A 128,053-nucleotide genomic window follows, 5' to 3' on the forward strand; every position below is an offset into this window, starting at 1 on the left:
TTACACTGACACATGCGCAGATACAGTGATGAAAGTGGAATAAAAGGAATAAAACACAGCAGCCACCCCAAAACTGATTATTTTCCAGTAACAGCAGGAGTTTCATTCCTCTTATACCAGAGCAAGTTGCTAATGCTAACAATTTTTTTTTTATTAACGAATGACATGGTGTACATTTTATTCTTTTATAGATACATTTAACATCCATGAATCAAGTTAGAGCTCACGTATCTTATAACAGATGTAAACAGTTAAACTCCTTCCAGCAGTTAAACTCTTTCCAGCAGTTAAACTCTTTCCAGCCTCTCACTTTTTTCTCTCTTTAAGTTCATAAGACGAAAAAATCCATCACAGCTTTTCACGTTACAGAGAAAGCCATAATGTCTCTGTCCTGAAGACTTTCCCATGTCAGAATTAAAGGAACAGCTTTACCTCTGAGTGTCTCACGTCTCCTCACAGAAAACTTCACCATATCAACAATAACACTTTATTTATTTATTTATTTATTTATTTATTTATTTATATGTGTAATCCCTGTGTTATTACTATAGAAACAAGAACATATTAATCCCTGTGCTATGTGAAGAATTCTACATCGCTGTGGTATAAAAATATATGACTTTCAGAGTAAAAATCACAAAAAATAATATGATCTCAGGTGTTTAAGCAGTGATTTAAACCTGATTGTAATATAAAAACGTGCAGTCTAACCTTGATTTCCATCCAAGGGGATCTTCATTTCCAGAGTGAGCAGAGGAGGGCCAGCCGAGAAGGCAGGGGTTCACATTGGAGACAGAGTACTAGAGGTGATGTCATTTTATATAGAACCAAAAGAAAAAAAAAACAGCTTTCTTCCCACACGTTTTACCTGTTGCACTTAGGTTATATTCCACTCCATGGAGATATTTCTCTCCTGGCCATTGGAGGTCATCATCACATTGCACATTGACCATAATACCCTCCTTCAAATTTTGCTCCCAATTTCCCCTGCCAATTCGTTTCTCACTTCAACTTCATGTCTGAAGGGTTAATAGGCATAGTTCCTTCACCTGCCAATCTGTGTCTGATTTCATCTTCAGGTCAATGGGCAGGACCTGCAGGGGGTCAGCCACCATGAGGCGGTCAGCACCCTGCGGCAGGCAGGCAGCTGTATCAAGATGAAAGTGTTGCGGCAGAGATTTGAACCTGCAGAGAATCAAGCAACCCAGGAGCCTGAAGACTCAAAAACAGGCCTTCTCATTGGTCACAAGGAGACTGAACTTAACTGCAGCTCTATAGCCAACAGGATTGAGGCTGTAGTCTGCAATGGCTTGGTGTGTGCGAATCTATACGACAACTGGCTAAATACTTGAACCACTTGACAAATGCTTCCTCTTTCTTGATCTTAAAGCGAATAGACTTTAAATACTACTATGTACCAAAACTATTTTAATTTGCTTGTAATCTAAAATGATGCAAACTAAAATTCTCCTCTTATTTTATTATAGAGTGACCTGGCACAAGAGACAGCACCAAGAGAAGACTGGTGTAAAAACAACAGTCTGCGGGTTGGGCAGCACACCATGACGGTAAGGAAATATACGCCTTTGCATCTTCAAGCTATTTACTGTGTGTTTCTAATAAAATCCCTGCCATAGGCTTACATGTGTTATTCCTTTATCCCACAATCCACACATCCATGCACAAAAGCTTTCAGTTGTCCTTTTTTTTAATCTGTCCTTGAAAAACGCTATGCAGAAATATTGCAAAATAAGGTCATGGTCATGAGGTGTGACAAGAATATAAGTTTAATGGTGTTATGTTGAATCAATAGCCATTCATCAGTGCAGCTGATTTGAAGGCAAAATGGCCATGACATAGACATGACTGTAAATCATTCAGTTTAATGCTTTTGCTTGATGTCATAATTACAAGTTTTTAGTGTGACCACAAAAATCACCCGCACCCCCTTCGCCATTCTTCTTCAGATACCTCGGATTATTCTGACCCATCCTTCTACCTCAGATGAAGACATGGACGGACTGACACTTAGCGATCTCGATGAAATCAGTAATCCTGATAATCACATCTGTTCGGACCTAAACAGTGCCTTTTATCCACCATGAAAAATGCGAATACACTGATTGTATGAGAGAAGCAGTCACACCAATTTCTCACTGGCCGCGAACCCTGTATGGAGGTGTACCTCTTCTGATTGTGTTCATTTTACTCTTATTGACACGATGAGTGTCATTTTTTACTTAGGATAAATTGTTATTTTCCTTTCCTGGCAAGTAAGACACGGTTAACGGGTGGCACATGCTCAGCAATTTGCATTACCCTCAGATCGTATTAAGATTTAAAATGCAGTGGATTGTCCTTCCTCCTATGTGGGTGTCAAAAGTGAATGAACTAAAATGGAAAACAGTTGCTAATCATGGTCTAAAAAGCAGCGCATGTCTTTTTCCGAAGGAGAATATACTGCCTGTAGTCATCAAGCTTGGCTGCAACGTGAACTGCTCACTGCCCAATTAGTCTACCAGCCTTTGAGTTATATTTAATGTATGCAAGGCATGTGGATTGCTTTTGCAGGAGTGGAAATGATTTTAAGGCGTCTTGTTTGTGCTAAAGGGGGACTCTATGCTAATCAAATTCAGTTTCCCAGACATTTTAGTTTAAAAAAAAGTGGGATTATTAATTCATTCCAATGGACCCACATGCCTTAAAACAGTTAACATTTAACATTTAGGTTAATATTCATGTATGGTTCATAGTTAGGCTAGCTATTGTTTATTATTGCATTTATGTACAGATCTACTCATAAATCCACTCATAGTAATGAGTTCACTATGATATGTCAAAAGCCATCAATTGTACATCAGTATATTTTAATTGACATAAAATACAGGCGCTTTAAATCTGAGCTTGCTCTTTGCTCTCAGTAAGATCGACATTGAACTGAGTGTTTTTTCACCCATAAGCAGTTGAATTTTATGTAAATGAAGCTGATGTACTCGATAACTACTTCCTCGAGTATTTACAGTATACACAGGCTGGAGTGATGTAAGAGCAAACAAACTCTAGCCTCAGGTAAGTACACGAATATTTATAGAATGGTTAGTTAGACTGCAGGCATCTATCAGCCCTAGTGTCCATGTTAAACCAATTTATTCTGACATATTAAATTAAATCATAATTAACAACCCAAATGTATTTTGAAGTACAGTATGTGCTATGTCCTTTTACATGTTGCATAGTCCATACTGAGATCAATTCGTTTTCATAATTTATTCATAATATAATGCTGCATTACCATACATTTTAAAATAAGCCCTTTATTAATCATTTTGTGTATTTAATATACACCATGTTTATACCTATTTAAAATATATTTAGTAAATAATAAATAAGTATTTTCATGCGGATAATAGTAACTTCTTGTGAATTGTTTTCTTGACATGAAATTGCTTTTTTGAAATAGACTAATAAATGATAAATGGGAAATAAAAAAAAAATGATATTGTCATGGTTACTGCAAAGACATATGGTATCATCTTCCTAGAAAAATGCTAAATAAAAAGAGCATAAATACATATTTGCTAGAAATCATACAAAATTGCTGAACCTATGACAATAACTGATTTACTTCCTGTATTATAAAGTTGCATCATATTTTCTTCATCGGTATCAATTGTTTTAGTTGTTGCTTTGTTCAACTCTCTATGAAGTGCTTAATGGAGAAATATTTACTGTACCTTCTTCTAAAGCTTCATGGTCTACATGGAACATTACCAATGTGGATATAACAGTCTTTAGGCCTACTTTATATATTCAGGCATTGTTATATATTCAAAGGCATATATGCATATATTATTTAATATATTAAAAATTTATTATAAAAAAGGTCAACCAAAACGTCGTACTGTTTATTTTCCCTAGCAGCTCTCTCTCGAACGAGAGCACATCTCTACATTTTTAATACGACCCATTTAAAGGAACCATGTTTGTGTGCAATTCAAAATAATTATTCTATACCGTGCAATTTAGTAAATTAACCCAAGCAATGGTTTCAGGTCCTCACAGCTGGTGTGTAGATTAGTTAAGTGTTGATACATACATTTCATTGCATATTACAATATGAATTGTAATATGCACAACTCTATTAATTTTTTTTTACACTGTTGGCCCAAGGTCTACATTTATTTGTCAGGAAAGTGCCTTTCAATTTCCATGAAATTGCATTTGATGTCAGAGTCATCCTTTACATTTACGTTGTTGTTGTCATGCCAGCAAGTATATGATGGCTTATCAGTTATTTTTGTGGTTCTAATTAACATGCACTGCACAACCACACAACAGGAATGTTGTTCCAAAGTAGTGTTCCACTTTAATATGGTGTGCTTTTTTTAAATGACAGCTGGCTGCACTTTTGTCACTTTTGCCTGATTTGCATCTAAAGGATTCCATAAAACTCTAAGATCTATGTGCGGCATGCTTTGTTTGAAGATTTACTGCTGATGGGCAATGATACTGCAAACTGACAGCAGGATGGATCATGAATCTCTTGACAAACACATGAAATATGCATCTGTTCTTCTTTTGAAATGCAGTATGCATCAGACTACTTTAGTGTCTGTGCCTGTGTAGGCAGCTCACCAGTAACATCTAATATGTCATAGATTTAGGTTCATTTGTACTAAAATAAGATATAATAATGGTAATAATAATATCAGGCAAACTGTGAAATGAGATCACTAAGAAGTCAATTCCCAAATAATGGGCTCTTCAAAGACTATGAGGAACTAGGAATAAAAATCAAATTGGTGGGACTTGATTGACTTAATAATAGAAGATTGCATTTTAACACTGGGACACAAATTGTGAAAAGGGATGCCTTTTTACTTAAAATGCATGGGCAGGACACAGTTTCGACCCAAAAGCATAAATAGTGTTTTAACCCATAGCCATAGCCATGGACTGTCTGATACAGTATGTTGGTGCTTGTCAGGTGGATATTTGCAAAGGGAAAAGTATTGGAGTAAAGCTGGTTGAAAGTTTCCTGAATGTTTCATGGCATCTCTCAAACTAGATCAGTTTAGATCAACTAGATCAATCTAGATCATATGCTTAGATATACCTGCATTTCTGTGCTGCCACTATTTTAAATCGTTTTCTTCAGCCGGGAAATTTAGAACGAGCAATGACATTATGTAATATAAATCAGCACCAAGAAATAGGCAATTTTCTTTCCATATTAGTCATCTATTAGCAATGTCAAATTCGCTGGTGAATCGATGAGGCAACAACTGATATCGGTTTGCCAATGGGGAGAAGGTGGGAACAGATTAAAGGAGAGATGTAATTTTCAGCTGGACTTTATAGCAAATTCCAATTATTGTTGCAGAATGATGGGAAGCTGCGGTGTTCCATTAGATGTGATATAATTAGAAAACTCCTCCAACACGATCCAGTCCCTTACATACTCCAAGCCCATTTGCTTTGATTGGTATGGGTTTGATTGTGTGTAGGCGTGAAATGCATAATTAGTTTTTAAATTACAGTCAGTTATAGTTATGCAAGGTAGGGGTGTACCTAATTAATTTGTGCCTGAGTTCATATGTAAATGGAGTGGTAAAATGGTTCCTTTAGGGATTTTAAACTCATACATTACACTCATACATCAGCTTGTCAGATGTTGTAAAAAAATTCTTTCATGTGAATACCTATGCTTTTTGTGTGAAAGTTTTCACCATTCTTGTGTTAATAAAAAGCAAATAAACTGACCTTCAAAACTATGATTGTTTACTCGGTTCCACTACTTTCTTCCTCTTCGTCCCATGAAAGCATGAGGGAAAAAATAAAACAGATAAAAGCGTTAATTAGAATTAGAGAAGATATTTTGAAAGTTTTAGCATAGAATCAATGTATTATGCACTGATTCGGTATTTTTATAACCCCTGCTACAGTATGTGCTCTGCTAAATGCAAATTAATACTGATTGCCACCTGATTGTTCTTTCATAATCAAATTTGTCAGATAGGTTAATTAAACTGATGCCAGAAAGGATGTAGAAGATATCTGAAGAACAGGAAATGGTAACCTCATAGACTATGCACCATTATTAAAGTCTTTTGATTTTTACATTTCATTTCTCCTAACCACTGTCATAAATGGAGACTGCGTTTCACTACAAATCTTCATTGCACCACACACTCTGTATCCATCTACACCTGTCTCTACTAAGCCATGAACACTGGTTATGGATGTAACTGTGGTTTTACGATCACCATAAAACCATCAGGGGTGGTGAGAACCACAGGATGCCTTCTTGTTCGTGTGTGCTCACATGCCGAGACCCTCCACAAAGTTTCAAGGTGACCGTATGATGTAGCGTTTGGTATAAAACTACCATCCCTGAAACCTTGTCAAATTCCTGCAGGGTTGGTGGAACCCTGGCAGATTTCTGACTCTCGACACGCTGAGCCCCTTGCTGTACAAGAAGTACAGCATATATGACTGTGTAGCAAAGCACAGCTCAAACAGCACCATAAAGATTGCTGATGATACCACCATAGTGGGTCTGATTACAAATGACAGTGAGGAAGCCTACAGGGAGGAGGTGAGACTCCTGGCAGACTGATGCCAGGACAACAACTTCTCTCTTAGTGTCAGCAAAACTAAGGAGCTGATCATTAACTATATGAAGCAGGGAGCAGCGCACATACCTGTCTACATCGGCGAAGCCGCTGTGGAGAGGGTCAAAAGCTTTAAATTCCTCTGGGTCACCCTCACCTCTAGGCTTAAGTGGACACAGCACACATCAGCTGCCAATAAAAAGGCCCACCAGCGTCTACACTTTCTGAGGTACCTGAGGAAAACCTGGTGGTCCACTCTAATCTTGAACAATTTTTACAGCTGTGCTGTAAAATCCATCCTCACGGGGGGAAATCACATCCTGGTACAGCAGCTGCTCAGCACAGATCTCTGCACACGGTCGTGCAGACAGCCCAAAAAAAAAAAATCACAGGCACACAGTTCTCAACCATACAGGACATTTTCTCCACACGCTGTGTTGGAAAGGTGGGTTGCATCATGAAAGACTCTGGCCATCCTGCACATTCATTTTTTTCCTTTCTGCCCTCATGTAAAAGACTCAGATCCATTAGCACACACCTCAAAACTGAGGGACAGCATCTACCCCAACGCCATAAGACTTTTCAACTCTCTCCCATTATAACACAAAACACACCGCTGACACTTCACTGACAATGCCATATTTGGATTTTTTTATATTTGCGGATTCTCACCTCTCATTTTTATATAATTTCTTTATATCTGTCTTTATATGTTTATTGTTATTGTATGTTTAATGTCTGTATGTTTATTGTCTGGTCTTGAGAATGGAGCGGCATCCAAGTAAGACTTTCATTGTGCTTGGTATGCTGTACTTGAACGTATGACAATAAAGCTTTGAATGTAGAATCTTGAATATCCAGTGTTCATAGAACCACAGTTAAATCCATAACTAACATTCTAGTTCAATTAAATTGAAAAAAAAATCTGATTTATATAGCACTTTTAGCAATGGACACTGTCATGAAGCAGCTTGAAATTTGCATAAAAAATGATAAATTTAGCCCTATTTCACCCCTGCTCACTGCCAGCGGTGGTGAGAATAACCTGGATAACCTATGCGACAATGTCATAGGCACCGACTCACCTTAGGACCCATTGGAAAGGTGTTCAGAGATGATTGCCATTGGGATGGACGATGTTAAGCTTGTAAAATCTGGAAAAGGTGCATGTTGACATCTAGGTAGTAGCAGAAGACTTCCTGTGGTAGCGCACCTTAAAATACTGCCCATGAGGAGGAGATGCTCCTTGTAGAGTGGCAGGTCACTGCAGGGGTAGGGCGTCCACTTGATTAGGCACATCTGTTCATTACAGACTGCTTTAAATAACGCAATTAACACAATTAACGCAAATAACGCTTTAAATAACGCAGACTCTCAATTTTGCAAAGTCTCACTCTTGCTTTTTATAGAGCCTTGGCTCTATGTGTTGATTTTGTATTTCCAATCCAGTCTGTTTGTATCACTTGATCTTTTACCTGCACAACATTTCAGATCACTGTTTTTGGTTTGCAGAAACTACATGTGCATAAAAAAACCTGCTTGAGTCTGTTACTGACTAATAAGTGACCAATTGCTACTCATTCTACCTGCTTGGATGTGGATAATTAAAAAAAAATCACATATAATTACATTACAGGCTGTTTAAGGGACTTTATGACTTCACTATTATTTAATTTTGCTTTTATACCCTGTTCAGGTTTTGCATTTCTTGTAACATTTTGGTAGAAACAAATGATGAGGTCTCATCTGTGGTTTGCGTGTATTCACAGCTACTATGGGATGCATGTTCAGGGCTAAATTATTGACAATAACACTAGTGACCAAACAAGAGGTCAAGGCAAAGTAAAAAATCCAGGTAAATCCAAGCTGCAGTAACTATAACAAGTCAAAAGCAAAAAGAGTCAAACAGAGAAACAGCTCAGTAATGCCAAAGAAGGGAATCTGTAGTGAGGCTTCACAGAAGAATGGCATAGAACCTAGGGTTAATATACACAAAGACTAAATGATGATCAGGGCACTCGAAAAGTAAAAAAAAAAAATATGACAAATAGGAATTCACAAACATGTACTTCTGCACATAGGCCTAATCTTTCAAGGTTGAAGAATAAGAGCTTTAAAAGTACTCTTAAATGGCTGAGTATATAGGAGTGCTTCACAGATGTCTCAAACTATCAAATTACTGTCTTTAGGCCACAAAGAGAGGATCAGATGAAACTACTTAAAAAGCCAAACTAGAAGGATAATTGTCATGTCTTGGGAAGTGGGCGCATGTGACCAGGGATGTTGGGAAGGAAGCAGGAGCAATTTGTGGCAGGGAGAATTCTGTGGACTTTGGCTTTAGCTGAACCGGACTTAAAACAAATGTCTGTCAGCCTTATCCCTGATGCTGAGACAAAACGGCTCCAAGCCTGGGTTCTAAAGAGTCTCTTTCCACAACAGAAGGAAGTGAGGGATCAATATGTTCCAGTTTTGGTGCTGTGGCAAAAGCTTGCTTGAGTGTATTTAATGCATGCTTAGCCTGTGAGTTCTGAGTACCTGTCCTGGAGCTATGTAAGTGAAGATGCTATGGAATGCTGCAATGAAATGTGAAAATTTTGCAGAAACTTCTGTGCAAAGATCTTTTAAATTGTACTGGTACTGATCATGTACACTAGAAATGCAATTAACCCTTTGCGTTTCTGACAAAATTTTAGATTGCCTGACATTCAGTGCAAAAAATGATGTCTTAGCCAGTGATAATATCTTGAATATGGGCAAATTTATCTAATATTTCTTATTATGAAATCAGATATACGATTCTTCAGCTTTTACTCATTTCAAACTAAAAAATGTTTTATTTATTTTGGCAGGAAAGTTTGCTTCTTTAAAATAATAAGCCATCAAAATTTATCTTCTAACCAGTAATTTATCAAGACAGGGGGAGAAATCAAGCAGAGATTGGGTAACAGGAACGAAGAAAGCAATTCCAAAGAGCAGTAGCTGTAACTAAATCAGAATGAAATGAAAACTGGCAAGCAGAGAAAGGGCTGAGTGAAATCAGAAAAAGGAATCTGGAGCAAAACAAAGAATTAGGCATTAGAACACTCATAGATGTTGAACATGAGTGACATAATGATAAACGCAACCTAGCCGTCCAAGAACATATTCTCATAACACCTGGTGATTTGCATATTCAAGTTCCCAGTGGACTGTAGCTTTAGTGCCTCAGGTTATAATTTCCACTCTCGAAACATCTTATCAGCCCTCTGTGTTCTAATGTTGCACTTTCCTTAATGTGACAGGACCAGTACAGTGAGTGAGATATTGCTTTTTTACATGGTGTCTGTGCTAGAGTATGATATTTCCTTTTCCTAAATTTCATAGTCATATAAAGTAAAATATATTCATTGATTGAATAAATCACTGACATTAACGGAAATCTAATTAGCTTATTAGAATTAGACCTGAAAAGCACAACCAAAACACTTCAGCGCTACAGTAGTGCTACAGTAGTGCTACAATACAGGTATTGTATGATGATATTTTAAACACTCTGGATGTTGGGCAATGTTTGTTCATTCAGCAGGTGGGAAGAACATGTGCCTGAAAAGCTTGTGTTCTGTATGAAGAAAGGAAATATCATCTTCAGTGATGCCTTATAAAACATGGACCTTGTTGATTTAACATCCAGCTGTGCAGTGAATCCCATTTAAATAGCAATTATCTGTGTGGGATTTTAGTTGGCTTCATTCTACACAATCTAATTAGATTAGATAACTTGATATTTACCTTCAAATAGGATTCATTTTAAATCTTAACAAGATTTAAGAAACTGGTAAGAAACTTGCCCCAGGGAACATGACACCTTTTCTTTTTTTTTTTTTTTTTTTAAATCTTTCTTAGAGTCTTCCAGATTCACAACATCCCTAAAATCTCCTCTTTGTTGTCAGTTAAGATAATGGTATTTTTCTGTTTCTTTTCTTTTCATTTTTTTTTTATTGGGGGGGTGTTAGTCTGGATAGCAATCAATAGGATCTTGGGGAGATTAATATTCAAGCAGTTCTTCTTATCATTAGCAAAAAAAATGTCAACAGGATTTATGGAGATATTTTAGAAGCTTGAAATCAAAGAGTTTTGTGAAGTCTGCGTATCCATCATCTTGATTTCTTTATAGCATGCGGGTTCATAACATGGATAATTCCCTTTGAAAGGATGGGTTTCAGGTTTATTATGGCTTAGTTTTTGGCTGTTTTTTTTCCCCAGCCCCTTTTCAGCTCAGTTTTTGGCTGTCTCTATCTATCCAAAACCATTGGTATTGGACCATTTGATAAATATGTCATTCTTCCCTATCTCTATATGAGTCCCTCAACCTTTGATGGTAATGATACTCTCTGTCATTATGACATTAAAACAAATAATAATTTTGAGAACTATGGGCTTGGTTTATCCCATAAACAAATGTCACTTATTTATAAGGTCATTCTTTGTCAAGTTGTTTGATCAGGGGTCCTACATTGGTAGGCTAGAGTCCGGCATAGTTTGGTGATTTCCTTGTTTTAACAAAAATATATATCCTGATTTTTAACAAATAAGTTGACTCTGATATTACAGAAGATCGTAGTGTCATTGGATTCATTATCTTTATTATAAAGGCTACTCTTTTAATACACTGTATTATATGTGGCATATTGGGGTGTTGTCAATGACTGAAAATTTATTCATTAATTCTGAGATCTGAGAACTTCATAGTCATTATAATTGTCAGGTCTCATCTTCCTGTCTACCACTCTCCAAACTACTTTTTGTTAAGCAGGATTAGGTCTATCTGCCAATCCTCCAGCCATAGCAGACTTCACTATCTACTCTTAAATCTTATCATCACCTTGTCCTAACATCCAATGTCTCAAAACTACAACATAAGTAACAGACAGTGACAGAGCTTAAAGACCATTATTACTGTGTTTCCAGATCTTCTAGCCTGCTTTATAACTTTTTTTTTTGGCAGAATGAAGTACACTGTGTTTTAATGGGACAAAAGATTAACACTCATTGGACAACAGACTTTAAACATGTCATTTTGAGTCCCGCCCAGATGCACAGCTTCACTGGGAGTGAATAGGAGTGTAGGCGGCACATTCTGAACAGAAAAAAAAAAACACCTCAATATTTATTGCACAGTCCGCTCTTTATTTGCTTCATCTGGAAGCACGGCTTCTCCTTATGAAGATTGGTAAATCTCTCAAAGGGGCGGAACCTCATAACCAACTGCCAATCACTGAAATGGTTGGTTACTGATATCTCAGCCTCAAACATATACAGTAGGTGGCAGTCAGAATCGCTTGGAGCCCTGCAGTAGTGGTGTAATTTGTGAATATTGCAAATAAATTGTAAGCATAGAATTCTGTTTGATTATTTACACTGATTTCTGAAATTTATTGTTTATAATTCTGGCTAGGTCCTTTTAAAAGGTCCTTTTATCTGTGTAGATACAGTAAAATGATTGGCTGTGTTTATTATTAGTCTTAGATTATGTCCATAACAGACAGTTGTGCTTCCCCTAATTTGATAACCACCAGCTGCCTCTGTCCTAGTAGTGGACCCTAGGAATACCCCCTGGATGGTACACCACTCAGTCACATGGCTCAATACACACACACACTGAATCCAGAATAGAGGCAATCCATCTAGCTACCATCAGCGTTTTGGGAGGTAGGAGTAAACTGAATTACACAGGGGAAACCCACACTTGCTGGGTTATTTCATATTATGTTAAAGCAATGTTTGGGTAGTTAAAACAACTTGCCATTAGAACCCGGTATTTAGTTTAATTTTTCTACTGGAACATGATAACAACCAAGAATTCTGAACTTACAGGCAAGAGACAAAGAGAATGGCTGAGAGAAAATCCCTAAGTACCTTATTTCTCATCTTTCTGTTTTCAGTTTGTAATGTAACCTCAGACTTTAGATAAACGTGTCTATCACTACAATGGCCCAATGTCTTTAGCTAATGCCAGCTAAATACAAAGGCTTCGCAGTTAGAATAGCTAATTTAAACTGCTCACTGCTAAGACTGCCGAAGTACGAAGACAAACGTAGCTAAAGTTAGCCATCAAATGCTGGTGATGTACATATTAAGTGAAACATAACCATCTCTGAACAGAAGGGAAGGTCTGCAGCAGCACTCATCATGGATCCTGGTGTCATGTCAGTCTCATGATGCCACAGGTGTCAGTCTCAAACAGTGATTAAATAGTGGAGATTTTATACATACTTACGTACATAGTGGAGAATAATTATGCATTCATTTATTTTTTAAGTGTTGCAATACACTTTTAGGATTTAGTTATTTTTAATTGTATTTTGCATGAATAATATAGCTATTTTGGTTTGTAGAATTCTAAGTGTACCCTGAGGTGATGCATAATAAACTAATTCATGAATTAAACAAAAGTTGAAGGAAAAAACTAAATGTAATTTTTGCAAGGGTTCTTTAAAATTTTAATTCAGATCCCCTTTCTCGGTCATAAATAAATAGGCTGAACAGAACAACCATATATATTGACCCAGCACTGGGCTACCAAAATGCTTCCAGTTGGACTACATTTAACAGAGCATTTTTGAGATTGTAGGAACCCCAGACATCTGATGAGCCACCCTGTGTGCTACCTCAAAATTTCACATTGTTGGCTGATTACAGAAGTTCCACTCACCCCAGGTAGAAATCGAGTCAGTGCAAGCACTTCCTACTTCTGCCATTCTGTACAGGGCAAAACTATTTTCCCTCTTTTCTCAGCTTCAAAATAGCTTGCTTTTCTCCCATAGACAGCTCTCTGGTCTTCATGTTGGTTTATCCTTTTTAACAACAAATTAAGTATTCATAGGCAAAACCCAGGGCTCAAACCAAGAGTAGACATTCAAAGCTATTAATTCTTTAAACAATCAATCTAGCAGGACGCATATGGGCAACAAGAAACACCTGTCAGTCAAACAATACTTAATATGTAAATATATTTCCTGCTTGAGTAAGCCGCTAGCATTCATACTATGCACTACTCACTTTATGCAGCTTAAATAGTTTACAGCTACAGCGCATACATTGGACTATTGTACCTTTAAAAATCTTTTTAACATTATGCTTTACATTAAGGTTCCCTTAATTAAGATTATTTACTGCATTTGTTAACAAAACAAAACTATGAACTTCAGCGTTAAAAACCATAAATAACATTAACAAAGTAACACAACTGCCACATGTATTAACTTATATTTGTTTACATGCGAAATAAATACATTAAAATGGTTAGTTAATCCATGACTACAACTAAATCTACATAAATCAGCATAAACTAAATTACTGCACATAATTTTTATTAAGTGAGAAGTCTAGGCCTGATTTATCATGCCTCACTCATGACATTCCCCAAGGCTCATTTCCTGGCCCGCTGTTATTTATTTTATCCAAGATCATCAGGTGGGTTCATTGTTGTGATAATATGCAACTTACATGCACACTGGCCCCTCCCACAGACTGCCTTCTCTTGCATTAGTTAACTGTCTGACTGGCCTGAGGACCTGGATGAGAGCAAACTTTCTGAGGTTTAACAGTCACAAACCTGATTCCATCCCCAGCCACCTGGGTCCTCAGATTAGAACACTAATATCCTTTTCCAAGTGTTTGCCATATCCAGGCTTGATTATTGCAAAGCTGTTCTTTGTAGATTCCTGGGCCAGGGCCTGAAGCAAGTTGCAGTATGTGCAGAACTAAGCTGCTAGAGAATTGTAGACATCACCTCCACACTTCAAATGTTACACTGGCTCCCCGTTTGTTTCCTTATACAGTAAAAATACTTCTTCTGGTCTTTAAGTCTCTCCTGCATGGCCTAGCTGCAGCCTACTTATAGCCTCCTTCTTCCATGCTCACACCGTATGAGATAAGGCTTTTAGTCTGGCTTACCCCTCTCCAACTCCATGCTTGCACCTACCTACCTACCTACCTACCTACCTACTTACCCCATTTTAAAACACAAATATAAACCCATCTTTTCCGCCTTGCCTTTGCACCCACCCAATGACTCCATATGCATTTGTTGTGTTGTGCCCTCTACATTTTAGTTTGCTATCTGTTTAAACTTAGTTATATGAACACGAGTTTTTTCTTTTTATTCTCATTTCTTTTTGTTTTATTATTTATTGGAAGGTGGTGTGATATACCGAACAAGCCTACACACACCACACAAACGTGTCTACACAAAAGTACCATGGCCTTTTGCATTCAACTTCAGAGGTGCTTCTATTTCATGATTGTTTACACATCATCCATTCTCATTGAAGGCTGAGCCCCCTAAAGGTTAACTCTAGAATTGCTCTTGGGATGTAAAATTGTCACATGGGGTCTTTCTGCCTTGATACAGTTTTTTTTTTTTAAAAAACTTCAAACAAATGGCATAAAGGAGGGCTTGTTGGATGTTTCCTTACCACTCATACAACTGTGGTGTCACTGGGAAGTCGTTACAAATTGGCCTTCAAATTGTTCCTGTAGGACAGACATGTGTCCAAACCCTCTTTTAGAGTTTATTTACTTTATATGTTCATGAATGTTGAGTTTGGTAATAAATTAATATAATAACTACATATCCAGTAATGATTTAACAGATGAGACATAGTTGATCAAAGATTACTTCAAAGAAACAATTTTTTATTTATATGTTGTATATAAACATTTGGTTTAATACCTAGAATATTAGTGTTGTTAAGGTTCAGATGATGGCAATTGGAGTGTGTTTCACAAGTTGTTCCATGAATAATTTTCTCAAGTGTGTATAACATGTGAAGATTTCCCTATTGGATGATCTGAAACTGTATGCTTATGCTTAATGAAAGAAGTGCAAGAGGGAAACCGTGGGGTTTGTGACTGGCAAGAACAATTTATGTTTGATAATGGAGGAGGATATGAGTGGAGTGGAACTAGATGTGGTGGACTAGACAAGTATATCTAATACTGAACAGTACATTCTATACAGTGGATATAAAAAGTCTACACACCCCTGCTAAAATGCAGGTTTTTGTGAAATAAAAGAATAAACTAAGATAAATCATTTCAGATCTTTTCCCACCTTTAATGTGAAATTGCACATTAATAATGTGAAAGTTTACAAATAAAGTGAAGAACAATCAGAATATCTCTTAGGGAACAAAAGAAAATTAAAAAGCTTACAATAACCTAGTTGCATAAGTGTGCACACCCCTAAACTTATACTTTGTTGAAGCAGCTTTTGATTTTATTACACCACTCAGTCTTTTTGGGTAAGAGGTGTGGCACATCAGTGTGGCACATCTTGACCTGGCAATATTTTCCCACTCTTTCTTGCAAAAAAAATTCCAGATCCATCATCTCCCCTGCACAGCCCGCTTCAGGTCACCCCACAGATTTGGATTTGGATTTTTTTTGCTGGATTTAGCTCAGGATAGGCCAATCAAAAAGATTGATCTGCTTTTGGTTAAGCCATTCCTTTGTTGATTTCGATGTATTCTTTGGGTCCTTGTTGTGCTGAAAGGTGAAATTCCTTTTCATCTTCAGCTTACTAGCAGACATCTGAATGTTCTGCACTAAAAATAAAGTAATTTGATGATTCCCACCATGTGTATGGTGTTCTATTGGAGATATCCTTTTCTTGCCAAACACACCTTTTGGAATTATGGATTTATTATACCTTTTGGAATTGGTCTTATTGGAATTATGGAATTATTATACGTTTTGGAATTGGTCTTATTGGAATTATAGAATTATTACACCTTTTGGAATTGGTCTTATTGGAATTATGGAATTATTATACCTTTGGGAATTGGTCTCATCAAAACATAACACATTTTGCACAACGTGATTTAGTTTGGGTTTGGATTTTTTTTGTGTGTGTGTATATATATATATATATATATATATATATATATATATATATATATATATTTCTAAAAGTCATTCTTAATTACCATTGGAATGCGATAAATGTCTGTTAAGTAATGCTTCCGGATGACGCCTGTAGTAAATATTATCAATTTGGAAGGGATTTGTGATGTCTATATAAATCACAGAGATGGGAGTATTTTCACAAATCACACAATTGTTCTATGCATACTATTTACACCTCATATTTATGCAAACTGATTGTTTTGACCTTTATTAAAAGAGCTTGTTGTAGGGATTGTGGCCGTGCAAGTTTGCAAGGTTGCTTCTCTAACAACCTTCTGTATTTTATTGTTCAGTGTGCTATCCTTTCGATTTTCAGTTTTGGCAGGGGACCAAGATAGAAATGAGACCTTCCTAGAGTGTCTTTATACTTAAGCAAATCTCTACTAACATATCAATTCAGACAGGATATATATTACCTGAGGTTATTTGTACAGGTCCTTTACTACTTGGTAAAATATGGTGTAATCTTTCCAGACACTGAACCCGAAGTAAATAAAAATTACTTGACAGATTTGGATGAGAATAAAATCCCCAGAGAAATGCAACTAATAAGAACCTCACCTAATTCAAGATTCCAGATTCAAGATTTGTCACATACACAATTATATACAGTATATAACTTGCAGGGAAATGAAAACCTGGCCTACTCCTCTTTCAACTGTGCATTTAAATAACTAAATTTAAAAAATCAGAAATGATTAAGAAATAATAAGAACTAATAAATATTGTTATTATTCTGTGCAAGAAATGGATGTACAAAATATATAAATATGTTACGTGTAGTAACAATACAAAGTGCAGTGTGTGGAATTTCAATGGAGTGCAGAGTGACTGGAGAGTCTTTATGGAGTCCTAAGCGATCTGAGTGGTGGACGTATCCGTATTGAGGAGTCTGATGGCCTGCTGGAAGAAGATCCTCCTGAGCCTCTCAGTTTCAGCCATCAGACAACGGAAGTGCTTGCCTGATCAAACAGACAGTTACTGCAGTGCGTGGAATCCTTGATGATTTTAGCAGCGCTTGTACTGCATCGCAGGTGTAGCTGTCATGCAGAGAGGGGAGAGCAGACCCCGAGATGCACTCAATTAAGTGCATCACTATCTGCAGGGCTTTGAGGTCCTGGGTTGAAGAGATTCAGTACCATGCTGAGATCCATTGAGTCAGTAAACCTTCTCTAGCCCCAGTATGGAACGTTTTCGGGGTCGCTGGGGAGACCCTGAATTTCCCCAGCAGTCTCAGATTTTACAACTGTTGTCTGGCTTTGTTCACCTGAGCTTGGATGTGATGAGTCTAGGTCAGGTCCTCAGAGATGTGTACTCCAAGGTACCTGAAGCTGCTCACTTTCTATTCAATCTTAATAGAGTGTTAGACTCGTTGTAAATGGGATTATGATGTATTTTCCTGATGTTCCTGGCAATTTCTACCTGAAACAAAATAATTTGGCTGAAAGAAATAATAAGGTGTTATTTTAAATTAAAAGTAATTACATTTGGTATTCTGTGCCAAAAAATCAATTTATAATGTCAACTTAAATGACTATTTTTAAGATTGCACATTTTAAAGAAAAAAGCTTAATTAATGTTTCAGTGAATAAAAATGTACATGCAAAATCAGGAGATTTAGAAATAAGTAATAAGATGATTCAGAATGCAGCAGCATGCCTTGCTTTCAACCAGCCCAAAAGGACCCACATCACACCCCTCTTTGTCTCCTTCCACTGGCTTCCTGTAGGTGCCCGCATCAAATTCAACACCTTGATGCTCATGTACAAGCCCTTGTCTGGAACAGAACCCCTTTACCTCAACGCTCTCCTTGAGGTTTATGTTTCCTCCTGCAACCTGCCATCAATTAAAGATCAACTCCTGGTAGTGCCTACTCAGCGAGGCATGAGGTCCCTTTTCAGAACCATCAAACTGACTGTTCCTCAATGGTGGAATGAACTTCCAACCTCAATCTGGAATCCATCACTATCTTCAAAAAAAAAACGGCTAAAGACTCACCTCTTCTGTGAACACTTAACTAACCCCTAATTTGTCCCCCCCCAAAAAAAAAAAAAAAAAAAAATCTGCACTTACACCTGTGCTTACATTTCTACTCTGTGCACATTTCTCCTCTAGCACTGAATTAAAAATCTTGTATGGTAGCACTACTTGTATATTTTTCTGCTTGATGTATTGCTTTGCTTGTATTTCCTCATTTGTAAGTCGCATTGGATAAAAGGATTTGCTACATGAATAAATGCATAATGTATAAATAAATGAATAAATATAAAATGTAGAAATGAGCAACTACAGATAAGACTCAGTATATTTTCAAATGGAATTTAAAGTCTTTCCATTTAGTTCTGCTATATGAGGAAATGAACCATTAACTGATGTTGGGAAAACCTCATGCATGACACACTATTATTATTGTATTGTGACCTGCATACTAATACTGTTTTTAACACTGCCGTGTTGACTTGCTCTTGCCATTTTATTCAGTCATTCATCTTCAGCAAACATTTTATCCAGGTCAGGGTCACAGTGGATCCGGAACCTATACCAGGAACACTGTGCACAAGGGCTGAATGGGATTTGCCTACTGGCAAGTTTCTGGGAGGTGGAGAAACCATGTGTGGACACAGGGAGAAAGCACCACACAACAGTAACTCCAGCTCAGGTTCGATCAAGAACCCTAGTGCTGTGAGGCAGCAACGCTACTGGCTGTGCCATCATGCCACCCTTATCCATTTCCTTCTTGGAAATCACTATTGCCTTCTAAAGGCCTGTTACAATAATTTCTCTCTGATATACCCAGAGGTCATTGACTACTGACAACGTGGTGTATATAAGTAAAAACAAAAACAATAACTTATTTTAGATCTTTTAAATGTCATATTTAATTTGCTACATTCAGGGCGATGGACAAAGTATCTGAAACCCATAATAATATATTAACAACAAGGACCTAATAAGGAATAGGTCCACCATTTATCTCCAGAACTGCTTGAATCCTTCTTGGAATGCTGTCATAAAAACCTGAATGGTTACACCGATCAGCCATAACATTAAAAACACCCCACAAGGCCTGCCGTTTTGGAGATGCTCTGACCCAGTTGTCTAGCCATCACAATTTGGCCCTTATCAAAGTTGCTTAGATCCTTATGCTTGCCCATTTTTCCTGCTTCTAACACATCAACTTTGAGAACTAACTGTTCACTTGCTGCCTAATATATCCCACCCCTTGCCAGGTGCCACTGTAATGAGATAATCAATGTTATTCACGTCACCTGTCAATGGTTGTGATGTTCTGGCTGATCAGTGGGATGTTGGATAATTATTCAAGAATCTTCTAGACTTCATAAAGGTTGTCTTTAAATCAGTTGATTGGGCAAGCCATAGTGTTCAACGTAAATAATTTTAACACAACAAAGGACACACCTTGCCTCATATTTGCTGGCTGTTGTACAATCACTGGACTGAATGATTTCCATGAGATGGCTGCCCATATCATGATGGATCGCCCATCTGCCATCACCTATTTGTGGCCGGATATTTGGGGCATTTATCATCCCTAATGATCAAGCCAGAGGTGACAGCAGCAAGGAAAAAACTCACTGAGGTGACGTAAGGAAGAAACCTTGAGAGGAACCAGACTCAAAAGGAAACCCATCCTTTTCTGGGTGACACCAGATAATGGGATTATACAGTAAATCAGTACAGTGTGTTGAAAGGAAGTTCAGTATGAGTATATTGTGAATACGTGCACAGCAGGACAGTCTTAATTATATTAGAGTATTTATGATTACAGCAGCAAAGCTCCAAGCAGAAGCTTTTAGGATCAGACAGGTTAAACTGGGATGGCAGGTTTAGCTATGATATAACTAAAAGGGAGAACCAGAAGGTAAAACATGCATGAGGGCACCTTAGCACGTAAAGCGTCCTGGTACTCCACCATCAACAAACCTTAGTGATAATGTGTGTCTGTCTCTGTGTGTGTGTGTGTGTGTGTGTGTGTTGGGGGGGGCAGCATCGGAAAGTTCTAGGTTATCATATCGCTCTATGCCAATGAACCCTAAGATCTGTACTTTTACCTAAGAGAAAAGCTACTGAAAAAAATTTAAACCAAAAGTTCACTCAGTTACTGTGGTGTGAGATAATTTAGTGCTTTATTTTTACTGGAAGCTTAGTGACTTCAAAGCCAAAGTCATTTTTCATACAGTGTTTCTGTTCTCACTTTGTGCTCTAAGTGCCAATTTGTGTGCAAAGTTAAGACTCAGGGAAGGAGAGGAGAGCATGGGAAAGACAAGCACAGGAACATGGTGGCTGTCTGTAAAATAGCATGGAAGGCAATGTACTTGGAACGCTCACACAGTGTGTCTATCCATACACACACTCACTCAGGCGCACACAGACATGACGGATGGTGGCAGCTGCGGATGGTACGAGGAATGAGACGCGTGCCAGAACGAGAGTTCATCATCCACTACAGAGGGCTGCTTTCACTCTCCTGAGGTGCGGGAAGGGGTGGGGTGTGGGAGTGGAATTCAGGGGATGAAATTACTGCAACTGAATGAGCACCAAGATGGCAAATTGATTTGTTTTTGAAACCTTTTTTTTTTTTTTTAGCTGAACTCAAAGAGGGCAGGCTGTGTTTACTGATTAGATCTGGGGCTGTCTTTATATTGCCTTCTGTTCCTTTTTTTTTTACAGCTTCTCCTGTGCTAAATATTTCTGCACCAGTAAAGCATTAAATACATTCCCTACAACTGATTGTCTTATCCTTTTCCTTCTTCCTTCTTCCTTCACCAAACGTTCTCAATTGAGTTTATGATTAGGCAGCTTAAACAGCCGACAAAAAAGGAAAACCAAGCAAACCGCACCTCACTTTAAACACTTTACACAAAACAATTCCTAAAGTTTTTAAAATGTGCTTTCTGAAGATGGAGATCTTGTGTGCAGCTTTAGAGGAGAAGATTAAATTGAACATATTCAGAAATCTTCATATGCACTATTCTGGGATCCTATTTTAACTGACAGGCTTTTTAAATGAAGCACAAAACCCATACACATCCAACATACAGTACTTCCACTCAAATAGCGAGACAATTTTTGCTTTAAAGACATTTCTCTTTGCATCTATTTTTAGCTGAACTATATGTTGCGTTCAGTGGAACATTACTGGACTCAACTTTTAGGTTGTATCAAGCCTCTCAGAATCATAGCAGACTCACAGTATTCAAGTGAAAGTGTGGAGTGTTTAGTGACAAACCACTTAAAAGAACTGCATTATCACCACCATCCTCACTTCAGCAGTGCAATCAGTCAGACGGAGAGGAAGATGTGTCCCACTGGGAATGCTATAAATTGACCTTTTCTCCACACAATTTCATATTCTCCTCCACAGCATGATTCAAACTTCAAACCATAAACAGCATCCTCTTTTATAGGAAGAAAAGAACTAGGACAATTCTCTGCTAAAGTCTTTTATTGTTATTATTATTATTATTATTATTATTACATTATGTGGAGGCTGATCTGAAGTGTCGAACTGGCTGCACTTTCTAAATAAAAATAGTCCATATGGAAAATATGTTTTTCATTTTCCTTATGCAATGTGTTATATTCTCTAAACAATGACTGATGCTCCTTCCTGTACCATTGTGATTAGCACTGATTACACAAGGTAAGACCCTTTGCCTTTGCTTTCGGTCTGCACACAAGTCAAAAAGGTAATGATGAAAGACGCTGGATTGGCCCAAAGTATGACATTAATATGGAAAAAAAATCCCTTTAATTTATGGAAAAATATTTTTTTAACAATGTAACCATCTTCCTGTTAATAAAGTACAATATACAGAGCAAACTTCTCACTTTGTATCATTCATATAGTGGAATTGGAGTGAAAAACAAGAAATATTCAGTCACTTTATCCTGGTCAGGGTGAGAGTGCACCACGCACACGTTCACACTTAAGAACAATTTAGAGTAGCCAATCCACCTACTAGGATGTCTTTTGAAGGATAAAAGCTTCAAGTATTTCTAAATATGACTCATTGCCTTGCTCTCTATATCTTTCCATGCTATTTTATAAAATCTCATGCTTTAGAGTCAACATTAAAACTGATCATCAACTCTATGCACAGCTGTGAACATCCAACAGTTTGTTTCAGATTTTGTTTAAATACTATGATATAAAATTGCCCATATTGTTTAATAATATCAATAAGTTCTCCAAAGTAATTGAAGCTTAAAGTTGTTCATGTTTATATATAAGAATAAAATCTTTACAGAGAGTGAAGTTCATATAAACTGGTGGCTGAAGAATCAGGCAATCATTGTTGTTTTGCATAAGTAGAGAGCTGCGTGCCATCGGCAGGCTATTTGTGGCTTTTGTGAACCTATAAATGGAAGCCTACAGTGCTCCATAGTTATCTAGACGGGAAGAGGCTCCAGCTCATTTGCTGTCGAGAAGTGAGGGCAAAGCAATGTAGTACAGCACCGTATGTCTAAACAAACGCTCAACACAAGCAACAGCATGGCCTTGGAGCAGCCACGCGGGGCCTTAGGAAAGGTGAGTGCTCACCATGAGCAGTGACATTCTGGCTAGAAAGTTTAACCAGTCTACAGGGTTGTCACACTAACTGAATTTCACTTGGATTTATTGATTGCTTTCAATATCAGTGACCTTCTATTAAATTGCTGTTCGCTGAGCCTGGGCCAGATGCTTATTTCTATGTTGTGAACTGCATGAGGACAGTTGATCTGTCAAATGGAGACTTCGGAGATGGAGTATTTGAGGAATGAAGCCTGCAGTGTATGTAGCTAATTTGAAAAAATATAGGTTCAAACTACATGGTGAAGAAAACTGTATTGCTTATCCAAGGGAACATGTATTTTCTTTGGCTTAAAAACTGCTTTATCCTCAGCCTCACACCCCGTTTCTAAGCTCAATATGGCACAGTAGCTAATACACACATTCAGAAGGCTTATAAACACTGCATATTTGCAGATGTATATGGTACATTTGATCATTCTTGTGTTGACTATGTGTACTTTTCACAGAGCAGTACATGACTCTCAGTGTAAAAACAATATTATAGATATGCATTATCTTGCTGTATAACTGTATAACTTTTATAACTGTAAAAAAAAGTATGGAACAGAAAATAATTTTTACTGTATGTTGTTTTAACATTTTAGAATTGTTAAGAAATGTAACAAAAACAATCTAGCAAACAATAAAACCTCAACTTTGCCAGAGAGATTTCTATAAAAACTAAAGTGAATTGGCTAAAAAGTTTAGCTTTAATTCTGAAATCTGTAATCATATTGACTTCGCTGATTTAAAAAAAATAATCCTGACGTTATCCTGACACCTTGCCCTTAATTGTGATGTACATATCACAGGAAGAACAATGTGCTATTGAAATCTGAGAAGGGATTTGTGGTACATAAATGCATGTTATCCCCAAACAGGAAGTGACAAACACCTAAAGGAAAGTTACATATCCAGGGCTGGATTCGGAGTTGAGTTAAGCACTCATAGTGAGAATACCTACATTGCTATTCAGACATAAATACACACTTAAGCTCTATTCAGAAGCTACGTGAGAGCTTCACATGTGGGGAGGAGTTTGCTTAAAAGAGAGCAGAGAGCAGTTTGTAACTAAATAGGACACTTAATTAAATAATAGTATTGGTCCTTGGGACCAAGGCCCATTTTAGAGATAAAATTAAGAACCAGATATAGTTGGCTTAGCCTTCAAACAGTCAATACAAACAGTCAATACAAAGCCATTGTATTTACAGGAGAGGCAATAAAAAATATTGACACTATTTTCTTCAACTCAAGATAGCAAATTAAGCATAATAAAATAACATGGCTACTGGCAGTATTCTAGACTCCTACTCAATATTTCTTTCAATGCTTGGCAAATTCCCGTTTATATTCTGTATCATCATATTACTCTTCTTTATTTTTTGATTTTTAAGTTGTTTCTTGCTTTTATGTTCTTGTATCTCGAATTGAATTTGACAGCAAAGAAAAAAACACTACTTCCTTCTTCAGTCCGAATTTTGTATCACTGATATTTCTTTTTTTGTGCTTAAAAGGAAGTGCTATCTCATGGTCTAGACACTATTATAAAACCTCAGACATTTCAATTTGGCACCCTCTGAGGCACGAACTGCATGCAAGTACTTTCCAGAATCTGAATGATGAACTTTTACTGCGTAAAAATTGTCAAAACTTTCGACTTAAGTCGCCAGATCTGAATACAATCCCTGGAAGCCGGCCAAAAAAAGGAAAAAGGCACACATCAATTCCTTTAGATAAACAGCATCGAGGTGTGTAATAGAGTGTAGAGAGCAGAGTAGAGAATTGGGAGTAGTACTCCTATTTAACACTCCTGTTTTTTCTCCATAATTGTTTAACACTGTGTTTGCTTGTTTTTATTATTATTATTATTATTATTATTACTTGGTTTATGATTGAATTATTATTAAGTATTAATACACCAGTAGAATTATGCCTTAGCTTTTGGTTTCACAGAAAAGCCATCAAGCTCCAAGGCAAAACCAACAACCTAACTATGGGAAGACAAACCCAATATCACTCCTTGCATTTTAGAAGAATTTAGTAGAAGGAAGTTTCTATTCATCTATTTTATGTCTATTTTATGCATAGTCTTTCGTGTGCTGCTGATGTATCATCAGCCAAGTGAAAGCCAACATTATATTTGCAAATTACATGTCCAAGTGACTGGATATAATGGGAGAATAATAGGGGACCTAAAACAGAACTTTGTGGATGCCAAATTTTATTAAGAATTTATAAATTTGCCAATTTGCCAATGCCAATTTCATTAAGAAATTGGTAACGATCTGTCACGTAAGATCTAAACCAGACAAGAATCAATTTTACAGTATTTTTCTATAAATTATAAAAGATATCTGAAAAGTGCTAGTTACTATATTGAAGCACTAATTACAAAACCTTTAGCGATTGTTTTATTTGGATTTTATATATTCATAAATCTGGACTTGGCCTATTACTTGTGTCTGTTAACCAATGCTGTTTTTGCGAATTAGAAGCCGATTGACTTTGAACCGGCATTACTTCTTATAAGAGGTGACATTTTTTGCTATTATAATCTACAAAACTGTAATAATTTGTCCATAGAATGTTTTAAATGTATCTACCACAACAGTTTTATTTACTCTGAACTGTGACCATTTGTAGTAGAATGTTTAGAAGAGAAAAGGAGTGCATTTATCAATTATATATATTATCATAACATGCACGTAATGTTTAAATCACATCTTTACATCACTCTCTACTCTTTCATAACCAGTGATAGCTATGTAGCTGCTGTCAGTAGCTAGATAAGGAGACATTTTAAACATATCAAGACTCAGGGAGCTTTCCTGTTTAACTCCAGTGCAGGTGTTTTGAGTATTGGGTGGGGCTTTGCTTTTTCTACCTCCTATTGGACAAGAACTCTGAGAGGGTTTTTGAGCAATAATCATAAATGCTCAGAAGCTATCTTTATTATGTTAGTTGCTACGGCTTCATTATTAGCTACCTGGGATGGTATGTAACATTTTTTTTTTAATGTGTTCATACATGCATTATGATGCTCCTCAGTGAATTCACACCAAAAACAGACTGAAATACAGCCTGCTTGTTATTACTACTTGGAAAAGAGCTGGCTTGGGTGACAGCTTTCCTAGATAGAAAATGTGTAGTTAGAGAGATCAGAGGCGTCTCATCTAGATGTATTTGCATTATGGTGCCTCCTGGGTCATCATCATTAGAAGATAAAGAAGTATGTAATGGATTGCTGGTTCAAATGGTTGTTTTTTCCTATTGGAAAAGTCGGAGAAATCATTGCCGCTGAGACTTGAGAATCATGAATAGCCTAATCATCTGTTAATTTAGAACATAAATAAGAACCTAATTTTGTTCTGTCTATCAAGTCTATCAAGTGAATAGTAAGCTGCTCTGGCTGCGACAAGGTCCTGGTGGTCATTAATGAGAGATTCTCTCCATGCTATTCAAAAGAATCTTATTAGGAACGCCATTTAATTAAACTATAGCATATGATTGGTCAGCTTATCCTTCAAACTGTGGCGGAGTTTTCTTTACAGGATAGCACACTGAATGAACAAAGACCTTATTATTTTTTTAACACGACACATAAAAATAGCCAATTAATAGCATGGTAACATAACCTACATCCTGTGAACACATTACAGTTTCATGACAGATTAATATCTTGTGGTTACATTAACTTGTGCTCTGTTGACACATTCTATAAAGACAATAACATTTTTGTGGCTTGTCTAGTTACTGTATCTATATCTAGTAGATACAGTGTTTTTCTCCCCATGTCTAAGATTACACTTTTGCCAGCGAACCACTAGTTTTGAAATTGTCTCTTGCTTGTATGTTACATTGTATTGCAGGTAACAACTGTTTTATTAAAAACAACTACTGTTTGCACGGTCAGTATCTTGGGCCTTTTCGGATATGATACCACCCTGATTTTTTTGTTCTACTGCCGAGTACTTGATCAGTGAATCTGTGCTATTCCTAACCTTACTTTCTCTCTTAGGCGTGGTAGGATTTCCTCATATCAGCCACCTCAGCTATCTGTCAGTGGTCCATTCCACTGGGGACTTATCTTGCCACGCCATCTTCTGTTTCCCCTTGATCCACATCCCTCATCGGTTCAAGGTGTTGTCTATGACGCACATCCTTTTCTCTTCCAGGACAATGTATTTGACACTATCCTCTCCTTCCAGCTGGTGTACAGGTGTTGGATTTTGGGTGAAGTGCTATGTCCTTTGTGAGGAGTTTTCAGATCTTGATATTACCAGCTTCTGGTTCCGCCCTTAGTCAGTTTATTGTGCCTGCCAGGTGTCTGATAACTGTTGATCACGTGTTCATGGCTTGGTTTTTTTTGTTTGTTTTTTTTTGCATGTGTATAATTTGTGCTAATTTTATATCTGTGAATGGTAGGGTCAAACTGTATATGATAGTTGCAGCTGATAACCATATTAGTGTGGAGTAATGAGCACCGTAATTGCCAATTAACGTTTTAGTGACCTATTCATTTTGGTTTCACTGTCTCTGAAATCAGCATGCTAATGAGAAAGTTTGGCATCTACTTAACACTCTGTGTGTGTGTGGCTGATAAGAATAACTCCAGGATTAGATCATGTTGCTTCGACTTTGAAAGTAGGTTTCAACTGTCATATTGCTCTGTTGGTTATTTCCCCAGCTTGTTGTGTGTTACCTTCAGTAGTTAAAGCTTAGCAGTGGGACTGTGGGCCAAAAGGGAAAAGGGAATACTATCCTGCTGAACTTCAATGAATGTCATCTGCTGTGCTCAAAATTGTGGTTTTGCAAGAAAAACTGGACCCAAATCAGCAAATAGCAGAAACTAAGAGCAAGAGGTGTGAAAGAGTGGCATGTTTGTGTCTCTTATCCCTTCAAACACACTATTTTAAATAGTTGCCTTCATTGTCAGAGGAAGGAGCTTGACGTCTCAGGGTGTTGCAGTGTTATTGACAGCCGTTCTGCATACAGGAGTTACTATACACATTTGTTTGAATATACCATCATTCAAAAGTGAATATTGTTATTTTGAATGGTTATTTGTAGTTTATATATATATGTGCAGCTGTAGAGCAAAATGTCTTTTTTATTGTAGTTATAAAAGGTCTTTGGTGAGTCACTTATCAAGTAGGCAGTGCGACATATGTGTGCAGTTCTCAGGGAAAGGTCACAATGAGACAGTATACAAACAGCAGACTGAGGAAAATAGGCCTTTGCCCAGTTGTGCTGCTTGAAATGGAAGGCAAAGATATGACCCCTAATATAGATGTGGTTATTAAATCTCAGACAGAGAGGGGAGAGTGAAAGAAATAGAGAGCTCTACTGACAAGTACAAAGTGTCTTCTGTAACTTTCCTCAGCTTGTGCTTGTTTGCTTGTGACTCATTTCGTTTCTGTGGTTACACTGTATATGAAAATGATAGGGGCTCAACATAAGGGTTTTTTCAAGGCAATACATACAGACAGAACACTATTAAATATACCGGGACACGGTTATTAGTGCTTTCACATGAGTAATGAAAATAAAACTGATACCTTTACTCCAGGGATTTCATGATTTTTGTTCGTATTATGTTGCGTCCAAGAAAATGACAAGCTGTCACAAGCAATAAAAGTATTAGTTAAGTTCTGTGGGTTTAGGCTTCAATTAAACTTTTAGGTGCACTGCTCGTAGTACCTGTCCATCATATTACTAAAGTTTTAAACAGAACTTAGGATAATAATGAAATAAGGATATTTTTGCTGTAGGAATATGCTGGTTATTCCTCCTGCCATAATAACTATTCACAATACAGAACCAGCATAATGGCAGTGTTGTAAATGTTGTCTTTTAATGTATTAACTTTATTAACACGAATGGTTTATATAAAATGATAATGTAAATATATCTATCTTTATCCAGGTAAACTTATCTATCATTGCACATACTTTACATCACTTCCACAGAGAATGAAAATGATGTAAATTATATGCTATTCATATTCCATTCACAGTCACCAGATCAGTAGTGTGCAGTGCCATATGGCATGGGTATAATTATCTGTAGTGTTTGGTGTGCAATGTGAACAGATTTTGGAGCTGGTGTACCCCATTTTAAACACCTTCTGTCCAATGTAGTGTATCTGTGCATGTATTATATGAGTTATAGATTAAGATTATTGCTAGTGGTCTTGTGGAAAGTGGATCCACAAATAGGCATTGGGAGCGATTGCTAGATCTTCGTCCAATTGTCTGTTCAGTAGGGTTATTGCTGAATCTGGAAATAGATATTTTGTATATTTTGGATAGGACATTTTTTGTTGAGAATATGTTGATGAAATGAGGGTAGGTCTAATGCATATTCATTTACTTTTATTATGGAGCACAATAGGGTTCTTAGCCAAAAAAACAAACAAACAAAAAACTGATTGCTGCCAATGAAAAGTTGTGAAAGTGACACCAAGGTGTTACTGTGGAATTTATGATGACTGATGCCTTTATCAATCCCCGATGCAAAGTTTAGTGTTTTTTTCCAAAAAAAAAAAAAGAGAGATCAGGAGATCAGGGTTGTTCCAAATGAGAGAGTTAATATTCAGTGTGAGTGTGGAGTTTGTAATTTTGTGCAATTGGTTATGTTGATAATGAAATGTTGGGTAGTTCTTTCATTTTTCACCCATCTGTATGTGGCCAGTGCAAAGTGTATCCATATAACCATATACATACACCTATGGTTATGTTCATAAATAGGCTGTATTTCCATCTCTCTGCCTTTCACCGTGATCTTTATTTTAGTCATATGTATTATGTGACTGGTTGAGTGGCAAACCTGATGAATTTACATAACCCATATACTGATATATACATCTATATAGAGCTGGCATTACTGACTGATTTCCATTATCTCAAGGAAAAAGTATTCTTGATATTGATAGGCAAATATCAGACACAATAACTATCTGAGGCCATCCACTTCCATCACAGATACAACCTCTTATTAAGCACAGTGCCAAATTTTGGGCTTCATTTATCACATAACAAAGGGACTATTTAAACTACGGTTGATTTGTGAAACAGAAAGCAATCAACCCTAAAAACATCTCGTTTGAGATTTTTTTTCCTATGAACCTATTGGACTTTTCAGAAGTCTTTCAGAAAAAAAACTAACTTCAACCTAACTCTAACTTCTGACATTTAAAAATAGTAAAAATTCTTATGAATATTATTCAGCATTTACTGATTATCTCAGAAAGAAATGTGCAAATTGCAGTGACATTTTAGCTATGATAAATGTTCTGTGTAATCTCATAAATTACCAGAGATGTGGTTTTATATTAAATTCATTAATCAGATAACAATGAATCAAATAACAATGAGGTGCATATTGATTTCCCAAGCAATTGCAGATGTGCAATTAAATTGCATATTAATAAACCACAGAAGATCTTTTCCCTGTAGGTTTACTTATATTGCCCTGATTCAGTATGATGCAATGGAGAATCTCTCCAATTGTAATGGTGCTTCAACTGTCTGATTCACAGCTGAATGATAATAATTCAGTGAGTTGCATTTAGTAGTTGGGTGAAATTGGCTATTTATGCTGACATACTGAGATATTTTAAAAAAATGGGTATGGAAGAAAACAGGACTTTTAAGAGGTGGTGTAAGGAGTTAATGATAGAGTGGTTTTGGACCAAATTGGATTGAAAGTACTTTTTATGAATATCACAGCCCTTTAGCTGCTCCATCCATGTCAGTGAAGTAGCCTTCATTTTGGCCATGAAAGTAATAATAGTGGAAACAATTGTTAAAAGAATTGGATTATGCCAAACCAATGTTGTAATACGCTTTAGGAAACGTATAGTACTCCTTGGTGTCAGTAAAACCTATTTCTGTGCCACATAATTCCCAGAAGTGTATGCACAATTTTTAGATATGCTATGAAGTGGCACTGAATTAATACAGACAATTCCAACAGAAGAATTAATGGTTACAAATAGATTTCTTAAAACAAAAACAAAGAGAATTCAGGGACTGAATTGTCTAGGGTCAGCTTCAAGGTTTTTCATTTACCTCTAATGTCCCAGACGGGGACTGGAGTGCTGACATTTAGAAGATTGCTGTGAAAGAGAAAAACACTAGATTGAACACTAGATTTTTCACTGTCTTAAAGACATTGTCTCGAAAACACAACATAAATAGTAAATTTAACAAGTAACATTCATTTAGAATTTAGGAGATGCAGTCATCTAGGAGACAAATATCTTGCCTGCCAAATCTGCCAATTTGGTTACATTCTCCAAGGTTGAGAAGATTCCAGGAATGTGCAAAACCTCATGGATTATATATATATATATATATATATATATATATATATATATATATATATATATATATATATATGCAGAATCTTGAATACAAATATATAGTACATTTTATATATACTTATATACATATATATATATATATATATATATATATATATATATATATATGTATATAAGTATATATAAAATGTACTATATATTTGTATTCAAGATTCTGCACTATTTCTAAAACTATGCATACATGCACACACACACACACATATATATGTATACATATATATATGTACACACTCACATTATATATATATACACAAATATATACAGTATATAATATATATATATATATATATATATATATATATATATATATATATATATATATACATATATAATGCACTGTATATATTTGTGTTCAAGATTCTGCACTATTTCTATAACTAATATTTGATATTGACTGTTAACTGCTGTGTACAAAAGGTCAGATTTCCCTCATATGTAATCAAATCAAATTCAAATTTTATTTGTCACTAAACCATACACAGTACGACGAGTAGTGAAATGCTTTTGATGACTGCTCGTGACATAAAATAGAATTTACATAGAGTTAGAAAATGGGAAAGTTTAAAAAAAAAAAAAAGTATAAAAATATAATGTGAGGATTTAAAGTGCAGATATGTGCAGTTGTTTTGTGCAGTAAAATGCTGTGCAACATTAACGTGAGGTAGCTGTACGACACTGCCCACATATATAATAAATATTTATAAATATAGGATAAAGTGTGATACAGGATAACATGGTTACTGAAGATGAATGAAGAGAAGATGTATTAAGGAACGTAGGTGGTGTGGGTGTTGTGAAAGCGAGTCTGAGCTCTAGCCTCTTCTATTGAAGTGTAGGTTCAGATGACACTCTGATGGATTTGATCAAAAATGGATCATAAGGTTTTGCGCAAATGTTTGGAGTCCATGTCAGCTTGAGTGCACACTGTCCTTAAAGCAAAAAAGGGGACTTGACAAATACTAAGAAACTCTGAAATGCATATAAATATTTTAAAGATTCTACTTTTCACTCAAGTTGTTGTCAACAATATAATTTAGAATGAAAATTGTTGTATTAAATTAGAAAGAATACACAATAGAAGCATTTTCACTAGTGTTCTCATTCTTCTGGATTTACTGAACACTTTTTTTGGTCAATGCATGATGCCATATGTATTGTGTTATAATGTTAATGAATACATTATTAATCAAAAATAGTACAAATTATGAAAATCTTTCTATGAGTAGGTATGTCCACACTTCTGACAAGTAGTGTGCATTCGATGTAAAGGCTTGGTAATTGTCAGATGCTTAGATCGGATGAAGTAAATACCTAGATAGCTACTAGATAGAAAGAAGGATAAATACATAGTGGTGAAAACACAAAATATAAAAAAAAAGACTGCTTAGGACTGAAGACTGATGTCAAATTTAAAGAAGAGTCTGTAAACAGCAGTCTCTTTCAAAGATAACTAATTATACTGGAGTGGCAGTTGTCCAATTATAGGAGAATTTTTATTCCTCCAAGCAGCAGAAGCTTAAATTTCAATACGCTCTACGTTCTATGCTCTGCATTCCCAGTAAGGCGATAACCAATGTCTTTTTTTTTTTTTTTTTTTTTTGCAGATATAAGCACAATCCTATCATCCATAAATAATATGTGGGTCTTTCTGTTGCCTACTTACCACTTAGTCTTAATAAAAGACAACAGAGTAAAATAAGTTAATTACTTTTAGTGATTCACTTCACAGTGCTTTGAATGATAATGAAGTCAGGGAAACACTAGGGTAAAAGGTAACATGATTTAGATTTAGAGTTTTAGAGACTCTACAGATAGACAACAAACCCTCTGTGGACTGTTATGAAGCAATGAAAAAATTATTTTCAATAGCATGCCAAGAGATCTTGAACAACATTTCATATACTTAATCAGAAGAGTGGACATGAACTGAATATGACAAGTGGCTATTAATCTATAGATTAATTATTTAATATTGAAAACCATCAATGGTTGACATGTTGAGAGTCATTTTATAGGCTCATGACAGTAACCTGCTTTTGCAGCGAAGCTTGAAGTTGACTTTTTAAAGGTGGAGGCTTATTGTATGAGCTGATGAGCAGTAAGCAGCAATGGTGCACTTTTGCTCATTTCATCCTGTATGTTTTCTCTGTCTGAACATCTAATATTGTTTTTTACTTAGCCCAAAGCATTAACATGAATCTCTTGTTATATGCTTTAGCAATTACAGGTTTAAAGAAAATTATTAAATATGCAAGCAGTCTCTTTGAAAAATAACCAATTATAGTGGAGTGGCAGCAGTCTTATTATAGGGACTCATAGGAGTATTTTTTCTCTAGGCAGCAGAAGCATAACTATAAATATGCTCTATTTTTGCACTAAGGTGACAGTGTAAGTAGATACCAGGAAGTCTTTTGCTTCCCACATGCATAAATATTATGTGGGGGCTTCTGTGTGGTGTACACAGCACTCAGGCCTAAAGTAGAGCAGTGTAAAATAACTTTATAAGCTTTAGTGATTCATGTCTCAGCGCTTTTTGTTTGGACAGTCCACTTTAGACGCACAAATGTTCAAACACTGTAACCTGACAGGTTGATGATGATGTATACGTGGTTTGTTGACTGTCCAGTTGGACTATTCAAACTTTGCCATTGTATCATTCTGACAAGTTACCAGTCATGTCATATTTTGCAGTTGCTTGCATTTCTCATTTGGAGTTGGTATTGATTTTTGGCTTTTGTACAAAGTGGAGAGAGCTGAAGAGCAGTAAACAGCTATGGTGTAGGAAGCATTGTTCATTTAGACACACTTTTTCTCTGTCTGAATCTTGTATTGATGTTATTTGACTGAGCCTAAGGCAACCCTTGTTACATTTTTACTAGACCTGTGTGCTCTTTTAAGCATCATAATTACAGATATCATTTTTTTAACATCATAAGGATGCTTAATATTGCTTAACTATTGATCTGAGCTAAGGTACACTTTCCACTTTGAAATTACAAAATGTCCTAATAAAGTGTAGGAAATTCAGAGTCTATAAAATAGAGCTTTGGGGTCTCCTTTGTCCATTGCCATTAGTAGGCACCTATTCATGGACAATAAGCAAATTATTTGACTCAGTGTAACAATGACATCATGTTTATACAGGGAACATGACATCAGGACAATCATTAAATGTGCCTTTAATTCAATGGCTTGGTAATTGGCTTGGCAGGTTAGACTGGATGACGTAGATACTACAGTCTGTGTCAAGCTATTATGCAAAAAACATATCGAAAAATAATGAGTAGATAGTAGTGAAAACTGTACCACATTAGCATTATTTATATAAAGATAACTGGCCAGAATTATGCTGTCTGTCATTCAGTATTTGAAGAGTTATTCATAATTTTCCAAAAATCTACAGCTTTTCCACTGTGTTACGCTATTATGCAAATCTAGGAAATAACTGTGAAAACTACATTTTCATGAAGGTGGTTGCTGTACAACTTGGGAATTGGTAAGAATGTTTATTTACAAAACAAAAGTGCTCTAATTATTCCTGTATAACAATCCTTCAAAATAAAGAGCTCATTTACTCTTTTAATGACCGTAGTTAGATATGACTGAGATGAGTCCTTGATGCATTGATTTGGTTAGATTCAGAATTTCTGCAGCAGAATACTTTTTGCTAAAGTTTAAATTACATCCCACACTTCCTTTTTCAAAGAAAAGAGATGTCGAGGGGCATGGATTAAAAATTTTTTTTTTTTTTTTTTTGGATGATGCTCCACAGATTCTTGATGGGATTCAAATTGGGCAAAGATGTTCAAGTACTCTAGGGTCATCTTGGCAGCATGTCATGAAGTGTCACTATGCATGATTGAATATCATCTTTTGTCTTAATGCCATGTGGCAAAGCTTTTCAAAAAAAAAATGTAATATGAGCATCTGCTGTCATAGTGCTTTCATAATGTTGGAGAGTTTACGTTTCATTACGTTTCATCATTGAAAGAGCTCCAAAAAAAACCTTTTGCATAATAGCATGCCTTATAGTGATGTCATTTTTGTAGAATCAGAATTGTGCTTTATTGGTCAAGTACACTTGAAAAGGATTTGAGTCAGCTCTTGAGCTCACACTGTGTAGACTTTACAACAACAATGACAACGAAACACTGATAAAATAACACACAGTTTCTATGTGGAAGTGGATAACATATACCACTATTGCACTCTAGATTTAAATGAAAAAGTATTGCACAGAAATACATCACACACACACACACACACACACACACACTGTGAACAGGAACATAGTCTTGTTTCTGTTTGTGGAGAAATTAAGCATCCATGAGTTTGATCAATGACGAAAGAATCTATTCTTCTTGTCTGGTGGGTTTTTGATACACATTGATCTGAAGCATCTGCTGGAGGGAAAGAATTCAAGTATGTTGTGGCTTGGGTGTGAGGGATCGGTGATGATTTTCTTCCGCTGCTTCCTGGCTCTAGAGGAAACCAGGTCCTTGAGGGGATGTTTCTACCTACAGATGGGGTCATAAGTTTACATAGGCCTTGCAGAATTACAAAAAAAAAAAAAAACCTAAGAGAGATCATAAAAATTGCATTTTGTTTTTATATAGTACTGCCCTGAATCAGCTATTTCACATAACAGATGTTTACATATAGTCCACAAGACAAAATAATATCTGAATTTACACAAATGAACCAGTTCAAAAGTTTACATACACTTGATTCTTAATCCTGTGTGTTGTTACCTGGATGATCAACGACTGTTTTCATGGTTTGTGATCGTTGTTCATGAGTCCCTTGTTTGTCCTGAGCAGTTAAACTGCCCACTGTTCTTCAGAAAAATCCTCCAGGTCCTGCACAATCTTTGCTTTTCCAGCATCTTCTGCATATTTGACCCTTTCCAACAGCAGCTACATGATGTTGATCCATCTTTTCACACTGAGGACAACTGAGGAACTCGTACACAACTATTACAAAAGGTGCAAACATTCACTGATGCTCAAGAAGGCAACACGATACACTAAGAGCCAGGGGGATGTAAACTTTTGAACAGGATGATTGGTGTAAATTGCTATTATTTTGTTTAAAGATCTTATCTTTTTTTTATTTAGTACTGCCCTTCAGAAGCTACGTAAGATATGTTTCCCAGAAGACAAAAACCTGTTCAAAATTCTAATTGTTGTGTATTAGTCAACGGACAATATTTTGCAGTCTGTTTAGCTCATTACTAGCCAAACTAGTCTTCTATAGAGGTGAGGACACACTAACTGGTGGCTGTATAAATCTGGCCTAACAGCTCCTGTGATAGGTTGAACTTCTAAATGGGGTCAGATACAAAGCCATACTTTGCTTTCTATTATGTAGGGCTTTTGTGTTGCCTACATATCACACAGTGCTTGAATGCCAGTGATGAAATCACAGAAATACTCTTCAGTAACACTTTATTTGAATTGTCCTTTTTCACAGGAAGCAGCCTAGCAACTGGTTCTCATGTCAATCGATGTTTAGCTATAATTCATTAGCATGTTATATATTTAATCAAAAGTGCAAATGGATTGGGTTGGAAATTGTGATCACAGCAGTCAAACTAAAAATTTCATGCTGAGACACAATTGATAGGCTGGTTAATGCCAGTCACTTCAGGTTGGTGACAATTTATAGATGATTTGTTGATGGTTTGATCCAAAATTTGCTATTGTATCATTCTGACAAGTAGCAGTTATTTCACATTTTGTAGCCTCTTGCTTTTTCTGTTTAGGGGTAGCTATTGATTTGGAGTTTGCCCTTTCTCTGTGTGAACCTCTTCCATTAATGTTATTTGACAACTCATAATTACAAATAGAAATTTCAAACATCTTCAGGATTCTTCAATTGCTTCAATATTGAGCTAAGTTAAGATCCACATCCTTCTTTGAAATCATGAAGTGTCACAGTGAAGTGTGGCTGCGGCGTCCACTTTTGCAATCACCAACCATTGATTAGATTCACTGCCAGTACAAGGTAAACTAAGCCCAAGAATCCGGAGAGGTAAATGAATCTTTTTATTTAGATCTTCACTAGGAGGTGTTCAGGGAGAAACGTTCCAATCCATTCTGTAGTACAGTTCATTTAGTGAGTTTTGGTGTTTTGTGTCTGTGTGTTACTATTGAGATGATAAACATATTTTCTCTACATCTAGGATTTGTTTCATTGTACCTTTTTTGTCCATTGTATGGAGTGTTGAAAAGGCGTGAGCATAAAGATGGCTTTCCTTTTATGCTCTTTCATTTTGAATGGACTGACATAATGACTGTGTTTGCAGGTCTCCATTGTCTTTGCAACCAAGCTCAAGTCATTTACCTTCCTGCCAGTTCTGAAAAAGCTGCCTACAGAGAACAGGGTTAAATCAGTGTGGGAGAAGGAGTCGAATAAACTTAGTGAGGTAAGCATTATTATGCAGGATCAACTCATGGTACTTGCCAAATCCCACTGCCCACTATAAATGACCTGCATTTATAAAATTTTATTTATACATTCAGATCCTTAATTAGAAGGATGTTACAGGAGGAATTTCTCAAAATGTTGATAATTGTTGGATTTATGGATTTATGTCTTCACATGTTAACTTGAGCATCATCCAAAGACTAGATTTTTGGCTTTATTAAGGATGTAAATTTATACATATTTAAGTAGATGAAGCCTCATTTGCAAAAAAAATGTCATAAATATAAACAAATGTATATTTTTGAAGAAGTCAACTGGCAAAGATCAATTCTGATATCTGTTATTTTAAAAAATGAGCCTATTCACCTGTAGTGTCTTGCCTTAAGAGACAAACACCCATAGGCTTGCTTGTCACTTTCTATCTAGTTAACTGTAGCTACCTTGTTAGCTAGCACATAATAATGATAGCTGCATTGGAACTGCTTCATTCATCAGTTCCAGTTCATGTTCTGAATAGTTAACATGTTTCAGTTTTTACATTGCTTAGAAATATATTCTGCACACATGGCAGGCTTTAGGAAACCATGAGGCTGCTGAGGGGAAAACAATGGATGAAAGTACTTACAAGGCCGAGGTTGTGTACGTTGGTGACATGGAGCCCCAAGAGATAACTAAGCACTCTGAAACTCAGGTGAACATAAACTCTTCTTCGCTTTTGCACTCTCAGAGGATATACAGATCCCAGACACTGTATCCACACTGACACCAATACAAATTGTACTGCATTTGTTCTGAATTTAGCTAATCTGCATTTAGTTAACATGAAACTATCGGGAGTTTTTCATAGGAAAACTTCATCACCAGAACTTATAATTAAAGTTAAATAATATTAAATAAGCCATTTCCTGTTGCTCTTAATGTTATTTCTTTTTTCTTTTTTTAGCAGAAGAAATCTACTACCAAGTTAGCTATTGCCCCATCGCCTACCCCAGCTATGGCTCTTGATGAAATATGTTGCACAAATCCAAAACCTAGCGCTGGCACTCTGGACACAGCTGGTAATAAACTCCCAAGGACCCCTCAGCTAGGGTGTCACAACACTGGAACTGAGGTTGGCTCAGGGCTGTTTTTAAACAGTGAGTCTCAGAGAGAGGATGAGGTCCTGAGCCCAGTCAGCTCTGTGGACATTTTTACATCTCCTTTCTCTTCTAAAGAGTCCATCCTCTCTGAGGGCTGGGATCAGGAAACAGGCTGGTCTGCACTCCAGATGCTATCTCCCAGTGGTTCTGTCTCCCCCTGTTTGTCTGTGAGGTCAGGGGCTTTTACCCCATCAGTGATGAGAATCAAGTGCCACACATTGGCCGCGGGCTCCAGCCTAATGCAGATGCCGCTTACCTCCTGCGAGAAACTTGGTTGCCATAAACATATCACCTCACCATGCCCCTTGTCCACCCGTCCCCGACACAGGCCCCCACCCACACAGCTGTCACTATTAACGGCCATCTTGAGGAAGGGCCGTCTGCCAGTCCTGTCTTCTGCCTTGCAGAGGCCCTACTCTCCTTGTTGGCCCATTAGCCCAGTCAACATGTCCTCCTGCCTAGCCTGTTCAGCAGCTTCAACTGTAGCTCCAATGGTGGGCTTACGAGCAAAGTCTTGTGTGTCTAAAGGCCCTACTTGTACAGAGCCCAGCTGCAAAGCAAGACCAAAGCTGCCAGGGTTAATCGCTAAGACAGAGCCTGTGTCGAACAAGGGAAGCCTCTCTTCAACAGTAGAAACAACAGATGCAGTTGACTCTAACACATATGCAGAAAGAAGTAGGATTATTTCAATGCCAGAAGAAAGAAGCTCTTTGACCTTGTCATGTTCCTCTCTTTCTGAGCCTCCACCAGCACCCCTATACAAACAGACTCATAAAGGCATTCATGTATCCACAGACCCCAGCTTGTTGCTTGGCTCATCTTCCTCCAGACCAATGACTTCTTCTCCTGAATCCAATTTAGTCTCCCATATCCAAGGAAATGGACACAAATCAAATGATACCTGTCCTACTGTAAGAAATACAAAGCCTTCTCAGACATCATCCTCTGATTTCAAACTTATGCAGAGGGCACATGAACAATCTCCTACCCCTGATCACAAACCCATTCAACAATCCCAAGACATCTTAGCTTCAGTAGTCCCAAAGGACACAGATGTCAAACCAGGATCTCATTTGCAAAATAACAGGAAAATCTTCCATGAACTAGAGAAAATTCATTCAGTATCCCCAGTTTTTCAACATTCTCCTGCCCCAAGGGTTGCTGGCCTCACTCATCTCTCCAACACACCTTCTATTTCTCCTGTCCTTACCTCACCAAGGCCAGACTCCTGCACTTCTACAGACCGCTACACATTGTCTTCATCTCCAGCAATCCCCTATCATCACCTCTCCCCTTCTCCCTCTTCACTCTGTTCCTCACCTACTTCATCCCTAAGGGGCAGTACTCCAGACTGCATAGACAGGGGTAGCAAAAAGGTAGGTATCCAAAAAGGCAACACACGTTCTCACACATGCAACTCTGTTGCACACTATTTGTATACTTTAACGAGCATGAAATCAGAGAGGCATTCATACTATGACAGACATCCTTCTTGAAGAAGACCCCCCACATTGCTGAGAAACATGATATTCACTAACAGGAAAGCAGATTTATATATGCTTTGTAATGGGCAAGCTCAACATGCTTGAATGTATGTGAATTTGGTAGCTATTTCATTAGTTTAAGACCTAAATCAATTTCCTCTCATGGTGTAGCTGCCAGACTTCCCATTTCATTTATTTCCTGTTATACATTCTACCCAATCATTCCCTTCTAACAGCCATACAAGATCAAGTCCACCTACAAGGCTCTTGCTGCTATTCCCACAAATACACTCCTTCTGGAACAGCAGGTGAGATACTTCACTGATAGGCAGTTACTGAAATTTAGCCATTATTAAAACAGATGACAGACTGTGAATGACATGTGCATAATTACTGTACAATTATAACTTTTTCTGACAATCTCATCAGTACTACCAGTCACCATTGTTATTTCTGCCATTTAAGTACATCTTTGGACTGTTCAGTCTGATTCCAATTGTGCACAAGATCAAAGAAGTGGTTGATGTAACAGAAATGATTAATCTTATTTTTTAAAGTGAACTTTGAAAGACTGATTAAGAGCACTAAGCAAAATCTTTAGATACTCAAAAATTAATGTTGTAACATAGCATAAGGCATTTCAGTTACAGCAAACTGTGACCATGTTTACTAGTTCATTTTTTTTTACAGTTGACCTTAAAGTGTTTATATGATTATATATATATATAAATATATATTATAGGGTTTAATGATTATTAACTGTGCATTTCATATAAAGCATCCTAAAGCAAGTAAAGGTTCATGGTGCAAGATGAGAAACTTTGTGAGAAGCAGTAGGAGCAATCAGTTAGCATATAGCAAAAGTTTAACAACTATTTATCATAAACTGGTCTCTATTTAGGAATTTATTGAAACACTGGCTTTGTGACTCCTTTGTGTTTGAATGTCCATGGCATTTCATTCTTGCAAAAATGTGTGATGTTATGGAAAAATCTGGTAAAAGTTGTGGAAACTATATCCTAGATAAAGCAAAGGGGAGTCAGTGATTCTGGAATATTTCAAATCAGGAGTCCTTATCCTGGCCTTAGAGTTTCTGATGTAAGTAATTTGTCAGAATCCCCAAATTAAACTGGGAATGTTTTAAACTAAAAGTGCTGAAAGACAATTGAGAGTGGCATGCCCCTCTGTGACTGCTAGATAATTTCCATCAGGACAGACGTTCTGTTTGGAATCACAAGCAGGTGGATGATAAAGACTAGCACCTGCAGGAATATTGTCTCACAAGCTTACTGTATTCTGCAAATATAAACTGGCAGATACTAATAGGCATCATTTTTAATATGATTTTGTTTAAAGGTATTTAGCAAGGTCTCTGTAGTTGAACTATAATAATAATTCCCATTAACAGGTGCCCTAAACACTCAAAGCTGTATGCTTGCATTGCATCTCCAGCACAAAAAATCTGTATTGGACATTTTGATTTCCATATCTGAATGAATTATCCTTTTTTACCCTGTGGAAAAGAATTTAAACTACATGACATTGACATCCTAATTGCTGTCATTCAGTGTAATACAGCATTTTTCAAAATATAATAAACACTTTGCGTTACAATCAGAAATGTGGCAATTCTGTAGGAAGCCACAGTAATTGCCCCTTAAAAGTGCTTCACTCAGCCTGTAAACATTTCTGAAAAAAGACACTTCACAGCTTAAATTTTGCATCAGCTCCATTGCCACTGCCTTGGTTGCTTTGGATATATATTTTTAATAGCGTATACTTTATATGTAAAGCTGTAGCAGAGCAAGAATGAGACATCAATGTCACACACCAGGATGTTGGTAACTGAAGTATAAACTCACACAAGTGAGCTGAAATCATTCAGCATACAATATGGGTTAGATACAACAGCAACATTATATGCTGATGAAATGCCAATATGGCCTACATAGTCTATCCTCAACATTAACAGCTAATAACATGTGAATTCTTTGGGTGCCGTATTCTTGTGTGCATGAGTTCCAGGCACAATCTTAATGTTTATTCTTTTTTTAAGGCAATTGATGATGAGGTTAATAAGAATAATGCTCCTCTGGAACCTAGCGACAGTTTTGCATGGGAGGACCCTCATTCTCAGGTATAGCAGAATCATATTGCATAAATGCTTAACTACTTGATTCATAGATGTTAGAATGATATTCAAAGGCTGCTGAACTGTATTTCTCGTGTGTAGATGTGCAGCCCTGCCCAGCTCCGACAGCAGTCCACAGAGCTGTATCAAGTGATTGATGAAGTATTAAAGGACACAAACCAAACAGTAAGTTTTTCATTCATCTACACTGTTTTTGGGATTAAAGATTAGCACTGTTTAATGCTAAATTGTAGTATTTTTACATGTTCATAAATTTTCATTCAGGGACCCTCAAGGCATGCTATCAAACTCACTGCGAAGTCTGTGGCATCTGAGACAACAAGGGTGTGTAATTTAGCATGCCTGAGTAGGCATTCACAATTATGTGCAGCACTTTGCACTCTACAGTGTAATTAACCCCCAGGTCTAATATAATCTGAATATACAATATGATTACAAATCTTACAAATAACAACTGTTAGCCATTTTTAAAACCCCTGAAAACTTCAGAAATACATAAGTTTAATGCTTACGAATTCAATATTCCATAAGAGTTTAGCTAAAGGAAATATAATCTTACAATTTCCCCTTTTCCTGCTTTGCCCACAGAAACTAACGCCATCACCAAGATCTTTAGGACGAGAAACAAAATATGTAAGTTATATTTAGAATTGCCAATACTTTTAAAGCACTGTACTATTACATTCCTATCATCAAAAAATGACATTATAAGTTGCGAAAACAATAGGTGTATGTAACTGTGGTTCTGTAAACACCAGATAACTGTTGGGGGTGGTGAGATTCACCAGGATACATTCTTATGCGTGCATACATGCATACCAAGAGTGACTGTATGATATAAATACTGTTGCCAAATGGCCATCTTTTCCTTCTAATCTTTTCAAGTTCCCACTGGCACTGGTCCTGAATGACAAGTTGCCAGTCTCTGTTTAAACACTACCCTTCATGGCAGATGAACATCTGATCTGAATATCGAATCCTGTCCAAATACTACTGTACTCAGCATAACAAGGAATGTTTAGCAGGTTTCCCATCATGGAATGCTGCAAAGTCAATTGATTGGTTAATGAAAGTACTAGGTAATATGACTTTGAGCAGAAACTCTTTTTGCTGAAGGGACCTGCACCTGTGTGTTTGGCAACCTGACCGAGAGTGCCAAATATTCTATTTGGGACAATTAAACTATTCAAGGACAAAGCTGCCAAGGTTTTATGCTCAATAGAGAGAGCAGCAGTGGAAACTAGGGGCTCTTGGGCCACGTTTGGGCCACAAGCAGGACTCAGCGGCCTGTTAGCTGAATTCTGTGCAGAGTAAATGGCAGAGGTGAAAATTTCATATCATAAATTCCACCCTCAGTATGAGCACTTTGATGTGTTATTATGGGGCACCCTCCTGGGCACCACTCTGCTTCACTAGTCAGTGAAGGAAGCATCCATACTGAGGCTCTCTGGGTCACTGCTCCCATATGGACCCCCTCTGGGAGAAAAGCCTTGCCTCTCCACGGAGTTATAGCTTGTGGCTCTTGCTGAGATAAGGATGCATCTCTGTCTGTGGTATTTGGGGTTTAGCTGCAGGCTGACTTCTGAATTTCTTCCAAAATGTGACCCAGATCTAAATGTTTTCAGAGCTAAATGAACATAAATATATTTCCTAAAATTAGATGTGAGCAATGGCTATATATGGTCCTAGTTTGGAGACATGTCCAATATACGGATACAGTATGTGCCATAATGAGAATGGAGCATGCGCATCTAATTGTCACCATCATCTGCACAGAAGTGTTAGTAATAGCAGCAAAAACAACCAAAGCAAAAACAATCAAGTGCAAAATGACAGCTTTAAATTAATTAACAGCTCATGATTTTTTAAAAGCTCGTGCTGGTAGTTTGCTCATTTTACCAGTACTTGTTTCTCAGTATCTATTTGAGAAATGTGATGCTTTTTGATGTGGTTTACATAAACTGATGCATGTGGATCATGAATATGAAAATGTGTACAGAATTGTCTTTTCATTTCAGAGATCGGTTCAAACTAGTGGCAGATAGGGATCAGTTACCAACATATGCAATAAGGTTGTAATGTGAACATCACCCATGTAGTATCTAACAGAACTCTGGATATGTTTAAGCAACATAAATTAATTTTTCTTCCCACTGCATTATCATTTGCAGAAAAGTCTTACCTTTTTAAGTTGCTTAATATAAATGGTACAATAACAAGGATATAATATATATAAGATATAATATACAATGATGTTTTATGTATTCTTTAAAAATGTCATTAGATAAAACTGCCTCATAATCAGTGTTCATACTGAATAGTCATAAACAGATAAATATTAGGATTAAATAATAATTCTGCTATCAGGTTCAATGTAGTTGGAATTAGAGGCGTGTGTGTGTAGGGACTGGGAATCCCGTGGACAAAAAGTCATGGAAGCAGCTGTTTTTAATTTCATGTAGGTGGGAATGGATGGTCTGATATGAACCTCACAGGAAAACATTCATTAAGATGGGATCATACTGGTCTTCTTGCATGACATTGTATTACAGCATTCATTCTGCTTTGTAACTACTTTATCCTGGTAAGTAATTTGTTTATATTTTGGGAAACAGAAGCACCCAAACCAACCAGAAAAAATAAAGTGGCACAGTGGCACGAAGCTCCAGGGTCCCTGGTTCGATCCTGAGCTTGGGTTATTGCCTGTACATTTTGTAAGGTTGTAAGACTGATTGGCTATGATAAATTGCCCCAACTGTGAATGTGTGTGCCCATGATGCCAAGCGATGGACTGGTGTCCCATCCAGGGAGTATTCCACCTTGTATGCAGTGCTCTGGCAATAGACTAGGGATCCACCATGACCCTGGCCAGGATAAAGTCATTACCGAAGATAATGATGAAGAAGGTACAAACTAAAGATAAAGTTGATAACTAGTGGCATAGAAACTGAACAGCTGGTTTTCCTAGTACATTTGATTCCCAGAAAACTAAAGACTAATTATAAGAAGGCCTATAATTCCTGAATGGTTCACTGAAAATGGACAAGCAAATTGTTTAAACTTAGTTAAGTTCCTGTGTTTTAAACTTAAAATCCAGATTTCGCAGCTGTTTTTGCTGTTCTTTAGGCCATAATTATTTTAAATTACAAGGAGCAAGTAGAAAAAAAAGCCATTGCCACCATCTTGACAGTGAATGTAATACCCAGCAGGAGACCAATTTTTTTTTTACTAAAACTGATTGACTCAAGCAAATTAGAAAATGTGCATGGTTCCAAAAATTAGGTATGCATGTTTCAGAAGTTAAGCCTAATTACAGACAGTGAAGGAGAGGCTTGCATAGCTAATCTTTTACATGCACTGATGCTCTTTCAAGAATATTTCTTTTCAGTCTATTGCAATATAAGTCTACTGGAGTCTATTTAGTTGTTTCAGCCAGTTCAGGAAGGTGTGTGTGTGTGTGTGTGTGCCACAAGAATAGGAATATCTGGCAGTTTTGACCTTGTGGAAACATTTGACTGCTTTTTTGACACGAAAGTGTGTTGGGGTGTGTGTGTGTGTGTGTGTGTGTGTGTGTGTGTATATATATATATATATATATATATATATATACACATATATAATTCGTCTGTTTGGAACATAAATAAGAGACTTATTTATGCACACTGAATTACTGTACAACTGTGCTGTACATTTTTCTAGGCTACTTTTCATCACCAACATACTGCACCTGCTGAGAAAACACTGGTAGGTCTTTTTTTTTTTTTTTTAAAGATCCTCTTTGAAATGAAACCTGATTTTTAAGAGATGTAATGTAAGGCCCCTTTGCATACTAAGACCCGTTTACTGAAAACATAATGAAGTGCTATCCATGAATAGCACAAAAGAGCTTCTCTGAAAATAACCAAATGACTTAATTTATTCAAGAGCTCCCTGAATACCGTAAGGGTGAACAGAGAATTTAAAACTAATTGGATTAGGTAACTAATTGGTTTTTCGTAACTGTATATATTTTAACAGTTATGGTGAAATGAATTGCATCATGGCTAATCCTTTAAGGCATTTTCAGTTATTCAAATACAGCTCCTGAAAACTGAGAATCTAATATGACCAAAACAAAACAAAAAAAATAAAAAATCCCTCTTGGGGTAAAAGTAATTTTACAGGCTAATTGATGCAGATCATAATCTAGACTTGGAACTTCTTTGATCTTGGATGTTGTGTAACTGAAATACATATAACTGAATGACATTTTGTTCATTATTCCAGACAAAGCCTGGGGTTATAAGACCAGCCATGGTTGTGTCAAGATCAGATGATGACAAAGAGAAAAGTTGTTTTTTGAATACGTATCAAAGACAGCAAGATAGTTTCTCCACTGACCACCAGTACAAGGTAAGACTTCAACATTAATTTTGTTTTTCTTGTTTTTCTTAAACTGTATTTACTAGAGCATAAAATATGAATGAACTACTGCGATTTCAGAACTCTGTTTGTGATATTTCAGAACTGTTACTTAATAGATCAAAAAATGTTTAGTCTAAATTCATTTTTGTCAAAATACAGGAATCCAAAATTAATTTTCTTCTCAGGCCATAATATGCATAGATGGTATCAAATTTACATTTGATTTTTTATTCACAAAGCTTTTGAAAGGTTTGCTTTTATACTTGTATTTTTACATTTTGTTTTTAAATTAAACATGCATTATTAAATATTTGACAGCATGGTTGCATAGCAAGTAGTCTCGGGGCTTCAGCTCAAGGGGCTGGGTTCAAGCCTGAGCTCCAGTTACTGTCTGTGCAGAGTTGCACATGTTCTTCCTCTGCCTGTGTGCGTTGTTTCCTTCACTTAATGCTTTCTTCCAACCTTCTAAAAACACTGGCTACTCTAAAGTTTCCATAGGGGTGTGTGTGTTTGTGTGTGTGTGTGTGTGTGTGTGTGTGTGTGTGCGTGTGAGACTGGGCCATCTGATGCTGTATCATCACATGTAGGCACAATCTGATTTATTATATCATATAATCATATATAATTTTGTTTTTGTAATGGGTCATTCCTACAAATAGTTCTATATATTGGTGCAACTCAAGAACGTTCATTTATACCTATACATTAAGAAAAAAATGCATGCAAAATGACAAAACCTGCCTCTTTTTTTAATTTTTATTTTATTTATTTATTTTTTTTTCATTTGAGCTGAGCTAGATTGCCATGTCTCTTATGTGCACAAAATGCCATAGGAAACAAAAGCATTGCCTTTTAAAAAGTAAATCTGTCATTTTTATTACTATTATTATTGTATAACTTTACAACGAATTGCACTATAATTTTTGTCAATAACTCCTCTTTAATGTGTAAATTATTATTTTTTAAATTTATTTAAAAACATCTGTCCTCTGGGTTTCTGTCTGATGCAAATTTCACCTATTAATTTAGGATTATTAGGTTAAGTACCATCAACCTAAACCCGAGAGATATTCATACAGCTTCAAACACACAAGCGTTATGTGTTTGGATTTCATCTGAATGCGCTGGTAATTGACGGACCTCCCCTCTAGCAGTCATGGTAGCTCACAGGGCCTTTGCTGCTCTGCTGGACCATCTCAGGAGCACTACAGCCTGGCCACGGGCAGAGAGCCCCAAGAGTGCACCATGGCCACGGCCAGGAACAATGCTGAAGTTGCTTTCTTATTCTCAGCTTCTAAATCAAATTTGCATTTTTACAGTCTGAAAGAATAATACTTCCTAAAATAGCATAATTTGTCTCCAGCCTGGTCCAAAATCTTCTTGACCGTTAAAGGTGTTATAATGTTTTCCCATATGGATCAGTTTTTAGGGGTTTAAAACTAAATGTTGGGCCACCAAAAACTCAGCACTATCTAAAACAAAGGAAATTCCTAAAGTGGTGAAATTTGGTTCTAGTCTGGCCCAAAACTTTCTTCACCTTTAAAAGTATCATGATATGTTGCATAAAATGCTTAATTTTCCTCTATGGGTCAATGTTCAGCTTGGTGTTTGAGGGGTTAAAGACATCTTGTAATACCAAGGTCACACCACAGTCTATAAGAATAAGACTTCCTAAAATGCTGCAAGATGTTGGCTCTCTCTTTTTTTTTTTTTTTTACATGCATTTCAAAAGATTAAACTGACAACCTAATTGAATAGGCATGAGGTTCCTTGTGCCCATCATGTGCTGGGACACTGAGACCAGGAAAAGAAAGCTGTTAGAATTGCGTTAGGGTGAGGCTGCAGGGCTAGATGGCATTAGTCCAGGGGTTCTTAAGTCTTCTCTCATCTGTCAAATTTCTTACCTAAAATCTTAATATCGGTTTTCCTTGTGGTTAGATCTAGTCACTAGCTATCAGTAGGTCTCCATGGTGAAAAGAACTGGCCTTCAGACTTCCTTCTGTTTAATTTGGCACCTAAGGCCCATCCATACCAGACAGTATTGCCCATACATAATACACACATCACCATCAACCCATCACTTCCTGGAATACCCAACCCTTTGATCCACTGGTCCCTTCTCAAGTTCTGAGCTAGTGGCAAACAACACAGAGAATGGGTAATAACAGACAACCTTTTTTAACACTGCAGTGTATGTGGACTGCTTTTGAAAGATGTCTATTAACAAGAATTCTGCTGGTTATGTCTCAATAGAGCAGTCTCTCCCATGCTATAAATGTCTGTGATCTGCTTCCCTGGGACAGCGCAGGCTTGGTCTGCGGAGGGATCACATCTTCTTAGACGTTATCATTTGGTTGGGTAAAATCATGCTAAAAAAATTGCAGTCCAAGTTTAAGAGAGTGATTGGACTCCACTTCTTAATATTTTTGCTGTAATCTTTTTGAAAATGAAACTATCACTATTCTAAAGCTGTCAGGCAGTCTGTCCAGTTAAATCCTTCAACATGTCATGCTAAAATATCCAAGATAAATGTAATAAAATTCCAAGGGGAGCTTACCTACTCCTGGTGAATTCTAGCAGGTCTTGTATCTGACCTAGGATCTTCATCCTGTGGGATGATTACATACAGCTACATACGTCGTGTGTCTGATGCAGCTCTACGAGGAGCTGTACAGGGGGTATCCATGTAAGGTGGCTAAACCACTTTAATGGGCTCCTTTCAATTCAAAGGGGCACTCTGAGGCTCTCCCAGATTGTCTAGTTCTTCACTCTATCACAGAGACTAAACCCAGCAATCCTGCAGAGGAATCTCATTTCAGCCACCTGTATCCGTGACCTATTGAAAATATTGCTTCCTATTTAAAAGCATGTTTTTTTTCAAAGCTGCAAAACTATTATGTTGGTAGTTATATTTTGTAATCTTGCATTCCCTAATGATAATACGCTACAGGAAGTATATTGATTGTTAAATGTATACCTTATGGTATATGCTTTTTTGGATCAACAATAAACTAGAAGAATACATAAATGTACTATTACCTTCCTGTAAAGATATTTTAGTATATTTATAATACAGTGAAGTGCAATAGTAGTGCAAGCATAATATTTATAGAATATACACTCACCATCCACTTTATTAGGTACACCTGTACACCTGGACATTCATGCAGTTATCTAATCAGCCAATCATGTGGCACTAGCGCAATGCAAGAGGTCAAGAGCTTCAGTTAATGTTCACATAAAACGTCAGAATGAAGATCTCTGTGACTGTGATCATGGCGTGGTTGTTGGGAACAGAAGGGCTGGTTGTTAAACACCTTGTTGATAAGAGGGGTCAGAGGAAAATGGCCAGATTTTACTGCAATTCTTTAATACAAAGAAAATGCCTCCTCAACTTGAAATTCCAACTCGTCAACTTGGGATAGTCTTCACAACTACCAGTTCCAACCCTCTCTGGATGAGAAACAGGTGTGTGTGTGTGTATGTGTGTGTGTGTGTGTGTGTGTGTGTGTGTGTGTGTGTGTGGTAGAAGGAAGGTGAAAGTGAGCATGACAAAGCAGACTGGAGCATCAGCTGATTCAGGAGTCAGATGGATTCGGGTCTGACATTTATACAGGCAACACACTTTCTTGCAATTTTCTTCAAACGTGAGTAGCATCATAAACCAACTGGGAGCTGTTTTTTTGGGTTTCCTATAGCACACTAGGCAACAACTAGGCAACAGACTCAGAATTACTTGCAGTCTATTTCTCTTTGCAATAAAACATAGCTAGATGCTTTGTTTTCTATACTTCTCATTAAGGAATTAATAACAATAATTCTGAATAATGCCACTGTGCATAACTATGATTCACTGAAATGCAATATATATATATATATATATTTTTTTTTTTTACATCGTCAAACATTCATGCAAGTGAACAAGTAAAGACCCCAACTTAATATTATACGCCCTGGAATAACTCACGACCCTGCATCACCAAATCCTAATTCCAGAGGTGCTTATACTCTCAGTCACTCTTTACTTTATTCTTTTTCCTGCTGTCTTATATCTAGTCCCTATTTGAGCTGGCATTCTGATGTGGTAGTTTGCTTTTAAGTCTGTTGTATCAGAATTGTCTCCCTCCTGGTGTATATCTGCACATCAAAACCTTTGTTCTTGCTTCACTGAGACTGTTGAAATTGGTCAGGTTCTTTCCAATGGGAATTTTGGGTAAGGCGAAAATATACGTTATGAACTGACAAAAAAATAAGAAAAATGCTGAAGTAATTTATTATTTTATAATAAGACTCTGCCATAAGCAGTGTTGACTAGGTTATTAGAATACTAGGACTGTTTTAGGCCAGCATCTTGCTCAGTAATAAGAGCTTTGTGTTGTAATGGCACCCCCAGGGAAATTATCTTGTATTAGAGAGGAGCAGGATAGAATGCTGTGGCTGACTAACATGTCCCTAAACAAAGTGCCAAAAAGGCAAAAAAAAACAAAAAAAACAATTTAACCGTAATTATTTACTAGTATTTTCAAAAGCTATTAAGGTCTGGGATCCCTGTTGCTTCAACTGCTGCATCTCCTAAAGGATGTTGATTTAAGAAAGCTGTTTATTGCTCTTATAGAAGCTATTTATCTGTCTTATTGGTGTGATATTTGACTATTCTAAGTAAATATTTGGAGAAAAAATTGCTTTCCTCTTAGTGCATTTTTTTAAACTCCAGGCTTCTGCAGGGTGTTTGCCAGTTGGTCACAACACTCCTGTGAAAGTATTCCATTTGGGCCCTACTTGCATTTCCTTTCCAAATATGGAAAGCATGTGCATACATGGAAAGATTTGCATGTGCATACTCAAAGATCTTTAATATTTCATAACCAGGCAGTAACCTGGTTGCCCTGTTATGGCCAGTAATACTGTCTATACCTGCTTAACATGACCGAACTCTATCATAGCAAAGCAGAAAACAAGCATGGCTACAAAGCAATAAATAATTCACACATACACACAAATAGTGGCATCTGCACCTGGTGCACTATTATACCTCTGCTGCCTTATTGCAAAGCTTTCAAAAAACATAGCACTATATTCAAATACTGGCACAGCAGCCAAGACCAAATAACAGCATAGGTTAGGTCAGTCAATCATTTGATGGCCATTCAGTGGGCTTTCCTTTCAGAAAATGAATGAATGAATGAATGAATGAATTGACGAGCTCTCTCAGTGGGAGGGATGCCATATTCTCTCCCCTGTCAATCACAGTGACACTATTCAATTGTGGGCATCTGTGAGTTTATGTATGTGGAAGACGGTAGATAGAGCTTTCCTCCGAGTGTGTTACACTGCACTATGATGTAGCATGAGCAGCAGTTTGAAAATATGCAGTTGAGCAAGTACTACCTTCGTACTGTTGAGCAAATACTACCTAATCGAATGGCATTCTGATACTTATGCCAAGTAGACCGGTGGACTGAAACAAATAATTTCAATCAAAACAAAAACAAAGCAATATAATCGGACCAGGTAATTATTGACTTCAAAATCACTTGAATGAAATTAGGCGTATGCTACTGGATCTAATGAGTGTTTCCCAGAGCTCCCACTAAACCATGGATTATCTTTCAAATTCTACAACATTTGCACAAAGTAATGCAATATTGCATGAGTAAAATGGAAAATTGCAATAATGCATATTGCATATAATGGAAAATTATAACGGAAAAGTACACCATGAAGTTGATTTATGTGGTGTTTCTTGTGTACTTCTAAAAGACAGAAGGAGTGAGCCAGAGTAGTTAAATGGAGTCATTTAACTGTTGGATAGTCCCGTTATTCACGCTTCCATTGCTCGGAGTGAGCAGTTAGACACGCATTGGCGTCAACACTCGGGCCCACCTGGGTCGCAGGCCCTGTACCAAACCACACTAGTTCTGCTCATGATTTTGGTTAAATGCTGAATAATGATGCCTTCAAGCATTTTATACAAAGCTTTTATTTCTCTCCCAGTGTTTATTTGGTACAATCATATGTCATGCCACTAAATGGGAAAATCAGTCATCCATCAGCCAGCAGAGGCAGTATTTAAAATCACAATTATGAATTTTTTTGTGTAAATCAATGACTTTTTCAACATTATCCCCAATCCTGAATAAGCACATGGCCAAGGTGATTCAACATGAGTTGATTCAAACGACACGGAAGACGTATTACAGAAAACTTGCTCAATCTACAGTAATGCAGGTGTGTACCTTCACTTGCTAAGTGGTAAGCTTTAAGAGCTGGCCTCTACCAGGAAATGCCAAGTGTTTTGACATCTTAATCACTGTGTTTATCTTTATAGGCATTTTACACAAACTGTAGGCAGTGAGCCAGAATTATTGTTTTCTGTGAGGAAAAGATGACTGTAAATACATTTATTTCGAGCCAGATAGTCATAAACTCTGTCAGCATGTTGTTGACAGCATGTTGTTGACACCACTCTACAGACTTTTCTCATTCATTCCCTTGGTAATTTTATGACCGTGCCATTAGTGTGCCATAGTCTTTTGAAAAAGAAGAAAAGCTACGATAACAAATGACCTTTCACCTTCAGCATCTGATGCCGCTCCCATTAGAATGTAAATTATCACAGAGAATTAGAGATTTGTTATTAATTGAAATGTTTTACTTCTCCACATCATCAACAATTATAACTATAACTATTAAATTTGCTATGTGCCATGGAAACTAAATTAACATTAATACATTTGGCATATTTGGCATTTCCAAAGCAAATGCATTAATATTTGTTTACATTCAGGTTTGTCAAACCTAGTAGTTATGGTGGGAAAAAAAAATTGTAAAATTTGTTGAACTATGGTAATTGTAATTGTCAGTGGATGTTCCAATAACACATTAATGCATTTGATTTGAAAATGCCAACTATGCCAGATGTATTAGTGTTAATGTCCATGTTTCCATGGCACATAGCAAACTTAATAGTTATAATTGCAGATGCATAACTCTAATTACCGTTACCTGTTCCTGTGACATGATGTATTGCTCTTGTCCAAAAGCCTTAGCCAATGTAAGTAGATAAATGCATAAATAAATGGAAAAGCATCTACTCTCAAAGCCTTGCCTCACATTTTTCATCACTCTCCTGTATTAATTTGGATTGTTGCCCTGAGCATAAAGACTGAGTATCAAACCAGACTTTGTGAGTGCTTTGATCCTCAATTTATTCCACTGGGAGATACAGAGCAAGTTATTATGTGTGATTTTTTTGTTGTTGTTGTGTGTGTGTGTGTGTGTGTGTGTGTGTGTGTGTGTAGGGCGGGGGGGGGGGGGGGGGGTTAGTTCTTGAAAGGCACATGAATTCTTGAATAGTCAAGCATCAGATATTCACCAGTAATGAAAATTATACAGTATATATTATACAATTCTGTACAAAAGTCTTAGGCTCCATTAAATAATTTTTAAACATTTCGTGTCTACTGAATTAGTGTGTCAGTAGAAAGAAAAAATAGATTTCGAAATGTGTTTTTTTTTCAGTGATTCAGTGTTACAGAGAATGGTTAAATAATTGACTATATTAAGTAATAGTGCTACTTACAGAGACATATAGTGAGCAGCGTTAAGTGGATGGTGTATGTGTGTGTTTAGGCACAGCATGATTTTAATCCTTCCATCCCTCCATTTCCTTTACCACATAACCTACACAGGGATGCAGGGAGCCTGGAGCCTATCCCAGGGAGACTCAAGGCAGGGAACACCATGGACGGGGTGCCAACCCATACACTCACACACCCATGCACACACTACGGACAATTTAGAGCTGCCAATCAGCCTGCAAGATTGTAACCACTATTGTGAATTTATTAAGTAAAAAATTAAGCAAGTGTTCCATCAGTTGCCTAAATCTTTGTATTTAAGGACTTATTCGTTGTTCATGGATTCTCTGTGATTCAAACACTGTGTTTTTGCACCCCACCAAGCTTACGCACAAGCCTATTTCTGCTGGAGCATCGCATACCTTGCATACCTGATAAAGTGTAAAGTGAAAGTTTATCGTGTCTTTCCAGTAGCACTGGTATGACACGGTAGTAAGGCTTGTCATGCTATTAAGGCTTTGGACTGTACTTAATATGCCCAAGAAAAGTGAGATTTTAATAACAGTTTTGGAGCACTCTTGGGTTAACAGTGTATAGGCACACATGTTGTTATTATTAGACAATCTTTTCATTTATTCATTTATCTTCAGTAACAAACACTGAGCATGAGGCATGAAGAAACCCTGGTTGGAACACCAGTCCATCACAGATTAAACAGTCCTGTCATTGATCTATCTGAGCAGTAGGCTTAGAGTGAATGAAAAGCTTGAGTATGTTGACCCATAAAGACCTGATTGACAGAATGGTCTGAATGATCATTTCTTCTTTGGATTGTACACAATGCAGAAAAATGGATTACAGATATAGATCATTATACAGTAGTACATTGCAGTTAAAATCTATTTTTACAATCAATCAATCGATCAATCAATCAGAGTGGCATGGTGGTGCAGCAGGTGGTGTCACCGCCTCGAGGGATCCGTGGTTCTATCCTGAGCTCGGGTTATTGTCTATGCGGAATGTTCCTGTATCCATGCGGATTTCCCCTGGGTTCTCCAGTTTCCTCCCACCTCCCAAAATCATTCAGGTAGCTGGATAGGCTACTCTAAATTGCCCCTAGGTGTTAATGTGTGTGTGTGTGTGTGTGTGTGTGTGTGCACATGTGCATGAATCCACCATAACCTTGACTTGGATAAACAGGGTACTGAAGATAAATGAATGAAATTTAAATAAATTAAAAACGTAAAGGAACCACTACTATCCTCATTCATACCTTCCTTAAAAGCTGCACACTGATCGTGGTTCATTTCAACAGTGGTTAATTGTAATTTTTCATATAATTATATTTTATTTGCACTATTTAATTACTCATTTCATTGGCCTATTTGTATCCTCATCTCACTCCCTGTACTGTAATGAAAGTGATTAATTGGGATTCTGATGAACCACAGCTGACCTATCCTGCTTAGCATATGTATTGTTGGCCACCAAAGGTGTGTGTGTGTGTGTGTGTGTGTGTGTGTGTGTGTGTGTGTGTGTGTGTGTGTGTGGGGGCATGTTTGTATATCTTGGTGGGGACCAAACGTCCCTAAAGATAGGAGTACCTGCCATCCGATCTTGTGGAGACATGTGGCTGGTCCCCAGGAGGAAAGCTTTTTTTTTTTTTTTTTTTAAAGCGCTTCCTTGGTTACTGAGGTTAATGATTGCTGCATTATTATTAATGTCAGTGGAAGGTCCACACAAGGATACTAAGATAAACTTAGTCTTATGTGTGTGTGTGTGTGTGTGTGTGTGTGTGTGATTGACAAGCCTTCCCTTAGTTAGTACCTTGCTCAAGTGAGGCTGTCTGTTCATTGATTGGCGTATTTCTGTCCTCCTCTTCTCCTGACCCATTTGTATCTAACCATTATATCTAGTCTTATTTGTACTTGCATATTCTTTGGAGTTATGAATATCTTTCTAACTATAAATGTTAGCTATATTATATAGGATTTTAATAGTACTTATAATTATGGTGTCATGCTGTTAATAGAGAACTTGGTGACCTGATACAGTATAAGTTCTTTACTGCACTAATTTTCAGTATGGAGCGTCACTGTCACAAGAAATAAAACGGTATCATTTGCATAAATTATTCAAGGCTTTCTTGACAGCTGAGCACAGACGGCTGAAATTGACACTTTTTCTTTTTTGAAAAAGTTTCAGGTCCTGCATTCAAACCAACTTTAATTGAGCCTGAATAGTTTGTCCTGAATAAACTTTTATCTGTATTCCTTTAAGAGTCAATCAATCAAGAGTGGTGCTTTAGTAATTACTTACTGACTAACAGCGCACTGTCGATAGGTTTGCTTAAGTAATCAAAAACTGCATTGTTGAGTCTGCATCCCAGCTGCTGATTATTGACGTTTCATCAATAACATCAGACCTTGCTTTGCAGCTTGCCAACAGTACGTTGTCCACTAAGGATGAGGCTCATGAAAGAGGAGATTTGGAACGCGCCAGGGATTCCTCTGAGGTACCTGAGAAGTGTATGTCAAGCTCAACACCTGTGGTGAATCAGACCAGGGAACACAGCACTCCATCACCAAGAGGATCTCTATAACATGTCCCCACTTATGTAAAGCCCATGAAGGGTGAAAATGGAAATGAATGATACACACATTTAAGTGTTCACACAGAATGAGTTAGAAAGAAAGAAATGTAACAAGGTGACCTCTAACATTGTGAAACCTCCAAAGATGACAGTAGAAGGTCTTCCAGAATTGTGTCATTTCTGTTCTGCCTTTAAAAAAAAAGTTCAGTATGAAATAAGATTATCCTAATACAGTTCAATTTCATTGAGACTTGGAAATTAATTTAATAAATTGATTTAATGTAATCTTTCTGTTATGTGAACAAGAAATGCATGTCACTTTATAAAGGATGTTATATTGCTGTGCATTTATTAGAAGGTCAGAGGAAACGGTTTTGTACCATTTGCTTTCTACTACCTTTTTCTACCATCTGATTTCTTCTGCTTTTATTTCTACACCACTACTATTTAGTACTTTACTGAACTGCTCTCCAAATATGTCCTTAGGGCCCCCAAATGGTCGACAGTTTGCTCTCTCACAGATCCTTACACACCTGTAGCAAGGATGGAGTGCTCTTGAGAGCTTTGTTTGTGTGTTTGGAAAATGTGGACCATTTAACTGAAGCCCTAAGAACCAATTTGAGAAGGATTGCATTATTGCATAAAGCTAAAGTACTTATAGAAGGACACCCCGCACAAAAATGTATGTATTTTATAAATCCTTACTTTCAAGCATTATTTTATGGTAATGTGTAAATTATTTGTGCTGTACTTTGAAATAAATATAAATGAAATAAATGAAATATATATATTCTCTCTCACACACAGTATATATATATATGTATATATGCTGTTAAATTAATTCCCAAAAACATCTATCCCATTCAGAAGTATGACTCCTCCTTGTGATATTTTTAAAGAATTCTTTGTGCATTTGTAAACAAAGGATCTACTTTCACTAGCTTTCTACTTTTGCTAGTATGTATTCAGCTTATATTTGCACAGGTTTTTTTTTTTGTAAAGATAAGCACACCTTGTGAAGTTTTAGACTCATCTCATTTTACGCCAGATCTCATTTTACATCAGTGTGTAGCATGTCTTTCCATTGTCATTACATCATTTTATAACCGAATGTCACAACTGACAGATCCAACAGCCTATTAAGCACACTGGCTTTTGTTTTTGGACTCAGATTCCTGACTCGACTGCGTGTTCCACAAAAGTAAAGCTGACAGGTTCTGTGTAAACTATTTAGTTTTCAAATAGCATGGCAGCACACATTCTCAATGAGTCCTGATGGCTTTGCTATGAAAGTGAATTTTTAAGTGGGGAGAAGTTGTGTCTACCTGTCTGCCAAACTTCAGGCCCATCAGTTCCCAGCAGCGAACACAATGGACCCAATTACTCTGATATTTGTAGTACAGATCTGCAGATTTGGAGATTTGAAACTCAATAGATTCCATGCCGGACAGAATAGCTGCCAAATGCTGCAACCCCATTAATTACTCATTTATACCCAAAGCTAACTGACTTTGACAGGCTTATGGTAATTAAACATATGGTTTGAGCATCCTATTGCTGTAAGCCTTATAAGATCATTAGTAAGACCTGAGCATCTGTGCTCAATTTTCCTCCACGGTTCTTTGCAATCGTCTGCTTGCTGGTCAAATTCAGCTTTAGCCTACGAGTCAACATTATTAATTTGGTCTCATACAAATGTGCCATAAGTGTTAGAATTGTAATTCTAAGGGTATTCAGGTGCTTGTGATCCTTTATTCCAGTTGAACTGTAAGAAGCTATAAGAAGATCTCAACCAGCATGGTGGTGTCACTGAAAGGTCTGTGAGGATGTGTGCATCTTTGAACAGTCATGCTGCATTGCTGAGTGCTTGAGGATGGCAGAGAATTGAGGATGGCAGAGAATTCTAAGTGTTTGAAACCTTTCCTTGCAGCCATGATGCAGCCAGTTGTGCCCTAGGCTATAAACTGTATGTAGCATGTAACAGTACAAGTCAACAGCTTACCTCTGCAATACTAAGCAGCAATGTACTGGTCTGTGTATCAGTATACCCCAGTAAAACAAATAGCTTTTAAAAGCTTTTAATGGTCTTATCAACAAATCACTGGTCAGGAAATTAGCAAGAATGAAATACTGTAGATCTCTCCCTGCTCTATCAATCCTGGTTCCATTTATGAGCTTGTTGTTAGGCCCTTGATGGGCTGTATCGGGTGTAGCACGATCTTTTACGAAAAATATATTTTTTTGTACACCTAGACATGTATTAGTTTGAATTTTACATCAAACATTTTTAATCATTAATTTTCCTTGATGTGAATTTCCCTGTTTGTAGCTTTTCCCCAATCAGTTCACTGCAGCAAAAGTAAACAAGCAAATGGTGGCACTGGAGGTCTCAGGAGTGCATTTGTTTAATTCTTGCTAATTTTCTGACCAATTGCGTCTTGTTAAGACCAATAAAAGCTTAATAGTTTGCCTTTTTTGCCCAGGAATGTACAGTGGTATGGTGGTGGCATGCGCATGGCGGAGTTGTTGAACTAGTGTTAGTGTCATTTCTGGTGATCATTAGTATTACTCATCAAACATCACATAATTAGTTCAACAGAGTCCATCTGTGTGCAATTAAGGTCTCCCAAATACACCTGTTTCTGGAAGGCCACAGAATGTGCACCTAAACAAACAGCATTATGAAAGCCAAGGAGCTAATTAAGCAATGAAACATAATTCACTGAAAAACATACCACATGGATCATTTTATACTCTCAGTAAAAGGGTACCAAACTGTACCTTTCCTTGTTACTGGTGTGGTACCCTCAACTACATCTCTTGTACCTTTATTGTATATCTTACCCGGAATAGTGCACATAATGTATCTTTAAAGTATTATTCTAAAAGCTAAGTACAGGTGGCAAGAGTGGACCTTAGGGTCCAATTATGTACCTTAAATCATTTGTAAAGCTACATTACATTCACATTGCCATGTAAAAGATACACAATGATACAACCCTTGAGGGTACCACACCATTGACAAAGAAATGTGGTTTAGTACTTTTTTTTCTAACAAAGTATGTTTTTTTAGTACTATCTTCTTCTCCTGTAGTTCTTCTTTCTGGTTGCAGATGCAATCAAATATTTAAGTATACACTACTGGCTAAATAACTTCAAGCATGTTTCAAGCCAGTTAAGAAAAGTATCAGTCAAGGTTTGTTTGTATCATGAGATAATTTAATTTGGGGTTTTATTTACTTCAGTGTGTTTTACAGCAACAGTGGTGAATACTTATGCAATAAGAACTTGATTTTTTTTGTTATTTCTGTTTTCCCACTTCAATAATATTGTCAGGTCCACACAGTCCACAAACTCCATTTCCCAGAACACACTGGCCTTCAAACATGGCCGCCCCAGACTACACTCCCCAGAACACAACACTGTTCACCTGTTCCCAATCATCGGACTTCTGAGCACACACACACACACACACACACACACACCTGTTCCCAATTCCCCACACTCACCCTTTATAAAAAGACTGTGTTTGATGGTCTGGTTTTCTGACTTTGCCTCCGTCTTGATTCTTGCATTTTGCCTCTACCTAGTTAACTCTGCTTGTAGATTGCCTGACCTAAGCCTGATTTTTGACCTTTCGAATTTTGGATTTGTCTGCGTTGCCTTCATTAACACTGTTAACTGCAACTGCATCTGTCTCAGCTTACCTTTCCTGACAATTATGGGTTATTTTGTGTAGATTCATGATCTATAATCCCAGTTCAGTTCATTTCAGATCCAGGTTATCACCCTATAAAATGTGGAAAAGTTCAAGAATGTGAATACGTTTGCAAACCACTGTATATCATGAAGATAAAGTGAACAAATTGCACACCATAATGCTTCTCTTCCTCAATTATATTAAAGATTTTTGCCAGTTCCTTGGAATCAGCCAGTATGACAGCTGCTATGTGGACTTTTTCTCTTGTATTTCCAGTGCTGTATTTAGTGTTTCATTATTCATAGAGCTTTTATTTGTTCAAAGAGGGAGTGACAGAGATGAATGGTGAGTTCTTATTAGAACAGAAAGGTCTTGGCTAATTATGTGTCTCCTTAATAGAACAGTAGCATTCTTGTTTAATGAAGCACATCCCTGATAAAAGCAGACAAATCAAAGCTCACAGAATAGCCCTTAAAGGGGGGTGGTGGCAAGATGAAGCTTTGGGTACACACTGTAGGAAGTGGAATGCCTGACAACCTCAGAGAGAGCTCATAAAAGCCCAGTGTGAACTTTCGCATAAGCAAGAAGGAAATGAGGGGGAAGACGACACAAGAACATTTCCAAACTGTCCTTATTTCCTTAAGCATGAACAGCAATTATCATTTAGGAATATTATGGTCACACAAAATGCCTGAGAGTGTGTGTATGACACGTTTATGCATATAAAACAGAATATGCAGTATGCTTCCTTTTGCATGAAGTGCAGCTGAACAGAAACAAAGTCACTGCTATTGATCCTTCATTGTGGAATGGAACTTAAATCACTGACCAACTTACCACATGGATCATCTTATCTTTTTCTACTGTAGTTCTTCTTTCTGGCCACGGATCAAATATTTCATTCAATTTCTTTTACATAATGCTATTAACAATAGACATTGTCACAGAACAGCTTTACAGAACTCTCAATGTAGATTTAGGTATCTAATAAGCAAGCCAGAGGTGACAGTGGAAAGGAAAAGACACCATGAGGAAGAAACCTTGTAAGGAACCAGGCTTCTGGTTGACACCAGATAGTGGGAATATAAGTAATTACTCTTTTGCAGTTGAATGCTATATAGTCAAACAGTACTGAGTGTTTTTAAAGGATGTTCAGTATGCCCGTCTGTATCTATGATTACAGTGTTCAGTATCTCAATTACATTCATTTTCCAACACAAAATATTCCCTAATATTCCACTGGTTTACAGTTATGCACCCATAGTCAACCATATATAGTAAAAAGCCTATGGTCTATATTCAATTCATTTTGTGTAGCAGCTTTAACGATAGGCATTATCATATAGCAGCTTTACAGAAATTGAGCTATATATTTAGATTCCTACTGAGCAAGCCAGAAGCAACATTGGCAAAGAAATACCCCCTGAGACGACATGTGGAAGAAACCTTCCCTCATTCTAATATCCTTTTTTATAAACCTCTGTCAACTTCCCCTTACAACTTGGAAATGTGCAATGCCTGTGTCACAAAACAACTATGATCACTTGCCAACCTACAGGAGGAGGGGACAGCAAGGAGCAGATTTTAAAATAGGAATGTATTTGCCCTTGGTAGTAGGAATAAATATGCATGAAGGTATTTTTTTTGGTGATTTGTACTCTAACTTTAGTTTGAATGGTGAACAGAATCATATCACTGATTCTATATCTTAATCTGACCTTAAACAAATAAAATAAAATAACTGAGGCTATCACCTTTTGTCTGTGATGGCTCTTGGTGCCCCTGCCCCATTCTTTTAATTGGTGGCCATTGTTCATGATCATCAATACCTGAGGTATGGACCTTTCTTTATCTCTATGATAATGAAGTGTCTGAGTGGTATAGTTAAGCTGATTGGATTAGAGATGGTGAAACACCAGAGTCTGGGGTGTACTCCAGAGACTAACTGTGTACTTCCTTTGCATACTTTGTTTAAGGTTGTCACCTGAGAGCTTTTGTCTCCACCTCTAAGGACTGCCCCCTAAAATGTATATAAATCTACAATGTACAGATCCCTTGTTTAGACCTGATGACTGCAGCACTAAACAGCATGTTCTCAATAAAGAATCCTGCTGAAGATTGACCCGAGTCTCCTGGTCTCCACTTCGGAGTTTCCAACACATTCCAATACTTTCGGAGGGGAGTGTGTGTATGTATAGTCGGATCTGATGAAAGATTTCTCTCCACAAAATAAAACAAGTCGAACTCAACACCAATGGCTTCGACGGGGATGCCACCGCCACATCCAAGTCCGGTCCTTCTTTTGTTGCTAATTTGTATAGCAGAATTATCCTTAAAATATTCTTCAAACATGAAGTAAAAACAATTTCAGTCATTTGACCTTGCTGTGACCTTGACTTTGTTTGGATCAATTTCAAAATGTAATCAGTTCATCTGCTGGTTACAGCAATAATTCCATATAAATCCTAAAAACATTCAACCTCTTGTTCTTGAGATATCACACTAACGAGAATCTCAAACAGACACACTGACACACTGATGGATGGATAGAACAGATGGACCGATAGCAAAAATTGTACATAGCGATGAAAATGAGGCTTGAGTTTCTGACTATGAAGGTGTAAGTAACATCTTTGTATGACAAATAAAAGGAAGCTATTGAAGAAAAACTATTTCAGACATTTGACTTGGCTGTGACCTTGAACCTGTATGGAGCAAAATCTCAGTTAAACAGTTCATGTGCTAATTACAATGATAATTCCACACTCAGTTGCAGAGGCAAAAAAAAAAAAAAATAATCATGCCTTTGTGAGAGTACTAGGAGATCTTTCATATTCAGCCTAGACTAATTCCCAGAACAGTAGGAGTCCAATAATAGTAGTATAGTTCAACAACAGTTGAATATAGTTCTCATTATCTTGAGAGTGGTAGATGGACATGATAACCTGTGCCTTGGAATCTTGTATGTGATCATCTGTCGCCCAGCAGTGTTTTGTATTTCGTCTTGCGAAAGAAATATACAAGTCAAAGTACCTGCCCAAACAAGCTTACAGGCAACACAAGATAGCCTGCATAGAAGTGATGGCTGCATTAACAATGAGACTCTCACATGACTCACCAACAACGCAACTCGCTCAAGGGAAAGAAACCAGTTGTGGGACCTAAACGTCATAATATACTTTCAAATGGACTTAAAACTCTACACCCACCTGAGTAATGTCTGCTGTTAAACAATACAGCCAACATTCTTAAAATTTGTTATACCACTGCATAAGAAAGGTATAATGGAAGTACTTTATTTACATTTCCTTACACGAAAAAAGACCACTTGTATAGAAAAGGTAACTTATGAAGACCACCATCTTATAGCTTACTTTGTTTACCAAACCATGAAGGTGTGTTATCTCTCTTACACAATTTCTCACTCACTTGTTGAGTGGATTACTGATTCTACTTTTTACTCTTTGCTGTGTACAACACAAAAAATCTGTAAATATGCAGATCTAATGTACCTCAGAATCAAGTTAACAAAAGTCTAATGTTTAAAAACGTCCATGATGAAAAGAGAAAGGATAGAGAAGCGTGTGTTTATTCTCGATGCAACAAAATTCATAATACACATTTCACCTATTGAGTTGGTACCAATATGAAACAAAACACAACTTCAAATTGCCTAATTTGTAGCCAGATTTGACCAGTAGTCATTACTTAAGCATTAAAAGTATATCTGAACCTTCGTAAACAAGAAATTTTGTGTAACTTGGCCTTTGCAAATTTTAGTTGAATATCCCCGCACTACAGCATACTTGAATAAAAGTGTGTTTAACCGCCATATAAATAATCATCAGGAACACATCTGATACATGATCAAATTAAATAAAACCTGAAATGATTACCTTTTCACTTTGAAGGTCTTAGAAGAAAAATCCTCTTGCTTGTAGAGAAAAACTGTTGATTATGGTTTAATTATTTATTATTTATTATTTTAAAATAATATACTTTTTAATTATTATGTTTAGGACATAGATATTTCCTTTTAATGAACATTACTGTACATTTTTGCTTATTGAACAGTCAAAATACTGAAAAATGAGATACACAATAGAGTTTCAATGATAATAATGTCTAAAAACATGGACTATTGTAGTACAACTCAGTGTTTAGGGCTTTACCTCATAATAAAGTCCCTAATTATGTGTTTTGTCCACGCTGCAACCACATTCCCATCATGTCACAACCTGCCACATGCCACATACATGTCATTTTCACCTACAAGCCACCAGAGTAATCCCATTGTAAACTGCATTTGTATTTAACTTTCAAGTTTTTGCGTCTCAAAACGTCTCAAGAAGTGTGTCATGATGTGAAAAACGTTGTTCAGTTAAAGGGGTGTAGATAAGAGACCAGTGACTGTATCCTCAATTTTGATAAATTTTGATCTATACAATAAATAGAATCTGTCAAGTAGAGGACTATTTTGACCATAAGCAGTCAAAGTAATAACAATATGTCCATCTACTGTAACGCGTATTTCTGCTCAGTAGTTTTACGCTTTACATGGTTGCCTGCAGTAGTTACAAACATGGACCAGTCTGAAAGTCATCACCATTTTCTGTTTAATATGTTTTGCTTCCTGTTACTCTTTGTTTTGTTTCCTGTATACTTCCTGGTCTATCCAGATCCTATCTCGACCCTGCCTCGTCCACACCCACTAATTACTATTTGTACCTGTACCAAGTTTGGTCAGAATACAATGTTCACTTTTTAGATGAGATTTAGTGTTTGTCTTCTTGAGAAATCAAATTTGTGCTTTTTGTTAAACGTTTGAGTGTTCCACTGCATTACTTCCAGCTTTTTTTTTAATATCCAGTATGATTATTCAAACATATAGCCTAAAACAATGCATATAAAGCTCCCAGTATATAACACTTCTTCCTACACATTCATACATTCTTTCGGTACAAAGAAAATAAATATCTAAAAAAAAAAGATGCTGTATGTCACTGCATATCATAACTACTCACTGTGTTTTATAGACAAAAAAATAGATATAATTAGACCAAATAAAGAGAAGTATTCACTAGTTTCCAAGTGAACTCTGATCTGTTTTTTTTGTACAAGGAGGAGGGAGGGGGTTGGGAAAAGATAAAGAAGGAAAGAGACACAGAGGTGTGGCTAAGAGTGGCTCAAACAGGTCTGTTGCCTGTGGCCAGGGAGAACGTTTCAGTTTTATGAATCTCCACCCATTCTTCTTCCCAGCACTTTTCAAGTTGTGACATCTCCGGTTCTTTTTTGTTTCCTGCCTTCACTCGGCAGCAGTAAAGATTCATATTTCTTTTCAACTCTTCAACATTTAATCTCTATTAGAAATGGATTAGAATTGGATAGAAATGCATTACCAACACTCCAGAGGATCTTCCTGTAACTGACCGTTCAAGTAAGTCATAAAGAATTAAGTTTGGTTACAGAAATGGCAAGTGAGTGACTTATATACTATATGATATACTATATTTACACACACACACACACATATATACTAGTAATATTCCTTATGTAAGTCCATTTTCCATTTGACCTATTATTTGGCAATTATCATAGCTGAAGAACTTGAGGTCATTATCTTTTCAAGAAGACAGTTTAACATTAAGTAGCACAGATGTTGTCAAGTGTTTATACAGACTATGACAGTTTTTTTATTGTCTGTTTACCACATTCTTTTAGGAATTTCCCACATTGTTCAGTTGTAGTGAACAGACATTGTCATTGAATGAATCTTTGCATTAAGAAACAATGACTCCTTAATGTGGATCAAGTAAAAGTTAGCGGCATTAAATCTCTTTACACAATGCAGAAAAACAGTGTGTAATAATAGTATACTGTGGGGGCTGAACAGCTGGGCTAGCTAGTAGCGTCTAATCAGGGATGGCATAATTTACATAGTTTGCACAGAGACTAAGAAGCAGAGTCTACTGTCTGGTGGATTCTTACAGCATTTAGTTTGGGGAAGTGTGCTGATCTCTACCTTTGCTTGTTTCAACCGCAGAGCTGTTTTTTTTAATCTCTTGTATCCAGAGCAGTATTCCATTAACCACCTTTGCTGGAACCTGGCTGAGCAAGTTTTCCATGTGTGCTGTGGCCATGGGGCAATAACAGTGAACCATGCCTTTAACAGTTGCCTTCTGTTTTTCTTTTGTATTTGTTGTGAAATGCACACCATCCCATTATTTTCCCTGATGATTCAGTTTACATTAGAATGGACAAACCTTTGTCATTTTACGCTTTTGGCAGAACAATAGTAATATGCCAATAAAGCCTTGTTTCATCTGTTAACATGATGGAAAATAGAACATGAACACTGGAACATGTTCAAGATAAAGCCATAGAACTGTTGTATGGATTAAAATTAGAACACATTTCCTTTTTTTTTTTTTTTTTTTTTTTTTTAAAAAAAAAGCATCTTCCATAAGACTGTATGCTTTCTTTCATCAGGTGGTGGCTACTTTTGAGGAGAGATGATCCAAGGCCCAGGCATAATGGAATCCAATCTATCTATGCTCTCATCCTTGAAAGAGGACTTCAGCACTGAGGATTTCATCCTGCCACATTATAAGGAAGCTTATCGGCTAGCCATTGACTGTCTTGTCAGTGGTGGCAAACAAATATATCAAGAATTCATCCAAGCTGAGAAAATCGCAAGCTTCCTTTCTGAGGATGAGATTGACTTCATAACACAGAATACAGAACAACTACCTGTCAGTGAAGACATAGAGGAGGTAGAGAGTCCCAGGGATGAGGAGGCCTCCACAGGGACATACTGGCCCACACATTCCGATGCTGCTCCTCCAGACTTGGATCTCGGTTGGCCAGAGGTCATGCACAACAGACTCCAGACCAACATAGACCTGCTTTACCATCCACCCAGGTTAAACAGCCCCACCATCAAGGAGGTATTGAGGAAAAATATCCAAGAAGCTAGACAGGTAATGGTGATGTGACGCAGAGGCACAGTCTGCTTGCCTAAACAAGTGTCTTTGTCTTTTGTGGCATTTCAGTTAAGATGTATATCAGCAGCAGCTCATAGATTTTGACCATAGATTTTGGTGGGAAAGGACGGCGTTAAATAACAACACAGCCTCACACAAAATTAAGTCAAGGGGCTATCACACTTGACTTATGCTATAGGCTACTATGTAGTGAATTTTCAGAGTAACCCTGTAATAGGGGGTGGAGAATCAACAACATGCTGTCATTCAGTCTAGTAACTCATTTTGAGCAGTTTTAGATGTACCTTTTTTCAACCATGGCAACATTGCCATGTTTCAGCAAAAATTCCAGCCCAACTATATATAAAAAAACATAAAAGGCCTGAAATTACCCCAAAATATTCGAGCATTGGAAAAGGGATGCACATTTTTCTTTTTTTCCCCTCAACCTTTGCATACAAAACAAGGTCACCATGGTGCTCAAGCGTTTTTGATGTACCGGCATTATCCGCTCCATAATCCTGCTTTCCCTGAAATATATTTCACAGTAGAAATGATTCTGTACACCATAGCCTCCACTTACTCTTTGCATTTGTTTGCAGGAATGTATTGGATTGAATGCAAATTATTTGCTATAAACATTTTTTGGCAGATTGCAGATTATTTCTAAACCAGCCACAACCATGGCAACTGCTGCTGCTCCTCCACTGAAAATATTCATTTTTGGGCAGTGTGAGTCCTACCCCAGAGGCCATCTTTTAGCACTTGTTGCAGATCCCAATTTTTAACCACTAGGTGTGATATTAACTCTATGAAGCTAAATGGGGCAGTGAGGAAATCAAGCTAACATCTTTCAAATAGTTAGTCATGTTTATCCAATTTAGTACGCTCATCATAAGTTTTCTTACGGCTGCATATAGTGTGATAAATGTCACTTTATGATTTTTAATCTTTTTTTTAATGTGTGTATGTGTGTTTGTGTGTGGTACCTGTAGCTCTACACACATCTTTAAAATAATAGGGAATGTTAGGACAGGCTCTGAAGCACTTTCCAAAGACAAGCCGCAGCACTTGTTGTCAAGACATTAGCAAAGATGTGAAGAGAGGTCACAAGATGTAAGAAACTTATGGGTACTGAATTGTTTGGACTGCAGCAGATCAATTTGGCTGACGAGATATTGACGTCATGTCTTCTCTTGTTCTGTGAACACAAAAATTCTATGCTAACATGCCAAAGTGGCCAAAGTGCTACTTTTATCTGAGTTTCTCCAACAACAACAACAACAACAACAACAAAAATAACATTCAGTGTTGCTAACTACGTCCAACTATGTCCAAAACAGCAATTGCTGCTTTTTGCCTCATCTGGCCTTCTGGAGTATTTGATGTTAACATTCTGTGTGGAAATTGGGCTGTTGGCTGATTTAAAACATTTAGCAGATGCATTCACGAAAATGGCTGCTTTGGGCACGTCAAAAAGGAGTAAAATTATGTCAATCAGAGTCTTACTTCCACATTTTCAATTTAAATAATAACCAAAGGCACAGTGACATGTAAGTCATACTCTGGTTAATTAATTTTAGCCTAGTTAATTTAAAAAATATACATTATATTGCATAAATGCACCAAAGGCCCACATGTTGCTAAACAAATAGTGTTTCCACGTGTTCCAACGTGCAGCATGTTGCATTGTTAAACAACCTGAATTATGACAAGGTCCCTGTTTGCCTTGTGAGAGAAGAGTCAACATACAACACTACATCTGACCTGTCTTATCACTGTGGAAATTTACATATAAACATTAGCCTCTGAATTAAATCAGTCTAAACGACTTCTAATGCCATTATTGAAAGGCATTTAAATATGACCAGACGTAAATCAGTAGACGTGATCAATCGATAGAAGCCACTCACATTAGTTTCACCTAAAATTGACTAAACATACTCAGCTCAGACAAAGATAATAAATTACGCAATGAATAGTTCATCCGTCCGCACCCTTTCCTAAGCTATCTGGGTGTGACTGAAAGAACCCTGCCTGACAACATATGCATACAGATTTTTTTTTTGGGCAGTGCTACCAGGGTGTGAGCTTTTTTTTTGTTTGTTTCTCAGCACCTAATGCTAAAAGACTAGGAATTGATTATTGTAATGCTTGGACTTCACTAGCAATTCAGTGGAATTTAAATGGTGGATGCAGCAGATGTGCTGATAAAGAATGCACCAAGAGGGAAGTCTCTTTCCCATGGCTTTGACTTAGTTCTTTGGCCTTATAGGAGTAAAACAAGAGCAAGTGTTCATTGAATCCTTGCAAGAAATAGCTTTTTAATGGCTGACATAATGAAATCTCCACATTACAGCACACCAACAGACAACCTTTCAGTATGTCAGTGTGTTTCCAGAATGTGTTTTTAGGGACAGAGCGTATTCTGTTATCTGTCATGTTATATGTCATTTTCAGTGTTCATTAGGAAGAGATTGACTTCCATTGAACACATCTATCTGTCATACTCAATCGACTGTCACAAATGAGGAAATTGGGTAGAGAGCTCAAGTAGATATCCAACACTTTCACACACTCGCCAATGCAGAAAAATCTGCAGGACTCAATTCAGAAAAAAAAATCTATAAAGATATGGTTGACGTTAACGTCTTTACCTTTCCTAGCAACTTAATGCATATGAAATTCTTATGACCTTCTCATGAGATAAGGTTAAGATATCATGTAGGATCATGGGCTCCAGTGGAAATATGTAAACAACAGGGTAGGAAAACACTGAAGATGGAACTGCGCTGAAGCTAAGATGTGAGATGGATAACATCCTGAGCAACGGTTATTCATCTGAAAGTAATATCCAGAGAATAGGACATAAACATGGAAATACTGACAGGAAAGGTGGTATATTAGATCATTATGTGATTAATTCTGACAGACAAAGAAGTGAAAACTAAATAAATAAAGACTGATTCGACTGAACCGACACAGAAAGTGGAAAGTGAATATGAATGTAGGGAGCATCGTTTCTTGATGCTAAATTGACCTAATGAATCTAATAAGGCATGTTTTGGTTAGACTGTGTTTAAAAGGACCCTTAGAAATGTGGTTGCCTTCAGCTGAGAAAGGAACATTGTACAAAGTGTGAGCTTGATAATTAAAACTATGTAAAGATTTTGGAGTCCTTGTTTCTGCTTTTGAGTTATCAGGAGGCACAACAAGCTGCAGATTAACAACCAGCTGCTGTTAATGATAATCAGCTTTAAAAGAATGAAATATGTGAAAATATTTTTCCCTTGTGCCTTATTGCTTTTGAACTGGTACTAATAATTTTGGTAGTCAAATTAACACCAGTGCAAATGCATCTGTACTTGTCAAACAATGAATGGTTGGTAATAAACTGTCATAAGCAAGTGACTTTTGTGAATTTTGTGGAACCAGTTTAAGTGACATTTAGTACATACATTAGTTAACTGATATACTATGCATATTATGGAGTATCCACATATAAAGTAATTAAATTGATGTCATTTGCTGTCATTTTTTGAAGACTGCATGCCTACGTTCAGAAGAATATTGGTCCTTGTCTCATTTATAGCCAATTGAAAACATGCCTTTGCTTCGTTGCTAGTCAATACAATACCTGCAAAATGTGATGCAATGAATCTGACATGCTAATTTATCACAAAAATCAGTAAATGTGTTAAATTATCACAATTTTGTATGCTTTTCTGGCGTAGCACAACCATTCTCTAGAGCTGTTAAGGAAGAAATATACATCAGAGGCAGGAAAAGCATAGCAAGGCTCATAAATGTTTAAATTCAACCGAACACTTTGCATTTAAACTGTGATTAGTTTGTACCCTGTGGTGCCCAGAAGTGGTCAAGTTTATATAAGAGTGAAAATTACGTTCAACTGTTGCAAATGTTGGCAGTCTCAGTATTTCAGTTTCAGATGGAGAGGCCAATTGTGATTGCCCGTTATGTAAGGAATAAAACATGACGGACATGCTGTTTTAGAAAAATAATCAGCGTCGGAGTGGTGTGATGCCACAACATTTACTACTCTGAAGTTGTATTTTTTTTTTAAATATAAAATGTCTTATTACTCTTTCACCACTCAGATTTGCTATTTTTTGTTTATAAATTAAAGAACAACACATTTTTTGCTTTTGTAGTTATGTTCCATGTGTGAAACAAGTTAGTTTCTGTTATCACTTTATCACATTACAGCAGCTATAAGCAGTTGTTCCCTTACCAGCCTCTATTTTCCCTTTTTCTCGAAGGTAATAGGACAAAATATGCAATCCTATGTGCAATGTCAGAAAACCTAAACTACTGTCCAAGCTGTGCTATTATAGATCAATGCTGTCTGAAAATTCAAAATTGAGAATTCAGCAGTGCTGTGGTATAAGATAATGAAATAATGGTATAATTTCACAACATTCGAGGTTTATTACTATTATAACCAAGGAACCATAACAGAATAGTTTCATGTTAGATTTTTCTCAAATTCAATATATCTGCTTCCACGTTCGTTGAAGATAAGGCAAATGTACATGTACAACTTGGCATGAGCTTTTAAGTTGTTTTTTCAAAAATAAAGTTATTAAATATAATAATAGTCATATAAATATAACTATATATATAAAGTTTAACAAAAATATTGCATTAACTGTTTATGACCCATAATTTTTTAAGAGTCCCTCCATTTTCACAGGCTCAAAAATAATTGGACAAACTAACAGAATCATAAATATTAGGATTAATTTTAATACTTGGATGCAAATCTGAAGTCTGAAACCCATGGACCTCACCAAATGCTGAGTTTCCTCCTTGAGATGCTTTGCCAGGCCTATACTGCAACCACCTTCGGTTCCTGCTTGTTTGTGGGTTTTTCTGCCTTCAGTTTTGTCTTCAGTAAGTGAAAAATATGCTCAATTGGGCCGAGGTCATCAGACATTTAAGAACATTTAATTTGCCTTAAGAAGCTCTTGGGTTTGCTTTCGCGGTATGTTTTGGGTCATTATCCATCTGTACATGTGAAGCGCTGCCCTATCAGTTTTGCTGCATTTGACTGAATCTATACACTTCAGAATTCATCCTGCTACTTCTATCAGCAGTCACATCATCAATAAACATCAGTGACCCAGTTCTATTGGCAACCAAACATGCCCATGCCATAACACTGCCTCCACCATGTTTGACAGATGATGTGGTATGCTTTGGATCATGAGCCCTTCCTTTCTTTCTCCATATTCTTCTCTTCTCATCATTCTGGTACAAGTTAATCTTGCATCAGAACTGGTCAGGCTTTTGTTTATTTTTTTATTTTTTAGTTTTTTTTTTAGCAAAGTCTAATCTGGCCTTTCTGTTTTTGAGTGTTACATCTTGGTTTGCATCTTGAAATAAAACGTCTCTATTTACATTTATGAAGGCTTCTCTTGATTGTAGATTTTCACAATGATACACCTACCTCCTCCAGAGTGTTCTTGACTTGGCTAGGTGTTGTGAAGGGGTTTTTCTTCAACAAGGAAAGAATTCTGTGATGATCCACTTTAGTTTTCTCCCGTGGTCTTCCAGGGTCTGGAAACTGAGCTCGCCAGTGCATTCCTTCTTTTTACGAATGTACCAAATTGTTGATTTGGCCAACTAAAGTTTCTGCTATCTCTCTCATAGGTCTGTTTTGGTTTTTCAGCCTAATGATATCCTCCTTCACTTGCATCGGCACCCCTTTGGACCGCACATTGTTCAACTTCCCTTGAACAACTACCAAATGCAAATTCAACGCTTTGAATCAACTCCATACATTTTATCTACTTACTCTGTCATGACATAATGAGGAAACAGGCCACACCTGGCCATTAAACTGCTTATCAGTCAATTCCAATTACTTTTGAGCCTGTGAAAATGGAGGGACTCTGTAAAAAATGTCTGTAATTCCTAAAAGGTTAATGCATGTTAATTTTTGTTAAATCCCTTGAAATAAAGCTGAAAGTCTACAACTCAATCACATCTTGATTGCTTAATTTAATGGTGGTGTACAGAAGCAAAATTATGAAAATTGATTGTGTCACTGCCCAAATTGTCCAAATACTTATGGATCTGTCTATATATATATGTGTGTGTGTGTGGTTAGATTTTGCAATGTCTAGTACTTTCTATGACCTAGATTCTGAAAACATGTGAAATACCACAGGGTGTGGTGCTGTAAGACTTTAGCGTGCTACAGCCTTACCAACTCATCAACTTGTACTTGTTGAAGCTTGAATAGAGTAATGCTGGAATTCCGGTAAGATACAAGGTCTGATTAAAATGGCAAGCATCTCCTGGAAAGTTATGACCTTAATCTACCTGACCTACCTCACCATTACGATGCTGACTGTGAGGATATATATTGTTGCTTGGCAGATTCGTGATGCTTCTATTGTAGGAGCTTTCATGTACAGTCTGCACATGTGCAATTTCAATGCTCTGTAGTGCAACTGCGAGGCCCTATGGATCACGTCTTTGCTTATAGACTTGAGGAAGTTTCCTTTAAAACATCTGCTTTTACCTTTCTCAGTTCTGAGTAATTTTCCAAGCCATTAATGATTAACAGATCAATGAGGCAGCACTGAGGTGTTGCGCTACATGTACAGAAAATGTCCAGTAATTGTGCACTTTTGATACATTTTCATCTGTCTTGTTTTCATACAGGTCATTGCAATTGCCATGGATGTGTTTACTGATGTAGACATTTTTAAAGAGGTAGTCGACGCATCTATCCGAGGTGTTCCCGTGTATATCCTTCTGGATCACATTCATTTCAAAGGCTTTCTCACTATGACTGCAAACCTTGACATCCAAATTCAAAGACTCAGGGTGAGTGACCTTTCTTTTTTTTCCTTTACACTCATTATGCAGACATGCTGTTTAGGAATAACTGATCAGTTTCATGTAAGATTTTCACTCTCTCAACTGTCATTCATAATTCCCCATTTGTTTCACACAGAACTTCTTAAGCTTTCTCATTTAAAGGAAATTCAAATGCAAAAAAAAAAAAAAAGAAAGAGCTGTGTTTGTCCTTGTCACTTTCTATGCTAGACCTTTAATCATTGTCTTAGATAAGCTTCACAGAAATTCTGCAGGTCAGATTTTCTTGCACACAAGAACAAAAGCAACATCATATTACCATTTCTTTTTAAGTGGCAGACTTAAAAAATCCTTCTTCTCTCTAGTTGAATGATAGAAATGACACTCGAATTGCTTGAAATTGTTGCCCCTTGTGCTTTGCCTTGAGGTAGTAGTATTATTTACTAGTGGGCCGAAGTAAAGTTTACTTTCCCACCACTTCTGTTAAATGACTTGCACCTTCCATGTCTGTTTTGGATAATACTGGTCATTTTAAATCCTCATAGGAAGCTCTTATCATGTTTGTATGGGTTATTTGAATATATAAATATGAGATTAATGAAATGATTGATTATGTCAGGTATTGATCACTTCATTTGGTGAGCAACACCTAATGAAACAGACACAGAAGATTTCTGTGCAGACATAATGGCTTTTGATCCTGAACATTTATTTTAGGCCGTTGTCTGACTTTTACAGCCTTACTTTCAGTGACATACTCTAACTATGCTGAATACATACATTTATTTGCGCTGTCCTTGAGAGTCTTTACCTTTCATCATGTAGAGCCAACGTGAAAGTCTTCCGGGATTATACAGTCATTATACGGTCATTGAACACCTGCACATTTATACAATTATTATTATTCATATAATTCATATAATTCATATAATTATTATTACAATCAGCCAATCATGCGGCAGCAGCACAATTCTTAAAATTGCTAAAACTATACAGGTGAAGATTGGAAACTCCAGGCAATGATTTGCCAATCTTCAACTGGTCTTCTGGTATCGTAGTCCAACCGCCTCAAGGTTCAACATCTTGTGCATTCTAAGATGCTTTTTTCTGCTCACCATGGTTGTAAAGATTTGTTATTTGTATGACCATAGCCCTCCTGTCAGCTCAAACCAGTCTGGCAATCGTCCTCTCATCAACAAGGCATTTCTGCCCACAGAACTTCCACTCCCTGGATGTTTTTTTTTCTGTGTAAACTCTAGAGACTGAAATCCCTAAAGATCAGGAGCTCTGACATAATCTGACAGCCCATCTGGCACTAACTACTATGCCAAGGTCAAAGTCACTGAGATCACATTTTGCCCCCATTCTGATACTTGATGTGAACATTTACTGAAGCTCTTGACCAGTATCTGCCTGATTTTATGCATTGCCTTGCCGTTACATTATTAGAGAAAACTTACTTTTGCCTCGTCTACAGAATATGAGGGTGCGCACAGTGCAAGGCCAGGAGTATGTTTGCAAATCAGGAGCCAAATTCCGTGGAGGCATGGGACAGAAATTTCTTCTAGTCGATTGCCAAACAGTGTTTTTTGGATCATACAGGTAAGTTAGTAAATACTGTCATCCTAAAAAATGACACACTACATACACAATTAATAAAGCTTAAATATGTCAAGAATAATGAATGAAACCTGTGGTTACAAAATGAAAAAAAACTGAGATTACTGACTGGAGACTAAATATATACAGTAAAACACTAAACCTATTTCACCCAGAAAATATTATGAAGACTGCATTATCATTTCTGTTTAATGTTGTCTTTAACCGTTTAGTTTGAATAGCACATTAACAGCCTGTAGCCAATTGTAAATGTTGTAAGAATATTAGTTAAAATGTTTAGTGAGTTGTGCTAAAACTGGTTTACTACATCTTGCTAAATAATTGCATGAATTTGCACAGAAAACAAGATCACACATAGAGATGGTTATTACATTAGCTAGGCACTACATGGAGACTATGGCAACCAGCAGAATACATAGTGATTGATCAACAGGCAGAGATTTAGGAGGGAAATAAAAAATGTGAACAGAGTGCAATATTTCATATTTCTTGTATTTCCTACATTCATTTTCCAGTGTACTAATCTGTAATTATCTAAAGTAATATGTGCATAAACTAGATCATTAAACTAGATATACATACACTCCAAAATGGTATCAGCTTGGCAACATCACTTGCATTTTTTTATAATCAGACTGCATTCAAATTTCTCATGTTGTCATGCCATTTATTCAAATTGAATTCAGTATTTTCAGGTTTTCCTTCAATATACAATCTTTAGGTTTGATTCGGTTTGTTTGAAATGTAAAGTATTTAAATAATCTTCTTACACTGTCTTTCACAGTCTCATGTGGTCCTGTGAAAAGATCCACCTGAATATGGTTCAAGTCATAACCGGTGGGTTAGTGGAGTCTTATGATGAGGAGTTCCGGACTCTTTACGCCCGCTCCAAAATTCCAGTTGAGCTCCAGTCTCAGGAAGTCTTGCCAGAACGAAGGATCAATGGCAAAACTGAGAATTACCTTGGCCATCCCATCAGACCCTTTCAAAGGAAGGATAATTTGAGGCATACACTTGACTCTGTGTATCGACAAACCTGTGAAAGACAAGCAGGCCTTAAGAGCACGATGGAAGAGCTTCATATGCCTCACCATAGTAGATTTCTTCAAGACGCATTGGAGTTCAACAAGCGGCACAGCTATGCAGGGGAGCAACGGGAGCTCTCACACATTATTCAGCACCCCAGGTATGGCGCCAGTAACTGGAATGTGGCAGAAGATATCAGGCGTTATGGGGGGAACTACTCTGCTGCTATGGAGAACCCCTATGAAAGCTCCAGATTAAACTTTCTGAACAGGAGTGCTAACTTGCGCCAGTCCTACCATGGTCATGATAAACAGGTTCTCTCAATGCAGCAAAACTTACCAAGTTTGGCAAATACCTCCAAATCTTTTTTGCGCACATGGAGGATAGAATCCTACCTCAATAACAATGACGCACCCATTGGAGAATCATATGATTATCTCGACCAATACGAGATGGAGAACAAACCTGTTCCTGCAATGCCCTCTCGTCTTAGGTCGTCACTGGTTTTTAGGTCCATCATCCCAGAGGATTCAGAACCTAACAGTTACACAAATGATTCCTTATCATCTGTACACCGTGAGGATCAATTTAGAATACAGCCAGGTGCAAAGTACTATTCCTCAACGCAGTGGAACCAAACAGATTTAATGGACAATCGAGTCCAACCTGATGACTTTATGTTAAAGAGACGGAGTATACAGGTCCCAGACCACTCAGGGAACAATTTAGGCTTTGGCTCAGGAAGAGATATAATATATGCCAGTCTTGGCAGAGCTAAAAGCCGATTTCAGGTTAAGGAGCATGAGGTCCTACAAGACAACTTGTACAAAAGGCATAGTGTAGCAGACCCTAGGCATAACACATATAATAGTAACAACAAAGAGACTTCTAGCCATATGTATGGACAGCTGTTGAGAAATCAAACAGATAAAGATCCAGTAGTTGCGAATTCGCAAAGTGGAGGGTATCCCCAAAACCTCAAAGAGGACCAGAGATCCATCTCACATTATGATGTCAAAAAGTGCGAAAGCAATGATGCGCAACGCGCTATTTGGCAAGAACCTCCCTCAAGAACCATGTCAGCAACAGTTCTAGAAGTGGAGGCCATCAACCAGAACAAACCCAATGTAATACCATCACCACGGTTCTTTAAAAATAGCACCAAGAAAATAAAATCACTCCTAAACATTCCAGAGAAGCGGGATAGCTCACCGAAAAGAAAGCACATTTCAAGCCTTAAAACAGATGGCAGCTCTGACACCATTATTTCTGATGACAATGAATATAAAGCACAGCAGGATGAGAAACAGCAGAGCTCCACAGCCATTTCTATGAAATCCACTGACAGCAGCATGTTGAAAAGGACAAATGGGAGGATCTCTGGAAACGAGCATCCTGCTGCTGTCTTGACCGGAGAATCATCTGCTCCTCGTTTTAGTACAGAGGAGCTCCACAGTGATGGGTCTGTGAGAACACCAGATCGGCTGTATTCCAAGAGTCAGGACAGTAGAAGAAATTTGGCACAGGGCACCACCAGTCAGTGGCAGCGAGAGCAAGTTGGAGTGAATAGGGTGTACAGCCGTTTTGAGCCTCTTTGTTCCTTTGAGACTAAACGTACCTCTTCAGGACAGGGCACCACTGCATCCTTAAATAAAACAGAGAGACAAAGAAGCTCTCTCGTTACAAGAGGAAATACAAGTACTGATCAGAGCAACCATATAGCTCAACACACGCATGGTCATGAAAATAAATTAGGACGTTTCATACAGAGGGTTGGAAATTTAATAACCAAGAATAAGTAACTCAAACGATACAGTATGTAGAAATAAGGGAAGAGCTGCTTTCTTGGACTTTTTAATTGGCACTTCGTTAAACAAATACTATCATTTGTTTTCAACTTTTGTCATTCAAAGCAGAGAGAATCCTATATGATCAATCTGCTACATTATTACATTAAAACAATTCCATTAACTGCACTGCAGAAGAAAATAACTTACTTTAGTGATTATCTAACTTCACCTTTGTCTAATTTGAAAATGAGTGCAATATGTTACATTGGACTACTCGTAGCATTGGGATTGAAACATGTACAATATGTACCTTCTCCTGCATATGTTCCTGATTTTCAGGTCCAAAGACACAAGAGGATCCAGAACCCAGTATTTATGTATTTCTGTAGCCATGACAATCAATTTGGAATACAATCAGATGCACAATACTACTCCTCAGTGGAATCAAGCAGAATTAGTCAATAGGCATGTTCAACCTGATCAGTTTATATTAAGCACACAACATATGCAGGTTCCACTCCACTCAGGAAGCAATTGATAATCCTTCAAGGACATCTGTTGATTCGACTGTTGTTACCTGAATTGTTTACATTTGTAATTAAAAGGTGTTTTTAGACAATGTTTTTACCTCAAAATGTGCAAAATGTTATAATACTTCTTCAGAATGTGGGCGGTGTTAACATAATGAAACTTCTGTCATGGGACATGTCAAGGGATTTATACCAAACAATGACCAATTTGTGAATAGGAAAACAAATTAAAGTTCATTGTGAGTTAAAACTGTGTGGTTTTGAGCATGCATAAGTTATGGCAAAATACTTTCCGCAATGCATGATATGTTTCTCAATATACTGTTTTGATAAGAATGTGCTAACAAACTAGCAGAGTCATATTATGAAAAAAGTTCAGGGAGAATTTGATTTAACACTTTTACACACAACTACATTATTTAACAAGGAAAATACACTGATGAGTATGAAAACTGACTTTACATGATAGTGTACAATGAGTAACATGACGAAACCCACAATACTCAGAAAAGTGTGTTATAATGTTATATAGTGTATTATGATGTTAATATTATAGCATCATATCATCCAGCCCTAAGCAATACTGTGATACAGTGATGATCAATTGTGTAGCAGATGAGATAACTGCTCCAACACAGGAGATGAGGTAACCCCTCCAACAAGCTTACAGTGATTCATTCTCATTCATAAAACTTTTTGCAATTTTGCAATGGTGGCATTTAACTGCATTCTTATGCAATGCATACTTTTTTCCTTTTTTTTTTTACCAAAATATTTACCAAATGTCCATTAAGCAAACATGTGCTTTTTTCGTATATATCGTGAGCACTAGGTGGTGCTCTTCCGAAACTGTGCAGGTACCCTCAATTCATGATGGCTATGACATATACTACGTTTGGTCTGAATACGCTAAAGCATTATGGAGGTATAGCCTCACGACCATTTTGGCGTGCTCACTGTCAAATTCATTTGTGCGTTATTCAAGAATGGTTTGGTGCATCAAAAAGCTTTTGATAAATTTTTGCCACCATGGTCTGAAGACGATCTGAGTCAAACCAACATCCATGCCACTATCAAAGTCACAGATATCACACTTTTTCTTCAGTTTGATGTATGATGTGAACATTAACTGAAGCTCTTGACCTGTATCTGGATGTATTTATGCATTACGCTGTTTGCACTGTTTGTACGTATAGTGGCAAACTAAATGCAGTTTCTTTTTTGGTGATGAACAAAACAAGTTTTATGTTTTTCAACTGAAGATTCAAACTGGGATTTTTTTATTTTATTTTTTATTTTTTTTGCTTTCTGAAGGACAATTTGACCACCCACCTTTGCAATGATATGCTATTCTAAGCTATGCTTAGAACACAGGCAGTCATGCAGCTATATAATATGTGACAGATTCAGTTCAGATTCAGATCTTCTCGCCAAATTCATCCCAAATGTCCTGCAGTGTTTAATACACTGTAAATTTTCCCTTTGTCCGTTAATCATTTGCCAAGCTGTGTTTTTGTCTATAATGTATGTAGTCTCATATTGTTTGGGCAATCAGGTACACATATTGACATACTAGCTGAATAGTTTAATGCTGGGTTTGCCAACCCTGGTCCTCGTCTGACTCAATTTACTTTGGTAGATTACACCAAACTGCTGATCAATAATGTCTGCATGGTACAGATATAAACAAGGCACAGGAGCTTAAATTCACAAATTTCTTCAACAAACAGAAATACGTAAACACAGCTTACAGGTAACAGAACCCCACTTAAAGTGTTCTCCTTGTATCAGACATCAGTAGGCAGAGTGATGAATACAGCAATAGTTTTCAAACAAGAAGCAATATAGCTTCATTACATATGCAATTTGAGTATGTCTTTCTTTGCTTTAATTCAGTTTAAATTCAGTTTTATTTGCATAGCACATTTAAACAATAGACAAAAGCTGCTTTGCACAAATCTAGGTGTGGACTTAGGTCCCTGATGAACAAGCCATAGACGACAATAGCAAGGAAAAACTCCCTGAGATGACATGAGGAAGAAACCTTGAGAGGAACTAGACTCGGATGGAAGTCAATTATCTTTAGGGTGAAGCAGGATAGTGGAAATATGAATCATTAAACAATTATACACCAATCAGCCATAATATTAAAACCACTGACAGGTGAAGTGAATAACATTGGCTATCTCATTGCAATGGGGATACAATGGTGGGATATATTAGGCAGCAAGTGAACAGTCAGTTCTCGAAGTTGATGTGTTGGAAGCAGGAAAAATGGGCAAGCGTAAGGATCTGAGCGACTTTGACTAAGGCCAAATTGTGATGGCTAGACAACTGGGTCTTGTGGGGTGTTCCCAGGATGCAATGGTCAGTACCTAACAAAAGTGGTCCAAGGAAGGACAACCGGTGAACCAGTGGCAGGGTCATGGGCGCCCAAGGCTCACTGATGTGCATGGGGAGCAAAAGCTAGCCCGTCTGGTCTGATTCCACAGAAGAGCTACTGTAGCACAAAATGCTGAAAAAGTTAATGCTGGCTATGATAGAAAGGTGTCAGAACACACAGTGCATCGCAGTTTGCTGCAAATGGGGCTGCGTAGCCACAGAATGATCAGACTGCCCATGCTGACCCCTGTCCACTGCTGAAAGCGCCTACAATGGGCCTACAATTAAATTAAATAAATAATAGAAGTGGGGTCCGGTCACAAGAATTTTGGGCCGTTAAAATTTGGTCACTTGCCAAAAAGTTGAGAGCCCATGCAATAAACACTGATAGGTTTGATAGGTTGCATGTCCTTCAACATAGCCCTCCTTTCATCCCAGTGATCAGGCTTCCTTCCAGTTCATTATGGTCTATAGCCTGTTCTGGGACTTGTCAGTTGAACTGTCATGCTTTACTCCAGCCTCAGTAGTGTCCAAAATTGAGTGTGGATCAGCCTCTTACAGCTTGCATCAGCCACTGACAAGCTCTAAACTAGCGGTGACAGTCACCCTGAAAATGGTGGCTACCCACCTGGGATTAGATTGTGACATAACATGGCAAATCTAATATTTGTGGGCATTCCCCCTCATTAGAACACTGTTCAAACATTTATTTCGCATCTTCAATACACCAATATACATACACTGACCATCCTCCTTGTCTATAGAGTCAGTGGCCATTTAATGAAGTATAACTACACGTAGGTGTAAAATCCCTGTCTGTAGATCAGTTTAACTGCCAATCTGTGGAAGCAACCTTAAACACTTTCTATATTTAGAGCTCAACTATGAAACTAGAGAATGAATAATCAGTGAAAATAAAACTCTAGCTCTATGAATACCTGTAGAACAGTTCTGCCAGTGGAAGGGCTCTTGATAAATTGCATAATCAGATCTGTCAAGAACCAATCAGGATGGATTTACCCTAAATATAGGCACTGCTCTACTCTGCAGAATTTTCTGAAGCAACAGCAGGCAACTAGGCCCCAGTGTTAGAAGGTTTATCATGCCATGTACTCCACTCTCTATCAAATAGATAATGGCCTGGTTGTGTCCAACGCATAAAAACAGACATCAGGGCTGTTTGGAATAGAACGCACTTTCACAAAACAGAGCCAGATGGATCGTTTTAGGTATCATTCTAACAGAATAGCATAAACAAATTCGAGTGGTCTGGGAGGTACAAGCGCCACTCTCTATAAAATAGATAATGGCCTGGTTCTCATGACCAACACCTAAAAACTGACGATAAAATCCATAAACTGCATAAAACAGAATGAGTTGGATAAGGACAAGCTCTAGCTATCAACAGTGCAGCATAAACAAATTTGAGTGGTCTGTTTTAAATTGTGAGTGTGATTATTATACCAGCGTACTGTTTTTCTCTCTAAATATTTTTATTTTTAATCTGGCAACTTTATCTAGTGTGCAGCAAAACACTTACTCTACGCATTGTCACTTAATTGAGCTCTGTGGGGTTAGTGAGTGAGCCGATCCAAATCAATAAATCTGGGAGATTGTAAATAATGCTGGGTGCCATAGCATAAATTATGATTAAGATGCATTATAAATAAGGTATTCAAATGAGGTAGTGATCAGAGATCGTTTACAACAAATATCTGCTGTAATGAGTGCATCCTTTTCTATTCTGCTTGGCCCCTACAGAGTCTAAAACTGGCACTAACACTGCGCTCAGAGGATCATGTGGATAATCAAAATCAGTGGCAGCTCATCCATAGGGGTAGGTGGGGCAGAGCCCAATCATATATATATATCATCCATTAAAAAATGTTTAATCTACATAAAGTCCTCATTCACAACTCCATACATTTTAAATACTAATGACTTCTTTTGAGTGACCAACCATTTAAATAATGGGAACTACAACAAACACTAATAGTGGCCCACTGAGCAGCAATTACTCTGCCCCATGCTTGATCAATGAATCTTTTTGTTTACTGGTGGGGGGAAGGGCAGTGGACAGGAAAGTTAACGATATTACTTCTTCTCTGTTCATCTCGCACACTGTGAGATGCAACGGCCACAGAAAACACACCTGCTGTACCTAAAACATTTGAATTTCTTTTTCAAAAAATCAATTTTAGCAAAATGAACACTGCCATCTTGAAAGGATATGATTAGCCAGTTTTAGCTACACTATTATCTAGCTAGTTGTGTAACTACCTAGGTTGTTAATGTGCCTTTTGTGTGCAATTTTCAGCAACCAGAAACCATCATAATCACCCCAACCTGTTTATAAAATTATGAAGTCCAATACATTTCAATAAATCTGTGATCAACAAAATTTCACATCTGAAAGATCATCTTTTTTATTCAGATCCTGTCAACTTCCGGTTACTCTAAACATTCACTAGATAGTAGCCTAAGTCAAGTGTGATATCCTCTCAACATAATTTTGTTTGAGGCTATGTCATTATTTAATGTTGTCCTTCCTGACCAAAATCTATGGTCACAAGGTGCTCCTGATCAAAATCAATATTGAAAAATAAGTCTCCGGCAATGAGTGCTTTTTCTACTGAAATAAGTGACTATGTATTTTCAGATATGATGCCAAAAAGCCTTGCATTTTCAATGAACCGTGCCTAGGAAGTCCACAGTCTGATCTGACATTAACCTTTTTTTTCTTTTGGCCTACTCTGAATCTTGCATCCATCCATTCCCTGCTGTGGTTTCTAAAAATCCAAATTTGTGGGAAAAGGGTGATGGATATGTTATGTTTGTGAAAGACTTGGTCTTTCGAGGGAGTCATTAAGGTTGGGCTAGGCATTCAGTCAGCTGGGTCAAGTGGATGATCCAGCTTCAGTTTCAGTAAGGTGGCCATAATATACAGCCTGGAGCACATTCTTCGACTTCTGCTTTACACTCTGATCATCAGACTCTCTGGTGGCAGACTATCAGCCCTCTTCGTCAAAGTGTGCCTCAAGCTTAGAGAATGAGACACAGCTTCTCAAAGTACATCAGCAAGAGGAAGTTGATGAGTAGCCAGCATTATTTTCTCAGACTAAAAGGCGCACTTCACGTGTCACTAATAGCGTTATGCTGCAATTTTACCATGGCTCTGTAAGTGCCTGTCATAAATGTTCAGGTCCCAGAAAATGTGTGCACTGATCATTTCTATCATCTCAGTCATTACAATATTCCACTGGGGCTTCACAGAACAAATAACAGGATGGGAAAGTTGACAAAGTCTTAAAAATTCATGCAAGATATGAGTTTATAGATTTATTAGGATTTATAAGATTAGTTACTCCGCTTGCCCACAATGCTACACACAAACAAAAAGAAGAGGACACCATCTATTGCCTGAGTTACCATCACCCACAGTGCACATCAGTACACTCTCTCTGACAGTGCAACATGAGAGCAGGGTTTTGATACATTTATGCTGGTGTCAAGGAATACCCAGTGGTCTGTATTAAAAAAAAAAAAGAACAAAACTAGAATGGATAATTAATCAGTCTTCATCTATATCTTTACTTTTGTGAAAACATCCATTATGCTTAACAAAAACAGAATTACTGGACATAACTATGAAATGACTGCAATCTAGAGAACTCGTTCAATTTGAGCATGTAACACATCAGTTGCATGCAAAGATGACCAGAATGAAGGCTTCTAGATGCCAAGCACCTGTAGCTTTTTATTTTTTTTTTTGGTGCATCCTGCAGGATCCACATGCACACACATGCACACAACCAAATGCCCAGTGAACCTTTCTTGCAAGGTTTATTAAAAAAAGAAAATGGTTACATCTCTAGGCCAGACACGATGGCTCTTGTACATCGTTAATGCCTGTTTCTATTTTTGTGTGTATGTATTTTGAGCGTAAGCACAGAACATTATTATTATTAATAGGCATTTACCCTATTAGAATAACAGAGAAAATATGATATAATCTAGCAAAAATAAAAAGCTCAGAAAGGTTTTATTTGCAGACTTAGAGTTTCATCATAACTAATAACTTTTTCCTTACCAGTAACAGTTTTCAACTTTTTAAAGCACTCTGTAGTAGCAAAAAAACCTCAGTCTAATGTACATTACCTGCTCAGATTTGCTAGTGAAAAGTAAATTAAATAACCTCAGACTAGCTAGTGTATGCTAATTTAAACGAACTCTAGTGAATGCTAACCTAGAATACCTCAGATTAACTAGTGGATGCTAATGGAAATTACTTCAGATTAGCAAACGACTAAACTAATACATCTCAAACGACCTAGCAATTGCCAACATAACCTAGATTTGTATTTCCTGATGGAAATAAACTGCTTACACAGTTGTAGGGTTGACATAATTATAAAAAATAGTATTGCATATTAGGTTTACACAAGTGAGCTAATTAACTATCTAAGGAAACTTGTAGCTTGTAACTTCTAACTTGTAGAAAAAAATGTAGCATTTTTTTTATCAGTCAGGCCCACGCTTGTAAGTGGAACTATAAGAATTTGTCTCAGATTGCAATAATTTATGGGCTTCTGAAGTTCTGCTTTCGAAGTTGCTGACATGTTCTCCTCACCCCAAGGGGTAATAAAACAATCTTATCTTGAGCTTGGAATGGCCCTGAAGATTGCCAGTGGTAAGGGCATGCTAAAGAGATTATTGAAACAGATCCTATGTTTTGCTCTACTGAGGGTTTTGTTTTGTGTGTATGTGTGTGTATACTGGCATTTCCCAGGCTCCCATACTCCTCTTTTCCCATCCATCCATCCATCCATCCATCCATTCTCTGTACTGCTTATCCTACACAGGGTCACAGGGGAGCCCGGAGCCTATCCCAGGGGACTCGGGGCACAAGGGCGGGGGACACCCTGGGGTGCCAACCCATCGCAGGGCACAATCGTGCACACACACTCGCACACCCATTCACACACTACGGACAATCTGGAAATGCCAATCAGCCTACAACACATGTCTTTGGACTAGGGGAGGAAACTGGAGTACCCACAGGAAACCCCCAAAGCATGAGGAGAATATGCAAACTTCGCACACGCAGGGCAGAGGCTGGATTTGAATCCCCAACCCCAGAGGTGCGAGGCAACAGTGCGAACCACTAAGCCCGCTCCTGTTTTCCCATGCTCAGTCAAAAATCAAAAGGAATATCTAACTAGTAAGAACTGTATTTTGGTTGCTCACCAAAACCAAGTGGAAATTAAGTTCACTACATATAGAAAGTGTAAGTATGTGATTTCAATAAATTTCTGTGAAGTTTATATTTCAGTAATGAGCACGAGGTTAAAAATCTTTGAAACGGCAACAGGCACAGAGCATTGCAAAGTTCATTTTACATGCTTCTTAACAGCTATGGATTTAACACTTGAATGTATACAACACAACAGTAATGGCCTAAATGGAGATAGAGGATGACATAGAGTCAAATATTCAACCATGCCCTGACACACCATGCAAAAGTGGGGAGAAAGCCGCTGCACTAATGGCAATTTAAATAAATAAAAAAAACTGTGGATATTTAGATAATTTTGAATGATGGGATAATTTTATACAGTATGTTTCAAACACTGGCAGCTTTGTGTCTTATCAGTGCAGCTTACTTGGTTATTAAAACTAGTACCATAATGAGTACTGGCACTTTTTTTTCACTTCATGCACTGAAGGTATCATGTCCAAAATATTCAAAGCACCTTGTGCAAAAATACGAGACTCCTCCATTATAACAATATTACTAAGGGCCCTATACAGAGTTGGTGACTTAAGATGACTCAAGTTCAAAAGTTTGTACAGTGGGAAAGTTCTCAGTATTTAGGCATGGCCTATGTAGTAGTTTAGTAGTTTGTCTAATATGCTGTGAATATATTAATAGTAGTTTATCTAATATACTGTGAATATATTAAGGCAGATTGTCATGATGAGGGAGTGGAAATTATACTAGTCATGATAATCACACTACACATGTTATTAGTGCATTTTTTTGGGCTGCCAGCCTATAAACTAGCACTTAGTACAGTATATTTTAATTTTTGTATGATGAATTAGAAATAGCCTAATATTTTGTACCGTGTGAACCATAGGCAGGAGTGAAAATGCAGATGTGACTGAATCAGTCTTTTTTTTTTTCTTTCAATTTTTTGGCTTAACAATTAATGAATTGTAAGTTTGAATTGAAATGAAATGAATTGTTCTATTAAGAAAAAAAAATGCCAACGGTGTAAATGATAAGCAGACCCAGCAGTCATGTGCTATGATTACAGCTCACTTTATGTTGGCCTAGGTGGAGTTGCTAAAATTATTATAATAATCAACATGCCATATAAAATTCAGTTCTCAGGATAAATATTGTCTCTGATTAGTATGCTTTCTCCCCTGATCTCCTCAGTACACATCAAATAAAAAAATAATAATAATGTTGCCCTTGAATTCCATTCCACTATTTTGGAGTGCATTTATATTGTCCAAAGCATGTTTCAAGTGGAAATACTGTGCAAGAAAAAATGGACTTTAGATTAAAGTCAGAATCATGAGATTCATGAATCATGAGCCTCTGATTTCTACAAACTCTGCCCATTATGTGCAACTCCCCTGTCATTGTCTGAAAAGTGCTTCCAAATATAATGTGGGCAATTTTAGTTTCAACTCCTCACTACAAGCGTTTAACTTAGAATACAGCCACAAAATTATGAAACATGTAAAACCAATGATAGTGGTGGTTCATTACTGTGATTGTAGGCTTCCTGACTCATCTTTTGGCAAAAACCTAAAGAGATAAAATGAATGAAGAATGCCAAAGATAAAGCTTTTGTGAATGGTACAGTCTGGCACAAATCTTGGGTCTTTAATCCTAGAACCGCCCCTGACTATGCACTGAATACATGCTGTATTACTTGACGTGTGAGCTGCAGTAAGAAAGAGAAAGGTGTGGGTCTGCTTTATTGTATAGCATGGAGTGGAGCAAGGTGGATATAAGCAGAAGGAATTGGTGCACTGTGGGAAATAATATCTCATTTATTGAGCTTTCCATTGAGGTTATGTTATGGCCGTCTTAATGCTATCATATTTAGGTTTTGAAGATTGTTGATTAATCTGAATAAGTGAAATGAAGTGTCTGAAGTAGAATTTCTTTGAGGTACTGGCATGTTTCTTCAACACTGCAGTGCAGTTGTGCATTTGCACACTCCCTGCTTGCTCGCATCCTATGGTGCAACGCATGGGGCTTTACACAGTGTTGCATAGGCTAAGAAATGATACCCGAGCTAAAACATTACTGTAATTACATAAAGAGAAATTGATATAAAACACTAAAGTACATGATAAAATTATGACATTGCCTTCTCATGTCTTTGTTTAAAAAACCAACAGTTTTTTATGTAATACCAGTAAACGGTATGCTAATGTTAATGTTTATTCAGTTTATTTTTTTTTTTTTTGTTAATTTCCCTATTTTGTACCATAACAGCTCCAAGTTGTAGGAATCAATTAAGAATGTTGTTTGCCTGTATTTTAATTATATGGATATGATATATTTTTATATATATTTTAACAATAAAGTGAAAATGAAGTGTCATTAGTATTTTTAAGCTAGTACTGGCAAACTGACAACCCTGTCATTAACTGTCCTGTCTGCTGCAGTTGCAATAATAAATCTATGGAGTTAAATGGGGCAGTGGGCACCCATGATTGCACAACATCTAGAAAGGCATCCAAATCAATTGAATGTTGGCATATGTGTCCAATAGCAATGTTTTGTAAATCATTGATCACTCAAAAGAGGTAATTAGTATTTCAACAGAGGCACAGATGGATAAGATGCTTTAATAATCAATTTCTGATGTCACCACACACCCAGCATTTGTGGCTCCAAAATTAAAATCAGTATGTCCACTGTCAGTGGTCAGGGTCATTGGTCTCTCCAGACAGACATTATCATTATAGAGGGATTGGAAAAACACTTATGATGCTGATTGCTTACCCAGTTTCTCTACACCTACTTGTTTAGCTCCATCCATTGTCAATAAAATACACTACGTGGCCAAAGAAATGTGGACACCTGTCCACCACACCCATATGTGGGCCAAAACTTGCCTCAGAATTGTCTAGGATAACTTTGTATGCTGTAGGATAAAGATTTCCCTTCACTGGAACTAGTGGGCCCAAACCTATTCCAGCATGACAGTGCTCCTGTGCACAAAGCGAGCTCCATGAAGTTTGCCAAAGCGAGCTCCGTGGTTTGCCAAAGCTGGTGTGGAAGAACTCAAGTGGCCTGCACAGAGCCCTGATATTAGAATGGGATGTTCAGAAAACACATGGGTGTGATGGTCAGGTGACCATAAACTTTCGGCCATATAGTGTATGAACTGCATCAGGGCATTTACAAATAATCTTTAAAACATGAGCAAAACCATAAATCAACTATTTTGCTAACCCCAACTATTTTGACACCCCATGTTCTTGAATCAGAATTGAGCTAGTGGCAGTAGCTTTGGGCAGCTGTTAGATTTAATGCATTTAAGGCCCGTATATAAGGGTATATACTAATATTCAATTCAATTCAATTCATTTTTATTTGTATAGCGCTTTTTACAAAGGTCATTGTCTCAAAGCAGCTTTACACAAACAAAAGTAAAGTGAAGTGTGTGTGTGTGCCGTCTCTGATGAGCAAGCAGGGCGACGGTGGCAAGGAAAAACTCCCTGAGATGGTGATAGGAAGAAACCTTGAGAGGAACCAGGCTCAACAGAGAACCCATCCTCATATGGGTTTACACTGTAGTGTGCGTGGGTATAAGGGTAATATTCTGTAGACGCTGAAGTAGGCTCATTATGTATGTTGTTTCCCTTCAATAGTGAAGGCCAGCCATGGTTGTGAATCAGATGTTACAGGCAATGACAAGAAACCATTACTCTAAACCACTGATAATGAAGATAATGGACAGATTGGCCACTGTGGTGTACAGTAAAATGGCAACGTGTGACACCAGATTCACTGTCTGAGGTATAGGCGAGGTATGCTGGTTTATTGAGGAGTTAATATCAAAATTGCAAATTGGTATTCAGACTCAGATGTAACTATAGACTTATGCACTACTCAGCTAGTTGCACCAGAGTTGATTTATCTTGCTATTTTCTTGCTATTTATCTTTATCTTGCTATTATCTTGCTATTTATCTTGATATTGGCTTGAGCAAGGAGCAGTATTAGGTTTGCTACTGTCTGCATGTAATAAATCACTCTGAAACCCATGCATATACACTCAAAAAACTGAGAAATTCCATTCAAGAGCTTTCCATACCTAAAGATGGTGGAATTAATTCATTAAATGTATCATCCCTATAAAGTCCAGGGAAAATTTTTTTTTCACATGGTGGAGATTGGAGCAACTACACTTACTTAAAGTGATGTAGCTGTAGCTGTATCAAATTATAAGATGTGCTTGATCAGCTTATAATTCGATAATTTTATACTTACAGAGCACACTGAATTAACAAAATCATTACCATTATTTTATTAATCCAATAAATCCAAAAAAAAGCATGATAAAATAGCCTACATCCAATGTATGCAATATGGTTTCTTGAACTCAATTTAGTACCTCATGGGCAATGAATTGTGTGCACAATTAACAATGTGCTCAGTTAAGTGCAAATTTATAAGCTTTATTTTAATGAGGGTGGAATCCTCCTGAGAAAGTCTGTTTAGAGCTTGAACACACAAGGCTGGTGCACTATCCCAGGTATCCCACTACCATGAGCAAGGCCCTGACTAGATACCCCACAGAAGGATCTGCAGATTGCTCAAATTCAAGCAGTAAAATAACAAACAAATTGTCATGCACAAGGCAATATCCTAAGATCTCACTGGTAGACACACCACGGGCAAAAGTGAGGGAGACCCCACCCCAGACACAGTGCTCTGCGTTAGAAATCCAACTAATACAAAATGCTCTAGAGGGAACAGCATGACTCTTTATTTTATTCAGTATTCAAAAGGCGCTTTATTTTCTTTTCGCTTTTAATCTCGTACATGCACACACACATAGCTCCATGCCCCGAACTCGTCTCTCTCCTTTTTATCCTTGCCTCACTGTGACACAAAACATTCATTAATAGAGAAGTGTGCATTCTACACCACTCACCTTCTCCAGCTCCGCCCTCCATTCACAAAACGGTGAGCGAGCACGCCCCTGCTTTCACAGCTACCTTCTGCATCACTGTACAATACAAACAACAATACATATAAAAAGCACCTTATGGGAAGAAGTTTTTACTATACAGTGTATATGAGTTAACAGGTGAGACGGAAAGTGGGTGTCTCCTCTATTATGCAGTTGGAAGTTAATACAGTAATAAAATAAAACACAATTCAAGTTTTTTTTTAATTAAATAAGTGGTAATTTGATCCATTGGTGAAAAAGGATGCCTTTAGTCCTTGTTTGAAGACAGCCTGTGACTCAGCTGTTCAGACAAACTATTGTGATGCTTAATTTTTTTCATCATCACTGGCAGAACAATGCTTCTCTCTTTAAGTAGACTCCTGCTTGCTCTTATCTTATCATATGTACTTATGAGTGGTTATGTTTGATTGTCGGCTCATATTAAAAACATGAGGTAAGTGATGATTTGGTCAGAACACTGATAATATTTGGTTAAGTTATCCTCATATTCCAGCAGTAAATATCAATAAAATATAAGTTCAGAGGAAAAACCTTGGTCACTGTTGCACTCTCTACAACCAGTATTCACCATATTCAGGCGTTCTAACCTGGACAGTGGGTGTGCATGGTGTTTCTCAATAGCTTCTTAAGTGTGTTTTTGCACCAAATTTATGAACTTGATGTCATCTTTTAATGCCCAAGTTGTATTCCAATACAAAAGAACAAAATACAAACAACAGTTAAAAGTCTGCAAATGTTATCTTGCAACCTGCAAGTGTTTCGGTCCCAGCAGTGGCTCATGGCCAGAGATTTTGGTGGGGCAGTGAGTACATTTTTTTTTCATTGGATGCTTCCAATTTTATTTACAATATTGATACATTATCCATACTTTCACTTACATGCGGGACATCTTGGTTGGTCCGCAACACTCCCAGTCTTTCTAACTTTGTTATTAAATTTGGCAACAGTGTCGTGTGTGCTGTGCTTGCCATGTTTCCTGTTAAAGTCAGGAAACCTTGTGACAGCTTCCCGATCCAGCCATGAGAAAGATTTCAATACATTCTTCTTTTGTCAATGGCATTCTTAACAGCTATCTGAAAAATATATATAATAAAAACTAAGTATGAAAAATTTTGAAAGACATTTCCCCTATGTAGTGAGACTTTTGGGACACCCTGTACATTAATTTGCTCAATCATGAATCATTTAAATCATACTAGTCGTTGGAATTTGCAGTGTCCTGAAATGATCTCTATTTGGTTCTTCGTGAGTAACGCAGCCTTTTCTGTAACAGCCAAACAAGCCCACAAAATGTGGACCAACCTTAAAGAAAAGTAGCTTTAAGCCGCATGAGTACAAAATAACCTAATAGGGCTAGTTCACTATAAATTCAATCAGGTATTGATTTCCAATTTTAATGTCAATTAAATGGACAACTGTTTTTGTTACAAAATACTATTAAGCTACTCATAAGGTTACCTAAGCACAGAGATGAATAGAGCTACCACTTAAATATAACACTTTAGTGTGCTACAAATCCTGTCTAAACTGGCTGTGGATGCATTGAGGTGCATTACTACAGTGCATTAATACTGTATTAATACTGTATATTCCGTTTATTTACTACTGTTTATACACACTGTTTATACTGTACATACTGCACGTGCTGCTTTTTGCACTTCTGATTAGATGCTAAACTGCATTTCGTTACTCTGTATTTATACATGTGTAATGACAATAAAGTTGAATCTAATCTAATCTAATTGAGAATGAGGTTCTAGTTACTGTACAGGTTCCTGGCATGTGTTTCTACGGTGTCCAGGACCATTTACAGAAGTTAGGCAGCTGTTCAACAGACATTTCAGCTCACTGCAAGTACAGCGACACAACAAATGGAGAAAGTTTTTCTTTTATCGCCTTTGCTTGTTTTGTGCACATATGCACATTAATGTTGATTTTTCAACCCTTTTTCCCCCTCCTTGAAATTAGCAATATGTGACTCAATCTCCTGCCACCAAACTGAGCAGTTGGTGAAGGGATCAAGTGGCTCTTTTGATGATTAGCTTTTAGTCCTAGTGTTTCCACATGTGAGATTGGAAGCTTTGTAAAATTTTGTCACCTGCTGCTGGGACTGTCTGCACAGCAGCCAGTTGTCCAGATAAGGGAGTATGCACAGAACCAGGGACTAGATAGATAGATAGATAGATAGATACTTTATTGATCCAGAGGGAAACTGCAGTGGTAACAACAACCATTTACATAAATACAATAAAAATAAGACAAAATAAAGAAGCACAGTGCAAAAAAAACAATCATCTAGTGAAAAATCTATTGAGGAGGGGGGCTTATAAATATATCACTCATTATACAGCCTAATTAATTGCTGTGGGTAGGAATGATTTAGCATGACACTCAGTGCAGTCTGTTACTGAAGGTGCTTCTCTGTTTATCATGTGTGTGGTATAGGGGATGTGTGTTGTTGTCCATGATGGCTAGCAGTTTGCTGAGTGTCCTTTGTTCATAAACCATCTCCAGTGGATCCAGCTGGACTCCTATAACAGAGCTGGCCTTCTTAATCAGTTTGTTGAGTTTCTTTGCAGGCTTTGCACTGGTACCTTTTTCCCCAGTTCACAACAGTGTAGAAAAGTACAGCTGACTGGTAGAACACCCACGTGAGTGATGTGCACACAATGAAGTGCACCTCCTGCAACCTCCTCAGAAAGTAGAGGTGACTTCGGCCCTTCTTGTACACATTGTCTGTACTGATAGTTCTGATCCAATCTGTCATTCAAATGCATATCCAGGTACGTACATGTGCTCACTACCTAAACATTCCTCTCCATCAGTGATGATAGCTGATAGGTTGGGCCCACAGCCATGGAGCCACACAAACTGTGGTCTGCCAGTTAGATAGTCCATTATCCATGAGATGATGGATTCATCCACCTGCATCTACCAGAGTTTCTCCTTCAACAGTGCAGGCTGGTGTTGAAAGCACTGGAGTAATCAGTGTCCTCACACTGCTGCCTGATGTTTCCAGGTAGGAGTATGCCCTGTTCAGCAGATAGATAACTGTATCATCCACACAAATGCCATCCTGGTAAGCAAACTGCAGTGGGTCTTGTGCAGCTCTGGCCAGTGGTTGAAGGTGAGCTAATATCAGCCATTCCAGGGTCTTCATTATGTGTGATGTTTAGGCCACCAGCTGAGTCATTTAGGACTTTTGGAAGCCCATGCTTATTCCATATGATCAACACTCTTTCCAGACTGCAGCTCAGATTGCAGATACACTATAAAATTCCACTAAGTCATTCAGCACACAGCTTCAGAGCCTTAGTTTCAATGCCGTTTAGTCCTGCAGCTTTGCTCAGACTGAGTTTCCCCAGCTTTCACCTGGTTGCCTGGGAATGTTATACTGTGGAGGAGGTGGGGTTGTGGTGGAGAGGGGAGGGGTGTCTTCCTTCAAAGTGTGTGTAGGTAATGGCAGATGGTGAGTGAAGGTGTACATTGTAAGAGTGGGGGGGAAGAGGAACTGATGATTGTTGTCGTCCAGAGATGAGAGGCACTGGGGAAGGCAAGGGTAATATTGAAGGGGAGGGGGTGTGAGTGGGGCTTGAGCTCATTCTACATGTTGATTTGGAGTCAAGCTGTTTGAAGCCAGTGAATTCCTTCAGGCCTCTCAACACATCAAGCGAGTTTTTCTGCTTAACTCTGGAATTATTTGCGCAGGTGTTCTGCACTTTCCAATATTAACTGACACTGCCTGGAAGCCCCGCCCCTTTCTCCCAATCTCACATGCTCTCGAGTGGGCTCACCGGGCACTGTGAAATGTGTCGAATCTAACACTTTACAAATAATATGAATGGTGATTTATAATTAGAAAGTGATTAGTGCTCATTTTAGCAGCAGCTCAACAGTGAAAAATGTCGGCCATATGAACAATGGAAAACTGATTGCCGCTGCCAGCAAGCAGTTCCTGACTGCACAGCTGATAATATTATTATGTCTTCTCCTACTCACCTTAAATCTGAAATGGTGGAAATGCTTAATGGCACCAATAGGGGTAATAACTGAGTCTTTTAAGTCAGTCACTATGATAAATAAATCGATATTGGTCAATGTCATGCACCAATTTCAGCAATGAGCACAATTCAGGATTATTCAGTCTGAGATCACTTCAGTAAGCCAAAGACCTCTCCAGGTTCTAGTGGCATGTGGCTGTTTATTAGGCTACAGCAATGGCATTTGGGTCAGTCAACTTGCCTTCTCATATGAATTTAGAAACCCAGTGATCTATGTCACTCCACTGCTATGTCTCTCCTTGCTCTCTCATTCCTCCATTATGCTGTGATCTTCAGCACGCTCTGATTGCAGGCTATCAGAACCAGGGTAGGCTCATTACATAAGTTTAGAGAATGAGAAGCAGCCAATGAGAGAACATCAGGTACTGCTACTGTATGAGAGGCACCTGTACTAAGCTTCACCGAGTTTTGAACATCATTGTAGAGGTGAGTGTCACTATCTGTTTAATCCCAACTCCACCCGCTCCCAAAAGAATTCCGATTAATCCCACGTGCTTCAACAGAAAGTTATTATCCAGTTATTTTCTAAAGAACTTAGTTGGTTCTATTTCCTAAAACCTAAAGACACAAAGTAATTTAAACCACACCATGACCTGGATAAAGCAGTTAATGACGATGTATGTATGAATGACTTAAGTCCAAAGGATACATCAGTATTTTGTAGAGAAAGTAATGCATATTCAGAGTTGGGTTAGGCTGCTGCTTAAGTCAGTTCTGGGTGGGCCATTCAAATTATGCAGTTTACCTGCATGAATTTCACACTCATTGCCATATTTTCCTGGAGTAGAAGCTTCTGAGGTTTTCAACAGCATCTAGACAATTGCTTTTTAACACAAGCACTTGTTTTTAAGCCAAAAAAATAAGGAGAGAAAATGCAAACTAAAGAAAGAAATAACATTTTTATTTGCTACCAAATGCAATATGATGTAACAAAAAAAATCAAGAGACAATTTCAAAATAAAAAGATGAACACTAAAATATATGAACAAAAAGATAGCAAGCATTGAAATGAACATCAAATAGAAAGGAGTTTAGTATATTGCACATACAGTATATTGCTACAAGAATAGCCCTGATCATAATTATCACATTAATCAATGCAAATTTGGTTTAATATAACAATATAGCTTCCGCACTCATTATCTGGAAGTTTATGAAATAGAACTTAATGATGTACATAGAGGTATAATCCATTTTATATATTTTTTAAATTACACACCACATATTTTGTTTGAGGCTATGTCATTATTAATGTTGTCCTGCCTTACCAAAATCTCTGGTTATGCGCTATGGCTGTATTAGTGTCATATTTATGCATTTAACATTGACCTCTAATGGCCATAGTTTGTTGACTGTATTTACAGCCCAAAACAAATTTCAACATGACATATTGTGGTTACATCAGATTGTCAGAGAGTGGCACTGGACTGAATACTGCTCTTCACTTCAGACATGTCTCTGCTTTCAGCAAACTACACTCCACATGTGCAACTTTGGTATTAAATCCTCATATTTTAGAGCCCGACTGAGAGTAAAAACTCAGTTTTACAATGATAAAATTACTGACGGCGCAGATTTAACCCAGAAATACAACAGACGTAAACATTTAAGACAAACTTTAAATTTAGGAGAAAAAAAAAGGGGGGGATTTTGCATAGTACTGAATATTTTTAACCCTTTCATGCATTGTTTCCATATTTAATGATAGTCAATTGGCTGTTTTTTGGAAAAATCCAGGATGTAAATCACCTCCAAATCACTTATGACTATTACTGTACATTAAGACAAATCATTACCCTGATTTCTGTTTCTCTCTGGACTATATGATATTCTAAATGCAGGATGTCTCTGGTATATGACATAAATCATGTCAGATCTTTTTTCCACCTTTAATGTGATATACAGTAGCTACCAATAAATTCAAGTGAAATGCAAATAGAAATGTTTTAGGGAGGAAAAAAGAAAAAGAAATAACTTACAATAACTTGATTCCACAAGTGTGCACACCCTTTTAAAACGGGGCATGTGACTGTGTTCAGAAATAACCAGTTATATTCCCATTCCTACACATTCAGAAGTAATTATCATATTAACCCTGTCATCATATTATCATGTTATCATGTTATCATATTATACCTGTCATCAGTGAAGTGATGCTGATTAACCCCCAGAAAAATCTCAACTGATATCAATATCAGCAATCAACAACACCACGTGGTTAAAAAGAAAGCATTGGGTTTAAAAAAATTAAAGCATACAGTGCAGTGGGATTATTCAGGAATGTTTGGGAAGGAATTTTTATGGAATGTCACACGGATCTCGTGCGCGTCTTGGCGCGCGTCCCTTTCACCCAATTGGTCACCGCGAGATCTCCTCGAGCGCGTCACGGAGCGTTTAAAGCCCCTCGCGAGCGCGCTTTCGCCCTCCATTCATTCATTCATTCATTCATTCAGCTGCCTGGCGATGGTGTAGGAGTGACAGGCGGCATGGCGGGGGTCACCGTCACTTCCAGCTGCCGCGACTGTTCCGCGTCCAATTCCACTGCAAGCTCCGCGCATCTGCGCCTCGACGAGGACGACGAACTTCTGAAATACATCTGGAGTGAATACTTGCATCCAAAGCAATACGAGTGGGTCTTGATAGTAGGATACATCATTGTTTTCCTGTGCTCGCTGGTCGGAAACACATTAGGTAAGTTTAAAATAAATCCTGTAAAAACTTACCTCATCTGAACACCTGGAACTGATCATTTAAGAGTTCAAGGGTTGCCAGATTGGATCTAATCTAATCTTGGATTAAAAGGCTGTATGTATCTTCCCCAGCTGTGCACTTTATCTAAGTTGATTAAATGCACAGTGTGAAGTGTTACATTGCTTCATCAGAACTGGAGAATTTGGAAACTATTCACACTGGGTTCATTCCTATAATCATCAAGCGATTTCTGTCTCTACATTCTCTTATATAGCTGGCAGAAATCCCTCTACACAACACTACACACAGTTGTGTACTGCTGTGCATGTACTGGGCTTGGTGTGTGTGTGTGTGTGTGTGTGAAGATTTCAGACGCACTACTGTGAGGAATTATTTCATGCTTTCCACTTAAGCTTTGCTGATGTTTTTCAGTCTGCATTGCATTGACTCATCTTTGTCATTGTGGTACAAAACTAGTGCAGTAATGTAATTTACAGATCAGCCACATCTGGATGCCTGTATAAGCCACTCTTATCTGCACTTAATTATATCTCTTGTAGCAGTGAGTTGGACCAGTGTGATGTTTTGCCTTTGATTATCATGTGCATGATACAGATGTTAATTAAAGTGGACTGTATTTTAAGCTAATAGTCATTGGAATATAGAGTCAAAATGACAACAACAACAAAAAATAAAAATGTGTCACTGTCCAAATATTTACTGCACTGTACATATTTAATACTGAAGGATTATTTAGGATATTCCTCCTTAATACTTCAAGAGGCAGCAAAAGAATTGATATTTTTCTTAGTTATCTATGCCATATTAATTTACATTGTCCTTGAATAAAATATGTTGTTATATGTAAAATTTTGTTGGACCTCGTGGGTGTGTACTGGTCCAGTCAGTAAATATACTATAGTACGGATAATATTTGTTTGGATACTGGTACGTAATATATTAAATTATTACATATTGTATTGTTATTGGTGTAATATGTATTGAAGGGTGTTTAGTGGACATATGATGGTGCAGGATTAGTCTATGTTCCAGATCATACTTTTTTATCACTGGCACAGAAACTGCATATCAGTTTACTAAATTTACTAAATAATGTAATTTGTTGAATCTTGAATAAATGAACTGTCAGCTATAATAAATGCAAACAGAACCCTGGAATGGTTCTGTCATGTCATGTACTGTCATTGTCACTGGACATGCCATTGCAAATGTAAATGCGAATGCAAAAAATAAGCTTACTGCTTTCTTTGGCAGATATGCACCATTCCTGCTATTCATTTAGGTTATTTACAAATCAGTTATTGGGCTCTCATTATAATTACATTATTATGTGCTAAGGGTGTTACTATAAGAGCATTTTACAAAGCATGTATATGTAAATTTTACCTTTTACCTATGTTGTGATCCCCATGTAAACATTTGCTGAAATGATCAAATTGGTTTAACAAGTGTGTTTAGTAAATTAAACTCAATTTGTGTTCCAAGACATATTTTGAGTCAAGCTTCCACCATGTGAGAACTCACTGTCATCTGTGGGGTTCAGCCTTACTGATTTGACTGAAAACCTGGAAGCATTTTTCATCAACTGCTGCAGATTACTGATCCTCTAAACATATATGTGATTGAGGAGAAAATGGCAAATGGGTGAGATATACGCCTTGTCTTGCCACCATGTTGAGACATGGGTCTGACATTAGATTCTGTTTCATCAGCCTGCTTCCTTCAGTCTGAGTGAAGGATGCACAAAGAGTAGCAGTAGGGCATAAAATACGCAGTAACTTATATGGAGATCGGATGCAGCTCTTGTGACTGGCTTTACGTATTGTAATGGACTTATGCATTGTAATGTGGAATTTTTTTAAAGGCAAAAAGGTAAATAATTATGGACAAAATCTTCTGGTTGAATAAGTGTTTTAGTTTAATATCTCCAAGTTAAGAGATACACCAAATAATGAAAATACCTAAACAATTACTATTATATTGTAATCACTATAGTCTGTATTAAAAAAAAAATTGGGAATAACACTCCTCAGCCTCCCATGAAAAGTCTGGGTTGCTACTTCATACTTCATGTGATCAAGTTTCTGTCTATAAACAGTGAGAGTGGTGTTCACTCTCTTGTCAGTAAGTCAAAATTGTTTAGTGAGTGTTGGACTCTGTGCTTTTTCTCCACACTAGTCACCTAGTCTGGGACATCACCCATCCCTGCCATCAGAGGGCACAGTCACCATAATACTAGCATAGCTCTAGCTGTCCACATCCTGTTCACTTTCTGGTTTTCACTTTTGTTAGCCCAGCACATGCTACAGCACAACGTGAATCTTGTTTGCTTGAGTGCTGAGCATTGTATTATGCTGAATTTTATTACCTTATACAGACCCTTTGTTTTGTTCTTCATGCAATCCGAATTGTAAATCAGTAATTGGTGAACCATACTGTATTTGTCCCTTGCCTTACCAGTCTGAGATTTGGATTGTGTTTATTTGCTCTGTCTTCCTGCATTTTGTAAATAAACTCCTCTTGCACATGGATCATTAGCCTTCTCCTGAGTTTAGAGTGAAGGCTATGCCATTTAAAGTGGATCCAGCAGCAGTACATTTATATCCTGCTTATAGGAGCATATGTCCAAGAGCTTCAACAAATCTCCAATCTCTAGTAGAACTCATTCATGTCTACCAGAGTGTGGTTTCAACTACCACCCTGCACCTGAGTACCGTCAGGAGTACACAAATGTAAACCATGAGGACAGTCGTACTATGCATTAAAAAAAAACTGAATCACTCTACCTGAAAAATATGATGGTGATCCAGGAAAATGCAATGGTTTTCTCATCTACCAGATATCACTGTTGATGTCACTGAATGTTGTACGACCCAAATTGAAAGCACAGAGACAAGGAATAATGTCCATATTGCTGTACTTTATCTAAACTTTGCTGAAAGTGAAAGAAAAAAAAAAGACTACAGGACTGTGCCACTGACCTCCTACCTGGAGTGTCACCCCCAACATAGCAGTTGCCATGGACTACATTACTAAATGGCCAGATGCCTATGCTTTCCCCAATCACTGTCCAGGCAGGGACAGTGGCAGATGTCCTGTTGGAAGGCATGTTTGCTCAATTTGGAGTCCCTGCAGAAGTCCATGCCATTCAGGGAAGGAACTCTGAGTCGCACCTGTTTGCTGATTTCTGCCGGCAGTTGGGTATTTGAAACACTAGAACAACCCCTCTGCACCCCTGGAGTGATGGGCTAGTCAAACAATACTATCACAGACTCGCCACCCAAGTGGCAAAAAGACTAAGAGCTTCAGTTGCCACTAGTTCTTTTGCCAGTTGGAGTGCAGTACAGGAGACCGGGTGTACACTAGCGCTCCTCATGCTGGGCAGTGAGCTGCATACTCCATCTTTCCTGCTAATGGGTCAACCGCCAGACGCACCAGAGTCACTGCCTGGGCTGGAATATGCTCATCAGGTCCAGGAAGAGCTACAGTCAGCCCATGAGTTTGCTTGCTACCAGGCTTTGCACAGGGCATGATTTCACTGCGGGAGAGCTGGTGTGGGTCAATGGTCCTAAGTAGCAGAAGGAATGCTCACCTAAACTAGGCTGTGTCTGTGTAGGACCCTGCTACATTGTGGAGAGGCTTGGAGAAACAACTTGCTGTGTCAGGAGGAAGCCAGGAGGATGGACAGTAGTCTTTCAGATGGATATTCCCAGAGGAGCTGAACATGCAGCGCTGGTTGTGTCTGGGATTCTTCTTGGTTGGCCAGTTCCAGGGGCACCTGAAGATTTAACACCAGACCCAAATCATCACTTGAGGAGGAGATGTCGTGGCCAGAAAAACCACTGTGTCATTCCAGTTGCGCAGGACCTGCCGACCACCCCCTTGGGCATTGTACTACCCACACTCACTTCTAAACAGCCTTGAAGAAGCGAAACTGGCTCAGGGCTTAGGCCCAAGGAGGTGCTCTGTCTGCCATGGTGCCTTGCGGATTTCAACCTTCCTCGGGGACGAGGAAACCTAAGGGGGTGCAGTGTGGCGCCAATGCCGGTCGCTCCCAACTATAATGACATGATTCCTGCCTTCCCTTTTTTTTCTTATGATGTCAATCATTGTTCGTTTACTTGTTGACAAGGGGAAGGTGTCAGGGCAAGAATAGTTAGGAATTACGATAGGAGAGTGTTAATAAGGGAGTGGGGGACAAGTAGTTTTTCTGGTTTGTCTTGGGGAGAGAAGGGGGTGTGCTTTGTTGTATGCGAGGAGATTATTCTGGTTTAAAGGGAACCCTGTTTGATTTATTGTTTTTGGGGAGTTATGACACCTCCTGATATCTGTGTTCAGTGTGTAATAGGCAATAAATAATGGCCCACTGGGTGCTTTCCAATGGAACCATTGTCTCCTGTCTCCTTTCTGGAAAGAGTCACAAGGCAAATAATATCTGAAAGGACTGAAAGTCCTTTGATTAGTTATATAGTATGATAAACTATAACGCTATATAAACATTTGCCATTATCATGCACAGTGTATGTGCATTTTTATATGCATAGGACAGGTGAAAAGCATATAAACTGACCACTCTGTAAGACCATTTTTCTTTGACATTACACAAGGAGTTCACCAGGACTATATCAACATTGTAACCTCTCCGCAAGGTGAACATATTTGGAAAATATTCTTATAACATTTACGCTCAGAATCACAATTCTGAGCACTGTCTGAGGAAATCACAGTTTAACCTACTGTATATTGCACACATTTGTATGGAGAGGTAACTTGGACATTTTGCTGACTACTGAACAGACGTGTCGTTAATAGGTTAATGCCAGACTGAATGTTAATGTATGCTAATGTACCTGTCTGAATTTAAATCCCTACATTCGGCAGTATGACTGCTGAAGTACCAAGCCAAAAAAAAAAAATGCTGAATTTCTTGCACTACTTTTGACTCTCATATATGCTTGCCATAAGAGATTCTGTAATTTGATACTTGCTTTCATCTATTACTCATAACAATAATATAAAGTACATACGTCATGATCAATGCTTTGTTTTCAGGCTGTCAATTCTGTAATTATTATTTATATATTTATGCAGGGACTTACAAATTTACACCTGTAGCTTTTTTCCATTGGTGCTCTTTTCCTATTTTTACTGACTAAAAACACAAAGCTAGAATTTGGCAAACTAACTACTACATATAGTTAATATGCTGTTTAATATACTGCACAATGTAGCATGAATTTTGTGTTTTACAGTGTTTATAGCTGCAAACCGTGCTGAGCAAGAAAAAAAAAAATTCTGTTCCTAACCACACAACTGATGTGTCATTCTGTCTGTAATGTATTCATCATTATACAATAGTTAGTTCCAGTCCACTAATTTGATTGGACAAGCAATGTTCCAACAGTGTCAACATATAGTATAACAGCACTGGTACATTTGACTGTTTTGACATCACTCTCCTTGTCAGTGTTTGCTATTTAAAATTCCAATTTTATTAATAGTTACACTGAAACCGTTAGTACACTTACTATGGGCTGGTGATCAATCTGTGCATGCAAAGCTCTGTCCAGCTGTGGTTTCTTTGGGAACTATTTTCATTGACAGAGTAAAATAAACTAAATAATTGGTCATATTAAGTCTGAAATGTCAGTTACTTGATATTAATTTCTTGTTTATAGAACTGTTGTGTAAAATCAATATCACATTCGCAATAGTGCTGTTGTACTGAATATAAGCAAAGCTGTGATTTCCTGATGCATTATGCCTGCAGCCACATGTCCATGGCCATGTGCTTATATTTATTACAGCAGAACTCTTGTTTATGTGATATTGCATAATTAATCTTCTATACTTTTTTTGTTTATGCCTGTCGACCTCTAGCCTGATATCTCAATTCAATTCAATTTTATTTGTATAGCGCTTTTAACAATGGACATTGTCACAAAGCAGCTTTACAGAAATATATAAATTCAGGATATAAATTTTAAATTTATAAATGTATCACTAATGAGCAAGCCAGAGGTGACAGTGGCAAGGAAAAACTCCCTGAGACGATATGAGGAAGAAACCTTGAAAGAAACCAGACTCAAAAGGGAACCCATGCTCATCTACATGACAATGGACAGTGCAATAATTCCCTTCTATAACTGTGTACTACATGGTCAAAAAGTGCAATTGTGTAACAGGAAATTCATTATAGTTTTCACATGAAGTCTATTTTATTGAAGTTATCAAACTGTTCACTGATGGAGACTTGAGTGCTGAAAACAGTTTGTGGGAAATTGCAGTCCTATAGCTATCATAGCAATTTTAGTCCTAAGCCATTTTAGCAAAACTGTTTGTATCAATTGCAGTCCAAATCCAACTTCATGGTTTCTAAGTGGTACCATCCACAGTAATCTCATGTATCTTTAGGCTGTCCATATGGGGCTACCCTCAGCAGCAGTGAGTGGTTTCCAAGTGATGAGAATTCCAACCAGAAGTATGGCATCAGGCTGGATCAAGCAGGTTTGGAGAGCCTGGAGAGAAAGGGGTCAGAATCACTGATATCTCAGGACTAGCATGTGTAGCTCGACAGAGAGAGAGAAAAACAAATGATTAGGTATGCTTATTGTCATGTAATGGTTAAGGACAATGTACATTGTGTGCAGAGTGCAAGTATATCTAATATTATAATAATATAATAATTATTATATGATTATATTATAATAATATAATAGTAGATCTAATATTTAACAGTCCTAGCTTCAGATCCATGGTGCTGGCTGTGTATTCAGTATGATCTAATTTTGTATGTTAATTAGGTTACTAAAGCAAACTCTCTGAGTATTTCTACATTTTTGTTTAGCTCGGGGAACATGCACAGTCTCAATATGGCGTAACCTGAGTGACGACTCAGTGCAGCTATCAGACGGTTGGTTTTTTGCTCCCTGGCCTTGGCTCTGGATTGTCATCAATTATCTGGAGCAGCACCTTCCCCAGTGGGATGATACCATCCCTCCCTAACAGGCCAGCCTTGGCCTCAAAACTACTCCAATTATCTATAAAGCCCACATTGTTTTCAGAGCACCACCTGGACATCCAGCAGTTCAGTGACCATAACCTGCTGTAAGCTACATCTCCACGCTGTATTGGGATGGGGCCAGAGCATACTACTGCATCGGACATCACCTTTGCTAATGTACACACCTCTACAATGTTACTCTTAGTAATTTCTGACTGACGAAGGTATATATCATTAGCTCCAACATGAATAACTATCTTTGAAATCTTAATTCGAATATCTGTATATCTAACCCCTTGTATGTTTTTAAATGATTGTTATTGTGAATTTTGGACTCTTGGCATTGTGCACACATGTACCCAGATTCCTAGTGTATTTCCATTAAATGTTCAGCATAAAATATAGTGATTTCTAAGAATGATAGAACATTTGTAAGTGAAATTTAATCATATGTCATTACATGCTGCATTGCTATGCTCTTGTTCTAAAAGGAAATGAGAAGAGCTGACTAGATTGTATATTACCACCTGTGCCCATGCTCATGGAAATACAATAAATATTCAAAGCTGTCTTGGTGCATGTGTGCCATTATTACAGAAATAGCCCTATAGGTCTACCTGCAAACATAGATTGAATAAAAGTGTTAATGAGTACATATTGGGAAACATAACAGTGAGGTCTGGAAAAGAACACCAGCAGCAAAACAGGCTTAATCCACAAATATGCTATATGGCCAATTCAATTCAATTTTATTTGTATAGCGCTTTTAACAATGGACATTGTCAGCTTTACAGAAATAAATGGACAAATGTTTGCGGACACCTGGCCATACCATTCATATGTGCTTTTTGAACATCCCGTTCCAGATTTAGTCCCCCATTTGCTGTTATAATAATCTCCACTCTTCTGGGAAGGCCAGGGCATAGTCAGTGTTTCGATTCATCCCAGAGGTGTTCAGTGGGGTTGAGGTCAGGGCTCTGTGCAGGCCACTTGAGTTCTTCCACACCAAACTTAACAAACCATGTCTTCATGGAGCTCATTTTGTGCACAGGGGCACTGTCATGCTGGAACAGGTTTGGGCCCCTTAGTTCCAGTGTGAAGAGAAACTGTAATGATACAGCATACAAAGACATTCTATACTATACTATTGTGAGCTTTCTTTGTGGCAACAAGTTGGGGAAGGCCCACATATAGGTGTGATGCACAGGTGTCTAGTGTAGCAAGAGGATACACCAGTTACGTAAACTGTCTCACTCTAATCAAAATCAGGTTTTCATCTTTTTTAATCTTTTTCCAAAGAGAAATATTGGATTTTGGCTTCTCCAACTCCAGTCCAGTGAAAAAGTTATGCTTTTCATCTGTTGTTCTTTTAAGCTACTTCTCCATTTCACAAGTGGTGGAATAGGGCTATATTTGTGTGCATGCATGACATTACATTACTCATGTCTTATAATTGGTAAAAAAATATGGACAGAAGGTGATGTACTTCTTCAAGAGCTCCACCATCTAAAGCCTTCTTCTAGAAGAGAAGAAGAAGAAGAAGAAAGAAGCCCTTAGTGCTCAGCAAGCCCATACCAATAAATAGTTATGCCCCTGCTAGTTCATTACCTGTTTGTATTCAGAAACATTCCTGCACTGAGGAAGATAATATAATTAATAATGATTTGCCATGTTGGTATTTGTGATATAGGTTGAGACCCACCATAGGCATTCATGACGCTGTGCTGTGTCAATGTGCTACCAAGAGTGTAAAAGAGAGGCAGAGCAATCAAGCATGTATTTTGAGAATATGAGACTTTTGTATATCCTTTCAGAAATTTGACAGCACACAATGGATTTCTATCATGGGGTCACATTACATTGGTTCAGTACGATTCTAGAAATGGTCATATTTCCTGCTGTTTTTACTGTCTGTAATGTGCAAACACTCTAGTATGAATTGCAGTATGATTCCTCAGCAACAAGTAAAAAATGTGTTCTTTTTTCAGTTTGTTTTGCAGTATGGAAAAACCATCATATGCGCACAGTGACCAACTACTTCATTGTGAACCTGTCCTTTGCTGATATCCTGGTCACCATTACTTGCCTTCCTGCCAGTCTTGTAGTGGACATCACAGAAACATGGTTCTTTGGAGATACGCTCTGTCGGATCTTACCTTATTTACAGGTAAGTGTATGGAGGAACCAAGTAAAACATTACTGGATGAACTGAATACTTGCACGACATAAATAAGATTTGAATAAGGAAACAGGTCAGAGGCAGCCACACAGGTGTGTCATATTATAATGGTAGAGAAATAGTAGAAGTAATTTTTATTTTTAAAGCAGAGTCATGCTACAGAGTTCGTCGAATCCAAATAATCTGAATGCTCAAATTGCAGTTCATAAAGAAAATATGTCAACATTAATGGCCAAACCTTTCTGAATACCCTATATTTTAGCATTGGAGACTGGAAAGTCTAAGGAATAGGAAGATCCAAGTAAATGGGAAAATGCCAAAATCATTATCAATCTAATTGGACACTAATATTTTATTTATGTTTTACATTTAATGCTAGCACTGTTTATGATTTTTCAGTAGGCTTAAGGAGTTTACCATCAATGTCTCACTGATGGTAATAAAGCATACATTTTTCACATAGTATCATCACATAGCACTACTATTCTGTATAATTTTGTATGTTCTGTGGTAATGCTAGTGAACAAGCTATGACAAAACACTCCAGGGAACTTGGAATACAAAGCGTGGGATGCTTTACTTCAGCGCTTGTTAAAACATGGGGCTGCCAATACATTAAATTAACTATGAAAATAATTATTATTATTATTATAAAAGTAATTAAAGTTGATTACAAAGATGTTTGTGGTTATACTCAAATCGCATGGAAGGTTAACAGAGTCTATGAGTGCAGCATGGCTTATATTCGTTGGAGGATATTATGCATTGTGCAATACAGAGGGACGAGGCTAATTTTCTACCTGAGAGCTCAGAGGGGTTTATCAGCAGATATTCCTGAAGCCAGTACTGTTCAATCAGCTGGGACCTTGCAATAACTACAATACTCCAAGTCCTTTCAGCTTTATGATTTTTTTCCTGCAGGCACATTTCAGGGAGAATTTGGGAATACAGCAGGTATTTACCATCACTGAGTGTCATTATGCCTTCAGTGTTGAATAGCATTGTTTCTCTTGGCCTGAACTTTATCCTATTCCCCTACACCAATTCACAACTGGCAACAGGTTTCTCACACAATCACTGGCTTTCCCAACATAATTACCTTATTGTATTCTTGTTGCACTTAAAGCACCATTAGAAATTTCTAGGTTTCTGAGCAGCTGATTTGCAGAATGCATTGTTAATTTTCACTGAATTTATTAAAAATGATAAACAGCTTAATAACTCTACACTTTAGTGATCAAAATCTCTGCTTCAGAAAAAAGAATGCATACAATATGTGGTTAGTTTGGGGTGTATCTGTACTCAATTATTTCTCCATGACACAAGAAAAATGGAAGTCCTTTGAAATGAAGCATACATACCATATATGGTTAGTCTGGGGCGTGTCTGTACGTAAATGAGCAGTGACATGCACATGCATGTCAGCTATAACAACTGGTATTAATGAAGCTTCATTGCATGCACTTGGGCATTTGATATGTAAGCACATTTGATGAATCCACATTTTATTGTGCATAAAATACTTCTAAATTTTACGCATAAGAAATTATTTGGAACCTTTTCTTAAGGAATGTTGTTAAATGAGGAACTAGGAGTTCAAAAATGTTTGACTGGCAGTGTATGGGAACCAAGGACACAACTGCATCCTGGTAAAGACAAGTACCCTTCTATCAGCTGCGAAGGTAGACTACTCATTAGATCATAGCTCTTTAAATCTGCTGTTTCATTTTTTCCCCCCTACAAATATTATTCAGTAACAGCCTTTTTAAACAGTTCAGTATGTGCTATGTTTTCATTCCCCCTACAGATACCCATGACAACTATGACAAGTTAGTGTTGAATGCTGTACATTAGAAAGGGTTTTTTGCCTCTTTATAGAGAAGACCCATGAGGAGTTTTTTTATGGTGTAGTCGACTGGCGTTCCTTTAAAACCCAAGCAAAAAGAGCTGTCACTTTCCCCCAGCCTTAAAAGGCAGGCCTATCATTTCAAACCGAAGCCTGGATTTTTTATGAAAATGCTGAAATGACCTTATCTGAACTAGAAGTTATGACATTTTTCATTCAAAATATGAATATGAATAATCTCATACTTTAAAATTTTCAATCAGGAAGGAGCATTTTGAAGAGAAGCTGGAGTGGATGATCTATGCTTTTCAAGCTAGTTGAATGGAGCATCATGTATGAATAATATATCTGACTCATATTTCAATCATGGAAGAAACACTGAACCTTTTCATATTTTGAATATTCAGTTTTTAATGACTTAATTATTATCCTATTAGTTCATTTATTCATTCATTCATCTTTAGTAATCATTTTGTATTCAGGTTCACAGTGGACCTCAAGCCTATCACTGGAACAAGGTGGGAATACACACTGGGTGGGATGCCAGTCCGTTGCAAGGCACCATGAACCCACACACATTCACTCACACCTACAGGCAATTTAGCATAGCTAGTTTATCTTACTACATTTTTTTGGGCAGAAACCCACACAGACACTAGAAGAACAGGGAATGCTCTGCTAGCTCCAAAGGAAAACATCTTAATGGTACAGAACAAACGGAAGTGAACAATTTAGCAGTTCTTAATAACTGATCCTAACCCCTTCTTTATTTCCTCTATGAGAGGAGCCCTTACTTTGAAACACATTTTCGAGAGCTTGTCAGAACAAACTTGATTCATGCTACAGTATTGGAATTTAAATACTCTTGTGACTTTTTATGTCATCATGTCATCACTGTAATATCCTTTATACTCATCAGTCTCTCTTCTCTAATCTTTTGTTTGTGCCAGACAATCTCTGTGTCTGTGTCCGTGCTGACCCTCAGTTGCATTGCCCAGGACCGATGGTATGCTATCTGCCACCCTCTGAAGTTCAAGAGCACCGCCAAACGGGCCCGCAGGAGCATCATCCTGATCTGGTTGGTGTCCTGCGTGATCATGATTCCCCAGGCTATTGTCATGGAGTGTAACAGCCTCCTGCCTGAGCTGCTGCCTGAGCTCACCAACAAAACAGTTCTCTTTACTGTGTGTGACGAACACTGGGGAGGTGAGACAGCCATACTGTATATACACTAAAAATCCAGTATGCCTTTTCCAGTTTGACAAATGCATGACTACATTCTCCTTAAATGTGTTTCTCTTGGTTAAACCTAGGAGGAAACATTTTTATAACCCACAGAAAAAGTGTAGCAATTGATCACTGAACATGATCATTATCACATACAGTCGAATGTAGACTTGGAAGATGCTGTTTAATCCGGTTCCAAACTTGCTACGATCGGTTAAGATAGGTTTTGATTGGATATGACCTATCAAAAATTGACCAATGGTACACCACTTTGAGTAAAATAAAGCATTCAGGCAAACTCCTAGAAGGTGAAATCAAAAGCTTCTGATTTTTTAAAAATCACAACTGATATTTAGATGCCATCGAAGGCATTAATTAGTTGGATGAAAAATAATCTTGGTTGGTTTTGAAATGGCAAGCGTGCTATCTATTCTTTTGTGTGTTCAGAAGCAGGACAATAACCCAGTTTAAAGAATAAAACAGTAACCGTAAATTAAGAGTTTTTGTTAGAAACAAAAACATAAAGGAAAACAGCATCATTAAATGTTCTTGAACAGTTCTTGAAGCATTCATTTGAAATCCCTGTTACCAGTTAATAACTTTTTTTGTTGTTGTTCCATGTAGTCCACTTTCTTTTTTTATGTCTCACCTTCAAACTGCCAAATTAACTATTATTTTAAACGCATTGTACAGCACAGGCCATAATGGCCATAATACATGGCTTCAGTTCATGTGTGAAGGTGAATTAGGCTTACTATAAAGATTTTCGCAACATAGACCCTCATTATGGTAAATTATGCAACAGGCAAAAAAGCAAACATTTTGGTTGTTGCATATGAAAGAAAAACACCTTGCCTTTCTAACCCAGATGTGGGATGGGCCATATCTACTTTTAGCATATCTACTTTTTTAAAACAGGGAATGTGCTAACTATATTGACAACCTTCAATGAATTTGGAATTATTTCGATAAAAACAACCCTTCGTAAATTATTATGTGTGCATGGTCTTTATCAATACAAACATACAGTAGCTGCTGGGTCTAATAGCTTTCCAAACCTGCTTTTTTATTGGACATATATATTACTGTACATGCATACTATATTTACTCTGTTTGGTATACATACGGCCTATTGAAAACGCCGAAAGCCAAAATAACATTTTTTTCCATTTTTATGTGTGTGTGTGTGTGTGTGTGTGTGGTGTGGTTACTCTCTTATATGGCAGATGAGATCTACCCCAAGGTCTACCACACCTGCTTCTTTATTGTTACCTATTTTGCCCCTTTGTGCCTGATGGTCCTGGCATACATCCAGATCTGTCAGAAACTCTGGTATCAGCAGGTAAAATATTTCCTACCACTTCTCATCAACTTACTAAAAAACTTTTATGATAAGCCAAATCTTAATGGGGACCATAGTCAAATAGTTATGCTATCAACTGTTCAGTATACTAAACAAGTGTTCATATAAAAAAGGGGGAAATGCCTGACTCTTTGCTTTATAGTTTTAGTGAGCTTAAATGGACTCTCATCTCCTGAGACTAGACACTAGAGTAGCATTCTTCTACTTCAGTAAGGGGTTTTCTTTCAAATTAGCAGATGTAAGTCAGTTAAATATAACACTAAACCAGTTAATATGTTGACTAGTGCTGTTGAAAAGTGTGGTGAAAGCAAAACAAATCTACTTTGCATACTGCAGAACGACATAAAAATTGGTTAACTGCTATCAACAACCCAAATTTGACAGAAACACATTGTTATTGAAGATTGAAGACCCCTGATCTATATTATCATCAATCGGTATTATAGGTTCTATCGGTTTAGTACCTAGGCTCTCTGTTGACTACAGTATTATTCTGGATTTGTGCTCTATAGATTTTAATTTTAAGACGAACAGTAATGTAATGTAATGTAATGTCTGATAAGATTCCAGGGACCTCATCAGTGGTGCAGAGAAAGTGGAAATCCCTGCAGTGTTCAGCTCAGACTGCAGGCCCTGGTGAGTCGGTCAAGGTCAGGACCAGTGCGGTGTCGGCTGAGATCAAGCAAATGAAATCTCGGCGGAAAACGGCGCGCATGCTGATGGTGGTGCTCTTCGTCTTTGCCATCTGTTATCTGCCTATTAGCATCCTTAATATCATGAAAAGGTACCTTGAGGCTTTTCATTTTAGCTCTGTTTGAACAAATTGTGAACAAAGCTATATAGTTTGACTGTTATAATGTTCACTCTCTTATGCAAAAAAAGGATCTAGAATAAAGACGTGTCCAAATGATATTCCAGTTCTCTGAAGTGATCTTGTAGTGCCAATACAGGTTAAGCTTGATGTGCTAATGTTTCTTGTTTCCCCATTTGAGCAGCTATGATTTCATCAATTCACAGCTGTCCTCAAATTTCTTTTCTAATGTTAATCTTTTCTCATGTCTAGAGTGTTTGGTGCTTTCAAGAATACAAACAACAGAGAAACAGTGTATGCCTGGTTCACCTTTTCCCACTGGCTTATATACGCTAACAGCGCGGCCAATCCCATCATCTACAATTTCCTCAGTGGTAAGTATCTGAGCCTATGCTCTAATCAGCCTCTGTATGAGACATTATCTCCATCTGCTGGACACATCGAGGCTTTGCTGGATCCTTTCTTCCACACCATATCGCCATCAGCTATCCTTGAAATAGGCCTTCAAAGCTTTAAAATGACCATTGTTCTCCAACAACATCTGTTCCCATTCATTTTCAACAAGCTAATCTCAATTAATATTTAATCAGCATGGTTAATATTCTTTACAAGCCCCTGCTGTGTGACTGTGATAAAGCCTATCCTGATAACACTGGGTATGAGGTAGAAAATTACACACTGAGATGACATGGCTTTTCATCACAGGGCACCTTGCACACACACACACACACACACACACACACATACACTCACTCACTCCACCTAATGGCAGGCTTTTGGAAGGTTTGAGGAAACTGGAGAACCCAAAGAGGTCAAGATCAAACCAGGGACCCTGGAGCTGACGAGTGGCAATACTTCGTGCTCCCACATTTAATTCACACCAAATCTTGCTTCCTATCCAAATTAGCAGCACATAGTAATCAACAAATTGCTTGTGTCAGCTCAAAGAAGAGTAACAAAAGACTTTGTAATAATTAATAGTGTGTAATAATAAAAGATCTGTAATAATTACTACCCTGTCAGTTGATTAAATAAAATGAGGAAGCTCTAGGGATGAGAGACCTGGAGCTGCACTGGCCCCCACTGAAATTTGGTTGGCCACCATGGGTATCCCAAAAACTGAAGCTAAGTGTTCAATTAGGCTATCTAGCTGTGTAATGAATCTGTGAATAAGTGTAAGCCAGTACTGTGAAATCTTTATGAGGTTTCATTTTGATTGTAGAAAAATCAGTACATGAAACAATATTAAATTACAATTTTAGTGCTAATTTTTCACCACTGGCTAAAGCAACTGCTAAACCTAAATGAATGTTTGTTCTGAGATCATCTGCTTCCATCTAAACTTGGCATAAATGTTAATATAAACGTGGCATATTACTAATGTGAAAGTCAAATTTTAGTATTGTAGCCCAATTCTGTTGCACTTTTAGGCTCACCTTTGGACACACCACTAGATAAAAGCAGTTTTTAGATAAAAAGCAACTTTTACATTAACAATTAAATTGTTATAAAAAAAGTAAGCTGCTTTATAACCTCTTGAACATAGCTCTCTGTGTGTAGTTGGGAGCATCTCTTTTATGTGAGCTTCCACTGGGACTGTTTTTACATGTTTGCACAAGCTTGCATTATTCATTTGCTACTCTGTCTAGCTCGCTTGTCATGCTGAGAGATATTTGCTCCACATAATAGCTGTTTACTAAAGGCGCATTTAAAGATTCAAACACAGGGATTGTATTCACACACACAGGGACTGTACCATTTAGAGATGAAAAAGTCACTCTTGGTATTCAGGATCACCATCAGATGTGGGGAAAATTCATTGCTGATTTCAGAACGTTATATCTCATTTTTTTGTGCTTATTGCACTCTTCACGCAGGTAAATTTCGAGAGGAGTTCAAAGCAGCCTTTACCTGCCACTGTACAGGTCGATGGGAAAAGAAGGAGAGGGTGAGGACCAAGATGAGCACTGACAGCCACAAATCCCTGTCCACACAAGTGAGTCATTTCGACAATGTCTCACGGATCTCGGACCAGGTCATGTAGCCCTGATCTGCGAGGGTTAATCTTCACAGCATGCCACTTCACAACTGATTTATAGGAAAACGCAAAGACAGGGAGATCTCAAAGGCTCAGACTTACACGATTGATATGCACTGAAGGCTTTGACGAAGGCATATTTGCTTCAGAGTATCACCCACATAAAGGGAAAATGACATTCTGCCTCAAATAAGAGCACAAGAACCACTGAAATTACATATCCTTTTTCTTCCAAAGATTGTTTATCTCCATGATTATGATGCCTTTCAGACAGAAAGCACAGGGCAATCTGGTGATGGAGTCATACTTTACACATGCCATTTTATTCACATCTCATGAAGACATTACCTTGCTAAAAAAAGCAATAGTGTATATTTGATATTTTACAGTATAACATGCTTTATAGTGCCATGACTATATTGTTGATAATTTGCAAAAATATACCATAAAACAGTCAGAAATCTCACCAGTGATTTATAATAATTTATATCCTTGATAGTGTTTTTAAATTGCCACAAATAAATTCATAAAATAACATCAGAATTCCATTTTATTTCAGTGAGATAAAAATTGCTCTCTGCATTGTGTGCATTTGTTTAATTTGAGATTGCACTGGGACTGTTTTTAAGTCTTTGCACAAGCTTGTATTATTCGTCACTCTGCCTCGTATGCTTGTCATGTGAAAGATATTTGCTCCAGATAATAACTATTTGCCAAGTTGCACATGTAGGGATCAGAGGGCAATCAGAGAAAAGCTAGTGGCAGATTCAAACATCTTTGTTCTGCTTTGGTAGGCCTCTTAAATATGAATGCTTTTAAAAGCAGGGCATAGAATTGCTTTTGTAATAGTGCTTTGTTGTTGGCCTTTCTTTCATGTGCTTGTTGAGTTCTTGCTGTTATCTTTAATGTAAATGCACTCCTGTTGAACAACAACAGTAGCAAAAAAAAAAAAAATGCATACATGTCATTACTGCTCATTTTTTAGCTGGTTTAAATGTTTGAATTTAATTGGTGGTGTGTTGCTTTAAATGCTTGTGGTGGAAAATAAATTGTTAATATTGGCATCAATGTATATCTACATTTGTTTATATAGTTTATTATATTTCAAAGGTCATATAAAGGTGCAAAAATAATTTTATTTCTATCTGATGTAAAAGTAATTCTACTTCTATCTGATGTTTTTTCTGTATCCACAAATATACCCCCTGTGCATACACATTACAGATTTTATATCAGATATAATTGGTTGCAAAGTGGTTTGATTAAAATGTGCTTTCAATATGTCCCCCTAAAACCTAGTAAATTAGTTTAAAGATAAAACATGGTGTGTGATTTCTGATGTGATAAACTGACGGCATATTGGAGTTGACTTTTTAACAGTATCCTAACTACCCCTTTGGGGCCCATGTGGGGCCACTGCGGGCAATAAATTAGGGCCTGCGTGGGCAGCCCACTATGGGCCCCGTTACCAGCGTGATGTGGGACCCACAGACCACTTTGGGCTGGGTGTGGGGTGTCCCACTGGTGCCCCAACTGGGCCCCATAGTGTGGGGCCCACGCGTGCCCGGCATTTCACGCCGGTAACGGGGCCCATAGTAGGCTGCCCAAACGGCCCCCAAAGCCTGTGTAGGGCCACTGTGGGCCCGTGTGAGCAGCTCCGTGGGTCCTTAACAAATAACAAAATTAGTTTGGTTCTACTTGGTACCTGAGGTATACCACAACCTTACTATTAATTCATATGTAGAATAATGCACTTGTTGAAAGCAGCAGTAATAAAGTAAGACTAACCAAAACTATGTTTCGAATACTTACATTTATTCAACGCCAGGTTAAAAGAAAAAATTGAGAAAATATAGAAAATTGAGTACAAAACTGAGCATGTGGATTGAATACTGAATGCTTTTTATTAAACATGGGCCCATGTGGGATTAGTGTGGGTTTGCCCTGCCTACACTGCCCCACAGTAAACCCACACCTGCCCACGGTGAGCCCACACGGGCATGTTCGCTGCGTAGTACTACCAATTCAACACTGACGGGCAAAGTTTAGGGAACAGCCAACTAAACCTTTTAAAAGGCTACACAGCAATAATAATTAAACACTTCACCATGTTTAATTTACATGTTGCTGGAAACTGAGTTAACAAATATTGTATTAACTACTGACGCACTGAATTAACACTGATAGTGCTAAAGATGTGATGATACTTTAAAAAAAAATTAAAGCCATTCACTGAACTGCAAAGGAAATTATGTGCACCTGTATGGATTGTAACACTGTAGGTGGTTATTCCATGAGATTTTATTGTGTCATCATCATTCTGATTTAATGCACTCCACTGTTTGCTGGATGGAAATAGTAGCTTCAGTCTAGGATAACAAAGATGGGTAGCCTGGTAAGCCTCAGATTAAACAAACATTAGGCCTATTGCCTTACTGCCCCTAAAATAAGACAAATAAAATTACAATCAGAATCAGAATCTGTTCATTTCGCCAAGTATCTTACACATACTAGAAATTTGTCTTCTTGTGTTACACACTAACAGACTAGACAAATTGCGCAGACAAGTGTAACACAAAATAATAAATAAGGGGCGGGGAAGGGAAGAGTAAATAAATAGAGCTACAGAAGAGCAATTTCTATGTGCCACAATGTCCACACACCCCTCTGAAACATTTTATGACTGTTCCAAGTGGTTGTTCAGATGGTTAACATAACATACATAAAGCGCTGCTGATTACTATACATGTGTCAGATAACCTTCTATTGCGCAATAATTGCGCCGTAATGATGCTCATAAAAGCGCAACTAAGTCATCATTACTGACGCGTCGCTTTGATTTTGGTTTAGTTGGATTTCATTGGCTGCCAGCTTGCTATAGTGAGAAACAGGATTAACCAATTAGAATCGTGCGTTTTTCCTTTTCTGTTTCAAAACTACCAGCCTGCAAACTACACTGAAAATCTCAGCGACTTTATACATTAATATACATTAAATGTAGTTTTAAAAAATTTCTACTCAAACTTTCAAACTTTTCTGCACTCACACATGAGAGAAAACAGACCTAATGGACTAAACATTGCTCTCCATGGAGGTGACAGGTCGTGAATTACAGGAGGAAAAAAACAAAGGTAGATCTGATTTTATTTAAAAATATGAATTATTTAAAAATAAGCTGCAATTCCTCGCTGTTACTAGTATGTTACTCTAATTATTTTCAGTGGAACCGTCATAAAATATTTTTTATTATTTTTTTGTTTTGTTTTTAACAGGCTATGGCAAGATGAGGTAGACGGTGTTTTAAAATATAGAAAAAAAACTCAAATTCGGAATGCCATCACTACTGTATGGCATCCACCCACTTAATTTTACAATTTAATTTTACAATTCAGCCAGTGATTTTTATTTATCATCCCATAGTTCCTCAAAACAGCAAAAACAAGCACATCACGTGAACAGGTAAATATAGCGTGCGCTAGCTTAAAAACTTGCTGGGACTGACGTCATGTCCGGTTGCTGGCATTGCCATGGGGATATACACCGTGCAGTCCGCGAGCGCAGGTGTTGCTCCAGCAGCTGAACTTCAGCCGGCAGTCAGGCGCTCAGAGGAGAACATGAAGACAGCTCTGGTTATCGGTGAGTAACATTACTGGAGGGAGCAGAAACACCTCATACACCCTTCTTGCGTTTTAAACGTTTGTTTGTTTCTTTGTTTTCACGCTACTGACAGTTTTTTGTTAAATATTTGGTCATTTTGTTTATAGTGGAAACGTCTAAGTTTAGATAGAGGCTGAGAATAGGCCTAGAAAAGGCAGTAAATGAAACTAAAAATAGTTGAAAATGAAAATAAAGTGAAATTAGTCCTACTGTTTCAGGTTGCAATACATTTAAAATGTAAATGAACATCTAATTTTTGAATATTTATACATTTTCCCTGAAAGGCTATGTTACTAACCATGTTTACAGTCAGATTGTGCAGATATTAAGACATTTCACAAGTCAATGAGTACAAATGTCACATTCATAGACAATTACATACAAAAATATGTCCTGTCTTGTATTTTATTATGGTATAGGGCAGAGATTTTGCCACTGGGGTCCCCTTTAACTGTAAAATAAATACAGATTTATGTTATTTATTTAATCCATTTTATGAACTTAATTTAACTGTTCAAATATTAGGCCTGTGTACAATAATACTGTAGTTATCTGTTAGAGCCATATGGCTTTTGTATTCCTGAATGTTCCACTCACTGAACACATTTTTATTATTATTGCTATCCAAGGTCCAAGCTGACATTATTTATAGGTTTACTGTTATTCGTAGGTTTTTGACTTATTGAGGTTTGGATTAAACTCATTCAATTCAATCATTTATTCAACCAGTCAAAAAGATGAATAACTCTAAAGAATAAATACAATAACTGTGATAATGCCAAGTAGTGATTTCCACAATAGATCAAAATGAAAAAAATCGGATCCCTGGGAGTCCTAATACCCCACTTTGAGAACCAGAGATACTGAGCAAACGGAAGTGAAATTGTTTGTTTGTTTTTCTTATTTGTAGGGATGTGCCTGGTTTTGCAGACAGTTTGCACCATGATATCTACACGCTGCTTGTCACAGATGCAGCCTTGTATTTCTCCAGACCTGTGCAGAAGCAAACAGACTCTTCTGAGAAATGTTTGTGCTTCTGAAGGTACACATTTGTTTTCTGTGAGTGATTCGTGACTAATTCAATAATTCCAAAAGGCCAAAAGTTTTCTGAAGTAACATGGCTTGGCAGGATATAGATGCTAACCCAACATAACCCAATTTAAAAGCAATAGCCTACAGCAAATGCCCTTGTTTACCTGTTTATCCAGGTTCACATGAAACCAATACATAACCAAGGGCCTGTCTTACTGCATGAAGAAAGATGTATTGGTTAGCTAGCTATCTTTTGAGCACAGTTTGACCTTACCCTGGATCTCCTGTCTAATAATGGTGTTTTGTTGTGGTATAGCTAACCAGCTTGGGAAAGCTTACATTCAGGATCACAGACTGTAAAAAGCTTTTGGTTCAATCAGCTACCAGAAAATTTCCTTTTTCCCCTGACACAGGATTCTTCCACAGTGGACATATATTTATCATTCCTTCGTTTTATGGATGTAGAATCAGAAATTGTGAAAAGTTCACTTCAAGAGTATTTGGAGATCACCAAAGTGATCATCTAATATTCCCTTTTTGTGTTTGCGGTTGATTGCAAACGTTTGTTTGTTTCTTTGTTTTTACGCTGATGACAGTTTTTTGTTAAATATTTGGTCATTTTTTTAAATAGTATAAACGTCAAAGTTTAGATAGAGGCATATGTCTGAGGATAGGCCTAGAGAAGGCAATAAATGAAACTAAAAATAGTTGAAAATGAAAATAAAGTGAAATTAGTCCTATTATTTCAGGTTGAAATACATTTAATATGTAAACAAACATCTCATTTTTGAATACTTAGGCATTTTTCCTGTTACAGACGAAAGGCTATGTTACAAACCATGCTTACAGTCAGATTGTGCAGACATTAAGACATTTTGCGAGTCAATATGAGTTTAAACACATTCATAGACAATTACATACAAAAATATGTCTTGTATATCATTATGGTATAAAGCAGGGATTTTGCCACCGAGGCAATTTTACGAACTTAATTTAACTGTTCAAATATTAGGCCTGTGTACAATAATATTTTAGCTATTTGTTAGATCCATATGGCTTTTGTATTCCTGAAAATGTGAAAAGTTCACTTCACACATCAGTACTTCACAGTATTTAGAGATCATCAAAGTTCTATGGATTTTCCCTAACATTTTTTTATATCCGAGATGCTGAATTTAAGCAGAAGGGATATTGTATCTTTGACACCTTCTAAATGTTTTTTTTTCTATGTGACCTATTTATACGCCGCAGTTGTTGCTGAGAATCTCAGCAAACATACATTTATGCTCACTAGGAGGTGGTTATTTTCTCATTTAACCATTCTGGCCATAAAATGAGACTTTTAAAGAAGCACACATGACCAAAGCTACATTTATAAATTAATTATTAATAATGAGTTAACAGTTCCTTATCAGAAGTTGGTATGATTCCCAAGAGTGACTGGATGCCGCAGGTTATGCATTGAGCAAGTGTAACAAAAAACATCTGCAAGCATTATTCCTCACACTATATCTATGTGAAGTTATCCATTGTACACATATTACGCAGATCCCATCATTCATCACCACACAACTGGCATGTTAAATGTTCATTGGAAGAAAAGTTACCATAAAGGAAATATAAGGAACACCAAAACGAGCAGTATATTTCTCTGCACTAGAAGGACAAAAGGGAGAAATCATCTTTTTTTTATATTCCAATTTTTCCATTTCCCAATGAAAGCTTTTCCATGGTTCATGGTGGTGCAGAAGGCTTGGTTCTTCCTAGAAAAGATGTAAAGGAGGCAAGCACATTCTTTAGCAAATGCAGAAGATTATTATCTCCACATTATTTTCTTCTCCCAACAACCAAATACAGTAGTGTATTTATTACATGAAAGATTGTATTCCTTGTACATTGCTAGCTTTAATACGTCTCTCTGCTTGGGATCTGTCACAGTTTGTGCTGGTTTCACCAAGATCACTCACTCGCCCTCAACTGTAAATGTTAAATGCACTCAGCTCCATGTACTTGCATCACAGCTGTAAAGAACTTAGATACCTTGTGTCAAAGAGACAGATTGTACTGATTGTTAATGACCTTCCTAAGATGAGTTGATATCGGTACCATTTGTTAAGTTCTGTTAAGTTGGAACTTAGTCAGGAACCTATGTCATGCTAAACCTGCTTTGTGAAACATGCCCCAAAATTACATCTTGGAAAATGAGGTTAGTTAAGGTTCTAATATTAAACTAAAAACCAACAAGTAATGTTATAAACGTTTGAACATAAATTAATGTACATTTGACTAATGCTTCAATGCATGACTGAAAATAAGTCCACATAAATAAAAAAGTAAATTATGTTATTAGCATGTTAGTAAGTGTTGATAACTAAATAAAGTCTGGTCTCTGGCTGTAAATATTAAAACTTGCTCAGCCTCATATCTTAATTTTTCCACTTAATAACCCACAAACATTAATCAAGGTGTAATATCAAAGAATACAAGTGGTAGTTATGTTGTAACATGCATTTAACATGTAGATTATATTGACACACAATGGTTAATGAAAGAACACCCCATAATGGAAACAGAAACATTATTTTGAACTCAGGGAGTTTTAAAGATTTTTCCATACTAATGTAATTAAATTAAATTAAGGTGACAAATTAAAGGAAAAAACCCAGGCACTGTTATTTTGGACCAACGTGTTAGACGAAATATCTTTTGGAAGAATGGTATTCATCTCTCCAGTACTGTTCCAGAGACTTATATAAATAGATAGATAGAATCTGTGCCACGGTGCTGAAGTTGTTCTGGCACAAAATGTTAATAACCTAATTTATGTGGGTCATTTCTTTAATTTGTTACCCATCACTATAATACAGCTTAGCTTGATGGAAGTCGTGTATGCCAGTAATACACTACCACTGCATGGATCAGTACTTAGTGGAAGTCGCGTCATTAAAACCGGCTTTTCTGCTTTGTCCCTTTTATCAGACAGCAGCTGTCAAATGCAAAGTTCTGAGGGCTGTAATGTGACCATTCAGGCAATATTAGCTCACTCAAGAGAGTGTATATGCACTGATGAAAATCCATGCAACATTCTACAACTACTGGCTTCCTTCTGCCATTCCCACTTAGGTATGGTATACAGCACACATCATCTCTGACCCCACACTCTAAATGACTGTAAATTGAAACCAATTATTTTCAAGCAGACGTTGAGCCCTTGCATGCACCTGACAAATCAAGATTGGCAACTCAGCAGGCGAACCATCAAGCCAGTGGTCTACATCCTCATTCAGATCATCACCTAAACTTACCAGGTTCTACTATATTCCATTTGTCAATAGGTTATTAAATTATATTTGCAGCATTTCTTGACAAAATGTAACTTTTTTCCCTAATTTTCTTTCCAGTTCATGAGAAAACCCTAAAGGAGGAATGGAAAAAAAGTAGACTATTAACATATGGTAAATGGCTGTTCTGTTTATACTGTACTGTTGAATTAATTATCAGAGGACCTCACAGAAGTCTCTATTATTAGCAACATAAACAATATTTATGTGGAAGTTGACACCCAAATCCCCTTCACATAATTGGGGATCTTCTGCAGGCAGGTGTGTGTATACAGGTAGGAGTGCAAATAAACACTGGAGGAAAGGAGACATGGATCAAAGTCATGTTTTTATCTCATTTTTACAAAGACTGAACATTATTTATCACCTTTATTTCACATTGTTAAAAGTTAGAATGACCTGAATATAATCCTTGTAATATAATTATAATTTTGCCAAATTTTCGTTAGTCAGTCTTAGCATTGTCATATTCTTAAATCTGCAATTGGGGCAGCTTTGGTTACACACAAAGTTCTGACAGTTTCTCCCTCTGCTTTGTCTCCAAACTAAGTACCGGCTCCAAACATTTCCTGCGTTCAGGAGATGATGCTGTGCATCCAGGATGAAGTATGTAATCACCAGCTGGTGCCGTTTGTCCAGTCCTGTTCTACTCCTCAGTGTGAGGAGAAGCTTTGCAGGCTGGCAGCAAGAAAATTTTATTCTAGCCTGCCTGAAAATGTGGCTGAGATGCTGGTATTCTGCCAGTGTGTGACAGATGACCAGGACTGCCAGCATTTTCAGACCATGCTCAATTCCAACTCCTGCAAACAAGACAAGATAGCGCAGTGGAACTGCCTGGAGATGCTGGACAACTGCACTGGAGAGAAGATGTGCAGGTTTGGTCGTTTATGTCCCACACATCTATTAACATTTAAGGCCATATATTTTGCCACACTGCGTTGGTTTATATGCACTTTTCCAGTATCGAGCCCATCTGCTCTCTCCATAGAGTATGAGGGCAAGATAGACAATGATGTTTACTCATGCTTACTGATTTATATATAAACAATTTAAAAGCTGCACTGATGGATGTAAAGAGCTGCTGGTAACAGCACACTCATTTGTGTTAACAGGAAGACCTTTGAGGCATTCTTGTCCAAATGTTTTGGCTCTGAGGATGTTTCATTTAGTGGATATTCAAACACAGACCTGCTGCATGTCATAGATCTGAACTTTTTTGTCAGTGGAAACAAAGAGTGCAGACTGGCCTTTGTAGCTACAATGGGATCTGTGCTTCGGAGTCCGTGCACCTGTCATGGACTGGATCATCACAATCTTTACAGGTGCAATGTGCTGCAACAAGCCATTCATAACAGATCCTATTTCAGTAAGTACTTCTGCACAGTCAATATTTGTTATAGTCAGAAATGTCTAGTTCCTGTACTGACCTGCTATTTAGGTCTGCTAGTGACATGAAATGCAGATGGGTGACAGAGGAAAATGCCCTGGCTCTGTTATGCTGTAGCATTTTGCTGGCATGATTTGGGTCCACTTAATATATATTAGAAATATTCTGACTGCCAATTTACAGAGAAATGCAATCTAATCTAAATGGAAGGAATTGAGAGGAATTGTAGAGTTGGTTTTTCCTTTAAATTGTCACGCGTCTGTTGTTGTGTAAGAGCAGAAAACGCTATGCTTTGCTACTTTGCAGTGCCTACGAGATCTAGGACTGGCGTTACCCTGTTTTAAACCTTTGAACTAATGGAAATATGTGTTCTTGATTATTTATTTTTGATGTCATAAATCTAGGACCTCAAGAACCTAAGCAAAATATCTCATCTACAAAGTCAAAAGTAAATAAATCACAGCAAGAGAATTCATGGCTAAATGGTAAGATTATGTGGAATAATTGTTATTCTTGCTGCACATCTACAAAAAAAAACCTTCTCCTGATTAGCTCTGTTATCATCCATGAAATGTAACAATATCTTTCCTAATTTATGACAGATCAATTATTGTACATTGTGGTGTCTGTTTGTGTGGTGGTGGTGGTGATCATTGCAGTCGCCATCGCCATTGTTATGCATAAACTGGGGTAAGTGATGAAACACTATATAAATCATAAAGAAAGTATGTAGGGAATTATTAAAGAATGAGGTATGATGTTTTGTATTTTTTTACTTTTAGGAAAAAGCACAGCTTGTCCAAGAACCCAGATTCAAGATTCAAACCCCCAGAGGATTCCACAAAATCACTTGTTCTGTAATTTAAATCATGTTTAACTCATGGATGTTTTGTACAAAGCATATAACGTGATTGTTTTATCTGATAGCCTATGTACAAGTTCAGATTATTTTATACTATATATGATAACATTTAGATTTATCAAATTAAGTTTCAATTACTGATGTGAATGCACACACAGTTGTATGACACTGACCATTGTTTTGTTACTGTGCTTTTGTTATAGAATTAATATTGCTTTATTAATATTATTTTATATGACCCATTACCATTTAAATGCTCTTTACATATACATATATTTAAATGCTCTTTAAATAATAGTGCTCACAGCAGTCACGTATAACTATCACATATCTGTGATGGCCTAGGAACACCCAGTGAAAGACACCCCATCTATTTTTACATTTGTAATCTAACTTACTTATGGGAAAAATAACATTACTGCAAAAGTAATGGGAAAGTAGTGATTATTAGCATCATCCACATCACCTGAGGTAAAAGCATGTCATGACATTGAAGCACTCTTCGCTCGAAAGTACTACCAGAAAAACTCAGTTTTGGTCAAAACCACACTTTTTGGTTGTTTTCCAGTGTTCAGCCATAGCAACACCTGATGGGTTTTCTGAGGCCCCCTCACATATATCACTGTTCAATAAAATGTAAAAGTAAAATGTAAATACAATCCCCCAGAAACACTGGAAAACACTGAATAAAAGAAAGGATTTTTCATGCATAAATTATAACAAATAGCAATTTGCAGAACATAACTTTATTCAACTCTTGAACTTACAGTTCATCAGCCTCAGCTACTTCACTCAAGTGCATTATTGGTCTTATCCAGATGCCCTGTGGAACTTTATGGAAAACTTGTGACTGAGTGACTAAAGTGACTGAGTAAGCTAGGGAACTATCTTTCAAAACAATGTCTTTCCAAATCAGGGAAGTGTTTATGGTTTGTTATGGTTGTTTATGGTTGACAATAATAGCCACCTAATAACGTCATTAGATTTAACTTAGTTTTTGGTTTTGCTACGTTCCAGAAAGATCAGAAGAGTTCTCTGGACACACTGTCAGAATACTATGAAGTGAGAACACAGTGCTGCTGTGAGTCTAGATGGATTATTTATTTATTTTTTTTTCATTATAATGCCCATATGATTTTCCAGGAAAATTTTCTTTCAATAATGATCTAGAATGTTAGAATATTTTTAAATGAATTAGAATATTGAATAGACCTCAGCAGAGATATTTATAGAGCAGTGGCATAAAAATATAGAAGAATATTTCTTTTTTGAATTTTGGGCCAGTTTTTATAGAATATACATGCGCTGTTTTTTATCGCTTGTGCAGATGTTTCTGTTTGTACCTGCCTTTTTCTAAGGAATTTATTAAGTTCAATTTCCTAAAATATAAACATAAACATAACCTAAATATAAACTAGTGGCCTAATTTAAACCACGGCGACCCTGCCCAGGCAGTTAGTAAGGAATTCTGCACGTTTACATAAATGAATATGAGCATGTATGAACCTGCTCATATGAAAGTAAAAACCTCCCCGCTCCACTCACGTGACTATTTTGTTGCCTCCCACAGGGCCTAATCTCAAACAGATGCAATCCGAATAATGTATTTGTCTTTGTTTACATCCCTGTAAATGTAGTTCTTGACATGAGCACAATTTATTCATTATGTCAAGAGCAGGAAAACAAAACATAAGATGCAGAAAGAATGAAATAAAGAAAAGAAAATACAGCCAGTCATTCACATGTTTTGAATCACACATCTCATGCTAAGCATGGACCGCATCCTGCTATGCCAACATACAAACGCTGTACTGCACTGTTCTGTTTGCTTTCTATTTCCCTCCTATTTATCTTAGGCAGATAGCATATGTAAGCCTCTCAAATCGAGGCAAACACATATCTGTTCAAACACATCTCAGAGACCAGTGTGTAGATAGCATTATGTGAAAGATATCAGGTGAATACAGTTGTAATATGGAGGTAGAGATAAAAACCTTTTTGGATTTGATTGGAAACAGGTCACATGTAAATCTGAGCTTCAAGTTCATGGCACCCAAGATGCCTGCATCAAGTGTTTGTGCTAACCTGTAACTACAATCAATAAATACCTG

The 128,053-nt window shown here is 37.4% G+C and overlaps 4 protein-coding genes across 14 annotated transcripts in view; all 4 read left to right on the forward strand.

The window, feature by feature from the left end:
* Positions 1–22,958: 22,958 nt before the first annotated feature.
* mlip (muscular LMNA-interacting protein) lies at positions 22,959–58,079 on the forward strand. Of its 6 annotated transcripts, none has more exons than XR_008301413.1 (13): positions 22,959–23,115; positions 37,836–37,955; positions 38,529–38,648; positions 38,901–40,472; positions 40,817–40,888; positions 42,637–42,717; positions 42,814–42,897; positions 42,997–43,056; positions 43,321–43,365; positions 46,432–46,476; positions 46,999–47,124; positions 50,666–50,783; positions 57,154–57,224. XR_008301413.1 is itself a non-coding variant. In XM_026939159.3 (12 exons), the coding sequence occupies exons 1-12, from the start codon at positions 23,047–23,049 to the stop codon at positions 57,316–57,318; spliced, it is 2,559 nt and encodes an 852-aa protein (XP_026794960.3). In that variant the 5' UTR covers positions 22,959–23,046; the 3' UTR covers positions 57,319–58,079. The 6 variants fall into 6 exon arrangements, 4 of the variants coding, with proteins under 4 accessions (XP_026794960.3, XP_026794961.3, XP_053088469.1 ...); XR_008301414.1 differs by lacking the exon at positions 50,666–50,783 and adding an exon at positions 53,277–53,364; XM_026939159.3 differs by lacking the exon at positions 50,666–50,783 and having other exon boundaries at positions 57,154–58,079.
* A 6,916-nt stretch (positions 58,080–64,995) lies between these two features.
* On the forward strand, positions 64,996–80,057 carry fam83b (family with sequence similarity 83 member B). The gene is made up of 5 exons (XM_026939529.3): positions 64,996–66,446; positions 67,499–67,989; positions 74,686–74,850; positions 76,319–76,443; positions 77,246–80,057. The coding sequence occupies exons 2-5, from the start codon at positions 67,522–67,524 to the stop codon at positions 79,287–79,289; spliced, it is 2,802 nt and encodes a 933-aa protein (XP_026795330.3). The 5' UTR covers positions 64,996–66,446; positions 67,499–67,521; the 3' UTR covers positions 79,290–80,057.
* Positions 80,058–98,753: 18,696 nt separating this feature from the next.
* On the forward strand, positions 98,754–116,944 carry hcrtr2 (hypocretin (orexin) receptor 2). The gene is made up of 7 exons (XM_026939484.3): positions 98,754–99,175; positions 108,188–108,366; positions 111,175–111,430; positions 112,678–112,793; positions 113,378–113,598; positions 113,878–113,999; positions 115,503–116,944. Exons 1-7 carry the CDS (start codon positions 98,785–98,787, stop codon positions 115,667–115,669), a joined length of 1,452 nt encoding a protein of 483 aa, XP_026795285.3. The 5' UTR covers positions 98,754–98,784; the 3' UTR covers positions 115,670–116,944.
* Positions 116,945–118,576: 1,632 nt separating this feature from the next.
* gfral (GDNF family receptor alpha like) overlaps positions 118,577–128,053 on the forward strand; it is an 11,023-nt gene continuing 1,546 nt past the window's right edge. Inside the window, exons 1-12 of one of the 6 annotated variants that reach the window (XR_008301380.1) lie at positions 118,579–118,794; positions 118,936–118,951; positions 119,084–119,299; positions 120,231–120,362; positions 123,332–123,475; positions 123,553–123,660; positions 123,754–123,807; positions 124,244–124,568; positions 124,806–125,059; positions 125,485–125,565; positions 125,683–125,770; positions 125,863–127,023. Coding sequence is in view for 5 of the 6 variants with exons in the window: in XM_026939387.3 (XP_026795188.1) it covers positions 119,191–119,299; positions 120,231–120,362; positions 123,332–123,475; positions 123,553–123,660; positions 123,754–123,807; positions 124,244–124,568; positions 124,806–125,059; positions 125,485–125,565; positions 125,683–125,770; positions 125,863–125,941 (1,374 nt within the window). In the remaining variant the exon portion in view is untranslated. Of the gene's footprint in view, positions 118,795–118,935; positions 119,300–120,230; positions 120,380–123,331; positions 123,476–123,552; positions 123,661–123,753; positions 123,808–124,243; positions 124,569–124,805; positions 125,060–125,484; positions 125,566–125,682; positions 125,771–125,862 lie in introns of those variants that run through there. The other 5 variants (XM_026939387.3, XM_053232240.1, XM_053232239.1 and 2 more) reach the window with 5 other exon arrangements.

This window comes from Pangasianodon hypophthalmus, chromosome 3 (genome assembly GCF_027358585.1).
Source record: "Pangasianodon hypophthalmus isolate fPanHyp1 chromosome 3, fPanHyp1.pri, whole genome shotgun sequence".
In the NCBI taxonomy this organism is placed as follows: domain Eukaryota; kingdom Metazoa; phylum Chordata; class Actinopteri; order Siluriformes; family Pangasiidae; genus Pangasianodon; species Pangasianodon hypophthalmus.

Bases quoted from the DNA above. Each gene is read 5' to 3' on its own strand.
- hcrtr2 (XM_026939484.3), top strand. From the start codon at position 98,785: ATGGAATGTCACACGGATCTCGTGCGCGTCTTGGCGCGCGTCCCTTTC. The intron at 99,176-108,187 runs GTAAGTTTAAAA...TTCTTTTTTCAG, and splicing joins GCTGGTCGGAAACACATTAG to TTTGTTTTGCAGTATGGAAA. The intron at 113,599-113,877 runs GTACCTTGAGGC...TCTCATGTCTAG, and splicing joins ATCCTTAATATCATGAAAAG to AGTGTTTGGTGCTTTCAAGA.
- mlip (XM_026939159.3), top strand. From the start codon at position 23,047: ATGTCTAAACAAACGCTCAACACAAGCAACAGCATGGCCTTGGAGCAG. The intron at 23,116-37,835 runs GTGAGTGCTCAC...CTGTGTTTGCAG, and splicing joins CACGCGGGGCCTTAGGAAAG to GTCTCCATTGTCTTTGCAAC. The intron at 47,125-57,153 runs GTAAGACTTCAA...CTTGCTTTGCAG, and splicing joins CCACTGACCACCAGTACAAG to CTTGCCAACAGTACGTTGTC.
- fam83b (XM_026939529.3), top strand. From the start codon at position 67,522: ATGATCCAAGGCCCAGGCATAATGGAATCCAATCTATCTATGCTCTCA. The intron at 74,851-76,318 runs GTGAGTGACCTT...CCTCGTCTACAG, and splicing joins TCCAAATTCAAAGACTCAGG to AATATGAGGGTGCGCACAGT. The intron at 76,444-77,245 runs GTAAGTTAGTAA...TGTCTTTCACAG, and splicing joins GTGTTTTTTGGATCATACAG to TCTCATGTGGTCCTGTGAAA.